At 40.4% G+C, this 144,179-nt stretch overlaps 16 non-coding genes across 16 annotated transcripts; 9 read left to right on the forward strand and 7 right to left on the reverse strand.

Moving 5' to 3' along the window:
- The first annotated feature begins 490 nt into the window (after positions 1–490).
- Positions 491–563, forward strand: trnav-cac (transfer RNA valine (anticodon CAC)). Its single transcript has one exon. It is a non-coding gene; the product is annotated as a tRNA-Val (tRNA).
- Positions 564–22,506: 21,943 nt separating this feature from the next.
- LOC148812822 (U4 spliceosomal RNA) lies at positions 22,507–22,648 on the reverse strand. Its single transcript, XR_016086298.1, has one exon. It is a non-coding gene; the product is annotated as a U4 spliceosomal RNA (small nuclear RNA).
- A 1,154-nt stretch (positions 22,649–23,802) lies between these two features.
- On the forward strand, positions 23,803–23,874 carry trnaw-cca (transfer RNA tryptophan (anticodon CCA)). The gene has a single exon. It is a non-coding gene; the product is annotated as a tRNA-Trp (tRNA).
- A 4,379-nt stretch (positions 23,875–28,253) lies between these two features.
- On the reverse strand, positions 28,254–28,335 carry trnas-gcu (transfer RNA serine (anticodon GCU)). Its single transcript has one exon. It is a non-coding gene; the product is annotated as a tRNA-Ser (tRNA).
- A 12,360-nt stretch (positions 28,336–40,695) lies between these two features.
- trnat-cgu (transfer RNA threonine (anticodon CGU)) lies at positions 40,696–40,767 on the reverse strand. The gene has a single exon. It is a non-coding gene; the product is annotated as a tRNA-Thr (tRNA).
- Positions 40,768–46,382: 5,615 nt separating this feature from the next.
- On the reverse strand, positions 46,383–46,464 carry trnas-gcu (transfer RNA serine (anticodon GCU)). The gene has a single exon. It is a non-coding gene; the product is annotated as a tRNA-Ser (tRNA).
- Positions 46,465–52,129: 5,665 nt separating this feature from the next.
- Positions 52,130–52,202, forward strand: trnar-ucg (transfer RNA arginine (anticodon UCG)). Its single transcript has one exon. It is a non-coding gene; the product is annotated as a tRNA-Arg (tRNA).
- An 18,752-nt stretch (positions 52,203–70,954) lies between these two features.
- trnai-uau (transfer RNA isoleucine (anticodon UAU)) lies at positions 70,955–71,048 on the reverse strand. Its single transcript has 2 exons — positions 71,011–71,048; positions 70,955–70,990 (listed from the first exon to the last, which is right to left on the reverse strand). It is a non-coding gene; the product is annotated as a tRNA-Ile (tRNA).
- A 5,842-nt stretch (positions 71,049–76,890) lies between these two features.
- Positions 76,891–76,962, forward strand: trnaa-cgc (transfer RNA alanine (anticodon CGC)). Its single transcript has one exon. It is a non-coding gene; the product is annotated as a tRNA-Ala (tRNA).
- A 1,318-nt stretch (positions 76,963–78,280) lies between these two features.
- On the forward strand, positions 78,281–78,353 carry trnak-uuu (transfer RNA lysine (anticodon UUU)). The gene has a single exon. It is a non-coding gene; the product is annotated as a tRNA-Lys (tRNA).
- A 2,672-nt stretch (positions 78,354–81,025) lies between these two features.
- trnat-cgu (transfer RNA threonine (anticodon CGU)) lies at positions 81,026–81,097 on the forward strand. The gene has a single exon. It is a non-coding gene; the product is annotated as a tRNA-Thr (tRNA).
- A 22,992-nt stretch (positions 81,098–104,089) lies between these two features.
- On the reverse strand, positions 104,090–104,162 carry trnar-ucg (transfer RNA arginine (anticodon UCG)). The gene has a single exon. It is a non-coding gene; the product is annotated as a tRNA-Arg (tRNA).
- Positions 104,163–109,836: 5,674 nt separating this feature from the next.
- trnas-gcu (transfer RNA serine (anticodon GCU)) lies at positions 109,837–109,918 on the forward strand. Its single transcript has one exon. It is a non-coding gene; the product is annotated as a tRNA-Ser (tRNA).
- Positions 109,919–115,536: 5,618 nt separating this feature from the next.
- On the forward strand, positions 115,537–115,608 carry trnat-cgu (transfer RNA threonine (anticodon CGU)). Its single transcript has one exon. It is a non-coding gene; the product is annotated as a tRNA-Thr (tRNA).
- Positions 115,609–127,888: 12,280 nt separating this feature from the next.
- On the forward strand, positions 127,889–127,970 carry trnas-gcu (transfer RNA serine (anticodon GCU)). Its single transcript has one exon. It is a non-coding gene; the product is annotated as a tRNA-Ser (tRNA).
- A 9,163-nt stretch (positions 127,971–137,133) lies between these two features.
- Positions 137,134–137,244, reverse strand: trnal-caa (transfer RNA leucine (anticodon CAA)). The gene is made up of 2 exons: positions 137,207–137,244; positions 137,134–137,179 (listed from the first exon to the last, which is right to left on the reverse strand). It is a non-coding gene; the product is annotated as a tRNA-Leu (tRNA).
- Between the last annotated feature and the right edge of the window lie 6,935 nt (positions 137,245–144,179).

The raw sequence follows: 144,179 nt of genomic DNA on the forward strand, positions 1-144,179 counted from the left end.
TGGTCTAGCGGTTAGGATTCCTGGTGTTCACCCCGGCGGCCCGGGTTCGACTCCCGGTATAGGAACCTGTCAGTTTTGCGTACGAAGGAGCCGCATTAAAACCACTCGAACGTACAAAACGCGCGAGAAGAGGGGGCGCTTGTTTCCAACCGAAGACTTCTCGCGTGTGAGACGAGCTGATCATCCCTGCATGAGGTGGGAGGGTTACTCTGGCAGACAGGGCTGACCTTCGGAAATAGGATTTATACTCTCCAAGATGATATTTGCACTTTCTGGAGAGGCGATTTTCTCCACTTCAGTAGCCCGATTTCGTCGATTGCGTGGAGAGGGCTGTAGAATGTGGCGCCGCCTTTCCTGCTCCGTCAATGACAGGCGTGCTGGTCTCTGGAGAGAGAGCACAGTCCATCAGCGCACTCCAATAAAGGCACTGGAAGCAGCTGAATCGCATTGGCGAAGCTCAGCGCTGGGCCGCTGGGCAGGGTTTGCCACCGTTTCCGTAGTGTAGTGGTTATCACGTTCGCCTCACACGCGAAAGGTCCCCGGTTCGAAACCGGGCGGAAACAGACTGGCTTCTTTTGTCGGCACGCACAAAAGGGGATTGGGGATTCGCCTAGCGCTGTGATCGAACAGACCCACTCACCTCTTAGTGTGGCGGGATCTGCACAGTGCATGTCGCAGCGCATCCTGCTTTCACTTCAATGCGCGTCCTGATGTACCCCAGTCGCCCGCGTGACAGGTGGGGATAATCACCACTATACTAACGAGGAAGACATCGCTCTCTCCGACCCCCGGCATCGTGTCCTGACCCACCGTGCTGGAAGCGGACGCGTGCTGTGATTCCTTTACGGAGCAGAAATGACAACCGAGGAGCCGAGAGATCATTTCAGCATTTCGCGTCTGAACAGAAAACACAAACGACCAACTCGGAATGATTTGCCTTTGATGCTTTCAAAGCGTTCTTTGTGCATCGAACAGACCCACTCACCTCTTAGTGTGGCGGGATCTGCACAGTGCATGTCGCAGCGCTTCCTGCTTTCACTTCAATGTGCTTCCTGATGTCGAGTCGTGTGCCGTGCGGAGGCTCTGAAAGCGAGAGCAATGAAAAGGTGCACTGCGCTGTGAAAGAAAACAGAGAAGTGAAAGGCAGTCCTTTCTCTAAGGAGGTAAAAGAAAAGCTTTCTACTCCCCGTCAGGGAATTGAACCCTGGACTCCCGCGTGACAGGCGGGGATACTTGCCACTATACTAACGAGGAAGACATCGCACTCTCCGATCCCCGGCATCGTGTCCCGACCCAGCGTGCTGGAAGGCGACGCGTGCTGTGATTCCTTTACGGAGCAGAAATGACAACCGAGGAGCCGTGAGATCATTTCAGCATTTCGCAGCAATTCAGCATTTCGAAAACACAAACGACCAACTCGGAATGACTTGCTTTTGACGCTTTTCAAAGCGTTCTTTGTGCACGACGACTGCGCCGCCTAGCAGATACAAATGGGTTGTACAACTTTGAACTTGCGAATGGAAGAGGGCTAAGCCCCCTCTCTTTTAGCCCAGGTTCGATCTGTCTCCCAGAATCACAAGGGCACACACACACTGTCTTGTTTCTCGTACACGTATAGTGTAAAAATTAAGAACCCAGGACGAAGATGTGACACTCGAAGAAACTCTTTATTATTTAACCTGTAACTCCGAACCAGTTAGCTCCTAAATTCACTATGACCTGTGACCCTGAGCAACCGTTATTCCCCACTCAGCCCTCCATCAATCAACATGCAGTTTCACTGCTGACGCACACAAATATTACACCTCCTCCAGCTGTTATGAATCGCCTCTCTTCAAAGCCCGGTGTGTTTTTTTTTTTGGAGATGTTATATATGTCAGAAAGAGCACTGTGACGTCAGAGACACCAGCCAGAGCGCCGGGATCAGAGAGCGAGACTGCGGTGGAGAGTTATTGATCACTTATCTATCGACAACCTATAAATTCAGCTGAAGAACCGTAGAATTAACGATTAACTTCACCGATTGGTGAGTACTGATTCTTTTCCCGTTCTTGACCCTGTTTTAAATATCTAGAAAACGGTCAATACCGCCTGTATCGATCAATTACAGTACCATAGTGCGTTTAGTGTTAATAATGTTCAATCCAAAATTAAAGAATGGTTATTCAAATTATTATTTAGGAATTTAATCCTAGAGCTAGATAGTTATATTCCAAGTTGATAAATTAGTAACAGTTTAAATGCATTTTCCATTTGTTTACAAATCATAAGTTTGGTAACCACGGCGACACGCACCAAGTCACTGTGCCCAGCTAGGTGTCTCGCCTTCATCACAAAGAGCGGTGTGACGTCACGGACAGCTACTAATACTAATACTAGTGTATTCATGTTAATATTAGTGAGAGTACAACTGGTAGTTTTAATATTAATGCTAGTATTCATGTTAATATTAGTGCTTATTATAGATTTACAGTTAGACTATTTACACTAGTAGTCATGTTAGTTTTAGTGATATTATTACTGTTATTATTAGTATTAGTAGTGTAGTAGTAACTTTGTGTTATTGTTAGTAATAATGATAGTGTTAGTCATAGTGATAGTGTTACTGTTGTAATATTAGTGGTATTTTTGTTAGTGTTTGTAATAGTGTAACTGTAGGTAAGAGTGTATGTGGTGTCCGTCAGTATGTGAGTTTGTGTCTGTGAGTATGTGTACTGTCTATGTGTGATTCTGTAAATGTGCGTATCAGTGTGTGCGTGTGTATCTCTTAGTGTAGTGTCTACAGTATGTGTGTGTCTGTCAATGTGTGCTAGTTTGTATTTGTGCATGTATGTGTCTGATTGTGTGTATAAATGTGTATGGTGTTAGTCAGTATGTGTAGTGTCTGTGTGTGTGAATGTGTGTGAGTGTGTAGGTGTATACTGTATCTCTCAGTGTGTGTGAATGTGTTTGTAGGTGGGCTTGGGCTCCAATGTTGTGTCTGATAGAAGTGACCCATCAACAGGTGTTGAGGTCCAGAGCTGCTTGCAAATCGAATCACTTTCTAGAGTCCAGACCAATGTCTACAGAGCTGTGAGTGCTCTGTTTTTATCACTATTAGTAGTAATGACAGCAGTAATAGTAGCAGGAGTATTAGTATCAGAATTAGTATTAGAATCTGAAGTCATGGTCGTAGTAGTAATGGTAGTAGTGGTAGTAGCAGTTGTGTCAGTGGCAGCAGTATTAGGAGCAGTAACTTTAGAAACATAAAGTAGCTTTAGAAACAGTAGCTTTAGAAACATTAGTAGTAGCAGTAGGAGTAGCTGTAAAATTTTATTAGTTGCAGTTGTATCAGTGGCAGCAGTAGTAGTAGCTGTAGTAGCAGTAGTAACACTATAACCATGTGTTACGATCCCTGCCTCCCAGCAACGAAAGAGGCAGAAGAAGGCGGAGTCTTAGTTCATTAGTCTACCTGTTAGTGTACGCTTTCACCACCACACCTCCGTCTCATTTTATATTTAAGCACTAGTCTTTCCCTACTTCCTCGGTCAGTATTGGTTTACCTTTCGAGTTACTTAGTTGCGCTACGCCTTCTACCTCTTCGTACTGTTCAGGTTCCGACTTTGGTTTCTCCCCTCTTTTGGAGTTTGGATCTCTGGCTTCCCCTGGACTATCGGCTCTCTCCTTCGTCTACGGTTTTGGATTACGGTCTGGCTTTGGCTACTCTCTCCCTGTTTGGATCACTGGCTTCCCCTGGACTCTCTGCTCTCTCCTTCGACTACAGTATTTGGATCACGACTTGTCTCTATCGGCTCCTGCAAGTGGGTTCATTACTTGGTTTCGGTTTCACTGGCCGAATCCTTAACAGTATACTGAGCCACTTAACATGGACCCAGCGGAGCAAGAGGAATTTCGCTCGGTTTTGGATCAGCACTGGCAAGCTTTACTCCAGTTACAGGCTTCCGTCCAACAGATTTCAGCGCACCTGTCGGCAATGCCGCCTACCAGTAATAGTGAAAGTAACGCTGGAGCTGCCGCTTCGGCTCCGCCCCCGCCAGCTTCTACACCCGCTCCTCGACCTCTTCCACTTACACCACCTGACAGGTTTGACGGCAACCCTACGAGATGTCGGGGCTTCTTAGCACAGTGTGCGCTGGTTTTCAGGCTCCATCCGGAAACTTTTTTTTCTCCTCAAGACAAGATTGCCTTCATAGTTTCTCTGTTAACTGGCCGTGCTCTGGATTGGGCAACTGCCCTACTAGATCGCAGGGCTCCTGAGGTACAGGACTATGATCTCTTTTTAGAGAAATTTAAGGGTTTTTTTGTCGTTCCTCAGCTGGACAAGACTCCGCCTACCGCCTCTCATCTATCCGCCAGGGCCGCAGGTCTGCCCAGGATTATGCCATAGACTTTCGAGTAGCAGCAGCAGAGACTCACTGGGAGGATGAGGTCCTAATTTTTCTTTTTCTGCAAGGGTTATGTGAAGAAATAATCACCTGGTAACACCTCTGTCTCATCTTGTATTTAAGCACTAGTCTTTCCGTACCTCCTCGCTCAGTATTGGTTTTCCTTTCGAGCTACTTAGTTGCGCTACGCCTTCTACCTCTTCGTACTGTTCAGGTTCCGACTTTGGTTTCTCCCCTTTTACTATGTTTTTTGAATTACGGCTCAGCTTTGGTTGCTCTCTCTCAGTTTGGATCTCTGGCTTCCCCTGGACTCTCGGCTCTCTCCTTCGTCTACGGTATTTGGATCACGACTTGTCTCTATCGGCTCCTGCAAGTGGGTTCATTACTTGGTTTCAGTTTCACTAGCCGAATCCTTAACAAGTAGCTAAATACACAGGCCACACTGCTCCAGTTGAGGCTCAAACTCACAACCTCAGCATGACTTTGCTGTGCATTGCTGTATAAGCACCGCGCGCTGTCCGACTGCGCCACTGGAGCTGTTTAACACCCTCTCCTCATACAGACTGACGCTGCAGAAACACAGGCTGCAAACAGGGTTTCGGTTGTGGATCCATCTCCACATGGGGGAAAGGGACAGTAAAATAGCAAGGAAAATACAAGAGAAGAAACGGAAAGAATTGTGCTCACTGCAAATTAAGAAGGAAATAGGTGGCCGAATACGTAAAACAACTCAGCAGATAATTTCTAATGACATTCTTTGGTGACAATCAGCAGCCAGATTTCTCTTTAGGTTCAGCTCTGCAGTATGAACGTACATTCTCCGAGATTGGTTAGTTATATGTGATCAGCTGATATTAAATAGGACTAATAAGAATCAATACAATCTGGCAAAATAACCTTTGTACATGATCTGGGATGTGACTGGTGAAATTTCAGCACAGTTGCTACCCCCTTTATAAAGGGTGTGCACACTTATACAACCAAGACATTGAAAGCTTTTTTTTATTATTGTTCCAAAAAATGTTCCATTTGTTTTCTTTCTTAAATGTTGTTGATTAAAAGATCTTATTAAATGTGAAAAAATCTGATTGTGAAAAGGTCAAAATGTTAGTGAAAAAATCAGTAATGTGAGGAAAGATGAATTGTGGGAGCCCCTTGACTCCTCGTGTCGTTCTGTATTTCTCTCTCATTCTACTGGGAGTGGTGCCGTCGCTTCTGGATAAAGTCTGTCAGTGGTCATTCCAGATGGGCCAGGTATGACTGCACTTCGGCACAAGAAGAGACATGTGATTTGCGAGGATCCCGGCTGTGTCTTCTTTTTTTTTTTAGAGCCCAGATAGCTCAGTTGGTAGCGCATCAGACATTTAATCTGAGGGTCCACACTCCACGTAGATAAATTAAAAGAAATCACAGTAGAGTAAAGGACACGCAGTGAGGAGCTCCCGCAGTGAGTACTCTTGAATACGAAAAGAGGAAAGGCGCACTGCACATCTGCGGAACATCGCAAAGTAATTTTTTTTATTAAAGGTTCAAGGAAACCTGAATATGTTTGCTAGAAGTATTTCAGAATCACAGTCAAATCGAGTACGATTGCTGCACTGATCTGCCGTGTGAAATTAGAATACTGCTTGTGCGTTGTATAAAATACGCTGTTCAAAGCTTTTCTAAAACTACAGAGATACGTTTCGGAATGCGTCTTCCTGTAAAAATAAAATCTCTACACGGGCGCTATACGCAGAGTCTGAAGCTTGCTTAACAGAAGAACTATATTCAGAGGGCCAAAGAAGTGAATATTTCACCAAGTGAGAGAAAGCATCTCGGAAAAAGGAGGTGCAGTCTCTTCCATGCAGCATAACACCACAAAGACAGACTACAAGTGCTGAAAAGCTGCTATCAAGCGTAACCCGGCCGAGCGCTCTAAGGAGCTGGATTAAAGCTCCGTCTCTTCGAGGGCGTGAGTTGGAATCCCACTGCTGCCCAGTATCTCCTTGTTAAGAATCATGGTTTTGTTGTTGTAGATTCTGCGCGATTAAATCAGTTTCAATAGAATTAATTTGAACAGTCATATTTGTTTTATTCCTCCTACCATGGCAATTTGTGCTCAAAGATTGAACTTTTTTGTATTTTAAAAAAACGTGCTAGCCTTGATGGGAAAGTAAGCGGAACCGCAGGCGTGGTGGCCAAGTGGTAAGACGTCGGTATCGATAAGGTCAATAATCTGTTAAACATTTTATGCCATTTTTTCCATAGATGATGTTCACCTTGGAACAGTGAGAAAGGCATACCTGGATGCAGTTGAACCATCACCTTACTATTATTTTAGTCCCAACGTGGCTGCACTAAGCAATTGTACCACAGAGACTCCAACGAGTTGGTTTTCTCCATTTGCAGTTTTGGGTAAAAAATAATCTGCACTTTTAAGCAAGTATTGTATTTCAAATTTTGCAAATTTCTTGAAAAACGTTGTTTCAGAGAGAAACTGAGTAGACAGGGATAGCCCAGTCAGTAGAATATCGAACTTTTTATCTCTAGGTCCCTAGTCAGGCGACTGATTTTCTTGCAACTACTGTGAACCTGCGAAATAGATGGTCTTTTGTCCCTCAGTTTTTCAAGTTGTTCTATGAATGTTTAAAATGTTCAATATTTTTCATGCTCTTAAGCACTTTCCGTCACAAAGTTTATGGTGTTCTTGGTGCTGTGCTGCACGTAGATAATGTAGACAAGAGCACAGGTAACAATACAGGACAAGCAGTGAGGAGCTCCCGTAGCTTTCAACTCAGTGCAGAGTCCAGAGGGAGGCCTAGGTCACTAAACGATGAACAGGTATCTAATAATGACGTTCACGAAGGTGACAATACGTTTTTTTCAACATATCCTTACATTTACCCGTACAGCACAACGTATTTTCTATACCCTCAAATCCCCAATGTAACTACTTTCTCCTGAAAAACACAAGTATAGAGTGAAATCACAATAACTTATACAACAAATCTATTCAAACACCCAGATATGACAGAACACACCCCTTTAAATATGTATTTCCTTTATTTCAGTTTTCTTCCCTCCTCAGGATACCTGAAAATTCACTATCGCATATTAAAGGCTGTACATGTAATACATCTACTAATAAAGATGGACATTAAAGTTAATTATTAAAAAAAATACATTTTTCATTAAGACATGTATTGATAAAATTATTGTGAATAGTTGTGGTGTCTGGAAAGCAATTTTTGTTAAATATAACAATTTTCAAGCGAGTGGTGCATAAGCTTGTTATTTAGTGACTAAATTATTTCCACTGCATTCACAACAGTTCTAATGTGTTCAATTGTTCCGCATAGCGGGCTACTGAGTTGTTTTCGGAACTGAAACCTATAAGAACAGTATTTAAGATGCACCATGGCCCAGAATCGTTCATTGGGACTAGGATTAATATCAATTGAAAGTACTCCAAAATAAAAGATTTAACCTGAATATTAAAAGAGCAGGAAAGTATTACAACAACACCATAACGTCTTGACTTCCAATCTTCTTCCTTGTTCAGGCCATGTACAGTAAAATGACATAATCAGTGGAGTCATGCCGAGGTTGAAAGTTTAAGCCTCACCTGGAGCAGCCTGGTTTTCTGTCTTGACAAAAAACGGCGTGAAATGATCATGTATTTCACTCTACTTCTCTCTTGTATTAAAGCAGATCTTGCTAGGTGAGCATTTGCTCCGGTTAATTAGGTCACTTTTCATGTTAACTCACTTCTTCTAAACACAACATTTCCTGGTGCATGTTTTCTCCATGAAAAAAGTCATTTTCCCTTCCATGATTTCTCGTTTTGTTTCATCAAAGAGTACAGAAAGAAGAAAGAAAGGAAAAGTGTCATAAATGAACTCTGCCGCCCTTGGGAGATGTCAAGCGCATTGGACATGAAAAGTGCCCAATAAAAGCCATTTCTCTTCGTTTCTCTTACAGTCGGGGCTCCTGTTGCGTGTAAAGGAGGCAGCTTGCTCAGCCAGCAGACTCAGTGCTTACTGAACACAGATGGTTCAGAGCGGTGTGTCCAAGCTGCTGTAAAAGAGGAGAATTCTGCCGGCACTGTAGCTTAGTTGCTTTAAGTATCTATCTCGTTAACTGGAGATCCTGGCTCCACATCCCAGCTGTGCCTTTCTTCCTGTCTTTTTGTGCAGAAAGTACCATTTTGGACAACCGCATAGGGCTTGATTTAGTTTAATGCATGAATGCATTTCCTTTCTGCAACAACTTGTTTTTCAAGAAATTCATACAGCTTGTGAAAAATGAAATTTAATTCTTGGCTATCAGAGCAGATGGAATATTGCCGACTGGCAAGAAAATGCAAGCAATGTTTATTTTTTGACCGGAAAGGTGCGAATGGAGAAGTGTTTCTCTCGTCAGTCTCTGTGGCGCAATCGGCGAGCGCATTCGGCTGTTAACTGAAAGGTTGGTGGTTCAAGCTCACCCAGGGATGATCTTCTTATTATTGTCAATGTAAACACTGCCTCCGCTAAAGCCGAAACCTTAAACCTCTTTATATTTGCCGAAAATGCGAGTCTTTTGCCCGTGTCCAACAACAACACTTGAGACCGGGGAAGTCCAATAGTGATCAACGCCGCAACTCCCCAGAGAACCATATTCACCCATGGAAAAGTATCTTTGAAGGGCTGGCGGGAGATATCATTTATACTCCTGTTGCGTCCTCTGCTAAAATAGTTCAGAAATACAACGCGGATTTGTTTGAGAATTTGACAAGCATTGTTACGTTAGCACTGTGAAGTTGGATGTTGATATTTTGATATATTTACCTTCATTTTAACATAAATATAAACATAAATGCTGTACAATCTATGCTGTACAATCAAACACAGGCATATTTTGAGTCTCGTGCTGATCGTCCTGTGGATCCAAAAGAAAATTTTAAAGCTGATACATTTTTGATTGTAATTTGCATCTAGCTACAACGTCCCTGGAAAAGAGATTTTATTAGTTGCGTGCAATCGGTATCTTTTACTTTACGTATGGTAGTGGAAATACTTTGAAAAATGTTTTCTAAAGAAGATTGTATTGCCAGGACCTGCCTTTAGCGCTCAGTAGCGATGACGCTGTTGATATAGATGGAGAAGAAATGTCAGATGAATTGATGATCTAAGCTAAAATAGCCCTAACACGCCTCCAGTAACAGTGTTTGTATTCATAGCAAGTAATCTCTTATCTATCTGTGTACAGGTCAGCTGGAGGTCCACAGGTGATGGTAATTTAAGTAAGTAGCTGTGTTAGCATGCATGGGCTGCAAAAGAACAAGTAAAGGTTTATTCAATGCTGAAACAAGAAGGAAGCAGTGGAGCCTTCTTTGGGTGTGATACCAAGACATCGAAAGTTTATTTTTAATTATTGTTCTAAAAAATGCGAAGGCAAATAACCTTTTTACATGATATGGAATGTGACTGGTTAAATTTCAGCACAGTTGCAACCCACTTTATAAAGGGTGTGCACACGTATACAACCAAGGCATTGAAAGTTTTTTGTTGTTTATTGTTCCAAAAAATGTTCCATTTCTTTTCTTTCTTAAATGTTGTTGATTAAAAGATCTTATTAAATGTGAAAAAATCTGATTGTGAAAAGGTCAAAATGTTAGTGAAAAAATATGTAATGTGAGGAAAGATGAATTGTGGGAGCCCCTTGACTCCTCATGTCGTACTGTATTTCTCTCTCATACTACTGGGTGAGGTGCCGTCACTTCTGGATAAAGTCCGTCAGTGGTCATTCCAGACGGGTCAGGTACGACTGCGCTTCGGCACAATAAGAGACATGTGACTTGCGAGGATCCTGACAGTGTCACCCTTCTTCCAAAGCTTGGATAGCTCAGTTGGTAGCGCATCAGACTTTTAATCTGAGGGTCCAGGGTTCAAGTCCCTGTTCAGGCAGTTGTCCTTTCTTTAAATCTATTGTGAATGTCATTATAAATCGGTAAGGTGTCGGTCTCGTAAACCGACGATCGCGGGGTCCAACCCCGTCCGTGCCTATATCGTTTGCCAAGACTTTACTTTATCTATATCGTCAATTGTCTTGCAATGCAGAAATCTCTGTAATAAGAAGAAAAGGACTATCAGTAGTAGTTAATAATCCTTCGACAAAGAAACGGGCGCATTCAAAACAGCAGCCTCCACTGCTGGTTAGGATGGCTGAGTGGTCTTAGGTGCCAGACTCAAGGACTCAATCATGTGTAGTGACAGTTTTATTTTATTCACAACACGGATTTCCATTCATGTTTATTAAGATGTGTAATTTGTATGTTTGTATGAGAACAGTTTCTTCAAAAGTCCTGTCAATTAACAGTGGAGGGCTAGCCAACGTATGTCTTCATGAAAACGCTCTTTAAGGTGATTACAAATGTCTTGAACAAATCTGCGTCATATTTTTAAAATAGTTTAGCTCAAGATACAACGGGAGCATAAATGAATTCTTGCGCCCGCCATTCCAAGATAAAACTCCATGTGTGAATCTTATTTTACTTGAAGTTGATGATGTTGGTCACTATTGGAAATTGCCCAGTGATATCGACTCAGGTACTCAGTTGTTACGTGCTGTAATTCGATACATGCAAAGCATTTGCATTCCCTCCAATTATCAATAAAGTCAATAATGTATTAAACATTACATGCCACTTCTTCCCTAGATGATGTTCATGTTGGATCAGTGAGAAAAGCATGCCAGGTTGTGCATGAACCAGCACCTTACTATCATTTTAGTCCCAACCTGACCGCACTAAGCAATTGTACCACAGAGACTCAAAAGGGTCGGTTTTCTCCATTTACAGTTTTTGGGAAAAAAATCATCTAATTTTTAAGCAAGATTGTATTACAAATTTCACAAATTGTAAGTATTTCTGGAAAAACACTGTTTCAGAAAGAAACTGAGTAGACGGGAATAGCCCAGTCAGTAGAATATCGAACTTTTCATCTCAGGGTCCCTATTCAGGCGGCTGATTTTCTTGCAACTACTTATTCCATGCTGAAACGAGCAGGAAACAACGTTTCAGCAGTGGAGCCTTCTTTGGGTGTGATATAGAATAAACCTTTACTTGTTTCTTTCAAATTAATTTAAACCTCATCTCCAGCACCTAAACTTGTCAGTTGCTTTCAGTAGCTAAAGACACAGGCCATTCTGCTCCAGGTGAGGTTCGAACTCACAACCTCGTCATAGCTCCGCTGTGTACTGCTGTATAAGCACCGCTTGCTGGCCAATTGCACCGCTGGAGCTGTGGAACACCCACCCCTCATACAGACTGACACTGCAGAAACACAGGGTGAAAACAGGGTTTTGGTTGTGAATCCATCTCCACATGGGGGAAAGGGACAGTACAATAGAAAAGAATATACAAGAGAAGAAACTGAAAGAATTGTGCTCACTGCAGAGTAGGAAGGAAAGAGGTGGCCAGATACATAAAACAGCTTGGCGGATAATTTGTAACGACATTCTTTGCTGACAATCAGCAGTTGGATTTCTTTTCATGTTCCGCTGTGTAGTTTGAACGTTTGTTCTCCCAGATCGGTTGGTTACTGTATATGAGATCAGCTGATATAAATTAGGACTAATCAGAATCAATACAACTGATGTCTGGTGAAGGCAAATAACCTTTGTACATGATCTGGGATGTGACTGGTTAAATTTCAGCACAGTTGCAACCCCCTTTATAAAGGGTGTGCACACGTATGCAACCAAGGCATTGAAAGTTTTTTATTTATTGTTCCAAAAAATGTTCCATTTGTTTTCTTTCTTAAATGTTGTTGATTAAAAGATCTTATTAAATGTGAAAAAATCTGATTGTGAAAGGTCAAAATGTTAGTGAAAAAATGTGTAATGTGAGGAAAGATGAATTGTGGGAGCCCCTTGACTCCTCGTGTCGTACTGTATTTCTCTCTCATTCTACTGGGAGTGGCGCCGTCACTTCTGGATAAAGTCCTTCAGTGGTCATTCCAGAGGGGTCAGGTACGACTGCGCTTCGGCACAAGAAGAGACATGTGACTTGCGAGGATCCCGACAGTATTAACTACCTTCTGGAGCCTGGATAGCTCAGACAATAGAGCATCAGACTTTTAATCTGAGGGTCCAGGGTTCAAGTCCCTGTTCAGGCAGTTGTGCTTTCCTTAAATCTTTCGTGAATGTCATTATAAATCGTTAAGGTGTCGGTCTTGTAAACCGAAGATCGCGGGGTCCAACCGCTTCCATGCCTGTTTAGTTTGCCAAGACTTTACTTTATCTATATCGTCAATTGTCTTGCACTGTAGAAATCTCTGTAATAAGAAGAAAAGAACTATCAGTAGTAGTTAATAATCCTTCGACAAAGAAACGGGCGCATTCAAAACAGCAGCCTCCACTGCTTGTCAGGATGGCTGAGTGGTCTTAGGTGCCAGACTCAAGGACTCAATCATGTGTAGTGACAGTTTTATGTTATTCACAACACGGATTTCCATTCATGTTTATTAAGATGTGTAATTTGTATGTTGGTTGTATGAGAACAGTTTCTTCAAAAGTCCTGTCAATTAACAGTGGAGAGCTAGCCGACGTATGTCTTCATGAAAACGCTCTTTAAGGCGATTACAAATGTCTTGAACAAATCTGCATCATATTTTTAAAATAGTTTAGCTCAAGATGCAACGGGAGTATAAATGAATTCTCCCGCCCTCCATTCCAAGATAAAACTCCATGTGTGAATCTTATTTTACTTGAAGTTGATGATGTTGGTCATTATTGGAAATTGCCCGGTGAGGGCTAACACAAGTTTTAATGTAGATGACACTGTAGTAGAAGAGGTATTATTAACTCTTGTAGAGTGATGCTGATTTTATTTTTTGCCTTTAATTTTAAAGTGAACTGCATTCTAAATTATAGCATGACATAGCATGACTCTGAGCTTTAGTTTTTCAGGTGCGTAGGCTGCAAAGGAACAAGTAATAGGTTTATTCCATGCTGAAAAAAAGAAGGTGCGCAGATAAAGCTGTCAGTTCATCTTAGTCCATGAATATCAGCAACGTTATCGCTACAGAGCGCTAAAGGCAGGTCCTGACAATACTTCATGAGATCTTTTTTAATATTTCTGGTACCATACAAAAAGCCAAAAATATACATTGCATGTAACTGATAAAATCTCTCTTCGAGGGACGTTATAACTACAAGCAAAATAAATGGAAACTTTATCAGCTTTAAATGTTTCTTTTGGATCCAGAATATATTGTATATTAATAAAGAGCCATTCTTATATTCTTTTGACCTGTTTATTAACTACACAAATCACAACCTTATGCCATATATTCATACTCCCTCGTTGTGTTGTCTCGCAATGTCTACTCACTATAATACATCTCCTCTTTTGTTATTTTAGTCCAGAACCTTACCATACGATTGTAAGAATTATATATCAACACACAAGAAAATTATCTATTACAACAAAATTTATGTAAAACCTTCCATTTCTATTCAACACATTCAACTCTCTTTTTTTAACAACAACTCAAATATGTAACAACTCAAATTTTAGTTAAATTTCTACTTAAGTCGCTTCTAAATATCACCTCATTGCTAGCAGACTAAGTAACTTCTACATAGAAAACACAAACAGAATAGGGCAATTTAACATTTGGAGAGCTATGTACTTTGCATTGCCTGTCCTTTCCTAGTTAGTTTTCTAAAGGGTTCTGATATATCTGTATAATTGGGAATGAATTTTATAAAAAATCTACAAGTGCCTAAGAACAAGCGCAAAAGTGCAACATTCTCAGGTCTCGGTGCACTGCAAACAGCTGTCACCTTTTTCGGTCTGATATTATTCCTTCTGCAGTGACCAAAGGTCCCAGTATCTCGATCTCTTTTAGGCCAAAGATACACTTATCTTTATTTAAAGTTAAGCCTCTGTCTTGGAATCTTTGGAATACTTGCCTGAGCCTCTGTTCTAGTTGTTCTTCATTTTCCGCATGTACTACAACAACATCCATATACTGTACCATACAACATCTGGCATTGCACACAACATTGAGTCCATAGCCTTCTGATAGGCGTCTGGTGCAATAGACAAGCCAAAAGGAACTTTTCTGAAACGGTAACAACCCCTGTGTGTGATGAAGGTAGTCAGGTGTCTTGATTCTGGGGCCAACTCAACTTGCCAGAACCCTTTTCAAGCTTTTTTGGTACTGGATGTCTCTCTCTGATAACTGCTTCATTCACTTCTCGCAGATCCACAAACAGTCTCACTTCCTTGATGTCTTTTTTAGGTATTATCAGAATATTTGAGATCCATTCTGCACCTTCATTCACGTCTTCAATAATTCCATCATCCAACATTTTATCTAACTCTTGATTAACAGCTTCTATCATCGGATATGTAGTGTGCTCTCACGAGGCACCAGTTCTGTAGGGGTTTGGGCATTTACGGGGACAATTATTAATTGTAGCCATAAATCACAAAATGCTTCTTTTAATGGCTTTAGAATCCAACCTTGCGATATAACTCAAACAACGCACACACACAGGTACTAATACACAAGGATACATTTATTAATACATAGAATCTGCATATAAACCTAACAGATCTTATCGAGAGGGTTATCAGAATACAAAAGATATATATTCAATCAGTCACGATGAGTTACATATATCAAGAGGACATACGTTCAGTATATCATTCATTTAGACCGTTTCGTAAATGAACTTCGTCATAACTTCTACATTAGATACTTGAAACAAGTACATAACTCTTAGGAATTAAATTGATATCAACTGGTTGGGATAACAGTTGAATTCTCGAGCAGTAATGCAGTGAAGTTGAATACTCATCCAATCTCTGGGGATTCAGATCTCCTGTGGGCACAAAGAAACAGTTGCAGGCTTGTTGCTGTCCAATAAGCACTCTCTGGCTAGGTGCTAAGCTGTGCTGTTGCGGCTTGCGACGGTGTGCTGCTGATGCTCTCTTTTGGCTGAAACTAGCAAGAGTTTGTGCACAGGAGAAAAGATGAATGTGGGTCCCAGCAAGTCAGGAAGAAGATCAGTTCGTTCCTGATGAAGCGCTAGTTCTGAATAGTGATTCAGCTGTCCACAGTTCTGACCTGTTCACGAGGCTTACTGCTGATGCTAACTTCGGGTGGATCCTCTGGTTACTCTCTGGCAACCTCCACTCAAGACTCTTAGAACAAAGGAAAGTTCTGGCACTCGGACACACTGGCCGTTCCGTGGTTGTCCGGGCTGAGTCTCAGGATGGTCAGGAGGCGCGCTGCGAGAATGTCCTTCCCTTGGGAGCCTTCTGCTCCTGGGCCGTCCTGCCCTGGAATTCTCCTTTGAATTGTCCGAAAAAGTTCACAGAATTCTCGCAGGCCCTCTGTGTTGCCTGTTGTTACCTGGAGGAACTTCAGCTCGTTCATTGGCTGAAAGTTCCATGGGCATCAGAGTCCTACGTGGGTTACTCGGCCCTACCAGTCCCTGATTGGTTGATCAAGGTGAGATGTGAGTCACTTACTCCTGACACTTAGGAATGCAGTCCAGATGTCCTTCTGGCACTCCCTAGACAGATGGGCGCCAATGGTTGACCATTGATCATGATAGCCAGGCTTAGCTAAGTGCATCCCCATTTGGGAGCTGTCCCTTATCAAAAGAAAACATCTTTAAATCAGCCTGCATGAATAGCTTCTCTGTGGCTGCACCACAGATTTGAAGAGAGAGATGGGGCCTCATTTGGGAAAGCACAGCAACACTTAATTCTGTCTTATTAACAAGCATTGCCGCTACACGGGTTTGCTTGAACCTTTGATAAAAAAAGTGATCTGATCTGAAACTACCCAGCTTACAATCTCTGAGGTAGTTGTTACTAAATACATGTGCTGTGTGCCTTTACTTTTGTAAAAAACTGGTATCGGGAAAAGTTTCTTAATATTTCTTTTGATTAGCATGCAAGAAAATGTGATCATTACCTATGGAATTTCCCGCCAGCGTGGAGCTTGAATTCACAACCTTGAGATTCAGTGTTCAAGAGTCACAGAAGAGGTCGGCCTGGTCTTCAGTTTGCCAACGATAAGCTCCGGCAGTGCTCCTCTGTAAAGCAGATTGTTCGGATCGGTTATGTGGGACGGCACTTCGATACTAAGATCGTTTGCAGCACACGCATGGTTTCCCCCCTTCACGCAAAAAACATAGACGAAGGAAGCTCTCTTGTCTTGGGCTGCTGAATTCCGGATTTAAAGCGCTCTGGGTGCCAGCTAAGTCTCTAACAAGCACACTATAAAGACAGGAATTACACTTTGCTCACGTCACGCATGGAATGGCGAGGCTACTTGTTCCAATATTATCTAGTCTCACCTCATATGGTGCCGATTCCTGGTTTTCATTTAAGAAAGAGCACTGCAAACACCGTAAACAGTGCAAAACGTGTGATGAAAGAAGTCTTTTCCCCCCTTTGTCTAACGCAGAACACAGCGGAGTCATGCCGAGGGTTGTGAGATCAAGATTTCAGCGGAGCACTGTCGTCTACGTCTTTAGCTACATGAGTTGGACATCCTCTTGTACACGGAAAGCAGATTGAGATCCTCTCACATGAAAAGTGCCAGATAAAAGCCATTTCTCATCCTTTCTCTTAGTGGTGGAGCTATCGCATGTAAATGAGGGAACTTGCAAGGCGAGCAGGCTCAGTGCACACCGAACGCAGATGTCTCAGAGCAGTTGAGACATCTCCAAGTGGCTGTCAAAGGACAGCACTTTGCCGGCGCCGTGGCTTAGTTGGCTAAAGCGCCTGTCTAGTAAACAGGAGATCCTGGGTCCGATTCCCAGCGGTGCCTTTCTTCCTGTCTTACTGTACAGAATTTATCCTTACGGGCAAATCCCATGCCTTTTAATTCAGGTGAATGCAAGTGTTCGTTTCCTTTCTGGAACAACTTGTTTTGAAAGAAATCTATACAGCTTGCGAAAGATGAAAAACAAATCTTGCTCATCAGTGAAGAAGAGGTACTCCCAGCAGGCCAGCTAATACCAGCAAAGTTTTTTTTTTCACCCTAACCCAGAGAATGGAGAAAAGCGAGGCGCCTGTGGCTCTGCAGTGTAATCAGTTCGCGAGTTCCGCGGTTAGCTGAAAGAGTGGTAAATGGAGCTCGCCCCAGCCCGTCCTTATTCTTTTAAAGAGGATAAAAAATTAACTTTGCCGCCATTACTACCAGCTTTAAAAGACTGCCATGGGCACGGAAAAAAACACACTACAGATGACTTTTCTGGAACCGAAGCAGAGATTCCTTTACGAACCAACTGATAAAGCTCAGCCAGTGAATACTGTTAACAGAATGTGAAAGCACGATCAACTTTGTAACTGCAACCACAGGAAAAACAGCAAGAAGCAGGCTCCATTCCCCATTTAAATCTGTCGTGCGAGGCATGCTTTTTGAACGCATGAAGTAAATCCCACGATCGCTTTTGAACTTGGACAAAGTACTTCCAAAGGAGCGCTATGCGCAAAGATTTAACAAGCTCAACCCCCGCCAACGATTCGGTGTGAAGAAGCAGAACATTCAAGTTTCACAGACAGAAGCAGCACGCCAGCATTAAAACGGAGGGCACACTACGATTTGCATTGACACAAAAGTGATCTGGGCAGATGTCGTTCCCTGCATAACGCAAAAAGTGGCAAAGCGCTTTTGGGTTGAGAGGACGCAAGAAGGTTTTTGTTTTGTGCCTTGATGTCAAGCTGAGAAAGTATCTTTAAACACTTTGCTTAGTTTCTCGAGAGACAACCAAAAAGCAGCTCCCTCCCTTTCGTCTGAAGTCAGCTGAAAGGGGGTCTCGACAGAAGCACCTAGCAGCGGTGGGATTCGAACCCACGCCCCCGAAAAGACTGGAGCCTTAATACAGCGCCTTAGACCGCTCGGCCACACTAACCACTGTGCACTGTCTCTTTGTCTCATTACTTGCCCGGAGGAATCCAGGTGGGTTTTGCTCTTGTCGCCCGACTTAGTGGCGTTATGACCGTGGAACCGACTGCACCTGCTTTTTCTGAGATGCTTCCCCTCTCATGGCGAGATCTCGACTTCTTTAACACCTCTGGATAAAGATCTTCTGTGGAGCAGGTTTCAGACCTCTGCGTACAGCACCCTTGATGTCATTTGATTTTTACAGCAGCCGCATCCGGAAAGTTGAGTCTTTTACGTTTTATTTGAACAACAAAACTACATACAATACAAACAAGAGCACATATAACGTATCAAGAAAATCGTCAGGGGCACATGCTATAATACAATTACACTTTATGAATAACGATTACACAAGGTAAATAAAGATAAGGTCCGCACAGCTTGTTCTTACATTTCGAAAGAGTCCGTAAATACCCCTTTACGTCTATTTTGAACTATTCAAACGTAGGACTCTTCCCAGACCATTTCACTTTATACCACATTCCTAAACAAGGATGCATCTCCTGTTTTAGAACTATTTTGGGCGGTATGGCTTATACAACACACCCACAGTATTCTAATGGTGGACGGCAGATCTGTGCTATAGTTCAGTCGAATACGAAGGATCCAGCAATCGTACTGGATTTGACTGGGATTCTGAAATGTCGCTTGCAAAAGTATTCGGGTTTGCTTGGACCTTTGATAAAAAAAAGTGATCTGATCTGAAACTTTGTTTTGTGCCAGCTTACAATCTCTGAGGTAGTTGTCACTAAACTCGGACGTGATGTGGCACACATGTGCCGTGTGCCTTTACTTTTGTAAAAAGCTGGTATCGGGAAAAGTTTTCTTAATATTTCTTTTGATTAGCATGCAAGAAAATGTGATCATTACCTATGGAATTTCCCGCCAGCGTGGAGCTTGAATTCACAACCTTGAGATTCAGTGTTCAAGAGTCACAGAAGAGGTCGGCCTGGTCTTCAGTTTGCCAACGATAAGCTCCGGCAGTGCTCCTCTGTAAAGCAGATTGTTCGGATCGGTTATGTGGGACGGCACTTCGATACTAAGATCGTTTGCAGCACACGCATGGTTTCCCCCCTTCACTCAAAAAACATAGACGAAGGAAGCTCTCTTGTCTTGGGCTGCTGAATTCCGGATTTAAAGCGCTCTGGGTGCCAGCTAAGTCTCTAACAAGCACACTATAAAGACAGGAATTACACTTTGCTCACGTCACGCATGGAATGGCGAGGCTACTTGTTCCAATATTATCTAGTCTCACCTCATATGGTGGCGATTCCTGGTTTTCATTTAAGAAAGAGCACTGCAAACACCGTAAACAGTGCAAAACGTGTGATGAAAGAAGTCTTTTCTCCCCTTTGTCTAAAGCAGAACACAGCGGAGTCATGCCGAGGGTTCTGAGATCAAGATTTCAGCGAAGCACTGTCGTCTACGTCTTTAGCTACATGAGTTGGACATCCTCTTGTACACGGAAAGCAGATTGAGATCCTCTCACATGAAAAGTGCCAGATAAAAGCCATTTCTCATCCTTTATCTTAGTGCTGGAGCTATCGCATGTAAATGAGGGAACTTGCAAGGCGAGCAGGCTCGGTGCACACCGAACGCAGATGTCTCAGAGCAGTTGAGATGTGTCCAAGTGGCTGTCAAAGGACAGCACTTTGCCGGCGCCGTGGCTTAGTTGGCTAAAGTGCCTGTCTAGTAAACAAGAGATCCTGGGTCCGATTCCCAGCGGTGCCTTTCTTCCTGTCTTACTGTACAGAATTTATCCTTATGGGCAAATCCCATGCCTTTTAATTCAGGTGAATGCAAGTGTTCGTTTCCTTTCTGGAACAACTTGTTTTGAAAGAAATCTATACAACTTGCGAAAGATGAAACACAAATCTTGCTGATCAGTGAAGAAGAGGTACTCCCAGCAGGCCAGCTAATACCAGCAAATTTTTTTTTTTCACCCTAACCCAGAGAATGGAGAAAAGCGAGGCGCCTGGGGCTCTGCAGTGTAATCAGTTCGCGAGTTCGGTGGTTAGCTGAAAGAGTGGTAGATGGAGCTCGCCCCAGCCCGTCCTTATTCTTTTAAAGAGGATAAAAAATTAACTTTGCCGCCATTACTACCAGCTTTAAAAGACTGCCATGGGCACGGAAAAAAACACACTACAGATGACTTTTCTGGAACCGAAGCAGAGATTCCTTTACGAACCAACTGATAAAGCTCAGCCAGTGAATACTGTTAACAGAATGTGAAAGCACGATCAACTTTGTAACTGCAACCACAGGAAAAACAGCAAGAAGCAGGCTCCATTCCCCATTTAAATCTGTCGTGCGAGGCATGCTTTTTGAACGCATGAAGTAAATCCCACGATCGCTTTTGAACTTGGACAAAGTACTTCCAAAGGAGCGCTATGCGCAAAGATTTAACAAGCTCAACCCCCGCCAACGATTCGGTGTGAAGAAGCAGAACATTCATATTTCACAGACAGAAGCAGCACGCCAGCACAGCCAACATTAAAACGGAGGGCACACTACGATTTGCATTGACACAAAAGTGATCTGGGCAGACGTCGTTCCCTGCATAACGCAAAAAGTGGCAAAGCGCTTTTGGGTTGAGAGGACGCAAGAAGGTTTTTGTTTTGTGCCTTGATGTCAAGCTGAGAAAGTATCTTTAAACACTTTGCTTAGTTTCTCGAGAGACTGCCAAAAAGCAGTTCCCTCCCTTTCGTCTGAAGTCAGCTGAAAGGGGGTCACAACAGAAGCACCTAGCAGCGGTGGGATTCGAACCCACGCCCCCGAAGAGACTGGAGTCTTAACCCAGTGCCTTAGACCGCTCGGCCACGCTACCCGCTGTGCGCTGTCTCTTTGTCTCATTACTTGCTCGGAGGAGGTCGGGTGGGTTTTGCTCTTGTCACCCGACTTAGTGGCGTTATGACCGTGGAACCGACTGCACCTGCTTTTTCTGAGATGCTTCCCCTCTCATGGTGAGATCTCGACTTCTTTAACACCTCTGGATAAAGATCTTCTGTGGAGCAGGTTTCAGACCTCTGCGTACAGCACCCTTGATGTCATTTTATTTTTACAGCAGCCGCATCCGGAAAGTTGTGTCTTTTACGTTTTATTTGAACAACAAAACTACATACAATACAAACAAGAGCACATATAACGTATGAAGAAAATCATCAGGGGCACATGCTATAATACAATTACACTTTATGAAAAACGATTACACAAGGTAAATAAAGATAAGGTCCGCACAGCTTGTTCTTACATTTCGAAAGAGTCCGTAAATACCCCTTTACGTCTATTTTGAACTGTTCAAACGTAGGACTCTTCCCAGACCATTTCACTTTATACCACATTCCTAAACGAGGATGCATCTCCTGTTTTAGAACTATTTTGGCCATGTGGCTTATACAACACACCCACAGTATTCTAATGGTGGACTGCAGATCTGTGCTATACTTCAGTCGAATTCGAAGGATCCAGCAATCATACTGGATTTGACTGGGATTCTGAAATGTCTCTTGCAAAAGTATTTGGGTTTGCTTGAACCTTTAATAAAATAGTGATCTGAAACTACCCAGCTTACAATCTCTGAGGTTCTTGTGGCAAAGCACAGTCATACCTGACCTGTCTGGAATGACTACTGAGAGTCTTTATCCAGAAGCGACGGCACCACTCCCAGTAGAATGAGAGAGAAATACAGCATGACATGGGGAGTCATGGGGCTCCCACAGTTTATTTTTCCTCATGTTACTGATTTTTTCACTAACATTTTGACCTTTTCACAATCAGACCTTTTTTCACATTTAATAAAATCTTTTAACCAGCAAACCGGTTTTATCGGTTTGTGAGGTTTGTGAATGCGTGCAGTAAGTCCTTATTGAACTAGGACAAAATATTCCTGATGGAGTGCTGTGCGCAAACATTGAATAAACTCGATCTTTGCAGATGATTCGGCATGAAGAAGCAGAAGATTAATTTTTCACAGACAAGCAGCACACCAGTACAACCAATATTAAAATTGAATTGACAGCTCACAAACATTTGCACTGACTCAAAGGTGATCTCAACGGACGTTGTTCCCTGCATAACGCTGAAAGAGCTAAAGAACATTTCTGTTGAGAAGACAAAAACACGCTTCTTTGTGCTATGATGATACAATGACAAAATTTGTCTTTAAACACCTTGCTCAGCCTCTCACGAGACTGTCAAAAATTGCTCCCACTGATTGTATTTCAAATCAGAGGAAGCGGGGTATTGGGAAATGTTTTCAACTAGCAATAACTGCGCCTCTGCTAAACCTCATAGGCGACGATACTGCCACTGCGCAAAGCTGACGGTTGCCAGGCAACCATGGGGCTCCTATGGAAATTGCGATTAATCATCTCATGATATGCCATTGCTGTAACGCTTCACATTTGTCTTCCCCTTATAGCTTTAGGTTTACATAGGTTTAACTATTTCATAGTTTACATCCTTTGGATACATAGGGCATTCTGAGAAAACCACTGCTCATTTTCAGCAGTAGATGACAGAGCCTTGATGATGATGACAGAGCAAAGATATAAGATAACAGAGCAATGTTCTCGGATTTTGCACAAACAAATCCTAACTTCCTGAAAGTATTACAGCACATTTGCGTCTGACTTTCCGTAGCTTCAGGATGACTGACACGACTGGACAAACACAATATGTGGCATTTAGCACGAATAGCATGAATAGTCTAGCAGGCATTGTGTTGTCTCACTGCAATACAATACCACTGCGGTTCATGACTCTCTAGGAAACAGTCCACCTGGCCCTGAAACCCATTCGAACGTCTAGCGACAGTATTGAACAATATCATGATTCCTTCGCGATATGTGGAATCAGCACAAATGCTGGAGAAAGCTTCCAATATCAGTGGCATTATCGTATGATGTTCTGAGGGGCTCTGTGGCATGTGTGTTGATGGTGTAGTGTCAGGCATAGCTGTCTTCCAAGACAGACCCCAAGACAGCTGGGGTCGGTTCAAGCCCAATGCATTGACAGCTGTTTTCAAATGCTGTTGAAAACTGTTAGGAAGCTAGTCACCTATACATTTTTGAAAGCACTAAAGCACAGCCAGTTTGAATTCTGGAGAATCATACAGGTGATTCTGAGTGATGTCTGCATCCACGCAATTTGATAAATGCTAAATGGAGAGAGGATTCTGTGTTAATTGTGCTTCTCCTGGGAGAGGTCAAGTTGAGAAGTTCACGATAAAAGGGTGGTAAATATCCTGTCCAGGAATATCGGGGCTGTAGGGGGTCAGATCTATAGATGTAGTAAACACATTAGTGGAGACGGTGTGTCTGGTCTCTGTGAGAGAGTCGGGCGGGAAGAATAATCTGTGGTCTGGGAAAAGAGACCCTCGGAGGCGCTCCACACAGGAGAGAATGAAAAAAATATATATTTTTCAGGGACGCTGATTTTTCTCTTTGAGGGAATTAAAAGCATGGATAGCGAGTGACTTCGTGGCGCAACGGTAGTGCGTCTGACTCCACATCAGAAGGTTGCGTGTTCAAATCACGTCGAGGTTAGCTGATGGGTTTGCAGGTGCTGCTGGTGCCAAACCCGGAAATTACACCACGCTGTTCAGTTTTATCTGTACACCACATAGGTAATCTGAACGAAATAACAGAACAGTACAGAACACGCAGTCAGGAGCTTATGCAGCGTTTCATCTTGAACACAAGAGAAAAGGCACACTGCACATCCGCGAAACATCACGTCTGACTTTAGAGAAAGTGACATCAGAGAATGGAAGTTTCAGACCGCTTTTTTGTTACAGGTTCAAGCAAACCTGAAAGTTAGGGAGTGTTTGGTCACTTTTGTATGAAAAAGTGTCTGAAGCCTGTAATTATAATTTGCCCTTTTTTAATTGTGGTTGAAATCCACTCCCATGTACCAAGACCTTACAGTATATTCATGTTTACTTAAATGACTAACTATTGGACTATTGGACATTAGTTGGTGTTTTTTTTTGTAACGATTTGCTATTTCATGCAGGAAAGAAAGGAACCCAGACCCAACGTTTGCTTTCAGGTGCGGTTCATTTACATTACGGACATCTATTTCTGAGGAGCCTGATTTAAATCACACAACCCCGGTAGAAGTCGAATCGACAATCTTATAAACCGAAATCAGACGCGTTATCCATTAAACCACTAGCCCGTCACGTAACTCAATTGCACCATGGTGAGTTCAGCGCCGCTACTAGTAATACCCCACCCCCATCTTAAATTTCTACGTGAGAAACGTGTTTTCTACATTTTTATCAGTTTTAAAAAATCATCACTTTTAAGCAGACAAAGCCTTTATGTGTCACTCTGAATTTCTAATTGATTTAGAATTCCAAGAAAAAAGAGTTTTGTTCCACAACGGCGTGAAATGATCACGTCTTTCACTCTACTTCTCTCTAGTAGTAAAGCAGATCTTGCTAGGTGAGCATTTGCTCCGGTAAATTAGGTCACTTTTCATGTTAACTCACTTCTTCTAAACACAACATTTCGTGGTGCATGTTTTCTCCATGAAAAAAGACATTTTCCCTTACATGATTTCTCGTTTTGTTTCATCAAAGAGTACAGAAAGAAGAAAGAAAGGAAAAGTGTCGTAAATGAACTCTGTCGCCCTTGGGAGATGTCAAGCGCATTGGACATGAAAAGTGCACAATAAAAGCCATTTCTCTTCGTGTCGGGGCTCCTATTGAATGTAAAGGAGGGAACGTGCTCAGCCAGCCGACTCAGCGCTTACTGAACGCAGGTGTCTCAGAGCGGTGTGTCCAAGTGGCAGTAAAAGAGGAGAATTCTGCTGGCGCCGTGGCTTAGTTGGTTAAAGTACCTGTCTAGTTAACGGGAAATCCTGGCTCCAAATCCTAGCAGTCCATCGCCTGTGTTGCACTGGACACCCTGTAGATCATCAAAAGCATATTGAGCTCCTTGGTAATGAAATTGCCGGATAAAAGCCATTGCACATCCTTTCTCAACATGCTCAGCGAGCAGGCTCACCGCACACCGAACGAAGATGTGACAGAGCGGTGTGTGCAATTGGCTGTAAAAGGATACTGCTTCGCCGTCGTTGTGGCTTAGTTGATTAAAGCTCCTGTCTAATAAAAAGGAAATCCTGGGTTCAAATCCCAGCGGTGCTTTTCTTCCTGTCTTCTCGCACCGTTTATTGGTATAGAAAACATGCTTCTGCATTATGTTTAAAAGAAGTGTTCATTTCATTTTTGGCACAGCTTATTTTTCAAGAAATCCACACATTGCGGAAGATAAAGTGCTCATCTTTCTTATCAATGCAAAAGAATTACTGCCAGCTGGCAAGAAAATGACAACGATTTGTTTTTACTTTAGCCAAAAATCTGTGAATGTAGAAAAAATACGACATGTGTTAGTTTCTATGCCACACTCAGGGTGTCCTTCAGTTAAACACAACGTTGGTAGATCAAACGCACGCAGAGACACACTTCGAATTAATCCGATCTAAACATTACCTTCTCTAAATGTGATTGAATTTCTTTCCACGTCCTTAGCCATCTTGATGTTTGCAGAGATTTTCAACTTTTGACACGAGTCAAACTACGAGTAAATAGTTGAGTACCTAAGTCAATATCACCGGGAATGTGAAAATAAATGTAAACATCAATATTTCTGCTGTCTCCTGAGAAACACAAGTATAGAGTCAAAACACAATAAATAATGCTAAAAAATTATTCAGTTAACACCCAGATGTGACAAAACACATTTAAGACTTACATCCCCTTTAAATATGTATTTCCTTAATATCAGTTCTCTTCCCTCCCCAGGACACTTGCAAATTCACTATAGCATATTAAAAGCTGTGTGTAAGTCTTACATGTGTTCTGTCACATCTGGGTGTTAAATTAATAGATGTGTTGTGTTATTTAATATGATTTGACTCCACGCTTGTGTTTCTCGGGAGACAGCAGAAATATTGGGGATTTGCGGCTACAGAAAATAATGTGAACTTTACAGGCAAAAGTAAGGTTACGTTAAAGAAACAAAAACTTATTGTCAGCCTTTTTAACGTGATTTTTTAAGACATTTGTTCGGAATAGTATATCTTCTCGTGTCTGTGGCTGTTATCCTACAATAACGGTGGTGAAATAGCAGGAATGTGCGGAAAGAATCGGAGATTGAACAGAAGACTCATCCAGTCGATAGTAAGGTTGTGTAGGACCGCACACACTACGATGTCAGTGTTGAGTAGCGTGGTTTAAAAGCTTCTTCACGAACCAGGAAGGAGTAGAAACCTAAAGTCTTCTGATTCGTAATCAGACACGTTATCCATTGTGCCATTGGCGTTTGCATCGCGTTCCCATACAGCACCACATTCAGTTCAGAGCCGCTACTATTCATGTGTTTTGTACGTGTGTCTAGTTACTACGTCTTTCATTATGTCTGGTTTAAAATAATATATCTTTAAAACAGACAAAGAGTTTATGAGTCTCCCTGAAATTCACACACGAAGAATAAAAGATATCGCGTTTAAAAAGAATACAGAGATGCCGGCGATAGAAAACGGAGCGTCTTAAGTGCGCGCTATCACTGAACTAAACTCCCGATCGGTAAGTTTGTCGGCGGCTTTTTAATTGTGTTAGGAAGAGCAAACAGTCCACAGTGTACATTTTAAAGGTCTAAGCAAAACAGTCAGACGTGAGGATTATTCAGAACAGGAGCCTCTACTTCTTTGTATACTGAGCTTTCGGGTGAACGTCAAAGTGAAAGACAAATTCGCAATTTTCCCTTTTTGATTAAGGAACAAGAAAACACCATCCTTCGAGCTGGATTCAAACTAGGGACATAAGAAATGCCCGCTGTTTTTGTTTACAGTCTTAAGATCTAGTAACTGAGCTATCGAGAGGTCGAAAAGTAAACGCTTTGTCACACGTGTAGCCCAATGTAGTTTAGTGTTCCTCTTTAAACCCAAGTTCGACATCAAAATACTCACTCCCATAGTCTCGTTCAGAAGAAGAAATGGACCAGGCTTCCACTGTATAAACGTCCAGAGTTCTTAACGTAAAACGTTTGAAGGGACATCAGTGCAGGCGGAAATTGACCCTTTTTCTAGTGGTATCAGGATCATATAAAACCTTTCTTTTGGATTGAGAAGAGGATCATGGAGACACTCAAAACATCCCTGTCTTTGCTTCTTTCAAGGACGAATGGAGTATTGAGCTGCAAGCATCGGTTCAAATCAAAACTCTCTGCTGCTGCAGTTGCTTGTTTGAGAGTTTCTTCAAATCTTTCAACTGAACGTTGATATCAAGGGATATTGACGGTAATATCATACGGATTTTGGTTTTCTTTTGATCGAAAATTGTATTAAAATACAAGCCTCTTTCACATTTGTATAATACTTTCCCTTGCATCCTCAGATAAAAATTCTAAATACCACAAAGTTACAATATATGGAATAGCATTTATTTTAAAATGTATTTTAAAATTTGCATTTAATTAGAGCTATATTTAGAGCTTAGTAAAGATAACATTGCTAATATTGATGGAGTAGAAATGTAAGATGAATTGATAGCTTTTTCTGAGCTAAAAAGTCCTACAACGCCTCCTGTAACAGGTAAGGACTCATAGCAAGACATTGCTATTGCATTGCGCATTTTGCAGATACGACCAGTTTCTGCTTCTGGTGAGTGCATTTTTTCCAAACTGAAATTAACAAGAACATTTTCAAGATGCGCCATGTCCCTAAATCGTTCATCAGGACTACTATTAATGTCAGGTGAAAGCAGTACAAAGCATAAATTTAACCTATTAAGAGACTATATCTGTCAGCTACTGCTGTAAGCCATATTCAGCCAACGCTAGAAATATTACTACTCTACTACAGTAGATAAAGATAGCAAGTCCGACTTAGAAACGGATCACAAGTCGAAGACATAAACCGACGAGGGTGGGATTCGAACCCACGCGTGCAAAGCACAATGGATTAGCAGTCCATCGCCTTAACCACTCGGCCACCTCGTCACGAAAGCCATCTACACTTGGGCATGATTTTGCTCGGCGACCAGGCTCAGCGCACATCGACCTCAGATGTCTCAGAGCGGTGTGTCCAAGCGGCTGTATAAGAATAGGTAATAGGTTTATTCCATGCTGAAAAAAAGAAGAAAGAGAACACAACGTTTCGGCCGTGGAGCCTTCTTCAGGTGTGAGAGAGACAGGACAGTAGGCAAAGGTAAAGTAGCGGGAGAACAAAGGTTTGAGGGTGGGTATCCACCTGTATAAGAATAGTGTTCTGCCGGCGCTGTGGTAAAGCTGGTTAAAACACCTGTTTCATAAAGAGGAGATCCTGGATCCGAATTGCAGCGGTAACTTTTTTTCCTGTCTTGTTTTACAGAACATGTAAAACAACATGTAGAACAACATTACCGGGAATTTCCAATAATTACGGACATTGGCAACTTCCAAGCAGTTAGTATTCACCCATGGAATTATAGGTTCCAGTGGGTGGCGGGAATGCTCCCGTTGCATCTTCAGCTAAAGTAATTTAAAATACATAGCAAAATTGTTTGAGAACTTGACAAGCAAAAACGACAGATCGCCGAAGTTGTATTTTAATATTTTCGTATATTTACTTTAATTTGAATATAAATGTTAACATAAACGCTGTTCAATATAATGTAATTTTGTTGTACTTTTAAAATATTTTAGCTGAGGATGCGAGGGGGGCTATTACACCTTGCCAAACATCTAAATAACTGTAAAAGAGGCTGGCATTTTAATAAAACGGGCGATCAAAAGAAAGCTACAAATAGTACGGTATTATGCTCAATATCCCTCGATACTGAAGGTCAGATGAAGAACTTGAAGAAACTCTCAAAGAATCAACGGCAATAGCAGAGGATGTTGATTTTGAACCAACGTTTGCACATCAATTATCCAGCAGTCTTTGCTTGACAGACTTCCTCAAGATATTTGGTGTTCTATGTAGAAAATCGAAAATTAAAAGTGCTAATGTGCCAAGAGGGGTGGTCCGAGGCAAAGACTGCGGTAGAGGAAGAATAATCTCTGCACGATAAGGCGTGTCTAATACTCGGCCCCTGAAAGGCATCATATTCGTTGAACTGCCTCCCAGCTGTGACTCTTGCACGAATTTCGCGGTACGTGTGTACGAGCTTATAATTCAGGAATATCAATGGTCAGACGTTTATGGTGGGTTTGTGTTTTGTATTATTTAGTGAATGGAAAAAAAAAACATTTTCAAAAGTACAGCTCGAATGAAATAATAAAAAAAGTTTATTTGCCTGTTTGTTGTAACAGCTGTGCCAAAAATATTCATCTACACCAGAATAGTACCTGAACGGGACTGGACCGTATTGGATTTTAGGAAATTTATTTTTGCACATCTTCGCCTACGATCAGGAATACCTTCCTGTTTTCAGCGTGTTTATTGTTTCTACCTGTGATCTCGGAAAGAAAGACCCACTACCTGTGAAATAGGTAAAACCGAAATATTCCGGGAATTTGCTATGGTTTGAGAGGAGTGTATGAAGGTATTAAAGGAGAGAAGAGACGCGCATTCCGCACGGGGAGCGCAGAACCCTGAACCACGCCTGTGTCTTTTCTTATATAACCGCTGAGCCCGGACACAGCGTCTCCAGCCAGTGAAATACAGGAGAAACCGCAAGGAAAACAATGTTTCTTTTAATAAGTCTTTCTCTGGTTTTCTATTTCGGTCTTTCACATTTGAATGCATACTTTGCAGTTAATCTTTCCTCGATTACAGGCAGCCCAAACAGTTCTTAAGGCAGACATCGAAGCCTATTTGACTTTCTGCTGATCACATAAGTGTTCAAGAAGTATTTCCCTGCCCATCATGTGCCCCCAAGCCGGTTTCTCCGTTTTCCTCTTCCTGTCGTTGTCAGCGAGCACAAGAAGACAGGAAAAACGCAAGGCAGGGAAAAGACAGTAGCTGTCAGAGTGGGATTTGAACCCACGCCTCTATTCAGAGACCAAAACACCCAAGCAATGGAAAAACACGAGCCCTTAAATCTGGCGCATTAGACCACTCGGCCATCCTGACAAGCTGCAGGTGTTAGTGTGCTGGAAGCACAAGTAATTCACAAAACTGAGAAATGGTTTGCTGGAGAAGCGCCAAGTTGCCTGTTGTAGCCTAAACGGATCGCGGAAATTAAATATTCGGATCAATTCAGAGCGTGCTTTACAGCCTTCGTGTAATATTTTGATCTGCTAGGGTGCAGTCGTCTTCACAATCTGGATTATCTCATAAAGAGCGACGTCAGTGTAAAACAGCTATCATTTTTAAGAACAGACGTTGTATTGGATATTAATAATTGATTTATTTTCCTGATTACAATACAGTATACTTTCCTGATTCCAATGTATTGTGAAGCATAAAAGCCAACTGCATCAATCTCTATTACGCGTCATTTATGAAGGCGTTTCAAATAGCAGCCAGTGCAGTATTAACGCTTTTGGAGCATGTATTACATTGTAAATAATCTTATTTAAATAGGTTTAAATTCGCACACTGTTATTTAGACAGCGCAAACCAGTCTGACCTCCTTCAACTTTCTGTGCCCGCTGAGTAGATCTTAAAGCAGCTGCAGCCAGAGTAGCCGTAATGGCAACAGTGTTTGGAGTTCGGCTTATTTCTTCTGCAGAACCACCGGTATCGGAATATACAGTACTGATCCGCAAAATAAGCACTTTCGGTTTCTGATCGTTTTTATTTTTTTATTTAAAGTTTCTCTAAACTTTACATTTGCTCGTACAAGTTTCCTCTATGAAATAAATAAAACATATAATTCAATACAATAACCACAGGCAGGAAGGCTCGTTGTCAAAGGCGTTGTGTTCAGTTAGCAGTTTCTCTTGGAGACGTTTGTTCAAATCCCACTTCTGATGAAAAGCTTTTCTCGTTCGAGTAGAAACGATAGAAGCCTTAAGTGGGAAAAAAATCAAAACATCTCGCATTTCACGTGTTTAATGTTAATTGTCTCAGTGATTGATGGCTCTTCTCCCTTGCAGGGTGACGGCAAACTTCTTCAGAGAGGGAGTCTCCCAGGTACGGCTTTTCTTCGTCAAGAGCCGAGACAACAGAAACAGACTTCAAACTGACATGAATTACTTCATGAGCGTTTATGACCGTCTTTAAAAAGCTGAGAGCAGGCGAAAACGTCATTGGAAATGAGGAAATGTCTGCTGACAGTAAACAGAGCTCACGCTCAGCTGTGAATAAGCGCTCCTCGTTAGTATAGTGCTGAGTACCTACGCTTGTTTCGCGGGAAACCGGGGTACTTTTCTGTGACAGGGCGCTGGTTTAATTTTTTAAAAACCTGACTCCACTTAAAAGTGTGTACTGTGGACTAACTTTCGAAGTACTTAGTGCGGTAGAATATGGAGATCAGCTCTAGCTCTGAGCTCAACTGCAACAAGAAGTCGTGCTGAACAAAGTCAGAGCCCAGCTGAACGTGTGCTCAGTGTGGTGCTCAGGACACGGGAGCATTGTTGTGGTTCTAATTAGCACGAAGTGCAGGGGCTCTGACTCAGAACGTTTCAATTTATATGTTCAGTAAATTAAAATGCACGACACGTTAAAATCGGATAATGACTATATAACCGAATGTCCCTCACAGTTTAAAAGATACCAGTAAGGACACACAATTACTGCGAATGCGATACTTATTGGAAATAGTCCCAAAACAAGCACGTATCGCAGCTGGTAGACCCCTGTAATAATTTTGCAGTGACAGAACACTTTGAAGATTTGCAATCTATTTAAATATGAATTTTCTAAATTTCTGTTCTCTTTACTCCCTGGCATAACTGAACTCTCACCTTCACATACTAAAGGCATTACATGCATTAGCTGTGATAATGCTTCTAAGAAACACAGAATGACATTTAGTTTTGTTCCTCATTTCCCCCAAGAAAAAAAAAGGAGTACATTTCCGCCTGGAATGATTGATGCCCCATCAAACATGTTTTAATATCCCCAGAAGTTTATACAGTAGAATCCTGGTTTGTGGCTTAAATTCAAGGTAAAAAATACTAAGGAAACGAGTTGGAAACAATGTCGATCTGGGATTTTACTCATCCGGAACATTTCACTACATTGGGCAGTATGTGCCAGAGAGCAACTCCTGATATCTTTTTGATAGCTCAGTTGGTAGAGTGGGGAACTCTAGTGGAAACACTTGGGAATCCTTAGGTTGTTGGTTTGACTCTGGCTTGAAGGAAAGTTCCTTTTGTGTATTTTAATCAAAGAGTTAAAATAGTGAATCTGTGTAATTCAGTCGTTGATCAAAAGCTCAATAAACGACGAAGCAGAGGCTCCTGTTCCGAATTCAGCTCCCGTCTGATTGTCTTGTTTTGGCCAAGATCTGATCTATGAATTAAGGGAGTACTCTGTCTGCTTTGTAATTCAAAAACACATTTTGTAATGCAAATGTCAAGTTTTTTGTAGATATAAAGGTGTCCTCTGTTTTCAAAGGATAGCTACTTAATTGGCTTTATGATTTGGTATTGATTTTGTATCGTTGTATTATTAACTTTGTGCTTTCTGTGTTTTTATCGTATTGTGAACTTATTTTTTAAACAAATGCTTACAAAGGCAGACACGGCACACATCTGTTTATACCAGCGGTGAATTGTACATTTTTATTAAGTACAATCTACTGTGCACTTTTGGGAGTATAACAGGTTCGATATAAAGTGGCAAAAATATAAAAGGGGAAAATACCCCAGACTGCGTGTAAAGCCCTTGTTGTGGCTGTTGTTTTATTTTTAGATAAAATGGCGTACTGTGCACAAAATGTTGCAGAAACACAATCTGATATTTTAATAACTATTATTTTAATAATTTGATAAGTATGAGGCCCCGGATCCAAGTCTTCGGTTCTGATTTTTTAAACATGATATCTTCCCTTCCTCTCGATGTGAGGAATTGTTTTTTTTCACATTGCGATCCAAAGAGCCTCAGACGCACAGTCTAACAGTAACCAAACCAGAATGGATTCTGCTTGGAGCCGGACTGAGCTCATTCTCACTCTCTGTGCTGAAAACAGAATTATCTCTTCCCCAAACATCGTCTACAGATCACTTGTGTGCTTTTAACCTTCTCGCAGCTAGAGGCGAGACTGAAGCTGGAGATGTGAAGGCACCCGCTGGTGCATCTTCTCCAAATTTCACAATCGCGACAGACTTCTCTTTTTTAAAAAAAGTAGATATAGCCCTGAAAAAAGCATTAGCTTTATCAGTTTTTACATTAATCGATTTTGAATCAAATATTCTATTTTTATTGCAATTTACATAATAATAATAATTATTATTATCACTTACACTTATATAGCGCTTTTCTGGACACTCCACTCAAAACGCTTTACAGGTAATGGGGAATCCCACTACCCCCACCAATGTGCAGCCCCACATGGATGATGCAACGGCAGCCATACTGTGCCAAAATGCTCACCACACATCAACAATCAGTGGGTAGGAGAGCAGAGTAATGAAGCCAGTTCATAGATGGGGATTATTAGGAGGCCATGACTGGTAAGGGCCAATGGAAAATTGGGCCAGGATGCCGGGGTTACACCCCTACTCTTTCAAGAGACGACCTGGGATTTTTAAAGGCCAGAGAGAGTCAGGACCTCAGTTTTACTTCTCAGCCGACGGACGGCACCTGTTTACAGTTTAGTGTCCCCGTCATTATACTGGGGCATGAGGACCCACATGGACCGCAGGGTGAGCGCCCAGCGACAGAAACCAGATGGTACCGTGTGTCGGGCTCGGCTGCGAGCAGGACAATGACGTCACGGGGACAAAGTAGAAAAAATCAAAACAGCTCTGTAAAAGACCTGTGTCAGCTGTCGGTTAGCAGTCTGGACTCTAAATCCATCGATCTGATTTCAAATCTCTCTAACACCTGAGCTGCGGCTTCTTTCGAGTAGTTATTCAGGAGAACACTATGTTGATTGTATAGATGAAACGTTTAATATATTCAGGTGGGTAGCTACTTCAGCATGCATATCTGCAAAGAAACAAGTAATGTTTGTATATAAATGAATGTCTCTGACAACTTAATGTTAGTTTTTAATTTAGTTTTAGTTTTACGATGTAGGTCAGGCGTTGACATATGCACAAACACACGAAATGTCTCACTCCTGATTCAGCTCATGCTTCATACGAGTGAAGCGATTCCTCCTGCTTCTCGTACAACCATATCAGAAAAGAAGCCCGTGTCACCCAGCTCTGATTCAAGAGCGACTCACATCTTGACAGGGTGCCCCTTTGGTCAGAAAAAATAGTTGTCAGAAAATGTGAGAAAAGGAAAGTTATGTACAGTAAGCTCTCACACACAGCTCTCACACACAGCATTAGAGATTGGAATCTGATTGTAAAAAAAAAAACTGCCCGTCTCCCCGGCATTTAACGGTGCTGTTGCTTTTATTTTACATATTGTTAGCATTTTAATGAATTTTTAAAAGATTTATACACAAATCGCTAAATACGAAACGTAAAAAAACCAACTGTAAGCAATTGACCATTCATATTCCTGAATTTTAAATCCCTGTGTTTATCTGTGTCCAAGTGCCTGGTGCAGCTATTTTGAAAGCATACCTCAAGGAGGGCTTTACACGCAGTCTGGGGTATTTTCTCCTTTTACATTTTTGTGATTTTATATCGAACCTGGTATACTCCCAAAAGTGCACAGTAGCTTGTACTGTGTGCCCTGTTTGCCTTTGTAAGCGTTTGTTTAAAAAATAACTTCACAATACGATAAAAACAGAGAAAGCACAAACTTAATAATATAACGATTCAAAATCAAAACCAAATCATAAAGTCAATTAAGTACCTAACTTTTGAAAACAGACAACACATTATCTATAAAAAACTTGACATTTGTATCTATTTTTGAATTACAAAGCAGACAGAGCAGTCCCTGAACTTAAAGACCAGATTTGTTAAAATCCCTTGTACCAATTTAGATTGATCTTGATCAGAACACGACCATCAGACGTGAGGGGAATTCGGAACAGGAGCCTCTGCTTCGTCATTTATTGAGCTTCTGATCAACGTCTGAGTGAAAGTTATTTATTGTCTTTGATTAAAGTACGCAAAAGGCACCTGCGTACACCTTTTAGCTCATAAATTCATCGTACATTTATATCCCATCAATATAAACAATGTTATCTTTACCTAGCACTAAATGTAGCTCTAAATAAATGCAAATTTTAAAAAACATTTAAAAATAATTGCTATTCCATATATTGTAACTTTGTGGTATTTAGAATTTTTATCTGAGGATGCAGGGGAAAGTATTATACAACTGTGAAAGAGGCTCGAATTTTAATACAATTTCGATCAAAAGAAAACCAAAATCCGTAAGATTTTACCGTCAATATCCCTCGATATTGACGTTCAGTTGAAAGATTTGAAGAAACTCTCAAAGAAGCAACTGCAGTTGGAGAGATTGGATTTGAACCGATGTTCGCAGCTCAATAATCCATTCGTCCTCGAAAGAAGCAAAGGTTAGTATGTTTTGAGTGTCACCATGATCCTTTTCTCAATCCAAACGAAAGGTTTTATGTGATCCTGATCCCACTAGAAAAAGAGTTAATTTCCTGCTGCACTGATATCCCTTCAAATGTTTTATAAGAACTCTGGAAGTTTATACAGTAGAAGCCTGGTCCATTTCTTCTACTAAACGAGACTATGGGAGTGAGTATTTTGATGTCGAACTGGGATTTAAATAAAGAGGAACACTACACTACACTACACTTGGGCTACGCGTGTGACAAAACGTTTATTTTCTGACCCCTCGATAGCTCAGTTGCTAGCTCTTAAGACTGTAGAAAAAGCAGCGAGTATTTCTTATGTCCCAGGTCTGAATCCAGTTTGAAGGATGGTGTTTTCTTGTTCCTTATTCAAAAAGTGAAAATTGCTTATTTGTCTTTCACTTTGACATTCACCCGAAAACTCAGTATACAAAGAAGTAGAGGCTCCTGTTCTGAATAATCCTCACGTCTGATTGTTTTGCTTAGACCTTTAAAATGTACACTGTGGACTGTTTGCTCTTCCTAACACAATTAAAAAGCCGCCGACAAACTTACCGATCGGGAGTTTAGTTCAGTGATAGCGCGCACTTAAGACGCTCCGTTTTCTATCGCCGGCATCTCTGTATTCTTTTTAAACGCGATATCTTTTATTCTTCGTGTGTGAATTTCAGGGAGACTCATAAACCCTTTGTCTGTTTTAAAGATACATTATTTTAAACCAGACGTAATGAAAGACGTAGTAATAAGATACACGTACAAAACACATGAATAGTAGCGGCTCTGAACTGAATGTGGTGCTGTATGGGAACGCGATGCAAACGCCAATGGCACAATGGATAACGTGTCTGATTACAGATCAGAAGACTTTAGGTTTCTACTCCTTTCTGGTTCGTGAAGAAGATTTAAACCACACTACTCAACACTGACATCGACGTGTGTGAGGTCCTACACAACCTTACTATCGACTAGATGAGTCTTCTGTTCTATCTCCGATTCTTTCTGCACATTCCTGCTATTTCACCACCGTTATTGTAGGACAACAGCCACAGACACGAGAAGATATACTATTCCGAACAAATGTCTTAAATAATCAAGTTGAAAAGGGTGACAATAAGTTTTTGTTTCTTTAACGTAACCTTACTTTTGCCTGTAAAGTTCACATTATTTTCTGTAGCCGCAAATCCTCAATATTTCTGCTGTCTCCCGAGAAACACAAGCGTGGAGTCAAATCATATTACAGTACACAGCTGATAGTAATTTAAGTAGGGAGCTGCGTCACATAAAATTGCAGTAAAGCGCTTTAAATATGACTCTGAAGTACTGGGAAAGATGATTATTTTGAGCGTGCCTCCCAGGGTCTGCTACGAGGCTGAAGTTGGCTTCTTATTCGCCAGCTTCTTCGCGTTTTTCGTTCCACCTTAAATGCTGCTGCTGTGATGTTATGTCGCCTTTCGCCTGTAGATGGCTCTCTTCGATCAGTACTAATACGGCTGGAATACTGCAGACATCCTCAGTGAAAGGAAATATCCAAATAAATAGCGACTGTTCAAATCATATTTTTGTATGCAATATATTTCAGAAAATCGCAAACCAATTTTGAAAACTCACCATAACACGGACTTACACTGGGAAAAGGTGATTGTACTTTCTGCTTATTGCTACGGCCTTCCCCCCCCCCAATTATGAAAATGTCTCACAGTTCTGACACCGACGTGTGAAAGACAATGTAACAGACTATCAAAATCCTGAAGTACAAAACATTTTAATGCACCAGTTTTTTTAAATATGACCCTCTGATCTTGGCATGTCAGAATACATTGGGAAAAAGTATGGCACGAATTGCACGAATTGCAATGGCACACATTGTTGAGAATATCACTGACCTTGCCGATATTTGCAGGGGATACGAATATTTTGTACATGTTGAACTACAACACGTAAAAATTGAGCTCCTTAGTCAATATCACCGGGAATGTCCAATAATGACGAACGTCAGTAGCTCCAAGGAAACTTAGAATCGCACATGGAGTTTTATCTTTGAATGGAGGGTGGGAGAATTCATTTATACTCTCGTTGCTCATTAGCTAAATTATTTTAAAAATATGACACAGATTTGTTCGAGAAACTTGTAATCGCCTTAAAGAGAGTCTTCTTGAAGATGTGCACCAGCTAGCTCTCCACTGTCAATTGACAGGACTTTAGAAGAAACTGTTCTCATACAACCAACATACAAATTACACATCTTAAGTCACATGAAGAGAAATCCTTGTACTAAATAACATAAAACTGTCGCTGTAAATTATCACCAAGCTGTTTTATGTGTCTGACCACCTCTTTCCTACTTTGCAGAGAGCACAATTCTTTCTGTTTCTTCATCGCTATTTTACTGTCTCTTTCCCCCACGTGGAGATGGATCCACAGCAGAAACTTTTGGTCCGTTCCTGTTACTCTGTCCGATTGAAAGAGCTGTATTAAAGGCACTCCCATCTCTGCAGGAAAGTTATTGCTGCTCTCAACACAATATACTGCAGCCAAATGTGATAGCGATACTGTCACTGCCTGTGGGCCACGTGTTCCTGTTGTCAGCCTATTATGTCATGTCCATCCACACCCAGAAACATTACTGCTGTAGCACAAGAGTTATACAGGCGCAGTCAATAGAGCATGAATCTCTTAATCTCAGAACTGTGGGTTCAGCCCCCACATTGGGTCCCTCTGTGTCAATTTGATCCCCCCAATCCTCCTAGCAGGACCTGATGGCGTAACAGTGATACCCAGTGCCTTATATGACCTTTACGTAATTCAGCTTTCTTTCCACTTGATTCAGATTTTGATCTGAAATCATCGGCCAAACAAGAGTTTGTCTAAATCGAGGGAGATCTGCTCACAAGCAAGTATTAAACACTTCAGCATTTACTGTTCGAATACCACATTTTGTCAAAACACTGCCGCTTCTTTAGCTAATAAGTAATGGTTTTTGAGCACGCATTGTATTGTTAATGCTTATATTAAAAAAGCATAAATTCACATAATGGAATTTGGACTGAACAAAGTAGTCCAGCCCCTTTACAACATTACATACCCACTGATTAAAGCTTAAAACTACAGCAGCAGGAGTAACAATAATGGCAACAACATGTTTGGAGTTCGGCATTTCATTTATTCTGCGGAAACATCGTATCGGAATGAACTGCCCGAGATAAAAGAGTAATTGCGGCTTCAGATCGTTTTTACAGAGCATTGCGTTGTTCTGTTCATGCTGACTACACGCTTTAAATTTGTCGTTTACTGCAAGCGTTGTTTTTTCTGAAATTCCTCGCATTTGAGCCAGCACTAAAATATTTCATTCCCGTCGCTGAATACATCGTGGAAACGGTATTTGCAACAGAATGCTGTCACACATGAAACCTTTTTGTTATTCGGTTCTGAAGTTTGAAAATGAAAATAAAACGGGGATCACTTCATAGACTTGAAAGAAGTCCAAGCAGCATAAAAACCCGCGAATTCTCACAAAGGCTGCACCTTTCTTCTGCTGCTTTTATAAATCAGCCTTAAACATTTGAATGCATACCTTACTGCTGCTAATCACATTCACGTGTTTACGAAGCTTTTTTCTGTCCGTTATGTTTTTTCTAAGTAGTTTCTCCGTTTTCCTCGTACTGTGATTGTCAGCGAGCACAACAAGACTGAAACAGTGTAAAGGCAGGTAAAAAAGACAGGGTAAAACGCCTGACTGTCGGGAGTGGGATTTGAACCCGTGCCTCTATTTGGAGAGCGAAACACAAAGCTTAAAAGACACGAATCTGTGAATTTGCTGTTTTAAAACGCTCGACTATTCTGAAGAAATGGGTGCTGATTGCACCAGTTGCATCCGATTTTCCGTAACTTTAGGACGATTGATACGACTGGACGAACAAAATTTGTGGCGTTTAGCATGACATGGAAAACGGTACCGTAGCATTCGGGTCCGGACTACCAGACTCAGAAACAGTTTTTACCCCCGCACTATCAAACTATTAAACTCCTAGCCTCTCTCACTCTCACCTATGATCTGAACCTCACAGTGCCTTCTTTCTTACCAAAAACCCAAACACACATTGAAAATCTACCTCTACCATACATGTCAAAAGCTCACTCCCCATAATTTCTATCCCTTTATTTCATTCTTTTGATGCATGTTTTTGCACATAACCTGTTACCTTTTTGTTGTTTTGCACACTGCCTGTTGTTGTTTTTTGCACATCGGCTGTTGTCTCTGTCTTTCTTTTGTAATACAATTGTATTGTTGTTGTGTTGTTGTGTTTTTTTCTTTGTACTACTTATGTCCGAGAGCTAGCTAAATAGCATTTCGTTATACCATATACCTGTGTATAAGTATAATGACAATAAACTTGAACTTGAACTTGACATAGTCTTGCAGGCAGTATATACGCATGCTGACGCAGCTACCCACCTGAACTATTATTTTATCGTTTACTCGTTTAAAAAAACACGGTCTTCTCGTTCCTAAGTCAGATTTTTAGTGCTTTCGAACGTTACTTCCAACCTGGACTGACAGCTCACCCGATCTGTTTGTGATCAGACCATGGAGTGGGGGGCTGTACCAAGCGCACGTTCCTTCCCAATGCTGAGGTGATCATTCGGAAGATGGGTGTGAAGAGAAACAAGCTTTGTCGACTAAAAAACAAGGCAGGATATGCAAGAATACTAATCACTGGCGACAGTTACGCTCTCTTACTATTCAGACTCCTACATTGCGAGTTTTTTGAAGACTTTGAAACTAAAGGAAAGCAGTGACAAATGAAACAGGCACAGGTGGGGTTTGAACCCACGATTTTCGGTTTACGAGACCGACGCCTTACCACTTGGCCACCGCGCCTTCAAACAACATAGGAATAATGTTGTTCAAATTATTTTTTTTCTGAATCTGGTTTACATCGCCTGGAGGCAGCAACAACAATAAAAGGGATACTTAACAAGGAGATACGCTGTAGCAGTGCGACTCCAACAGATGCTCCTGAAGAGACTGGAGGTTTAAGCCAGCTCCTTAGAGCGCTTGGCCGCGTTACTCTCAACAGCGGCTCTTCAGCTCTTGTTGTTTGACCTAGTGGTTTTATAACGCGTGGAAACGACCGCAACTTCTTTTTCTGAGATGCTTTCTCTCACGTGGTGAAATCTCGATCTCTTTGGCATCTCTGGCTATAGTTCTTCAGTAGAGCAGGCTTTCACACCTCTGCTTATAGTACCCTTGAAGTCATTTTATTTTTACAGGAAGACGCATTCCCTAACGATCTCTCCTGTTTTAGAAATGCTTCATAAGGCGTGTTTGATTCAACGGACAAACAGTATACTAATTGTACAATGCAGATCTATGGGGCATTCGTACTGGATTTGACTGGGATTCTGAAATACTTCTTGCAAAGGTATTCAGACTTTCTTGAACCTAGAATAAAAACACAGACCTGAAACTCCTTAGCTTCCAATCTCTGATGTTGCTCTCCTTAAACTCGGACGTGATGTTCTGCAGACGTGTGCATAATGTCCTGTTTTCTTACAGTGTAGACATTTTGCTGTTCACGCTCCGCATTCATCTGCTTTGTGCGTTGTCAACATGTAATGTCAGCCGTCCCCTGTTCTTCTATATCTCTAGCATGACTGCGTCCTGCTGCTCGGCTTTTGTTTGTAAAGTTTGAGCGAGCACCCCGTTCAGTGTCACTTTGTCACTGTGGTCAGAAAGCATTCTTGATTCTGCTTGAGCTGCTTCATGAATTCTAGCGACTTTAAGAGCTCTTTCTAAAGTCAGCCCTTCCTCCTGCAGCTCCGAGGTTCAGTAGAAGCGGTGGAAAAAGATGGGCATAAGCAAAGCTTCTCGGCGCGGCTGCCATACCCAGTGGGCATTGATTCGTCGAATATACGTATATTTACGGCGAAAATACGGCTATACGTATATATACGTCGCCTCGACGTATAATCAACGTCGAATTGCAACCGTAAAATCGACGACATGAATAAACGCATATATAACGTCGAAAACACATCTAACACAGTGCCTGAGGCTTTTTACTGTATGTATCGTGTGTGCCGCAACTAAGAGTATACGGCACTCTGCACAGTGTACGAAGTAAATTATTTTCGCAGTAATTAATTTATTATATTTACTATATTTATTATACACGTGTAAATTAATTACTGCGACACGATACATACAGTAAAAAGCCTCAGGCACTTTGTTAGATGTGTTTTCGACGTTATATATGCGTTTATTCATGTCGTCGATTTTACGGTTGCAATTCGACGTTGATTATACGTCGAGGCGACGTATATATACGTATAGCCGTATTTTCGCCGTAAATATACGTATATTCGACGAATCAATGCCCACAGCTTGGCATACAAGGGTTTTGCTGAGGGGGTCTTGCCACCTGCCCGAAAAAAAACAGTAAAATGTTTGAGTGCCTATAGAGTTTCTATTTTTATTTTCTTGAGAAAAGTTGATACCATTTCCTGGACACCCCGCCCCCCATCAGTGCGCGGTGCCCGGGGAAAAATCTGTAGGGGGGCGTCTGAAATTCTGAGGGGGGGTGATATTTCGGTTGAAACGGAGCTGTACGGTGCAGCTTCCCAAATGAAATCTCGTAGCTATGCCATTGATTAGTGCTTCATGATAGAAGATAACGACTAGCAATCTGGTATTTGCGATGAAGTTCAGTTTCACATTTTTCGTCACTCTCACGGTTTGTATTGCCTGGAGCGAAAAGTACCATAAGCGTTCATTTTTGCAGCTACATGGACGTTCTGAATCGTTAAGAAAAAAATGTTGTAAAACCAACAGAAAGCACAGACTGCTATAACTAGTCCTAGTTATATAACGATTTTAAGTATAATGATAAACTACTGCAAGGAATCGGTCCACATGAGCAAACAGGATCGTAATGTTGACACTCAACGACACTGATATGTGCAGTTCCTGGACGGATAGCCCTCCTGCCCATCAAACAGACTGAGTGACTGTTCGTGTCATTTAGTGTTGTCTGACCATTGACAAAGTACAACTATTTTTTTAGGACGCAAATTAAGTTAGGTAAATCTTTTTGCCCAAAACTGAAGGGGCGACATTCCTCCCTCCCCCCGTGATGCCAGGCCTGTACCCATCCTATTCCATAATGTCATTATATATAATACCATACAACAGTGACCGATCCTTACTAACTGCATGCGTTAAAATTGCACATCAGCTCATAGCAGGGGGCACATAGCCGCGATGTATTATCAATGTTAAATTTCAACCATAATATCGACAACATTAATAAACGCATACGTTGAGAAAATATCGAACCCAGCATATTTTCCGGTTATATACCACAATGCATTGCTAATATTCGTTGGTCACCATTTTGGACACGTTTTTCAAACGTAGAAGTATATCCGCAAATATCTCAGCAATCCTCTTTTGACGAGTAAGTATGAACAATAATAATAGTATCTGAATACATACAGATCTTTCTTAATATTATTTTGATTAAAATAGTACGTGAATAAGCAAAAAATGGCACATAAAAATAGTGTGAATGGGGAAGATGACACAAAATCGTTTTGCCGTTTCTCTATTCTTATTCTATGTTGTACTTTCAAACTTTGGGTACTCTTTAATTAGGACAGACTTTATTGCTCAACTGCTATGATGCAAGCCAAATTTTATACATTTATTTCAGCTTTGAGCTTAGTAAACCGTTCATTTTTTAGATTATACTAAAGAAGATATTAATCATCATTTATTTGGGAAGTAATATTATATAATTTTCTCCTAGCTGCGGTGCTGAAGTCCCACCCTACATCGACAGAAAAAGAAATAAAGGAGCACGCAATGTGTTACTTGAAAAATGCATATGCAAGGCAGGGGGCCAGGAGATCTGGACACTGAAAATAATAGGTTTTTGGTTCTAACTGTTAGGACAATTAGACAGGGTTTGCAAATACATTGCAAATATTTGTAATATTTGCATTGCATTGTAATATTTTTTTTCTTGGAAATATAGAAGTTGTACATTTTAAAATGTATATTTGAATCAAAATGTGGTTTTGAGTTAGTGTGTTAATGTAATTAGTTTGTGTTTGTCATTACTATACTGTATATTGCCATGTTACCAGAATTTGTAGCTGAAGTTTAAGACTAGTTGTGTTTTTTATGATTATTGCCCATATGTTGATTGTTGATTGATTGTATACAATGTATAATTTGAAATACATATGTTTCAGGTGTGAATGTGTATTTTCAGAATACATTTCTAAACCTAATCATTGGCTTGGTTTACTAGTTTCTACACCTATAAAACCTATCTTTGATGTATAATAGACCTCTACCTATATACGTATAATAGACCTCTAATGTTATCCGTATAATAGACCTCTTACCATATACGTATAATAGACGTCTAAAGTTATCCGTATAATAGACCTCTAACCATATACGTATAATAGACGTCTAAAGTTATCCGTATAATAGACCTCTAACCATATACGTATAATAGTCCTCTAAAGTTATCCGGAACTCCAACCATATATGTATAATAGTCCTCTAAATTTATCCGTATAATAGAACTCCAACCATTTATGTATAATGAACGTCTAAACATAGACGTATAATTGACGTATAACTTTAGACGTATATTAGAATTTCATTCTAGACGAATTGCAGACCACATTTAGACGTCTAAGGTATGCGTTTAATAGACGTATATTATACGTCTTTTGCCCACTGGGAAGGTTGTGTAGGACCGCACACACTACGATGTCAGTGTTGAATAGCGTGGTTTAAAAGCTTTTTCACTAACCAGTAAGGAGTAGAAACCTAAAGTCTTCTGATCCGTAATCAGACACGTTATCCATTGTGCCATTGGCGTTTGTATTGCATTCCCATCCAGCACCACATTGAGTTCAGAGCCGCTACTATTCATGTGTTTTGTACATGTGTCTAGTTACTACGTCTTTCATTATGTCTGGTTTAAAATAATGTATCTTTAAAACAGACAAAGGGTTTATGAGTCTCCCTGAAATTCACACACGAAGAATAAAAGATATCGCGATGAAAGAGAATACAAAAATGCCGGCGATAGAAAACGGAGCGTCTTAAGTGCGCGCTATCACTGAACTAAGCTCCCGATCGGTAAGTTTGTCGGCGGGTTTTTAATTGTGTTAGGAAGCGCAAACAGTCAACAGTGTACATTTTAAAGGTCTAAGCAAAACAATCAGACTTGAGGATTATTCAGAACAGGAGCCTCTACTTCTTTGTATACTGAGCTTTCGGGTGAACATCAAAGTGAAAGAGAAATTCGCAATTTTCCCTTTTTGATTAAGGAACAAGAAAACACCATCCTTTGAATTGGATTCAAACCAGGGACATAAGAAATACTCGCTGCTTTTTCAACAATCTTAAGAGCTAGCAACTGAGCTATCGAGAGGTCAGAAAATAAACGTTTTGTCACACGCGTTGCCCAATGTAGTGTAGTGTTCCTCTTTATTTAAATCCCAGTTCGACATCAAAATACCCACTCCCATAGTCTCGTTTAGTAGAAGAAATGGACCAGGCTTCTACTCTATAAACGTCCAGAGTTCTTATAAAACATTTAAAGGGATATCAGTGCTGGCGGAAATTGACTCTTTTTCTAGTGGGATCAGGATCACATAAAACCTTTCGTTTGGATTGAGAAGAGGATCATGTTGACACTCAAAACATACTAACCTTTGCTTCTTTCGAGGACGAATGGATTATTGAGCTGCGAACATCAGTTCAAATCAAATCTCTCCAACTGCAGTTGCTTCTTTGAGAGCTTCTTCAAATCTTTCAACTGAACGTCAATATCGAGGGATATTGATGGTAATATCATACGGATTTTGGTTTTCTTTTGATCGAAAATTGTATTAAAATACAAGCCTCTTTCACATTTGTATAATACTTTCCGTTGCATCCTCAGATAAAAATTCTAAATACCACAAAGTTACAATATATGGAATAGCATTTATTTTAAAATGTATTTTAAAATTTGCATTTATTTAGAGCTATATTTAGAGCTTAGTAAAGATAACATTGCTAATATTGATGGAGTAGAAATGTAAGATGAATTGATAGCTTTTTCTGAGCTAAAAAAGTCCTACAACGCCTCCTGTAACAGGTAAGGACTCATAGCAAGACAGTGCTATTGCATTGCGCATTTTGCAGATACGACCAGTTTCTGCTTCTGGTGAGTGCATTTTTTCCAAACTGAAATTAACAAGAACATTTTCAAGATGCGCCATGTCCCTAAATCGTTCATCAGGACTACTATTAATGTCAGGTGAAAGCAGTACAAAGCATAAATTTAACCTATTAAGAGACTATATCTGTCAGCTACTGCTGTAAGCCATATTCAGCCAACGCTAGAAATATTACTACTCTACTACAGTAGATAAAGATAGCAAGTCCAACTTAGAAACGGATCACAAGTCGAAGACATAAACCGACAAGGGTGGGATTTGAACCCACGCGTGCAAAGCACAATGGATTAGCAGTCCATCGCCTTAACCACTCGGCCACCTCGTCTCGCGTACCACTTCCCCTTGGGCATGATTTTGCTCGGCGACCAGGCTCAGCGCACATCGACCTCAGATGTCTCAGAGCGGTGTGTCCAAGCGGCTGTATAAGAATAGGTAATAGGTTTATTCCATGCTGAAAAAAAGAAGAAAGAGAACACAATGTTTCGGCCGTGGAGTCTTCTTCATGTGTGAGAGAGACAGGACAGTAGGCAAAGGTAAAGTAGCGGGAGAACAAAGGTTTGAGGGTGGGTACCCACCTGTATAAGAATAGTGTTCTGCCGGTGCTGTGGTAAAGCTGGTTAAAACACCTGTTTCATAAAGAGGAGATCCTGGATCCGAATGCCAGCGGTACCTTTTTTCCTGTCTTGTTTTACAGAACATGTAATTTGGGACACTCAAAGAGGTCTTGATTTGGTTTTATGCGTTTATTAATTTCCTTTGCAGAACAACTTGTTTTTTTTAAATCATATAGCTTGCGAAAGATGAAATGCAAGCAAATTTTTTTGTTCACCAAAAGTATGTACAAGTATGTTGATTGTTGATTGATTGTATACAATGTATAATTTGAAATACATATTTTTCAGGTGTGAATGTGTATTTTCAGAATAAATTTCTAAACCAAATCATTGGGTTGATTTACTAGTTTCTACACCTGTAAAACCTATCTTTGATGTATAATAGACCTCTAAAGTTATCCGTATAATAGACCTCTAAAGTTATCCGGAACTCCTACCATATATGTATAATTGTCTTCTAAATTTATCCGTATAATAGAACTCTAACCATTTACGTATAATGAACATCTAATCATAGACGTATAATTGACGTATAACAATAGACGTATATTAGAATTTCATTCTAGACGAATTGCGGACCACATTTAGACGTTTAAGGTATGCGTTTAATAGACGTATATTATACGTCTTTTGCCCACTGGGTACAACGAAAAAAACACAACAACAATACAATTGTATAACAAAAGAAAGACAGAGACAACAGCCGATGTGCAAAAAACAACAATAGGCAGTGTGCAAAATAACAAAAAGGTAACAGGTTATGTGCAAAAACATGCATCAAAAGAATGAAATAAAGGGATAGAAATGATGGGGAGTGAGCTTTTGACATGTATGGTAGAGGCAGATTTTCAATGTGTGTTTGGGTTTTTGGTAAGAAAGAAGGCACTGTGAGGTTCAGATCATAGGTGAGAGGTGAGGAGAGAGTGAGAGAGGCTGGGAGTTTAATAGTTTGATAGTGCGGGGGTAAAAACTGTTTCTGAGTCTGGTAGTCCGGACCCGAATGCTCCGGTACCGTTTTCCATGTCATGCTAAACGCCACAAATTGTGTTAGTCCAGTAGTATCAATCGTCCTAAAGTTACGGAAAATCGAATGCGACTGGTGTAATCAGCACACATTTTTTCAGAATAGTCGAGCTGTTTAAAACAGCAAATTCACAGCTTCGTGTCTTTTAAGCTTTGTGTTTCACTCTCCAAATAGAGGCACGGGTTCAAATCCCACTCCCGACAATCAGGCGTTTTACCCTCTTTGTGAGTTCGAGCCTCACCTGGAGCAGTATAGCCTGTCTTTAGCTACTGAAAGCAACTGTCGAGTTTAGATACTCTTAGGTATTTGACGGAGATAAATTAACATCAAACGAACAAGGAAAGGTAAAGGTTTACTTCGAGTCACAATCAAAGAAGGCTCCACAGCTGAAACATTGTGTTTCCTTCTCTTTTCAGCATGGAATAAACCTACAGTACCTTATCAGGATGGCCGAGTGGTCTAAGGCGCCAGACTCAAGGACTCCTGTCTTTTCATCGCTTGGGTGTTCTGGGGTGAGTTTCCCGAAAACGATGAATCTTAGAGACGAACGAGCAACTTTACGATGTACGTAGGTAACATACAAGCTACTTTTTCGTGGGTTTCCCAAAACCCCTCTTAATCGATCATTTAACGAGCGAGTATAAAGTACTTCTTTGTTAACCCCGCCCCTGAAGTCGCTTAGCAAAAAGCATCACAAGTCGATTGACAAACAATTGATTGACAATACTTTCATTATATGGTGTAATAAAATAAATGACTGACATGCTGTAAAAGAAAACCAAGTTTAACTGTGTGAACAGTGTATGCGTCCTGCACGACGTCTTTGATTTAAAGCAATATTTTTTGTCACGCTGCCATCGTTAGGAATCACAGTGTTTCAAGAGAAAATACTGTTGTTATTTAAAGTTGTTGGGTGTGTTGGAACTCCTTTTTAATTGGTCTTATTAACATGACATCTGGAAAAATTAACTACTAAGCTTGGCACGTGTCACTCAACAAATACAGGACCTATAATCAAATTTAAAAACAAGTAGGTCTAAGCTTTACCGTCAACAATCAAGACAGAACATAAAACGGCATTCGAACTTAAAATATTGTATGGACCGCGGGTTTCGGTACGGAATGGAACAGGCGTAGGACTCAGGGAATGGGGTTGAACAACACATTTAATAACTCGAATCGGGAAAGGTACACACACAGGGACAGGGGTTACAGCGCTGCACCTACACTAACATACACACACACGAAGGGAAGAGACTGTATCTCAGCCTCCGTCCCACTATATACAGTCCGGTAGTCCCCAGGTGCTGTTCTCAGCCCGCCCTGCGTGGCGCTACATTGTAATACATGTTACATGTTTCACGTTCTTTATGGAATTTAAATACAATTTAAACCCCACCCCAAAAGTACTAAAAGAGGGAGTATTATTAAAACATTTGATTTATGAATATGAAATTTACCCAAGATGACTAATAAATTCATAACTGTATAAATAAATGTTCTTTTTTCGAATTTCCTCTTACATAGTACAACAAAATATCAAAATCCTTAATATAAAATCTTAGTATTCTATATTTCCAGAGAATTCCCATGATGTGAATTGAATGTGCTCTGTCTGGCGATCTCTGTCGCTAAGGTTGGCGCAAGAGGTAGCCAGTTTAAGAAGCACTTAGTGATTAACGAGTGGGTCGGGGAGCACGTAGATTACGAAGGATTATAACGTTCTACTTTAGTTACGATAGGTTTTAGGAAACACTCGTAAATCAACGATCGATCTTAAGAGCGAGTTTACGATGTTCTTAGCGCTACGATGCTTTCGGGAAACTCACCCCCTGGTCTCTGAATAGAAGCGTGGGTTCAAATCTCACTCTTGACAGCCGCTCCCTTTTCCCTCTCTTGCATTTGTCCCGTCTTCTTGTGCTCGCTAACAACGACAGGAAGAGGAAAACGGAGAAACCGATTTGTGGGCACCCGATGTGCAGGGAAATGCTTCGTGAACACTTACACGTTATTAGCAGAAAATCAAATGGGGTTCGATTTCTGCCTTAAAAACTGTTTGGGGTGCCTGTAATCGAGTAAAGATTTACGGCAAGGTATGCATTTAAAGGAGAAAGACCGAAATATAAATCCAGAAGAAGATTTCTTAAAACATATTGCTGTCCGTGCGGTTTCTCCTGTATTTAATTAATTGTGGCATTGTGAAATCAACCTGTAGCCCTACGGAATGCAGAGTGACAACGACAGGAGCAGAGAGGATTATATCAGAGCTCGAACAGAGAGTTCGAAAATATAGGCAGATCGAGTTATAGAACATTTGATTTAAACTTTCCTATCTGCTCGGCCTTACTGAAGTATTTGTAGCTGTATTTCATCTTCTGTCTATTTCTATACTTTACAGTAGATAGTGTTTAGCCAGAGAAGAGAGATACAAGCGCTATACCCCCACAGCAGCCGCCGATTCCGATAACCTTAACTAAAGCAGGAAGATCAGTTTCTGCTCGAGACAGTCGTTTTCTGAACTGTAAATCTCCAACACGGGCTGGAAACGCTGTGTGTCCGGACTCAGTGGTTATATAAGAAAAGACTCAGCGAGCTGCAGGCGCGGCTCATTGCTCTGCGCTCCCCGTGCTGAATGCGCGTGTCCTCCCTCATTCATTACCTTCATACACTCCTCTCAAACCACAGCAAACTCCCGGAATATTTCGGTGAACACATACTTTATTTCCGAGATCACAGGCAGAAACAATAAACACGATGAAAACAGGAAGGTATTATGATCGTAGGGGGAAATGCACACAAATAAATTTCCTAATATCCAATAAAATCTAGTCACGTTCTGATGCTATTCTGATTTATCTGAATAGTTTTGGCAGAGTTGTTACAGCAAAGAGACACATAAACTTTTTTTTATTTCATTCGAGCTGTAGTTTTGATTCAATTTGGAAAAACTGCACTCACCAGAAGCTGAAATGGGTCGTGTTTACATAATGCATAATGTAATAGCAACGTTTGGAGTTTAATCTTGCTACGAGTCCTTTCCTGTTATAGGAGGCGTTTTAGGACTTTTTTAGCTCAGATAAAGCTATCAATTCATCTTACATTTCTACTACATCAGTATTAGCAACGTTATCTTTACCTAGCACTAAATGTAGCTTTAAATAAGAGTACATTTTAAAACATATGTAAAAATAAATGCTATTCCATATATTGTAACTTTGTGGTATTTAGAATGTTTATCTGAGGATGCAAGGGAAAGTATTATACCTTGCGAAACATCCAAGACAAAGGTAAAAGAGGCTCATATTTTAATAAAATTTTCGATCAAAAGAAAACCACAATCTGTATTATATCATCGTCAATATCCCAAGACGTTCAGTTGAAAGATTTGAAGAAACTCTCCAAGAAGCAACTGCAGTAGCAGAGTTTTGTTTTGAACCGATGTTTGCAGCTCAAAAGTCCTCGTAAGAAGGGATGTTTTGAGTGTCACCATGATCCTCTTCTCAATCCAAAAGAAAGGTTTTATATGGTACTGATCCCACTAGAAAAAGAGTCAATTTCCACCTGCACTGATGTCCCTCCAAACGTTTTGTAAGACCTCTGGAAGATTATACAGTAGAATCCTGGTCCATTTCTTCTACTAAACGAGACTGTTAGTGAGTATTTTGATGTCGAACTGCGATTTATATAAACAGGAACTCTACACTACATTGGGCTACGCGTATGACAAAACGTGTGCGGTTGGAGTCGACCTTTCGATAGCTCAGTTGCTAGAGCGTAAAACTGTTTAAAAAAGCAGCGGACGATTGTTATGTAGCTGTTTTGAATCCGGCTCGAAGGATGGTGTTTTCTTGTTCCTTAATTAAAAAGTGAAAATAGCGAATTTGTCTTTCACTTTGACGTTCACCGAAAGCTCAGTAAACAGAGAAGCAGAATTCTCTTCACATCTAATTGTCTTGCTTTGGCCTTTAAAATGCGCTCTGTTGACTGTTCACATTTCCTAACACAATTAACCTGCGGAAAAAGTTCACTATCAGGAGTTTAGTTCAGTGGTAGTGCGCTCGTACTATATGAAGCTTCGTTTTCATTCGCCGGCGTCTCCACTCTGGATTCTCTTTAAACGCGATATCTTTCCTTCCTCGTGTGACTTCCTTCGTGTGTGAATTTCAGGGAGACACATAAACCCTTTGTCTGTTTTCAAGAGACATTTTTATAAAACCAGACAAAATGAAAGACGTAGTAATTAGACACACGTAAAAAACACGTGAATCTAATTGAGAAAATGCGGATCTGGACAATGTATTACTAGTAGCGGCTCTGAGCTCACTGTAGTGCAGTTGAGTAAGATGATAGTGGGGCCAGTGGCGCAATGGATAACGCGTCTGACTTCGGATCAGAAGATTGCAGGTTCGATTCCTGTCTGGCTCGTGAAGGTTTTACACCCGCTACTCAACACTCTTCCTAGTGTGTGCGGTCCTACACAACCTTACTATAGACTGGGTGAGTCTCCTGTTCCATCTCCAGTTCTTTCCGCACATAACGTCTGTTTCATCACCGTTATTGTAGGACCACAGCCACAGATATGAGAAGACATACTGTTCCGAACAACTGTCTTAAATAATCACGTTGAAAAAGTTGAAAATAAGTTTTTTTTTTCTTAAACATAACCTTACATTTGCCTGTAAAGTTCAAACTATTTTCTGTAGCCACAAATCCCCAATATTTCTGCCGTCTCCTGAGAAACACAAGTATAGAGTTAAAACACAATAAATAATGCCACAAATCTATTCAGTTAACACCCAGATGTGACAGAGGTGACTTGCACCCCCTTTAAATATGTATTTCCTAAATTTCAGTTCTCTTCCCTCCCCAAGATACCTGCAAATTCACTATCGCATATTAAAGGCTGTACATGCATTACCTGTAATACAGCTACTAATAAAGATATACATTAAAGTTAATTATTAATAAATAATACTATTATTCATAAAGACGTATTCATAAGATTCATCGTGAATAGTTGCGGTGTCTGGAAAGCAACTGTAGTTAAATATAGAAAAAAGAGTTGTAGTTATTGAGGCAATTTCAGGTAGAATGTAAGAACTAAAGTTAACTAGTCCCACAGTAATGCGGGGGGTCCTATCAATAGAAAAAAAAAATTGTAACACGAAAACACAACAACCACAAAACGAGAAGTCTTCAGGGAACCTAGGTAAATCCCTGTAGAGGACTAACAACTATAAAAACAAACAAACAAATGAAACAACTTCAAAAAATAAAGAAAAAGAACATTAAAAACATATCTGGGAAACAACAAAAACACAGAATCTAACTGCGAGAGCTTTTTCAAGTTTTCGGTACTCCATCGTGCTCCTCTCATCTAAGTAGATATCACTCAGGTCAGTTGGAGGTCCACAGCTGATGGTAACTTAAGTAAGTAGCTGTGTCAGCATGCATGGGCTGCAAAGGAATGAGGAAAGGTTTATTCCATGCTGAAATGAGAAGAAAACATAATGTTTTGGCTGTGGAGCCTTCTTTGGAATAAACCTTTACTTGTTTATTTAGACCAAATCTCCAGCAAATACCTAAAAGCACCTAAGCTCGTCAGTTGCTTTCGGTAGCTTAAGACACAGGCTACACTGCTTCAGGTGAGGTTCGAACTCAAACCCTCGGCATGACTCTGCTGTAGAAGTACCGCACGCTGACCGATTGCACAACTGGAGCTGTGTAACTCCTTCTCCTCATACAGACTTGAGCTGCAGAAACACAGGGCGAAAACTGGGTTTCGGTTGCAGATCCATCTCCACTTGGGGGAAAGGGACAGTAAAATAGCAAGGAAAATACAAGAGAAGAAACTGAAAGAATTGTGCTCACTGCAAACTAGGAAGGAAAGAGGTGGCCGGATACATAAAACAGCTCGGCGGATAATTTGTAACAACATTCTTTGGTGAATGGATTTCTCTTCAAGTTCCGCCGTGCAGTTTGAACGTTTGTTCTCCCAGATCAGTTGGTTATATGAGATCAGCTGATATAAATTAGGACTAATCAGAATCAATACAATTGATGTCTGGCAAAGGCAAATAACCTTTGTACATGATCTGGAATGTGACTGGTTAAATTTCAGCATAGTTACAACTTCCTTTATAAAGGGTGTGCACACTTATACAACCAAGGCATGGAAAGATTTTTTTTTAATTATTGTTCAAAAAAATGTTCCATTTTTTTTTCTTAAATGTTGTTGTTTAAAAGATCTTATTAAATGTGAAAAAATCGGACTGTGAAAAGGTCAAAATGTTAGTGAAAAAATCAGTCATGTGAGGAAAGATGGATTGTGGGAGACCCTTGACTCTCCATGTCATGCTGTATTTCTCTCTCATTCTACTGGGAATGATGGTGCTGTCGCTTCTGGATAAAGTCTGTCAGTGGTCATTCCAGATGGGTCAGGTATGACTGCGCTTTGGCACAAGAAGAGACATGTGACTTGTGAGGACCCTGAGAGTGTCTTTTCTTCTAGAGCTCGGATAGCTCAGTCGGTAGAGCATCAGACTTTTAATCTGAGGGTCCAGGATTCAAGTCATGCTTTTCTTAAATCTATTGTGAATGTCATTATAAATCGTCTTTTATCTTTCACTTTTCTAGCTGTACTGTGGTTATTTTAAATGTTCATCACTTGTATTTTCTCTAGTGTTTCCTTTCACAAACCGAAATTGTTCAAGGTAATCTTTCACTCTAATCCAAGTAGATAATCTAAATCAGTGGTTCTCAAACTGTCCTACGCGTACCGGCAGTGGTACGTGGCGTGCCGCCTGGTGGTACGCCAAATGACCCTGGAACTGTGTTGTGTGCGCTGAAAAATCGGGACGGGTTTTCATATTTTGTATTTTAATACGTGTCGAATACGCAGCCTATGTACTACGATACATTGCGTGCTAATACTTCAGTGGACACAAGAGATACTCTGTAATTCTATACCACTCTATAGGAATGCGTGCTACGGATGCAAGTGACCAATTGTATTTAAAAAAAGCTACTGTATCTCCAGCAAATAGGGAGAAAGGAGAATGTGTGTGATTTTGGAACAATGCCAACGTTGTAAACACAGGAATGCATAGAAATACGTGCTACGAACGCAGGTAATCTTGTGAGCACACGAAAGCGTGATACCAGAAAAATATTTAATAACTGTTCTAATTTGAGAAAAATACACCGAGCGTCTCTGTGTTTTGCTCCCATGCGCATGAAATAAAAACTTTAAATAAATACGGAAATAAAAACGGAAACGCGGAAAAATGCAAGCTTGCAGATTGCTAAAGCAGGTAAGCTACACTATTTTGAAGAACCTTATTTACCGTTGGCAAAAGAGCTGACACGTATTAAGTGTGGAGAAAAAGCTGCTAAACAGCTCGACCTGCTGCCCCCCTCCCCCTGAAAGACACAGTCATTCATAGAATTATTGAAATGAAGGATTATATCAAACGTACACTGATAGAGCGCGTTAAGATGAGCAGATTTTTTTCACTGCAATTAGATGAGTCTGTAGTCGATTTGGTCAATTTGCTCGTTTACGTTAGATACGAGTTTGAGGGTACGTCCCATGAAGACTTTCTGTTCTGTAAACCGCTACCAACAGGAACTACAGGAGAGCACATATTTCAGCTTCTGAATAAATTTATCGAACAGAATGGCCTCGACTGGATAAAATGCGTCTGAGTTTGTACAGACGGTGCTAGAGCAATGACAAGCCGACATAACGGTGTAGTTGCACGAATTAGAGAGGTTGCTCCAGAAAATAATGTACGCATTACAACATCCACCGCGAGACCTTTGCCGTCAAGAAAATGCCTGACGATTTAATATCTGTTAGACTCGAAAAATTGTATCAAGGCTCGAAAAATTAATTCACCTCTGCTTTGCTCAACTAAACAGGCTCACCCCTCTCACTGAAATGGTGCTTTTTTATTAGTTGTTGTTAATGTTTTTTTTTCCTGTAAAACACTTTGAGAAGCCACCTTTAAAGGCGCTATATCAAATAAAGTTTATTATTATAATATTTATTATATGTGTGTGTGTGTGATTGTGTGCGCACACACACGCTCATGTTGGTCATTGAGAATTTCTGGGGTTCCTATGAGATGATGACTTGTAGGTGGTACTTGGATGCTTTGGTTGGATTAGGGGTGGTATTTGGTCCAAAAAGTTTGAGAACCACTGATCTAAATGAAATCACTGTAGAGTACAGGGCACGCAGTGAGGAGGTCATGCAGTGAGTACTCTTGAATGCAACAAGAGGAAAGGCACACTGCACATCTGCGGAGTATCACGTCCGAGTTTACAGTGACATCAGAGATTGGAAACGATGTAGCTTTTTTATTAAAGGTTCAAGGAAACCTGAATATGTTTGCTAAGGTATTTCAGAATTACAGTCAAATCGAGTAAGATTGCTGCACAGATCTGCAGTCTGCAATTAGAATACTATTTGTGCGTTGTATAAAATACGCCGTTGTAGAATACTATTCGTGCGTTGTATAAAAAACTTTTTTAAAACAGGAGAGATACATTTAGGAATGCGTCTTCCTGTAAAAATAAAATCACTTCAAGGGCACTATAAGCACCGTCTGAAGCCTGCTTCACAAAGGAACTATTTTCAAAGGACCAAAGAAGAAAATATTTCACCAAGTAAGAGGAAGCATCTCAGAAAAAGGAGGTGGGGTTGCTTCTACATACTGTAACACCATAAGGTCAGACTACAAATGCCACTGTACAGAGTAATTTGCCAAGTGGTCTAAGGAGCTGGATGAAAGCTCCAGCCCCTTTGAGGGCATGAGTTGGAATCCCACTGCTGCCAAATATCTCCTTGTTAAGAATCACAGTTTTGTTGTTGTTGCCCCCATGTAATTGAATCAGTTTCAATAGAATTAATTTGAAAAGTAATAATCATATTTGTTCTGTTCCTCTTCTCATTGCAATTTGTACCGAAATATTTATTTCATTTTATTTTAAAAACGTGTTAGCCTTGATTGGAAGGAGGTGGCATTGCAGGCAAGGTAGCCAAATGTTAAGGCTTTTGTCTCGTAAACAGAAAGTCGGAGTTTCAAACCCTGTCCGTGCTTGTTTCACTTATCATGACGTTCCTTTATCTAAGTCTTTAAATGTCTTGCACTGTACGAATCTCTATAATAAGAAGAAAATAACTTCATAATCCTTCTGTTGTCCTACCATAATCTGCACTGCTTTTGAATTGACAATGTTTGTCTCTCTTCACACCCAATTTATAAATGATCGTCTCAGTGTAAAAAGGAACGTGTGTTTGGTACAGCCCCCACTCCATGGTGTGATCACAAACAGATCAGGTGAGCTGTTAGTATAGGTTAGAAGTATCATTCGATGCCCTGAAAAACTGACTTAGGGACGCACAGACTGTGTTTTTTGAACAAGTACACAATAAAATATTTATTGGAACAAATCATTGCCTGCCTTCAAGACTGTCATGCTAAACGCCACGTGTTCATCCGGGTGTCAGTTGTCCTAAAGCTTCAGAAAATTGGACACAATGGGTGCATTCAGCACAGTGCTTTCTAGTACTCGTCAGGATGGCTGAGTCTTGTCTTTCCATGTTGCTTATGTGCCCTGGTCTCTAAGTGGAGGTGGGGGTTCAAATATCACTCCCAATAGCTAGGGTTTTTTTCCCTGTCTTGCACTGTTCCAGTCTACTTGTACTCACTGACAATCACAATAGGAGGAAAATGTAGAAACTGCTTAGCAAGAACATAAAGGACAGGAAAATGCTTCCCAAACACATAAATGTCTTTAGCAGAAAGGAAAATTAGATAGGCTTCGATTTCTGCATTTATATAATCCAATATATAAGCAAACAGCACAAGGGGACTCTTCAGTCTACTCCTGTCCTACAGTAACACTGATTCAAACCAAGGTTGTTGCAGCTTCAAAGCAAAGCTCTTACCATTCTTACCAGCAAGATTTGTTTTTTCAAGGAAGGAAACACTAATGTAAAATATACTGTAAATAGACAGGAAGTATTCTTAAGTTAAAATTATAATAATAATTGTTAAAATAATCATTTTGTTCTCTCTTGCAGTAACTGATTATAATATTTGTTTGTGGTTTGGTGATTATTGAAAGCAGAACAATTGTCAGTAACGTTTGAAACATACAGGCACGTGTCTCCTGCAGTTACTGAAGAATTTTCAATGTATTTCTCTGTGTCCGCGTGCCTGGTGCATCTTTATTGGACAAAGTCTTTTTCCACTAAAAGAAGGAAAGAAAAATTTGATTATTATTAGTTCATCAGTTGTTTTGATCAAATTATTATAATGCAGTGCCAGGTACAATTAAGGTATATTATGTACATGAACGTCATGTCTGAGACAGTGATGCCAGCTGACTATCGCTGGAGGACAGTTCATCATGAGTGTGTAAGTAAGCATAATGAAGGAGAAGAGATCGGCCTCTGTGATGGAGTGTCCAGTGACACTAACTATCTGTCCTACTGTTCTCTCCTAATGTAGTGGGTGAATGTAAGGTTTCTTTCTTGTAAAATATAATCGAGTGCATTTTTGCTGCTGAAAATGAATCTTGTGCATTTCAATTTTGTGTTCATCTTCCGATATTGTCACCTAATTCTGTATGTCATTTCATCAGACTGCTACATTTGTAGGAGCTCAATTGCATTAGATTGCATAGTGATAGTATTTCTTGCTTTTTAAATACTTCAGTCAAAAATGTTGAGAAAGTGCTCCTGTTTTCACCATTCTAAGAACTGTGATGCAACAGAAATATTTACTCTCATAAAAGAAGTTGAGTTCTGTTACAGTCTTGAGTGACACAAACCTTCTCTTTTACTGCACTACACTTCTCCAGAGGCCAGTTCAGCACACAAGGATCCTCAGGCAAACAAATGCTATGATCGCTTGATAAAAGCCATTTCTCATCCTTTCTTTTAGTGTCAGTGCTACTATTGTATGCAAAGGAGGCGACTTCAAACTGAAAGATGTAATCGTCTTACAGAGAGTCTTCATGAAGTCGTGCGTCGGGTAGCGTTCCACTGTCAATTGACTGGGCTTGTGAATAAACCAATCTCATTCAACGACCATACAAATTGCACACCTTAAGACACATGAAGATAAATGTGTGTGCTGATTGACACAAAAAATGTCACTTCACATTATCCGCAAAGCTGTTTTACTTGTCCAACCTCCTCTTCCTACTTTGCAGTAAGCACAATTCTTTCAGTTTCTTCTCTTGTATTTTCCTTGCTATTTTACTGTCCCTTTCCCCCATGTGGAGATGGATTCACATCCGAAACCTAGTTTCACTCTGCATTTGTGCCACTTTTACAATCTGTGTAGGAGCTTGTTCAGGGAGGTCCAGTGGTGCAATCAGTCAGTGTGTGGTACTTGCACAGCTGTGCACAGTGGAGTCATGCTGAGGTGGTGAGTTCAAGCCTTCTCTGGAGCCATTAAACCTTTTGAATGTTTTCCATCCATAAAAAGTTCATTTGCCCTAGCAGTTTCACTGTGACTTTGCAGGTAAAATATTAATAAGGAGAATAATGTTTCGTATGCAATAAAAATAACCACACCAGAAAATATTGAAGAGAAATGGCTTGTCGCACTATTCGCAGCAGGCACTCAGACACAAAAACTTTCCTGTCACTAAAGTAAATTCATGAAGAAGAGGAGTGACATCATTGCAAAGGCGATATTTTCTGATGGCTGTTTCGGTTAACAATTATTCGCGTTAGAATTACTACTGTCATTACTACTAATAGTGATAAAAACAGAGGACTCACAGCTCTCTGGGTGTTGGTCTGGACTCTAGAAAGTGTTTCTATTTGCAAGCGGCTCTGGACCTCAACACCTGTTGATGGGCCACTTCTGTCAGACACACCAGTGGAGCCCAAGCCCACCTACACACACATTCACACACACTGACAGATATACACCTACACACTCACACACATTTATACTCACAGACACTACACACACTCACAGACACAACACAAATTTATACACACAATCAGACACTCATACACTCACACACATTCACAGACACACACATAGACACCGTATACATACATAGACACGGCATACACTCTTAGGTACAGATACACTATAACTAACACTAGTGCAGATACTGCTAATATTGCAACAGTAACACTATCACCAAAATATACACTATTCTATCATTGTTACTAACACTGACACAAACTACTTATAATAACACTAATGCTATCATTAAAACTAACACTACTACTACTATAACACTATAATTATAATTAATATTAACATGAATATGAACACTAAAACTAAAACTATCAGTAGCTCTATCATCATGATTACTCACATGAACACTAGCATGAAAACTATCAGTCGTACTGTCTAATATTAACACGAGTACACTAGTATTAGTATTAGTTGCTACCCATGACGTCACATCGCTCTTTGTGACGAAGGCGAGACACCTAGACGCGCACAGTGACGTGACGCCTGTCGCCGTGTTTACCATACTTATGATTTATAAACACTGGAAAAAAAGCATTTAAACTGTTACTTACATACATGTGTCAGCTTGGAATATAATTTTCTAGCTCTAGGATAGAGTTACCTAAATAATAATATGAATAATCATTGTTTAATTTCGGATTGAACATTATTAACACTAAACACAGTATGGTAATTGATCGATACAGTCTTTATTGACTGTTTACTAGATATTTAAAACAGGGTCAAGAATGGGAAATGAATCAGTACTCACCAATCGGTGAAGTTAATCGGTTATTCTACGGTTCTTCAGAGATCAATAACTCTCCTCCGTGCACTCAGCGCGCCTCCCGCGGTCTCCCTCTCTGATCCCGGCGCTTTTGCTGGTGTCTGTGACGTCACAGCGCTGTTTCTAACAGAGCAGAGCGCGTCTCCGCAGGAGGAGACTCCTGTCTGGAGCCTGGGGGGCTTTTCTTACAGATATAACATCTCCCAAAAAAAAAAATTCATACCGGGCTGTGAAGAGAAGCGAATCATAACAGTTGGAGAAGGAGAGCGGCAAACCAAGAAATGCAATTAATTAAACAGGGAAAAAAAATGTGTTTACTTCGCAGATTAAAGTGTTACAAAGCGTACCTGTGTGGAGGAGTAGAGAACGAGCACGAGTCCCTGAAATAAGCGCTTTTAACGGTTTTACACGAATCTTCAGAGTATTGAAGCCAGGAGGATCAGATTCCTGATCCAAGAGGTTAAAATGTGTATCCTGGTTTTATTTCCACCCAGTTCTCAGTTCCATAGGTAGTCTGATTATTTAAATTAACTGTATAACTGTTACAAGACTTCATCTAATTGTAAATTCATAAGACTGTCTGTGAGACACTTGTGAGAGCAGCTGAATCCCAGGGCTGGTGTGGATCACACACAGACAGGTCTTCTGTGTGATCTGAGTCCCACTGCTCAGAGCTACAGACTGGTCAACTGGTCACTATAGTAGTCACAACCATTGGACCATCAGCTACTAATAATCAATATGATGATCAGAGTGTCAATACTGGTGTTTATAAAATAAATACTAAGATCATTCCACACTCACTTGCATTATAAAACACTTAGAAACATGTTTGGAGGCTGACATACAGTAAAGAAAGTAATACAGAAGGGCTGGAGGTCCTGGAAAGGGTTAATAGAAGCTTCTTGCTTCTGACCTGGAACAGAGCCAACAGCTGCCAGATCAGTGACCCCTGAGCCCAGTTCACAGAATGGAGAATTGGGAGCTCTACTGTGTTTCTAAGAGGCTGGGAGGAAGGAGAAAAGGGGGAGATGTGACCTGAGTTCAGGCTGTTCTGTCTGATATTATTCATGTAGCAGCACTGATTGTCTGAATGTCCTCTGGATCTGGACTGTCAGGACAAAGAACAGTATGGAGTTGAGCTTAGATAGATAGACAATACTTTATTAAACCCCGTAGGGAAATTGATGTGTTACAGCAGTCCAGCCCAAGACAAGCAAAACAGACATCAGAATAGTTATAAAACAAAAGACAACAAAATAAATAAAAATAAATAAATAAGTACATACAGTAGGTGTGTGCAAAATGTGCTGATCATAGTCACTGTAAAAACAATAAAATATGTGCAAAATGTGCATAGGTTTATACAGACTGATTGTCCAAAAAGTACAATGGAGTAAACATGCTGTCCATAGAGGAGCAAATGAAGGGCTAACAGTCCTAGCCTAGGGCAGCGTTATACACCCTGACCGCCGCCGGGAGGAAAGACCTGCGGAAACGTTCCCTTGAACACCGTAGCTGGAGCAGCCTGTTGCTAAAAGTGCTCCACTGCCCAGTAACAGTCCCATGAAGCGGATGAGAGGTGTTGTTCATGATGGCTGTGAGCTTGGTCAGCATTCTCCTCTCAGCCACCACCTCCAGGGGGTCAAGGCTCATTCCCAACACAGTGCCAGCCTTCTTTATGAGTTTATTGAGCCTATTTGCATCTTTTGTCATGATGCTGCTGCCCCAGCACACAACAGCGTAGAAGATGGCCGCCGCCACCACTGATTCATAAAAAATGTGTAGCAGTGTTCCACACACACCAAAGGACCTGAGTCTCCTAAGAAAATAGAGTCGGCTCTGACCTTTCTTGTACAGGGCGTCAGTGTTACCAGACCACTCCAGCTTATCATCCAGGTGTACCCCTAAGTACTTGTAGGAATGTACGCCCTCTATGTCCTCACCTTGGATGGAAACAGGGTTCAGCGGAGACTTATTCCTTTGAAAGTTGAAGATCATTTCTTTGGTCTTGCTGGTGTTAAGCTGGAGATGGTTAAGATGACACCACTCCAGAAAATTGGTAATCAAATTTTGCTTCTGTCTGAGTGTGAGTCTGAGCTGTGAATCTGACTGAGAAGAGAATAATGATTTGTTATTCTGCCTCTGAGGATTTTTCTTCTTTGCCAACTGGTGTTACATCCCCTTCAGATACTCTGCACAGACTGCCAGAGAGAGATGGACAGATACGAGCACACGCAGCGAGAGAGATATACTTCTTCATTAACTTTGAAGCAAGTGTTCATTTCTTTTCTGGAACAAGTTGTTTCTGAATTTCAAGAAAGTCATACAACTTCTGAAAGATAAAATACAAATCTTGCTTATCCGGACAGAAGAAATATTGCAAAAAAAAAACAACAAATGCCAGTGATTTTTTCTCCTTTTAAAGAAAAGTGGAGAAAAACAACAGCAGTTCATCTCCGTCGGCTTGATTTAGCTTAATACAAGTATTCACTTCTTTTTTTCTGAAAATTACAGCCTGCGAAAGATTAAATACAGTTCTTGGTTATTCTTCGTCAGTGCAGAAGAAATACTGCGGGCTGGCAGGAAAATGCCAGTATTTTATTTCCTTTAACTACAAACGTGAATGGTGAAAAGCAACGGGGGTGTCTCTCTGTGCAGCTGTTAAACAAAGAGCTGGCGATTCAAGCCCACTCAGGGATGCGCTTCAGATTGTTCTGATGTAAACATAATCTCCGTTAACAATTAATGGGATTTCTTCGCAACACGTTAACCCTCTTGAACTTTGCAGGAAATGTGTGTGTTTTACTCGTGTGGAACTACAAGTAAAAAATTAAGTACCTAAGTCAATGTCCAAGAAAACCATTTTCACGTGAGGAATTGTAGCTTTAACTGGCTGTCGGGAGAATTCATTTATACTACGCAAAAATATTTTAAAACTAGATCACAGATTTGTTGGAGAATTTGACAATCCTTGACAATCTGGGTTATGTACCCAGTATGCTTCCGCTGCGCCACTCTGCTGATTCAACACGACTGCTCTTTCTTTGCTTTCTAAAAGTGCGCCCGAGATGAAATGTCTCAACGGTAAACGCGGACGTCACTTTGAGCACTTGGTCTTTTGTAGTACAAATCATCACACGCTGCTCTACATGGGCGTGTCTTCAGGATCGTTGAGAACCAAAGCTTCCGCTTTCCGAGGCTACTGATTCTTTCGTCGTTAATTCCCAAATCTTCAATGAGAATCAGTGAAATGAAAACCAAACACATGCACACACTCGCGTCCTAGCGTGAAAGAAAAATGATGGAAGCATTTGAGAAATAGCAAGTGATTGCTACCCCCACACAGTTTATAAGACTGAAAATGATGCAGGAAGGACAGCAAAGTTCTAAAAGCATCGGTTGAAAAGCATCTACATAAGATGACAATTTCTCATAAGTAAAATCTTCAGCTTTAAAAGATTGTCATCCATATTTTTTTGTTTTACTCTTTTTCACATAACACGTTTTCGATAAATAAACTGTCTTGTAATGAAGGCTGCATTAGAAAATGCGTATCTAGCTTTGTTCAATTAAATCGGGACATTTGCCAGTCTCAAATTGATCACTCTTTGCAGGAACACTACGGAAACCTGCAGATGTTCGTTGGGAGAAGTGACTCCTGCAAAAAGTGTAAATCGTTGAGAAAAGGACTCCTCTCGCGAATATATTTCCAATTTCTAAAGAGCCGATTTTCTCGATTTTCGCCATTTTTTATTATTTTTTTCCGGTTCAGATATTGATCACGTTCGAAAGATGATTTTCAAAATGGACGTGTTACCTGCAAAGTCACCGTGAAACTGTTAATGGCAAAAAGATTCATAATATTTATTTTCTTAGAATACCAATGTAATTTTTTAGCATTCTTTCAAACAATTTCTTTATAGCTAAAATAACAAATTCATTCCATTCCATCTTATATGTGTTTAATATAGTCTAAAATATTTTCATTTGTATGAAATCAAACTGAAACGTTGCCACTCTGTGGTCAACATAAGATACATATTTCCCCAGATCCTCCTCATTTGTATCTTCCTAGACACAATTCCACAGACACACACAATTATACAGCCACACATACAATTGATGACGACTTGCCTTCATATGTGTCAAGACTGTAGTAAATGTGTTACACTTTTTTGCATATAAGTAATGATATTAAAATATTTTTAGTCTGAATAATGGACAGTTTATTTACAAACCTTTTTTTCTTGGTTTCCTACAACCTATTGAGATATAGTGTGAGACAGATAGCTGTATCTACGGAAGAGTAAACTTTTCATTTTAGAGGATGAAATAGTTTGACGTAGTTAGGAGTAATTAAAGGAATTAAAATATAGAATCTAACCACATTCACAAGAAGTAAGAAGTAGAAGAAGAAAATGGCAGTTTATTGAAATTAATTTACTAGGTGAAACACATACTGTAAGTAATTACTAAAATACTGTTTTCTTGTTCCCAGGAAAACTCCTCTGTGATGAGCTGCAGTCTGAATATGATGATGTGGAGAACAATGAGAATGATCCCATCTCAGGTGAGGGCTGTGGAAGCCATGGGGAGCTCACAGTGGGCGTGGGAGGTTCAGCAGGTCTTCAGATAGTTCACAGGGAACCATTCCAAAGTCAACTAGACCCAGGACCAGACCTTAACTGTGGTTCAGCTGCCAGGGGGTCTTCAGGGTTTAATCCCAGCACATTGAGAAAGAGGGTTTCTTACAGTGGGTCTGACTCAGTCTCTGGAGTCCCATCTGGAATCCCTGCTAAGAAACAATACATTTCTGAATAAACATCTATTATTCTATTAGTGTTTCCTATTCATATATTCTGTTTTCTATAGAGTTTATAACAGAAGTTTGGAAGAAAGATTTTATCCTAATCTCACTTGCTGTTCTTCTAAATTTAAATGTACCTATTGGGATGTTTTCACAATTAAACAATTACACAAATACAGCAGGGAATACCTGAGCATTTGAAAACCCTGGTAGGCATGTGTAACAATACTTATACTCATCCGAAATAGGGGATTAAACACAACAAATGTGTCATCATGGATAAAGTCAGAGAGCTCTCTGAAGAGTGCATATGAGGTTATTCACCAATCTCCCCTCAGAAGTGCCAGATGCTAACAGTCTATTATAGGAGGTGTTCCGTAAGTGTAATCCCTGACAAGGGAGGATTTACAAAATATTACATGGATGTAAATAAATATGATTTCTACTGGACTTTATGTACAGTACTATAGAAATTACATTATAACATTTTTAGATGTTTTTAAGCGAGACACATGATCTAAGACATACATCTGTTTTTGATGATTCTGTTTCTGTTTCATGGGGGATATGAAAAAATCTGGAGGGCACATATTCTGTATTTTTTAATTTTCTATTCTTGCCATGACATACTTCTGGGACTTTTTACATTAAGGGCTACTAGGTCTGAAGCAATGTACCCAGATATCAGAAGCTAGTTACTAGTGATTTTTTGGAATAAACTTTTGTATTCCAAAATGTGTACACTCTAAACAAAAGGCGAACATAGCTATAATTTCCTATATATCCTTTCAGTAAATAATTAATAATTATTAAATTCTAGTATTGACTTCTTTCACTAACATTTTCACATAATGGCAAGAATGCCCATTGCAAGTTTCTCAGTGTTGATTGTGCCACATGTATTTTGTCTCTTGACAGATGCTTCACACAATTTATATCTTTTCCACAACCTTGTTTCTTTGAGGGAGATCTTGAGGGTCTGTTTCTGTATGAAATACTCTGTTTTCTGTACCCTGTTCACCTCTTCTGCTGACTGTGTGTCTCTGGCAGGTGTCTCTGCCATTTCTCTGCATATTTGTTGTAGCCGAAGGAACTGTGAAACTGTGAATCGTCGTCGTCGATTATGCAGCGACGACATCGACTTCGAGAACCAAGCCCTCAAAATGTACTCATTTTTCATCAACAGAGGATACCCCAGCAGTGTGATTGACAGGGCCCTTGCCCGAGCCAAAAACACCCCCCGGACCATCAACCCGATCAGGAGCTCCCGCCGTAACAATCGCATTCCTTTGGTGCTTCCTTACCACCCTAACACACTTCCTATCCCCAGGACCATTAACCACAACTTTTCCATCCTACAGGATGATCCCTCCATTGGGGCCCTCTTTTCTGATCGCCCTATCATCTCATATCGCCGACCACCTAATCTGCGTAACCTCCTTGTTCACAGCTCCCTTGACCGCCCTCAACAACCATCCACACCAGGCACTTTCCCTTGCAACAGAGCTCGCTGTATCACCTGCAAATACACAGCCACCACCACACTCATTCAAGGCCCCTCAGGACAATTCCGGATCACCCAGACAGCATCTTGTACCTCCAACAACCTTATTTACTGTATCTCTTGCAGTGAATGCCCAGCCATCTACATTGGAGAAACAGGAAGGAGACTCGGAGACCGTTTCAGAGAACACGTCAGGGCTGTAAAGATTAAAGATCTCTCCAAGCCCATTGTTTCTCATTTCACCTCTGACGGCCACGACCACTCTAATCTCTCCGTCTGTGTTCTCAAAGACGGTTTTCCGAACTCATACATCAGAAAGACCACCGAAACTAAAATTATTCTGCAGCTAGGATCACACCTTCTCCCTTCCCTTAACGACAGACTACTGTTCTTTTAAATTTTCTCCATTCATTGGAAGTTTCATTTCACACCTCTCTGCACCCATTCTGACTTCACACCTCTTGATTGGCCTCTCTTTCTGTCCCCTGCTCCCGCCTCTCACTCCTCCTCCCTCCCAACCTTTGTTCTCCCGCTACTTTACCTTTGCCTACTGCCCTGTCTCTCTCACACCTGAAGAAGGCTCCACGGCCGAAACGTTGTGTTCTCTTTCTTCTTTTTTTCAGCATGGAATAAACCTATTACTTGTTCCTTTGCAGCCTACGCATGCTGACGCAGCTACCCACCTGAACTACTACTGTATATGTTGTTGTTTTTTGTGCTGAATGATTTTTTTTTAAAATCTTAATTACTCGGATAAGACAATAAGACTAGTGTTGATAAGATGATTGTTGAGCAGGCATCTGAATACACAGAATGAAAGTTTCATTCCTCCTCAGTGGCTTTTCTGGTTCTCCTTTTAGTTTAATTTAGCTTTTTATATTTGCAGAGGAAATGTTTAATATGTTGTTAATCTGATTTATTTACTACCCATTGAATGTACTGTATCACTTTGAATTAACCTTTTAAATAAAGCTTTACTTTTCATTGATCTGGTAAAAGTCATTTTCCTGTTCAGTAATAAAATAGTGAAAATGACAGTAGAATCTTGCACAACAATGTATCAATCTAAGATTGTTATCCTCTCTAGCAATTTAGAATGATGTTTTAGAGTAGTACAGCTGTGAGCTTTTGAAAGGACGTACATTGTGTTTCCACATCATACTTCCTGATACAAATAATGTTTCCATGATGATAGAACTTCACAGATCCAGCAGCTTGGTAAAGAAGTATATTAATACTGTAGCCAGATGATGAATATCAAGGTATTGAGTGCTCAGTGCTTTGGGTTTAACTTCCCTGGCTGAAGAAAGCATAGTGCTGGTAAGAGATCAGTGTCTTCACATCCCCTCTCCAGGGAGAAAATCCTGCAGCAGTGGTGTTGCGGTGGAGGGAGGGGATAGAAAAGAGGTGCGCAGCACCCTCTGTAGCCAGAGAGCTGTTATTAGCAGGGAAGCAGAAGTATGAGGTTAGAATTTGACCTCCACCTAAACTTATCTGAATAACATTATATACAGATGCAGCCACTCAGAACACACAGTTTTTCTTCCAGTAAAAGTTGTGTGGTGCCTTATGCAATTCACTGGCCAAAGGCGATCAATAGGTTGCACTTAAATGTTAGTGAAACATTTAATTAATTAATTCTGTTTCTCTACTGTGCATGTTTGAATCTACTTAATATTGAATATTAATATGGAATTTTACAACTAAGGCTAAATTTTGGTAGCTGAAAATAAAAACAGAAGTACTATATAGCACAATTTTGTTTTGATTTGAACCAATGTTTGCATCTCAATAATCCATTCATCCTTGAAAGAAGCAAAGGCAGATGTGTTTTGAATCTCACAATGATCCTGTTCTCAATCCAAAAGAAAGGTTTAATGTGATCCCACTAGAAAAAAAGTCAATTTCCATCTGAAATGATGTCCCTTCAAACAATTTGTAATATCTCTAGAAGTTTATACAGTAGAAGCCTGGTTAATTGCTTAAATTTAAACTAATCAGGACTATGGGAATGAGATTTGATTTTGAACTGGGATTTAAATAAATAGGAACACTGCACTCCATTGTGCTTTTTGTATGACAAAAGGTGGGATTCCTGTGTTTTTGATAACTCAGTTGTTAGAGCGGAGGAATATAGTGGGAACAGTGAGGAATCCTTCGGTCTCTGGTTTGAATCTGGCTGGAAGAAAGGTGTTTTTTATTTTCTTTAATCAAAAAGTGAAAATTTGTCATTCACTTAGACGTCCAACGAAAGCTGAGTGAAAGGTGAAGAGCCTCCTGTTCTGAATTCTCCTCACGTTTTCTGGGCTTGTAGACTCCTCACTCTTCCTAAAAGTGCTGCAGATAAAGGTAGTTGTCGGGAGTTCAGTTCAGTGGTAGAGCACATGCCACTCATGTATGAGGCTGTTTCCATTCAGCGGGGTCATCACCCTGGATTTCTTCCTAAACGCGATATCTTTCCTTACTCGTGTGTGAATTTCAGCGCGACACATACACATTTATCTGTTTTATAGAGATTCTATTTTAAATCAGTTAAAACGAAAGAAGCACTAATTAAATACATGTAGAAAACACATCTATCTAATTGACAAAAAGGGGCGATGTATTAGTAGTAGTGGAGCTGAGCTCTCAGTAGTGCAGTTGATGTTGTTAAATCACTTATTATGTTTTTAAACCACTATACTAAGCACTGGCATGGTGGTGTGTGCAATCCTACCCAACCTTTCTATCGACTGTATGAGTCTCCTGTTCCATCTCCAAATCTTTCCACACATTTTGCCTGTTTCACCACCGTTATCATTAGACTATAGCCACTAATACGAGAATACTGTTCTGAAAGACTGTCTTAAATAATAATGTTGAAAAGGGTAATGATAACAGTTTCTTCATTAAGGTAACCATACATTTGCCTGTATAGTACAACTTATTATCTGTATCTCCAAATCCCCAATATTTTCTCATGAGAAACAGAAGTGTAGAGTCAAATCAAATTAAATAATACAACAAATCTATTCAATTAACACCCAGATGTAACAGAACTCATTTAAGACTTACACCCCTTTAAATATGTATTTCCTTAATTTCAGTTCTCTCCACCGGGATACCTGGAAATTCACAAAAGCATAATACAGCTACTAAAGTACTAATGTTAAAGATAACATTAAACTTTATTATTTAGATATCACGCTTTTATTAATAAAATATGTATTGATAAAATTCCTTGTGAATAATTGTAGTGTCTGGAAAGCAATTTTAGTTAAATATAAAAATAATTTTCAAACAAGTGGTGCATCAGTTCATTACTTAAGGACGATATTATTTCCACTACATTCAGGACAGTTCCAATGTAATCTATTGTTCCGCTTAGTCTGCTACTTCAGTAACATCTAATGGGCAGCAGCTGTTATTTTAGGTTTGTTGCAATTGAGAACAGGTTCAGTACAGAGCTGCTGACAAATTTCAGAGGCCAAGTTTGTTGCAACTGACCCGTTGTAGCTACCAATCAGCAACAAGGAGAAACAAACATCAGTTTTGCCTTTTTTTAAAAAAAAAGAGAAACAGACTAGTAGTTATTGAGGTCATTTCAGGTACAATGTAAGAACTAAAGTTAACTAGTCCCACAGTAATGCGTGGGGTCCTATTAACAGAAAAAAAATAGTTGTAACCCAAAAACACAACAAACACAAAATGAGAAGTCTTCCGGGAACCTAGGTAAATCCCTGTAGTTGTCTAACAACTATAAAAAAACAACCAAACGCAACAACTTCAAAAGAAAAAGAACATTTAAAAACAAATCTGGGGAACAACAAAAACAGAATCTAATGCAAGAGCTTTATTAAGTCTTCAGTGCTCCACTCACCTCAGTAGACCTCTCTCATATATTTGTGTGCAGGTCAACTGGAGGTACACATTCCATGCTGAAAAGAGAAGGAAACACAATGTTTCAGCTGTGGAGCCTTCTTTGATTGTGACTCGAAATAAACCTTTACCTTTACTTGTTCGTTTGATGTTAATTTATCTCCATCAAATACCTAAGAGTATCTAAACTCGACAGTTGCTTTGAGTAGCTAAAGACACTGCGCCAGGTGAGGCTTGAACTCACAACCTCGACATGACTCCGCTGTGCACTGCTGTATAAGTACCGCGCGCTGACCGATTGCGCCACTGGAGCTGTGCGAGTTGTGCTCCTCATACAGACTGACGGTGCAGAAACAAAGGGTGAAAACGGTTTCGGTTGTGGATCCATCTCCTCATGGGGAAAAGCAACAGTAAAATAGCAAGGAAAATACAAGAAAAGAAACTGAAAGAATTGTGCTAACAGCAAAGAGGGACGGAGGGAGGTGGTCGGACAAGTAAATCAACCCGGCGGATTATTTGTAGGGACATTTTTGAGTCAATCAGCACACGGATCTCTTCATGTGCCTTAAGCTGTGCAGTTTGTATTTTCGATGTCGATAGGTTTCTTCAGAAGTCCAGTAAATTGACAATAATGGAGAACTAGCTGACGCACCCCGTCGTGAAGACCCTCTGTAAGGTGATTGCACGTTTCATTTTCAAGTCGCCTCCTTTACACGCAATTGCAGCCCCGACAATGAGAGAAAGCATGAGAAATGGCTTCAATTTCAATGTGAATCGCAGTACAGGCTCGATGGCTTCACATCTTCCATCGATCACATAAAATTGCAGTAAAGCGCTCTAAATATGACTCTGAAGTACTAAGAAAGATGATTATTTTGAGCGTGCCTCCCAGGGTCTGCTACGAGGCTGAAGTTGGCTTCTTATTCGCCAGCTTCTTCTTCGCGTTTTTCGTTCCACCTTAAATGCTGCTGCTGTGATGTTATGTCGCCTTTCGCCTGTAGATGGATCTCTTCGATCAGTACTAATCCGGCTGGAATACTGTAGACATCCTCAGTGAAAGGGAATATCCAAATAAATAGCGACTGTCCAAATTATATTTTTGTATGGAATATATTTCAGAAAATCGCAAACCAATTTTGAAAACTCACCATAACACGGACTTACACTGGGAAAAGGTGATTGCACTTTCTGCTTATTGCTACGGCCTTCCCCCCCAATTATGAAAATGTATCACGTTTCTGACACCGACGTGTGAAAGACAATGTAACAGACTATCAAAATCCTGAAGTACAAAAAATTTTAATGCACCAGTTTTTTAAATATGACCCTCTGATCTTGGCATGTCAGAATACATTGGGAAAAAGTATGGCGCGAATTGCATGAATTGCAATGGCACACATTGTTGAGAATATCACTGACCTTGCCGATATTTGCAGGGGATACGAATATTTTGTACATGTTGAACTACAACACGTAAAATTTGAGCTCCTTAGTCAATATCACCGGGAATGTCCAATAATGACGAACATCAGTAGCTCCAAGGAAACTTAGACTCGCACATGGAGTTTTATCTTTGAATGGAGGGTGGGAGAATTCATTTATACTCTCGTTGCTCATTAGCTAAATTATTTTAAAAATATGACACAGATTTGTTCAAGAAACTTGTAATCGCCTTAAAGAGAGTCTTCTTGAAGATGTGCACCAGCTAGCTCTCCACTGTCAATTGACAGGACTTTAGAAGAAACTGTTCTCATACAACCAACATACAAATTACACATCTTAAGTCACATGACGAGAAATCCTTGTACTAAATAACATAAAACTGTCGCTGCAAATTATCACCAAGCTGTTTTATGTGTCTGACCACCTCTCTCCTACTTTGCAGAGAGCACAATTCTTTCTGTTTCTTCATCGCTATTTTACTGTCTCTTTCCCCCACGTGGAGATGGATCCACAGCAGAAACTTTTGGTCCGTTCCTGTTACTCTGTCCGATTGAAAGAGCTGTATTAAAGGCACTCCCATCTCTGCAGGAAAGTTATTGCTGCTCTCAACACAATATACTGCAGCCAAATGTGATAGCGATACTGTCACTGCCTGTGGGCCACGTGTTCCTGCTGTCAGCCTATTATGTCATGTCCATCCACACCCAGAAACATTACTGCTGTAGCACAAGAGTTATACAGGCGCAGTCAATAGAGCATGAATCTCTTAATCTCAGAACTGTGGGTTCAGCCCCCACATTGGGTCCCTCTGTGTCAATTTGATCCCCCCAATCCTCCTAGCAGGACCTGATGGCGTAACAGTGATACCCAGTGCCTTATATGACCTTTGCGTAATTCAGCTTTCTTTCCACTTGATTCAGATTTTGATCTGAAATCATCGGCCAAACAAGAGTTTGTCTAAACAGAGGGAGATCTGCTCACAAGCAAGTATTAAACACTTCAGCATTTACTGTTCGAATACCACACTTTGTCAAAACACTGCCGCTTCTTAAGCTAATAAGTAATGGTTTTTGAGCACGCATTGTATTGTTAATGCTTATATTAAAAAAGCATAAATTCACATAATGGAATTTGGACTGAACAAAGTAGTCCAGCCCCTTTACAACATTACATACCCACTGATTAAAGCTTAAAACTACAGCAGCAGGAGTAACAATAATGGCAACAACATGTTTGGAGTTCGGCATTTCATTTATTCTGCGGAAACATCGTATCGGAATGAACTGCCCGAGATAAAAGAGCAATTGCGGCTTCAGATCGTTTTTACAGAGCATTACGTTGTTCTGTTCATACTGACTATACGCTTTAAATTTGTCATTTACTGCAAGCGTTGCTTTTCCAGGCTTTTCGGAAATTCCTCGCATTTGAGCCAGCACTAAAATATTTCATTCCCGTCGCTGAATACATCGTGGAAACGGTATTTGCAACGGAATGCTGTCACACATGAAACCTTTTTGTTATTCGGTTCTGAAGTTTGAAAATGAAAATAAAACGGGGGTCACTTCATAGGCTTGAAAGAAGTCCAAGCAGCATAAAAACCCGCGAATTCTCACAAAGGCTGCACCTTTCTTCTGCTGCTTTTATAAATCAGCCTTAAACATTTGAATGCATACCTTACTGCTGCTAATCACATTCACGTGTTTACGAAGCTTTTTTCTGTCAGTTATGTTTTTGCTAAGTAGTTTCTCCGTTTTCCTCGTACTGTGATTGTCAGCGAGCACAACAAGACTGAAACAGTGTAAAGGCAGGTAAAAAAGACAGGGTAAAACGCCTGACTGTCGGGAGTGGGATTTGAACCCGTGCCTCTATTTGGAGAGCGAAACACAAAGCTTAAAAGACACGAATCTGTGAATTTGCTGTTTTAAAACGCTCGATTATCCTGAAGAAATGTGTGCTGATTGCAGTAGTTGCATCCGATTTTCCGTAACTTTAGGACGATTGATACGACTGGTTGAACACAATTTGTGGCGTTTAGCATGACATGGAAAACGGTACCGTAGCATTCGGGTCCGGACTACCAGACTCAGAAACAGTTTTTACCCCCGCACTATCAAACTATTAAACTCCCAGCCTCTCTCACTGTGACCTCACCTCTCACCTATGATCTGAATCTCACAGTGCCTTTTTTCTTACCAAAAACCCAAACACACATTGAAAATCTACCTCTACCATACATGTCAAAAGTTCACTCCCCATAATTTCTATCCCTTTATTTCATTCTTTTGATGCATGTTTTTGCACATAACCTGTTACCTTTTTGTTGTTTTGCACACTGCCTGTTGTTGTTTTTTGCACATCGGCTGTTGTCTCTGTCTTTCTTTTGTTATACAATTGTATTGTTGTTGTGTTTTTTTCTTTGTACTACTTATGTCCGAGAGCTAGCTAAATAGCATTTCGTTATACCATATACCTGCGTATGAGTATAATGACAATAAACTTGAACTTGAACTTGACATAGTCTTGCAGGCAGTATATTATTTTATCGTTTACTCGTTTAAAAAAACACGGTCTTCTCGTTCCTAACTCAGATTTTTAGTGCTTTCGAACGTTATTTCCAACCTGGACTGACAGCTCACCCGATTTGTTTGTGATCAGACCATGGAGTGGGGGGCTGTACCAAGCGCACGTTCCTTCCCAATGCTGAGGCGATCATTCGGAAGATGGGTGTGAAGAGAGACAAGCTTTGTCGACTAAAAAACAAGGCAGGATATGCAAGAATACTAATCACTGGCGACAGTTATGCTCTCTTACTATTGAGACTCCTACATTGCGATTTTTTTGAAGACTTTGAAACTAAAGGAAAGCAGTGACAAAAGAAACAGGCACAGGTTTGAACCCACGATCTTCGGTTTACGAGACAGACGCGTTACCACTTGGCCACCGTCCCTTTGAGTAAACGGGGGAATAATGTTGTTCAAATTATTTTTTTCTGAATGTGGTTTACATCGCCTGGAGGCATCAACAACAATAAAAGGGATACTTAACAAGGAGATACGCAGTAGCAGTGCGACTCCAACAGATGCTCCTGAAGAGACTGGAGGTTTAAGTCAGCTCCTTAGAACGCTCGGCCGCGTTACTCTCAACAGCGGCTCTTTAGCTCTTGTTGTTTGACCTAGTGGTTTTATAACGCGTGGAAACGACCGCAACTTCGTTTTCTGAGATGCTTTCTCTCACGTGGTGAAATCTCGACCTCTTTGGCATCTCTGGCTTTAGTTCTTCTGTAGAGCAGGCTTTCACACCTCTGCTTATAGTGCCCTTGAAGTCATTTTATTTTTACAGGAAGACGCATTCCCTAACGACCTCTCCTGTTTTAGAAATGCTTTATAAGGCGTGTTTGATTCAACGGACAAACAGTATACTAATTGTACAATGCAGATCTACGCGGCATTCGTACTGGATTTGACTGGGATTCTGAAATACTTCTTGCAAAGGTATTCAGACTTTCTAGAACCTATAATACAACCACAGACCTGAAACTCCCTAGCTTCCAATCTCTGATGTTGCTGTCCTTAAACTCGGACGTGATGTTCTGCAGACGTGCAGTGTCTCTTTACTCTCGTTGTTTTCAAAACGACCTCCATTGTCGGGCGCAGTTGAAGTGGAACTGACCTGACTGCACAGGAAAGTACGGAATGATAAAATGTTTCTACGGCACAAAATGTCCCTTCAGACCCTCGTCATGTCTCTTTGAGGAACGGGCAGGTAGAGAGGTTTAACAGATGCTCATGATGTTTCACACGGGGTGTTACCTGTTGTAGTGTTTCAAAAGATGTGTTAACGGACCACAGATTATCTTGAAAAGATTTGGGTTTGTACTGGCTGGGATTCAAACCCGACTTAATTATTTGGAAGGCACCTGTATCACCAACACACTTCCGAGAAGCACCTGCAAATAATCACAATCCTCTCTCTCACCTACAAAGTTAAGGAGACACAGACGTCCAATGAAAACTAATTTTAATTCACTCAAGGCTCCACTCTTTTGTTGTGATGTCATTTTAATTAATATTAGCTTTGATAAGGTGTCGTTTTTGCCTCTTAAAGTAAAAGTCTGCTCCTTTCTTCCTGGTATAGAAATAACATGTTCCATCTTTGTTTAAAAACACCACTAAAAGTAAATTATTCAGCTCTAACGCCTGTGTGCATTGACAAGACATCTCAAAAGGACTTATCAAATAAGAACACGATCCTTCCTGTTACCATTCCTGTGGTTGGGGCGTTACAACATTTGCAGACAGGGCTTTATCACTCGAGTTGTACAGAACAAGTGTGCATCGGTCCATGAAAATCATCAGTAGTGCTGTTTTTCTATGCATAGTTTAATCAAGAGCACATAAAAGATGTAAAAAGCTTTCAAATAAAACAGAATTGAAAGACAGTCGAGTAAGGAGGTAGAAAAAAAGCACTCCCCCGTCTGGGAATTAACCACCGTCGCACGTGTGACTGGATACAAAAATAATATATTAATTTTTGCCCAGTCTCTTGAAGCTTCAATGCGATTATTTTTCCTTCCTTATTTCTTCATTCCCATTAATTTACTCTGTAGTAGAGGAAACGCGAAAGTAGGAAACTGCAGGCATTCTTCATGAATGGTGGATTGTGATCAGTGAGCATCTGCACATCTCTAAGTCTGTTCCACTACCTTTTCCATCGGGGATGTAGCTCAGTGGTAGAGCGCATGCTTCGCATGTATGAGGTCCCGGGTTCAATCCCTGGCATCTCCAGGTGCTTTATATTACAGTACTCACATTGCAATCTTCTGTTGAGTGAGAACTCTTTGCTCGTGTTCAGAGAGAGCCAGGTTTACACAATTAAACTCGACGTGCCGCAGAGTTGCGCTGCTGTTTTAAATGTACCTCATTTAGTTCTGTTAAATCCTAAATTATTTGAACTAGTAATTTAGTTCAAATTCAGGAAATCCAGAGATTGCTTCACACTTGTCGTGACTGTTGCAGAAAACACCTGTTGAATCTCACCCGGGATTTCTTGAGAGATCATTCAGCGAGCGAATCCTCCTTCTGAACTCTGCACTAAACTGAAAGCTTCACGAACTCCTCACTGCGTGTCCTGTACTGTTACAAATGCTCTCGTCTAGATGTGAAGCACAGCCATAAACACACTTTGAACTTTTTCCGTTTGTTTAGGTAAATGCAAAAGAGCATGACAAGTATTGATCGAATAAAATATCCATGGCACAACTCGAGAAAGTACTGAAGGACTACACATCGACTTTTGATGATTACAAGAGATTCAAGAAACACAACCGTCCGCACCTGGGTTTGGATCCTGAACGCTAGAGTTAAAAGAACATAAGCGACGGATATGACCTATAAACTCTCTTAATTGTCTTATAGTTTATGAAATAAAACAATTTCTTAATAATTTCTTACTGTTGATAGACGATTTATTGAATTTTAACAAAATCACAATTACAAACTTTTTCGGTTAAACTGTTATTCACATACTCTAACGTAAATAAACGTTAGTGTCTTCCGGTGTGTGAGCCAATTTCTCCAAAAAATATTTGTTAGTCTGTCAGGAGGCTGTGCAAGGTGTTAAGAAATAGAATTTCTAAAAGACAGGCTCCCTAAGCTTAACATCAAGGCAGAAAAAATGCTGTTTTCTCTACAGAAATGCTCTTTAAATTTCAGCACTGTTGCAACTCCCTTTATAAAGGGTGTGCACACATATACAACCAAGGCATTGAAAGTTTTTTTTTAATTATTGTTCCAAAAAATGTTCCATTTGTTTTCTTTTTAATGTTGTTGATTAAAAGATTGTATTAAATGTGAAAAAAAATCTGAATGTGAAAAAAGGTCAAAATGCTATTGAAAAAATCAGTAATGTGAGGAAAGATTAATTGCGGGAGCCCCTTACCTCCCCATGTCATGCTGTATTTCTCACTCATTCTACTGGGTGAGGTGCCGTCGCTTCTGGATAAAGTCTGTCAGTGGTCATCCCAGACGGGTCAGGTATGACTGCTCTTCGGCACAAGAGACACGTAACTTGCGAGGATCCCGACAGTGTCGACTTTCTTTCAGAGCCCGTATAGCTCAGTCGGTAGAGCATCAGACTTTTAATCTGAGGGCCCAGGGTTCAACTCCCTGTTCGGGCGGTTGTACTGTTCTTAAGTCTATTGTGAATGTCATTCTAAATAGTCTTTTATCTTTCACTCTTCTAGCTTTACTGTGGTTATTTTAAATGTCCATTGCTTGTATTTTCTTTAGTGTTTCATTTCACAAACCGAAAATGTTCAAGTAGATCATGTTACTACACTCCACATAGATAATCTAATTGAAATCACAGTAGAGTACAGGACACGCAGTGAGGAGCTCACACAGTGAGTACTCTTGAATACGACAAGAGGAAAGGCACACTGCACATCTGCAGAACATCACGTCCGAGTTCACAGCGACAGCAGAGGTTGGAAGCGAAGTAGTTTTTTATTACTCGCTCGCTGAACGATCTCTCAAGAAACCTCGGTTGAGATTTAACGGGTGTCTAATAATCACGTTCAAAAAGGTGACGATAAGTTTTGTTTTTAACTAGGTAGCCTTAATGGCAACACGGTGTGAGTAGATATTAAAGCAGCTGCAGACAGAGTACCCGTAATGGCAACACATTTCTGCTTTGAGTTCGGCTTTTCTTATTTCTTCTGCAGAACCAGTGGTATCGGAATATACTGATCCGCATAAGAAGGCTTTCGGGTTCTGATCATTTTTATTGAGCGCTGCTCTAAACTTTACATTTGCTCGGGCTAGTTTTCCCCATGAAAAAAGGACATATCCCTAATTACATGATTTCACTTTTCTTATCAACGAGTAGAAATAAAATATATACTTCATTATAAGTACCACAGGCAAGATGGCTGGTGGTCTAAGGCATTGCGTTCAGATCGCAGTTACCCCTGGAGACGTTTGTTAAAATCTCACTTCTAATAAAGAGGTCTTTCTCGTTAGAGTAGAAACGATAGAAGCCTTAAGCGGGAAAAAAATCACAACATCTCGCATTTCACGTGTTCAATGTTAACTGTCTCAGTGGTTGCCTCGGTGATTGATGGCTCTTCTCCCTCGCAGGGTGACGGCAAACTTCTTCAGAGAGGGAGTCTCCCACGCACGGCTTTTCTTTATCAAGAGCTGAGACAACAGAAACAGACTTCAAACTGACATGAATTACTTCTTGAGCGTTTATGATCGTCTTTAAAAGCTGAGAGCAGGTGAAAAAGTCTTTGGAAATGAGGAAATGACTGCTGACAGTAAACAGTGCTGACGCTCAGCTGCAGACAAGCGCTCCTCGTTAGTATAGTGCTGAGTACCCCCGCTTGTTGTGCGGGAGACTGGGGTACGTTTCTGTGACAGGGCGCTGGTTTATTTTTTTAACAACCTGACTTTACTTAAAAAGTGTGTACTGTATACTACGTTTCGGACTAGTTACTGCGGTAGAATATGGAGATCATCTCCAGCTTTGAGCTCAACTGCAACAAGAAGTCATGCTAAATGTAGTATTGTGAGTAGACATCGTGAGACAACAGAACGAGAGAGTAGAAGGCGGGAATATAAGGTGTAAGGGCGTGATCTGTGTAGTTAATAAAATAGTTAAAATAATATAAAAACGTCTCTTTATTAAGATACACAACATTTATGGCGACGAGAGATGAGTGCTTGACGGACTCAAAGCGAGCAGAACACTGCAGATTTTAGTTCTCTTGCTGGTAGAAACGAGCTTCTGAATTTTCGGACTTTTCGTTTAGCTTGCGCCATGGAAGATATGGCAACCGCGCCGAGAAGCTTTGCTTATGCCCATCTTTTTCCACCGCTTCTACTGAACCTCGGAGCTGCAGGAGGAAGGGCTGACTTTAGAAAGAGCTCTTAAAGTCGCTAGAATTCATGAAGCAGCTCAAGCAGAATCAAGAATGCTTTCTGACCACAGTGACAAAGTGACACTGAACGGGGCGCTCGCTCAAACTTTACAAACAAAAGCCGAGCAGCAGGACGCAGTCATGCTAGAGATATAGAAGAACAGGGGACGGCTGACATTACATGTTACAGGTGCGGACTAACAACGCACAAAGCAGATGAATGCGGAGCTTGAACAGCAAAATGTCTACACTGTAAGAAAACAGGACATTATGCACACGTCTGCAGAACATCACGTCCGAGTTTAAGGACAGCAACATCAGAGATTGGAAGCTAGGGAGTTTCAGGTCTGTGGTTGTAATATAGGTTCTAGAAAGTCTGAATACCTTTGCAAGAAGTATTTCAGAATCCCAGTCAAATCCAGTACGAATGCCGCATAGATCTGCATTGTACAATTAGTATACTGTTTGTCCGTTGAATCAAACACGACTTATGAAGCATTTCTAAAACAGGAGAGATCGTTAGGGAATGCGTCTTCCTGTAAAAATAAAATGACTTCAAGGGCACTATAAGCAGAGGTGTGAAAGCCTGCTCTACTGAAGAACTATAGCCAGAGATGCCAAAGAGGTCGAGATTTCACCACGTGAGAGAAAGCATCTCAGAAAACGAAGTTGCGGTCGTTTCCACGCGTTATAAAACCACTAGGTCAAACAACAAGAGCTGAAGAGCCGCTGTTGAGAGTAACGCGGCCGAGCGCTCTAAGGAGCTGGCTTAAACCTCCAGTCTCTTCAGGAGCATCTGTTGGAGTCGCACTGCTACTGCGTATCTCCTTGTTAAGTATCCCTTTTATTGTTGTTGCTGCCTCCAGGCGATGTAAACCAGATTCAGAAAAAAAATAATTTGAACAACATTATTCCCCTGTTTGTTCGAAGGCGCGGTGGCCAAGTGGTAAGGCGTCGGTCTCGTAAACCGAAGATCGTGGGCTCAAACCCCACCTGTGCCTGTTTCACTTGTCACTGCTTTCCTTTAGTTTCAAAGTCTTCAAAAACTCGCAATGTAGGAGTCTCAATAGTAAGAGAGCATAACTGTCGCCAGTGATTAGTATTCTTGCATATCCTGCCTTGTTTTTTAGTCGACAAAGCTTGTTTCTCTTCACACCCATCTTCCGAATGATCACCTCAGCATTGGGAAGGAACGTGCGCTTGGTACAGCCCCCCACTCCATGGTCTGATCACAAACAGATCGGGTGAGCTGTCAGTCCAGGTTGGAAGTAACGTTCGAAAGCACTAAAAATCTGACTTAGGAACGAGAAGACCGTGTTTTTTTAAACGAGTAAACGATAAAATAATATACTGCCTGCAAGACTATGTCAAGTTCAAGTTCAAGTTTATTGTCATTATACTTATACACAGGTATATGGTATAACGAAATGCTATTTAGCTAGCTCTCGGACATAAGTAGTACAAAGAAAAAAACACAACAACACAACAACAATACAATTGTATTACAAAAGAAAGACAGAGACAACAGCCGATGTGCAAAAAACAACAACAGGCAGTGTGCAAAACAACAAAAAGGTAACAGGTTATGTGCAAAAACATGTATCAAAAGAATGAAATAAAGGGATAGAAATTATGGGGAGTGAGCTTTTGAGATGTATGGTAGAGGTAGATTTTCAATGTGTGTTTGGGTTTTTGGTAAGAAAGAAGGCACTGTGAGGTTCAGATCATAGGTGAGAGTGAGAGAGGCTGGGAGTTTAATAGTTTGATAGTGCGGGGGTAAAAACTGTTTCTGAGTCTGGTAGTCCGGACCCGAATGCTCCGGTACCGTTTTCCATGTCATGCTAAACGCCACAAATTTTGTTCGTCCAGTCGTATCAATCGTCCTAAAGTTACGGAAAATCGGATGCAACTGGTGCAATCAGCACCCATTTCTTCAGGATAGTCGAGCGTTTTAAAACAGCAAATTCACAGATTCGTGTCTTTTAAGCTTTGTGTTTCGCTCTCCAAATAGAGGCACGGGTTCAAATCCCACTCCCGACAGTCAGGCGTTTTACCCTGTCTTTTTTACCTGCCTTTACACTGTTTCAGTCTTGTTGTGCTCGCTGACAATCACAGTACGAGGAAAACGGAGAAACTACTTAGCAAAAACATAACTGACAGAAAAAAGCTTCGTAAACACGTGAATGTGATTAGCAGCAGTAAGGTATGCATTCAAATGTTTAAGGCTGATTTATAAAAGCAGCAGAAGAAAGGTGCAGCCTTTGTGAGAATTCGCGGGTTTTTATGCTGCTTGGACTTCTTTCAAGCCTATGAAGTGACCCCCGTTTTATTTTCATTTTCAAACTTCAGAACCGAATAACAAAAAGGTTTCATGTGTGACAGCATTCCGTTGCAAATACCGTTTCCACGATGTATTCAGCGACGGGAATGAAATATTTTAGTGCTGGCTCAAATGCGAGGAATTTCCGAAAAGCCTGGAAAAGCAACGCTTGCAGTAAATGACAAATTTAAAGCGTATAGTCAGTATGAACAGAACAACGTAATGCTCTGTAAAAACGATCTGAAGCCGCAATTGCTCTTTTATCTCGGGCAGTTCATTCCGATACGATATATCCGAAGAATAAATGAAATGCCGAACTCCAAACATGTTGTTGCCATTATTGTTACTCCTGCTGCTGTAGTTTTAAGCTTTAATCAGTGGGTATGTAATGTTGTAAAGGGGCTGGACTACTTTGTTCAGTCCAAATTCCATTATGTGAATGTATGCTTTTTTAATATAAGCATTAACAATACAATGCGTGCTCAAAAACCATTACTTATTAGCTTAAGAAGCGGCAGTGTTTTGACAAAGTGTGGTATTCGAACAGTAAATGCTGAAGTGTTTAATACTTGCTTGTGAGCAGATCTCCCTCTGTTTAGACAAACTCTTGTTTGGCCGATGATTTCAGATCAAAATCTGAATCAAGTGGAAAGAAAGCTGAATTACGCAAAGGTCATATAAGGTACTGGGTATCACTGTTACGCCATCAGGTCCTGCTAGGAGGATTGGGGGGATCAAATTGACACAGAGGGACCCAATGTGGGGGCTGAACCCACAGTTCTGAGATTAAGAGATTCATGCTCTATTGACTGCGCCTGTATAACTCTTGTGCTACAGCAGTAATGTTTCTGGGTGTGGATGGACATGACATAATAGGCTGACAGCAGGAATACGTGGCCCACAGGCAGTGACAGTATCGCTATCACATTTGGCTGCAGTATATTGTGTTGAGAGCAGCAATAACTTTCCTGCAGAGATGGGAGTGCCTTTAATACAGCTCTTTCAATCGGACAGAGTAACAGGAACGGACCAAAAGTTTCTGCTGTGGATCCATCTCCACGTGGGGGAAAGAGACAGTAAAATAGCGATGAAGAAACAGAAAGAATTGTGCTCTCTGCAAAGTAGGAGAGAGGTGGTCAGACACATAAAACAGCTTGGTGATAATTTGCAGCAACAGTTTTATGTTATTTAGTACAAGGATTTCTCTTCATGTGACTTAAGATGTGTAATTTGTATGTTGGTTGTATGAGAACAGTTTCTTCTAAAGTCCTGTCAATTGACAGTGGAGAGCTAGCTGGTGCACATCTTCAAGAAGACTCTCTTTAAGGCGATTACAAGTTTCTTGAACAAATCTGTGTCATATTTTTAAAATAATTTAGCTAATGAGCAACGAGAGTATAAATGAATTCTCCCACCCTCCATTCAAAGATAAAACTCCATGTGCGAGTCTAAGTTTCCTTGGAGCTACTGATGTTCGTCATTATTGGACATTCCCGGTGATATTGACTAAGGAGCTCAAATTTTACGTGTTGTAGTTCAACATGTACAAAATATTCGTAACCCCTGCAAATATCGGCAAGGTCAGTGATATTCTCAACAATGTGTGCTATTGCAATTCGTGCAATTCGTGCCATACTTTTTCCCAATGTATTCTGACATGCCAAGATCAGAGGGTCATATTTAAAAAAACTGGTGCATTAAAATGTTTTGTACTTCAGGATTTTGATAGTCTGTTACATTGTCTTTCACACGTCGGTGTCAGAACTGTGAGACATTTTCATAATTGGGGGGGAAGGCCGTAGCAATAAGCAGAAAGTACAATCACCTTTTCCCAGTGTAAGTCCGTGTTATGGTGAGTTTTCAAAATTGGTTTGCGATTTTCTGAAATATATTCCATACAAAAATATAATTTGGACAGTCGCTATTTATTTGGATATTCCCTTTCACTGAGGATGTCTACAGTATTCCAGCCGGATTAGTACTGATCGAAGAGATCCATCTACAGGCGAAAGGCGACATAACATCACAGCAGCAGCATTTAAGGTTGAACGAAAAACGCGAAGAAGAAGCTGGCGAATAAGAAGCCAACTTCAGCCTCGTAGCAGACCCTGGGAGGCACGCTCAAAATAATCATCTTTCCCAGTACTTTAGAGTCGTATTTAGAGCGCTTTACTGCAATTTTATGTGATCGATGGAAGATGTGAAGCCATCGAGCCTGTACTGCGATTCACATTGAAATTGAAGCCATTTCTCATGCTTTCTCTCAGTTTCGGGGCTGCAATTGCGTGTAAAGGAGGCGACTTGAAAATGAAACATGCAATCACCTTATAGAGGGTCTTCACGACGGGGTGCATCAGCTAGTTCTCCATTATTGTCAATTTACTGGACTTCTGAAGAAACCTATCGACATCGAAAATACAAACTGCACAGCTTAAGGCACATGAAGAGATCCGTGTGCTGATTGACTCAAAAATGTCCCTACAAATAATCCGCCGGGTTGATTTACTTGTCCGACCACCTCCCTCCGTCCCTCTTTGCTGTTAGCACAATTCTTTCAGTTTCTTTTCTTGTATTTTCCTTGCTATTTTACTGTTGCTTTTCCCCATGAGGAGATGGATCCACAACCGAAACCGTTTTCACCCTTTGTTTCTGCAGCGTCAGTCTGTATGAGGAGCACAACTCACACAGCTCCAGTGGCGCAATCGGTCAGCGTGTGGTACTTATACAGCAGTGCACAGCGGAGTCATGTTGAGGTTGTGAGTTCAAGCCTCACCTGGCGCAGTATCTTCAGCTACTGAAAGCAACTGTCGAGTTTAGATACTCTTAGGTATTTGATGGAGATAAATTAACATCAAACGAACAAGTAAAGGTTTATTTCGAGTCACAATCAAAGAAGGCTCCACAGCTGAAACATTGTGTTTCCTTCTCTTTTCAGCATGGAATGTGTACCTCCAGTTGACCTGCACACAAATATATGAGAGAGGTCTACTGAGGTGAGTGGAGCACTGAAGACTTAATAAAGCTCTTGCATTAGATTCTGTTTTTGTTGTTCCCCAGATTTGTTTTTAAATGTTCTTTTTCTTTTGAAGTTGTTGCGTTTGGTTGTTTTTTTATAGTTGTTAGACAACTACAGGGATTTACCTAGGTTCCCGGAAGACTTCTCATTTTGTGTTTGTTGTGTTTTTGGGTTACAACTATTTTTTTTCTGTTAATAGGACCCCACGCATTACTCTGGGACTAGTTAACTTTAGTTCTTACATTGTACCTGAAATGACCTCAATAACTACTACTCTGTTTCCCTTTTTTTTTAAAAAAAGGCAAAACTGATGTTTGTTTCTCCTTGTTGCTGATTGGTAGCTACAACGGGTCAGTTGCAACAAACTTGGCCTCTGAAATTTGTCAGCAGCTCTGTACTGAACCTGTTCTCAATTGCAACAAACCTAAAATAACAGCAGCTGCCCATTAGATGTTACTGAAGTAGCAGACTAAGCGGAACAATAGATTACATTAGAACTGTCCTGAATGTAGTGGAAATAATATCGTCATTAAGTAATGAACTGATGCACCACTTGTTTGAAAATTATTTTTAAATTTAACTAAAATTGCTTTCCAGACACTACAATTATTCACAAGGAATTTTATCAATACATATTTTATTAATAAAAGTGTGATATCTAAATAATAAAGTTTAATGTTATCTTTAACATTAGTACTTTAGTAGCTGTATTATGCTTTTGTGAATTTCCAGGTATCCCGGTGGAGAGAACTGAAATTAAGGAAATACATATTTAAAGGGGTGTAAGTCTTAAATGAGTTCTGTTACATCTGGGTGTTAATTGAATAGATTTGTTGTATTATTTAATTTGATTTGACTCTACACTTCTGTTTCTCATGAGAAAATATTGGGGATTTGGAGATACAGATAATAAGTTGTACTATACAGGCAAATGTATGGTTACCTTAATGAAGAAACTGTTATCATTACCCTTTTCAACATTATTATTTAAGACAGTCTTTCAGAACAGTATTCTCGTATTAGTGGCTATAGTCTAATGATAACGGTGGTGAAACAGGCAAAATGTGTGGAAAGATTTGGAGATGGAACAGGAGACTCATACAGTCGATAGAAAGGTTGGGTAGGATTGCACACACCACCATGCCAGTGCTTAGTATAGTGGTTTAAAAACATAATAAGTGATTTAACAACATCAACTGCACTACTGAGAGCTCAGCTCCACTACTACTAATACATCGCCCCTTTTTGTCAATTAGATAGATGTGTTTTCTACATGTATTTAATTAGTGCTTCTTTCGTTTTAACTGATTTAAAATAGAATCTCTATAAAACAGATAAATGTGTATGTGTCGCGCTGAAATTCACACACGAGGGAAGCCACACGAGTAAGGAAAGATATCGCGTTTAGGAAGAAATCTAGGATGATGACCCCGCTGAATGGAAACAGCCTCATACATGAGTGGCATGTGCTCTACCACTGAACTGAACTCCCGACAACTACCTTTATCTGCAGCACTTTTAGGAAGAGTGAGGAGTCTACAAGCCCAGAAAACGTGAGGAGAATTCAGAACAGGAGGCTCTTCACCTTTCACTCAGCTTTCGTTGGACGTCTAAGTGAATGACAAATTTTCACTTTTTGATTAAAGAAAATAAAAAACACCTTTCTTCCAGCCAGATTCAAACCAGAGACCGAAGGATTCCTCACTGTTCCCACTATATTCCTCCGCTCTAACAACTGAGTTATCAAAAACACAGGAATCCCACCTTTTGTCATACAAAAAGCACAATGGAGTGCAGTGTTCCTATTTATTTAAATCCCAGTTCAAAATCAAATCTCATTCCCATAGTCCTGATTAGTTTAAATTTAAGCAATTAACCAGGCTTCTACTGTATAAACTTCTAGAGATATTACAAATTGTTTGAAGGGACATCATTTCAGATGGAAATTGACTTTTTTTCTAGTGGGATCACATTAAACCTTTCTTTTGGATGGAGAACAGGATCATTGTGAGATTCAAAACACATCTGTCTTTGCTTCTTTCAAGGATGAATGGATTATTGAGATGCAAACATTGGTTCAAATCAAAACAAAATTGTGCTAAATAGTACTTCTGTTTTTATTTTCAGCTACCAAAATTTAGCCTTAGTTGTAAAATTCCATATTAATATTCAATATTAAGTAGATTCAAACATGCACAGTAGAGAAACAGAATAAATGAAGTAAATGTTTCACTAACATTTAAGTGCAACCTATTGATCGTCTTTGGCCAGTGAATTGCATAAGGCACCGCACAACTTTTACTGGAAGAAATACTGTGTGTTCTGAGTGGCTGCATCTGTATATAATGTTATTCAGATAAGTTTAGGTGGAGGTCAAATTCTAACCTCGTACTTCTGCTTCCCTGCTAATAACAGCTCTCTGGCTACAGAGGGTGCTGGGCACCTCTTTTCTATCCCCTCCCTCCACTGCAACACCACTGCTGCAGGATTTTCTCCCTGGGGAGGGGATGTGAAGACACTGATCTCTTACCAGCACTATGCTTTCCTCAGCCAGGGAAGTTAAACCCGAAGCACTGTGTCACGATTATAGTCCCCCCTCCTTAAGGGTGCTCCAGCCCTTTCACTCAAGACTTTATTCTCTGCACCTGTTTCCCATTCCCAGCCCACCTTAAAAGCCAGGCGCTGACGCTCATCCGGGCTCTGCATCTGATTTCCATATCGTGCGAGTCCGGGACCTGGAAGCGCCTGGTCCCATTAAGGTTTTAACCTCTGTTCCCGTTCCTGTTCCCCGTCCGCCAGTTCCGACCCGGCCTTCGTGGTTTTTAATTCTTTGTTCTGATGGATCTCCTGGTTTTGGACTTACCCTTGTGTTTTGGATATTCCCTAAGGACTACTCTTTTGGATTGTTCGCCTCGGCCACACCTCCCCCGTGCACCAGCGCACCTTGGACACGCCTCCCTGTCTTCAGCCCCGTATTCCTGCATGACGTTTCCCTAGTGTTCCCCCACTTCTTCAGATTGTGTCGTCCGCATAGGGTCCGGAAAGAACTGTTCGTTACACACTGAGCACTCAATACCTTGATATTCATCATCTGGCTACAGTATTATTATACTTATTTACCAAGCTGCTGGATCTGTGAAGTTCTATCATCATGGAAACATTATTTGTATCAGGAAGTATGATGTGGAAACACAATGTACGTCCTTTCAAAAGCTCACAGCTGTACTACTCTAAAACATAATTCTAAATTGCTAGAGAGGAAAACAATCTTAGCTTGATACATTGTTGTGCAAGATTCTACTGTCATTTTCACTATTTTATTACTGACCAGGAAAATGACTTTTACCAGATCAATGAAAAGTAAAGCTTTATTTAAAAGGTTAATTCAAAGTGATACAGTACATTCAATGTGTAGTAAATAAATCAGATTAACAACATATTAAACATTTCCTCTGCAAATATAAAAAGTTAAATTAAACTAAAAGGAGAACCAGAAAAGCCACTGAGCAGGAATGAGACTTTCATTCTGTGTGTTCAGATGCCTGCTCAACAATCATCTTATCAACACTAGTCTTATTGTCTTATCCGAGTAATTAAGATTTAAAAAAAAAATCATTCAGCACAAAAAACAACAACATATACAGTAGGTTACATTCAGTCTTTGAAAAGCTCATTAGAATGGAAGGGTCATCAGTTCAGATTGAAAAGTCTAAAATTTGAGCCTCGCTGCTGTGTCCTGGGTTGAATGGTGGTAAGAGTTATTTTCTTCATTTTTCTGTGTGTGAGATGCTTTTATGCATCTAAATATACAGATGCAATTATAATGTATGCAGATTATTTTCCATATGTAGCACTCTGTAAGTGGCAGTGACATGAAATCAGGCCAGATTAACTGATCATTAATTAATGTTGTATCTACTTGTTCTGATAATGACACACATCTGTAATCAGTAGACAAAGGGAAACAACAATCACAATTCAGTTCTTATCTCAGAATTGCAGGACATATAGACCTTCTGTTGTAGTGCAGTGTCTCTCAATGTAAAGGTATAAAAGTGCAGGTCAGTCTTACAGCCTGAGAGACACAGCAGGAGACACAGTAACAAGGTCTCACTAGGACAGTGACTGTGTGGGTACTGTACAGGTTTTCAGCTGTACAGTTACTGGATAATCTGAAATCAAACACCTCATAACCTACAGAACTACATACATTAAGGGAAATATAACAGTATTTTAACAGGGATGACTCAGAAACACAAGGCATATCATAATGGTATTGCTCAGTTAAAAACTCTAATCTGACTTCAGGACGAATCCTCTACAAAGCTGCACAGTGCTCTGACATAATCATACTAAGATCCTTTTTCAGAGGGTAGTGTGGTCAGGAGACTCCGACATCATCATAGTCACATCCATCTTCAATGGACTGTGTGGCCAGGAGACTCTGCACTTCAGGAGAAATGGCAGAGACACCTGCCAGAGACACACAGTCAGCAGAAGAGGTGAACAGGGTACAGAAAACAGAGTATTTCATACAGAAACAGACCCTCAAGATCTCATTACTCAAAGAAACAAGGTTGTGGAAAAGATATAAATTGTGTGAAGCATCTGTCAAGAGACAAAATACATGTGGCACAATCAACACTGAGAAACTTGCAATGGGCATTCTTGCCATTATGTGAAAATGTTAGTGAAAGAAGTCAATACTAGAATTTAATAATTATTAATTATTTACTGAAAGGATATATAGGAAATTATAGCTATGTTCGCCTTTTGTTTAGAGTGTACACATTTTGGAATACAAAAGTTTATTCCAAAAAATCACTAGTAACTAGCTTCTGATATCTGGGTACATTGCTTCAGACCTAGTAGCCCTTAATGTAAAAAGTCCCAGAAGTATGTCATGGCAAGAATAGAAAATTAAAAAATACAGAATATGTGCCCTCCAGATTTTTTCATATCCCCCATGAAACAGAAACAGAATCATCAAAAACAGATGTATGTCTTAGATCATGTGTCTCGCTTAAAAACATCTAAAAATGTTATATTGTAATTTCTATAGTACTGTACATAAAGTCCAGTAGAAATCATATTTATTTACATCCATGTAATATTTTGTAAATCCTCCCTTGTCAGGGATTACACTTACGGAACACCTCCTATAATAGACTGTTAGCATCTGGCACTTCTGAGGGGAGATTGGTGAATAACCTCATATGCACTCTTCAGAGAGCTCTCTGACTTTATCCATGATGACACATTTGTTGTGTTTAATCCCCTATTTCGGATGAGTATAAGTACTGTTACACATGCCTACCAGGGTTTTCAAATGCTCAGGTATTCCCTGCTGTATTTGTGTAATTGTTTAATTGTGAAAACATCCCAGTAGGTACATTTAAATTTAGAAGAACAGCAAGTGAGATTAGGATAAAATCTTTCTTCCAAACTTCTGTTATAAACTCTATAGAAAACAGAATATATGAATAGGAAACACTAATAGAATAATAGATGTTTATTCAGAAATGTATTGTTTCTCAGCAGGGATTCCAGATGGGACTCCAGAGACTGAGTCAGACCCACTGTAAGAAACCCTCTTTCTCAATGTGCTGGGATTAAACCCTGAAGACCCCCTGCAGCTGAACCACAGTTAAGGTCTGGTCCTGGGTCTAGTTGACTTTGGAATGGTTCCCTGTGAACTATCTGAAGACCTGCTGAACCTCCCACGCCCACTGTGAGCTCCCCTGGCTTCCACAGCCCTCACCTGAGATGGGATCATTCTCATTGTTCTCCACATCATCATATTCAGACTGCAGCTCATCACAGAGGAGTTTTCCTGGGAACAAGAAAACAGTATTTTAGTAATTACTTACAGTATGTGTTTCACCTAGTAAATTAATTTCAACAAACTGCCATTTTCTTCTTCTACTTCTTACTTCTTGTGAATGTGGTTAGATTCTATATTTTAATTCCTTTAATTACTCCTAACTACGTCAAACTATTTCATCCTCTAAAATGAAAAGCTTACTCTTCCGTAGATACAGCTATCTGTCTCACACTATATCTCAATAGGTTGTAGGAAACCAAGAAAAAAAGGTTTGTAAATAAACTGTCCATTATTCAGACTAAAAATATTTTAATATCATTACTTATATGCAAAAAAGTGTAACACATTTAGTACAGTCTTGACACATATGAAGGCAAGTCGTCATCAATTGTATGTGTGGCTGTATAATTGTGTGTGTCTGGGGAATTGTGTCTAGGAAGATACAAATGAGGAGAATCTGGGGAAATATGTATCTTATGTTGACCACAGAGTGGCAACGTTTCAGTTTGATTTCATACAAATGAAAATATTTTAGACTATATTAAACACATATAAGATGGAATGGAATGAATTTGTTATTTTAGCTATAAAGAAATTGTTTGAAAGAATGCTAAAAAATTACATTGGTATTCTAAGAAAATAAATACTATGAATCTTTTCGCCATTAACAGTTTCACGGTGACTTTGCAGGTAACACGTCCATTTTGAAAATCATCTTTCGAACGTGATCAATATCTGAACCGGAAAAAAATAAAAAATGGCGAAAATCGAGAAAATCGGCTCTTTAGAAATTGGAAATATATTCGCGAGAGGAGTCCTTTTCTCAACGATTTACACTTTTTGCAGGAGTCACTTCTCCCAACGAACATCTGCAGGTTTCCGTAGTGTTCCTGCAAAGAGTGATCAATTTGAGACTGGCACATGTCCCGATTTAATTGAACAAAGCCAGATACGCATATTCTAATGCAGCCTTCATTACAAAACAGTTTATTTATCGAAAGCGTTTTATGTGAAAAAGAGTAAAACAAAAAAATATGGATGACAATCTTTTAAAGCTGAAGATTTTACTTATGAGAAATTGTCATCTTATGTAGATGCTTTTCAACCGATGCTTTTAGAACTTTGCTGTCCTTCCTGCATCATTTTCAGCCTTATAAACTGTGTAGAGGTAGCAATCACTTGCTATTTCTCAAATGCTTCCATCATTTTTCTTTCACGCTAGGACGCGAGTGTGTGCATGTGTTTGGTTTTCGTTTCACTGATTCTCATTGAAGATTTGGGAATTAACGACGAAAGAATCAGTAGCCTCGGAAAGCGGAAGCTTTGGTTCACAACGATCTTGAAGACACGCCCATGTAGAGCAGCGTGTGATGATTTGTACTACAAAAGACCAAGTGCTCAAAGTGACGTCCGCGTTTACCGTTGAGACATTTCATCTCGGGCGCACTTTTAGAAAGCAAAGAAAGAGCAGTCGTGTTGAATCAGCAGAGTGGCGCAGCGGAAGCATACTGAGTACATAACCCAGATTGTCAAGGATTGTCAAATTCTCCAACAAATCTGTGATCTAGTTTTAAAATATTTTTGCGTAGTATAAATGAATTCTCCCGACAGCCAGTTAAAGCTACAATTCCTCACGTGAAAATGGTTTTCTTGGACATTGACTTAGGTACTTAATTTTTTACTTGTAGTTCCACACGAGTAAAACACACACATTTCCTGCAAAGTTCAAGAGGGTTAACGTGTTGCGAAGAAATCCCATTAATTGTTAACGGAGATTATGTTTACATCAGAACAATCTGAAGCGCATCCCTGAGTGGGCTTGAATCGCCAGCTCTTTGTTTAACAGCTGCACAGAGAGACACCCCCGTTGCTTTTCACCATTCACGTTTGTAGTTAAAGGAAATAAAATACTGGCATTTTCCTGCCAGCCCGCAGTATTTCTTCTGCACTGACGAAGAATAACCAAGAACTGTATTTAATCTTTCGCAGGCTGTAATTTTCAGAAAAAAAGAAGTGAATACTTGTATTAAGCTAAATCAAGCCGACGGAGATGAACTGCTGTTGTTTTTCTCCACTTTTCTTTAAAAGGAGAAAAAATCACTGGCATTTGTTGGTTTTTTTTGCAATATTTCTTCTGTCCGGATAAGCAAGATTTGTATTTTATCTTTCAGAAGTTGTATGACTTTCTTGAAATTCAGAAACAACTTGTTCCAGAAAAGAAATGAACACTTGCTTCAAAGTTAATGAAGAAGTATATCTCTCTCGCTGCGTGTGCTCGTATCTGTCCATCTCTCTCTGGCAGTCTGTGCAGAGTATCTGAAGGGGATGTAACACCACTTGGCAAAGAAGAAAAATCCTCAGAGGCAGAATAACAAATCATTATTCTCTTCTCAGTCAGATTCACAGCTCAGACTCACACTCAGACAGAAGCAAAATTTGATTACCAATTTTCTGGAGTGGTGTCATCTTAACCATCTCCAGCTTAACACCAGCAAGACCAAAGAAATGATCTTCAACTTTCAAAGGAATAAGTCTCCGCTGAACCCTGTTTCCATCCAAGGTGAGGACATAGAGGGCGTACATTCCTACAAGTACTTAGGGGTACACCTGGATGATAAGCTGGAGTGGTCTGGTAACACTGACGCCCTGTACAAGAAAGGTCAGAGCCAACTCTATTTTCTTAGGAGACTCAGGTCCTTTGGTGTGTGTGGAACACTGCTACACATTTTTTATGAATCAGTGGTGGCGGCGGCCATCTTCTACGCTGTTGTGTGCTGGGGCAGCAGCATCATGACAAAAGATGCAAATAGGCTCAATAAACTTATAAAGAAGGCTGGCACTGTGTTGGGAATGAGCCTTGACCCCCTGGAGGTGGTGGCTGAGAGGAGAATGCTGACCAAGCTCACAGCCATCATGAACAACACCTCTCATCCGCTTCATGGGACTGTTACTGGGCAGTGGAGCACTTTTAGCAACAGGCTGCTCCAGCTACGGTGTTCAAGGGAACGTTTCCGCAGGTCTTTCCTCCCGGCGGCGGTCAGGGTGTATAACGCTGCCCTAGGCTAGGACTGTTAGCCCTTCATTTGCTCCTCTATGGACAGCATGTTTACTCCATTGTACTTTTTGGACAATCAGTCTGTATAAACCTATGCACATTTTGCACATATTTTATTGTTTTTACAGTGACTATGATCAGCACATTTTGCACACACCTACTGTATGTACTTATTTATTTATTTTTATTTATTTTGTTGTCTTTTGTTTTATAACTATTCTGATGTCTGTTTTGCTTGTCTTGGGCTGGACTGCTGTAACACATCAATTTCCCTACGGGGTTTAATAAAGTATTATCTATCTATCTAAGCTCAACTCCATACTGTTCTTTGTCCTGACAGTCCAGATCCAGAAGACATTCAGACAATCAGTGCTGCTACATGAATAATATCAGACAGAACAGCCTGAACTCAGGTCACATCTCCCCCTTTTCTCCTTCCTCCCAGCCTCTCAGAAACACAGAAGAGCTCCCAATTCTCCACTCTGTGAACTGGGCTCAGGGGTCACTGATCTGGCAGCTGTTGGCTCTGTTCCAGGTCAGAAGCAAGAAGCTTCTATTAACCCTTTCCAGGACCTCCAGCCCTTCTGTATTACTTTCTTTACTGTATGTCAGCCCCCAAACATGTTTCTAAGTGTTTTATAATGCAAGTGAGTGTGGAATGATTTTAGTATTTATTTTATAAACACCAGTATTGACACTCTGATCATCATATTGATTATTAGTAGCTGATGGTCCGATGGTTGTGACTACTATAGTGACCAGTTGACCAGTCTGTAGCTCTGAGCAGTGGGACTCAGATCACACAGAAGACCTGTCTGTGTGTGATCCACACCAGCCCTGGGATTCAGCTGCTCTCACAAGTGTCTCACAGACAGTCTTATGAATTTACAATTAGATGAAGTCTTGTAACAGTTATACAGTTCATTTAAATCATCAGACTACCTATGGAACTGAGAACTGGGTGGAAATAAAACCAGGATACACATTTTATCCTCTAGGATCAGGAGTCTGATCCTCCTGGCTTCTATACTCTGAAGATTCGTGTAAAACTGTTAAAAGCTCTTATTTCAGGGACTCGTGCTCGTTCTCTACTGCTCCACACGGGTACGCTTTGTAACACATTAATCTGCGAAGTAAACAAATTTTTTTTCCCTGTTTAATTAATTGCATTTCTTGGTTTGCCGCTCTCCTTCTCCAACTGTTATGATTCGCTTCTCTTCACAGCCCAGTATGTATTTTTTTTTGGGAGATGTTTTATCTGTAAGAAAAGCCCCCCGGGCTCCGGACAGGAGTCTCCTCCCGCGGAGACGCGCTCTGCTCTGTTAGAAAGAGCGCTGTGATGTCACAGACACGCGCGCTGAGTGCACGGAGGAGAGTTATTGATCTCTGAAGAACCGTAGGATAAACGATTAACTTCACCGATTGGTGAGTACTGATTCATTTCCCATTCTTGACCCTGTTTTAAATATCTAGTAAACAGTCAATAAAGACTGTATCGATCAATTACCATACTGCGTTTAGTGTTAATAATGTTCAATCCAAAATTAAACAATGATTATTCATATTATTATTTAGGTAACTCTATCCTAGAGCTAGAAAATTATATTCCAAGTTGACACATGTATGTAAGTAACAGTTTAAATGCATTTTTTCCAGTGTTTATAAATCATAAGTATGGTAAACACGGCGACAGGCGTCACGTCACTGTGCGCGTCTAGGTGTCTCGCCTTCGTCACAAAGAGCGATGTGACGTCATGGGTAGCAACTAATACTAATACTAGTGTATTCATGTTAATATTAATGAGAGTACAACTGTTAGTTTTAATGCTAGTGTTCATGTGAGTATTAATGATGATAGCGCTACCGATAGTTTTAGTTTTAGTGTTCATATTCATGTTAATATTAATTATAATTATAGTGTTATAGTAGTAGTAGTGTTAGTTTTAATGATAGCATTAGTGTTATTATAAGTAGTTTGTGTCAGTGTTAGTAACAATGATAGAATAGTGTATGTTTTGGTGATAGTGTTACTGTTGCAATATTAGCAGTATCTGCACTAGTGTTAGTTATAGTGTATCTGTACCTAAGAGTGTATGCCGTGTCTATGTATGTATACGGTGTCTATGTGTGTGTCTGTGAATGTGTGTGAGTGTATATCTGTGAGTGCGTGAGTGTCTGATTGAATGTATAAATTTGTGTTGTGTCTGTGAGTGTGTGTAGTGTCTGTGAGAATACATGTGTGTGAGTGTGTGGGTGTATATCTGTCAGTGTGTGTGAATGTGTGTGTAGGTGGGCTTGGGCTCCACTGGTGTGTCTGACAAAAGTGGCCCATCAACAGGTGTTGAGGTCCAGAGCCACTTACAAATAGAAACACTTTCTAGAGTCCAGACCAACACCCAGAGAGCTGTGAGTCCTCTGTTTTTATCACTATTAGTAGTAATGACAGTAGTAATTCTAACACGAATAATTGTTAACCGAAACAGCCATCAGAAAATATCGCCTTTGCAATGATGTCACTCCTCTTCTTCATGAATTTACTTTAGTGACAGGAAAGTTTTTGTGTCTGAGTGCCTGCTGCGAATAGTGCAACAAGCCATTTCTCTTCAATATTTTCTGGTGTGGTTATTTTTATCACATACGAAACATTATTCTCCTTATTAATATTTTACCTGCAAAGTCACAGTGAAACTGCTAGGGCAAATGAACTTTTTATGGATGGAAAACATTCAAAAGGTTTAATGGCTCCAGAGAAGGCTTGAACTCACCACCTCACCATGACTCCACTGTGCACAGCTGTGCAAGTACCACACACTGACTGATTGCACCACTGGACTTCCCTAGAAAAGCTCCTACACAGATTGTAAAAGTGGCACAAACGCAGAGTGAAACTAGGTTTCGGATGTGAATCCATCTCCACATGGGGGAAAGGGACAGTAAAATAGCAAGGAAAATACAAGAGAAGAAACTGAAAGAATTGTGCTTACTGCAAAGTAGGAAGAGGAGGTTGGACAAGTAAAACAGCTTTGCGGATAATGTGAAGTGACATTTTTTGTGTCAATCAGCACACACATTTATCTTCATGTGTCTTAAGGTGTGCAATTTGTATGGTCGTTGAATGAGATTGGTTTCTTCACAAGCCCAGTCAATTGACAGTGGAACGCTACCCGACGCACGACTTCATGAAGACTCTCTGTAAGGCGATTACATCTTTCAGTTTCAAGTTGCCTCCTTTGCATACAATAGTAGCACTGACACTAAAAGAAAGGATGAGAAATGGCTTTTATCAAGCGATCATAGCATTTGTTTGCCTGAGGATCCTTGTGTGCTGAACTGGCCTCTGGAGAAGTGTAGTGCAGTAAAAGAGAAGGTTTGTGTCACTCAAGACTGTAACAGAACTCAACTTCTTTTATGAGAGTAAATATTTCTGTTGCATCACAGTTCTTAGAATGGTGAAAACAGGAGCACTTTCTCAACATTTTTGACTGAAGTATTTAAAAAGCAAGAAATACTATCACTATGCAATCTAATGCAATTGAGCTCCTACAAATGTAGCAGTCTGATGAAATGACATACAGAATTAGGTGACAATATCGGAAGATGAACACAGAATTGAAATGCACAAGATTCATTTTCAGCAGCAAAAATGCACTCGATTATATTTTACAAGAAAGAAACCTTACATTCACCCACTACATTAGGAGAGAACAGTAGGACAGATAGTTAGTGTCACTGGACACTCCATCACAGAGGCCGATCTCTTCTCCTTCATTATGCTTACTTACACACTCATGATGAACTGTCCTCCAGCGATAGTCAGCTGGCATCACTGTCTCAGACATGACGTTCATGTACATAATATACCTTAATTGTACCTGGCACTGCATTATAATAATTTGATCAAAACAACTGATGAACTAATAATAATCAAATTTTTCTTTCCTTCTTTTAGTGGAAAAAGACTTTGTCCAATAAAGATGCACCAGGCACGCGGACACAGAGAAATACATTGAAAATTCTTCAGTAACTGCAGGAGACACGTGCCTGTATGTTTCAAACGTTACTGACAATTGTTCTGCTTTCAATAATCACCAAACCACAAACAAATATTATAATCAGTTACTGCAAGAGAGAACAAAATGATTATTTTAACAATTATTATTATAATTTTAACTTAAGAATACTTCCTGTCTATTTACAGTATATTTTACATTAGTGTTTCCTTCCTTGAAAAAACAAATCTTGCTGGTAAGAATGGTAAGAGCTTTGCTTTGAAGCTGCAACAACCTTGGTTTGAATCAGTGTTACTGTAGGACAGGAGTAGACTGAAGAGTCCCCTTGTGCTGTTTGCTTATATATTGGATTATATAAATGCAGAAATCGAAGCCTATCTAATTTTCCTTTCTGCTAAAGACATTTATGTGTTTGGGAAGCATTTTCCTGTCCTTTATGTTCTTGCTAAGCAGTTTCTACATTTTCCTCCTATTGTGATTGTCAGTGAGTACAAGTAGACTGGAACAGTGCAAGACAGGGAAAAAAACCCTAGCTATTGGGAGTGATATTTGAACCCCCACCTCCACTTAGAGACCAGGGCACATAAGCAACATGGAAAGACAAGACTCAGCCATCCTGACGAGTACTAGAAAGCACTGTGCTGAATGCACCCATTGTGTCCAATTTTCTGAAGCTTTAGGACAACTGACACCCGGATGAACACGTGGCGTTTAGCATGACAGTCTTGAAGGCAGGCAATGATTTGTTCCAATAAATATTTTATTGTGTACTTGTTCAAAAAACACAGTCTGTGCGTCCCTAAGTCAGTTTTTCAGGGCATCGAATGATACTTCTAACCTATACTAACAGCTCACCTGATCTGTTTGTGATCACACCATGGAGTGGGGGCTGTACCAAACACACGTTCCTTTTTACACTGAGACGATCATTTATAAATTGGGTGTGAAGAGAGACAAACATTGTCAATTCAAAAGCAGTGCAGATTATGGTAGGACAACAGAAGGATTATGAAGTTATTTTCTTCTTATTATAGAGATTCGTACAGTGCAAGACATTTAAAGACTTAGATAAAGGAACGTCATGATAAGTGAAACAAGCACGGACAGGGTTTGAAACTCCGACTTTCTGTTTACGAGACAAAAGCCTTAACATTTGGCTACCTTGCCTGCAATGCCACCTCCTTCCAATCAAGGCTAACACGTTTTTAAAATAAAATGAAATAAATATTTCGGTACAAATTGCAATGAGAAGAGGAACAGAACAAATATGATTATTACTTTTCAAATTAATTCTATTGAAACTGATTCAATTACATGGGGGCAACAACAACAAAACTGTGATTCTTAACAAGGAGATATTTGGCAGCAGTGGGATTCCAACTCATGCCCTCAAAGGGGCTGGAGCTTTCATCCAGCTCCTTAGACCACTTGGCAAATTACTCTGTACAGTGGCATTTGTAGTCTGACCTTATGGTGTTACAGTATGTAGAAGCAACCCCACCTCCTTTTTCTGAGATGCTTCCTCTTACTTGGTGAAATATTTTCTTCTTTGGTCCTTTGAAAATAGTTCCTTTGTGAAGCAGGCTTCAGACGGTGCTTATAGTGCCCTTGAAGTGATTTTATTTTTACAGGAAGACGCATTCCTAAATGTATCTCTCCTGTTTTAAAAAAGTTTTTTATACAACGCACGAATAGTATTCTACAACGGCATATTTTATACAACGCACAAATAGTATTCTAATTGCAGACTGCAGATCTGTGCAGCAATCTTACTCGATTTGACTGTAATTCTGAAATACCTTAGCAAACATATTCAGGTTTCCTTGAACCTTTAATAAAAAAGCTACATCGTTTCCAATCTCTGATGTCACTGTAAACTCGGACGTGATACTCCGCAGATGTGCAGTGTGCCTTTCCTCTTGTTGCATTCAAGAGTACTCACTGCATGACCTCCTCACTGCGTGCCCTGTACTCTACAGTGATTTCATTTAGATCAGTGGTTCTCAAACTTTTTGGACCAAATACCACCCCTAATCCAACCAAAGCATCCAAGTACCACCTACAAGTCATCATCTCATAGGAACCCCAGAAATTCTCAATGACCAACATGAGCGTGTGTGTGCGCACACAATCACACACACACACATATAATAAATATTATAATAATAAACTTTATTTGATATAGCGCCTTTAAAGGTGGCTTCTCAAAGTGTTTTACAGGAAAAAAAAACATTAACAACAACTAATAAAAAAGCACCATTTCAGTGAGAGGGGTGAGCCTGTTTAGTTGAGCAAAGCAGAGGTGAATTAATTTTTCGAGCCTTGATACAATTTTTCGAGTCTAACAGATATTAAATCGTCAGGCATTTTCTTGACGGCAAAGGTCTCGCGGTGGATGTTGTAATGCGTACATTATTTTCTGGAGCAACCTCTCTAATTCGTGCAACTACACCGTTATGTCGGCTTGTCATTGCTCTAGCACCGTCTGTACAAACTCAGACGCATTTTATCCAGTCGAGGCCATTCTGTTCGATAAATTTATTCAGAAGCTGAAATATGTGCTCTCCTGTAGTTCCTGTTGGTAGCGGTTTACAGAACAGAAAGTCTTCATGGGACGTACCCTCAAACTCGTATCTAACGTAAACGAGCAAATTGACCAAATCGACTACAGACTCATCTAATTGCAGTGAAAAACATCTGCTCATCTTAACGCGCTCTATCAGTGTACGTTTGATATAATCCTTCATTTCAATAATTCTATGAATGACTGTGTCTTTCACGGGGAGGGGGGCAGCAGGTCGAGCTGTTTAGCAGCTTTTTCTCCACACTTAATACGTGTCAGCTCTTTTGCCAACGGTAAATAAGGTTCTTCAAAATAGTGTAGCTTACCTGCTTTAGCAATCTGCAAGCTTGCATTTTTCCGCGTTTCCGTTTTTATTTCCGTATTTATTTAAAGTTTTTATTTCATGCGCATGGGAGCAAAACACAGAGACGCTCGGTGTATTTTTCTCAAATTAGAACAGTTATTAAATATTTTTCTGGTATCACGCTTTCGTGTGCTCACAAGATTACCTGCGTTCGTAGCACGTATTTCTATGCATTCCTGTGTTTACAACGTTGGCATTGTTCCAAAATCACACACATTCTCCTTTCTCCCTATTTGCTGGAGATACAGTAGCTTTTTTTAAATACAATTGGTCACTTGCATCCGTAGCACGCATTCCTATAGAGTGGTATAGAATTACAGAGTATCTCTTGTGTCCACTGAAGTATTAGCACGCAATGTATCGTAGTACATAGGCTGCGTATTCGACACGTATTAAAATACAAAATATGAAAACCCGTCCCGATTTTTCAGCGCACACAACACAGTTCCAGGGTCATTTGGCGTACCACCAGGCGGCACGCCACGTACCACTGCCGGTACGTGTACCACAGTTTGAGAACCACTGATTTAGATTATCTACTTGGAGTAGAGTGACAAGATCACCTTGAACAATTTCGGTTTGTGAAAGGAAACACTAGAGAAAATACAAGTGATGAACATTTAAAATAACCACAGTACAGCTAGAAAAGTGAAAGATAAAAGACGATTTATAATGACATTCACAATAGATTTAAGAAAAGCACGACTTGAATCCTGGACCCTCAGATTAAAAGTCTGATGCTCTACCGACTGAGCTATCCGAGCTCTAGAAGAAAAGACACTCTCAGGGTCCTCACAAGTCACATGTCTCTTCTTGTGCCAAAGCGCAGTCATACCTGACCCATCTGGAATGACCACTGACAGACTTTATCCAGAAGCGACAGCACCATCATTCCCAGTAGAATGAGAGAGAAATACAGCATGACATGGAGAGTCAAGGGTCTCCCACAATCCATCTTTCCTCACATGACTGATTTTTTCACTAACATTTTGACCTTTTCACAGTCCGATTTTTTCACATTTAATAAGATCTTTTAAACAACAACATTTAAGAAAAAAAAATGGAACATTTTTTTGAACAATAATTAAAAAAAAATCTTTCCATGCCTTGGTTGTATAAGTGTGCACACCCTTTATAAAGGAAGTTGTAACTATGCTGAAATTTAACCAGTCACATTCCAGATCATGTACAAAGGTTATTTGCCTTTGCCAGACATCAATTGTATTGATTCTGATTAGTCCTAATTTATATCAGCTGATCTCATATAACCAACTGATCTGGGAGAACAAACGTTCAAACTGCACGGCGGAACTTGAAGAGAAATCCATTCACCAAAGAATGTTGTTACAAATTATCCGCCGAGCTGTTTTATGTATCCAGCCACCTCTTTCCTTCCTAGTTTGCAGTGAGCACAATTCTTTCAGTTTCTTCTCTTGTATTTTCCTTGCTATTTTACTGTCCCTTTCCCCCAAGTGGAGATGGATCTGCAACCGAAACCCAGTTTTCGCCCTGTGTTTCTGCAGCTCAAGTCTGTATGAGGAGAAGGAGTTACACAGCTCCAGTTGTGCAATCGGTCAGCGTGCGGTACTTCTACAGCAGAGTCATGCCGAGGGTTTGAGTTCGAACCTCACCTGAAGCAGTGTAGCCTGTGTCTTAAGCTACTGAAAGCAACTGACGAGCTTAGGTGCTTTTAGGTATTTGCTGGAGATTTGGTCTAAATAAACAAGTAAAGGTTTATTCCAAAGAAGGCTCCACAGCCAAAACATTATGTTTTCTTCTCATTTCAGCATGGAATAAACCTTTCCTCATTCCTTTGCAGCCCATGCATGCTGACACAGCTACTTACTTAAGTTACCATCAGCTGTGGACCTCCAACTGACCTGAGTGATATCTACTTAGATGAGAGGAGCACGATGGAGTACCGAAAACTTGAAAAAGCTCTCGCAGTTAGATTCTGTGTTTTTGTTGTTTCCCAGATATGTTTTTAATGTTCTTTTTCTTTATTTTTTGAAGTTGTTTCATTTGTTTGTTTGTTTTTATAGTTGTTAGTCCTCTACAGGGATTTACCTAGGTTCCCTGAAGACTTCTCGTTTTGTGGTTGTTGTGTTTTCGTGTTACAATTTTTTTTTCTATTGATAGGACCCCCCGCATTACTGTGGGACTAGTTAACTTTAGTTCTTACATTCTACCTGAAATTGCCTCAATAACTACAACTCTTTTTTCTATATTTAACTACAGTTGCTTTCCAGACACCGCAACTATTCACGATGAATCTTATGAATACGTCTTTATGAATAATAGTATTATTTATTAATAATTAACTTTAATGTATATTTTTATTAGTAGCTGTATTACAGGTAATGCATGTACAGCCTTTAATATGCGATAGTGAATTTGCAGGTATCTTGGGGAGGGAAGAGAACTGAAATTTAGGAAATACATATTTAAAGGGGGTGCAAGTCACCTCTGTCACATCTGGGTGTTAACTGAATAGATTTGTGGCATTATTTATTGTGTTTTAACTCTATACTTGTGTTTCTCAGGAGACGGCAGAAATATTGGGGATTTGTGGCTACAGAAAATAGTTTGAACTTTACAGGCAAATGTAAGGTTATGTTTAAGAAAAAAAAAACTTATTTTCAACGTGATTATTTAAGACAGTTGTTCGGAACAGTATGTCTTCTCATATCTGTGGCTGTGGTCCTACAATAACGGTGATGAAACAGACGTTATGTGCGGAAAGAACTGGAGATGGAACAGGAGACTCACCCAGTCTATAGTAAGGTTGTGTAGGACCGCACACACTAGGAAGAGTGTTGAGTAGCGGGTGTAAAACCTTCACGAGCCAGACAGGAATCGAACCTGCAATCTTTTGATCCGAAGTCAGACGCGTTATCCATTGCGCCACTGGCCCCACTATCATCTTACTCAACTGCACTACAGTGAGCTCAGAGCCGCTACTAGTAATACATTGTCCAGATCCGCATTTTCTCAATTAGATTCACGTGTTTTTTACGTGTGTCTAATTACTACGTCTTTCATTTTGTCTGGTTTTATAAAAATGTCTCTTGAAAACAGACAAAGGGTTTATGTGTCTCCCTGAAATTCACACACGAAGGAAGTCACACGAGGAAGGAAAGATATCGCGTTTAAAGAGAATCCAGAGTGGAGACGCCGGCGAATGAAAACGAAGCTTCATATAGTACGAGCGCACTACCACTGAACTAAACTCCTGATAGTGAACTTTTTCCGCAGGTTAATTGTGTTAGGAAATGTGAACAGTCAACAGAGCGCATTTTAAAGGCCAAAGCAAGACAATTAGATGTGAAGAGAATTCTGCTTCTCTGTTTACTGAGCTTTCGGTGAACGTCAAAGTGAAAGACAAATTCGCTATTTTCACTTTTTAATTAAGGAACAAGAAAACACCATCCTTCGAGCCGGATTCAAAACAGCTACATAACAATCGTCCGCTGCTTTTTTAAACAGTTTTACGCTCTAGCAACTGAGCTATCGAAAGGTCGACTCCAACCGCACACGTTTTGTCATACGCGTAGCCCAATGTAGTGTAGAGTTCCTGTTTATATAAATCGCAGTTCGACATCAAAATACTCACTAACAGTCTCGTTTAGTAGAAGAAATGGACCAGGATTCTACTGTATAATCTTCCAGAGGTCTTACAAAACGTTTGGAGGGACATCAGTGCAGGTGGAAATTGACTCTTTTTCTAGTGGGATCAGTACCATATAAAACCTTTCTTTTGGATTGAGAAGAGGATCATGGTGACACTCAAAACATCCCTGTCTTTGCTTCTTACGAGGACTTTTGAGCTGCAAACATCGGTTCAAAACAAAACTCTGCTACTGCAGTTGCTTCTTGGAGAGTTTCTTCAAATCTTTCAACTGAACGTCTTGGGATATTGACGATGATATAATACAGATTGTGGTTTTCTTTTGATCGAAAATTTTATTAAAATATGAGCCTCTTTTACCTTTGTCTTGGATGTTTCGCAAGGTATAATACTTTCCCTTGCATCCTCAGATAAACATTCTAAATACCACAAAGTTACAATATATGGAATAGCATTTATTTTTACATATGTTTTAAAATGTACTCTTATTTAAAGCTACATTTAGTGCTAGGTAAAGATAACGTTGCTAATACTGATGTAGTAGAAATGTAAGATGAATTGATAGCTTTATCTGAGCTAAAAAAGTCCTAAAACGCCTCCTATAACAGGAAAGGACTCGTAGCAAGATTAAACTCCAAACGTTGCTATTACATTATGCATTATGTAAACACGACCCATTTCAGCTTCTGGTGAGTGCAGTTTTTCCAAATTGAATCAAAACTACAGCTCGAATGAAATAAAAAAAAGTTTATGTGTCTCTTTGCTGTAACAACTCTGCCAAAACTATTCAGATAAATCAGAATAGCATCAGAACGTGACTAGATTTTATTGGATATTAGGAAATTTATTTGTGTGCATTTCCCCCTACGATCATAATACCTTCCTGTTTTCATCGTGTTTATTGTTTCTGCCTGTGATCTCGGAAATAAAGTATGTGTTCACCGAAATATTCCGGGAGTTTGCTGTGGTTTGAGAGGAGTGTATGAAGGTAATGAATGAGGGAGGACACGCGCATTCAGCACGGGGAGCGCAGAGCAATGAGCCGCGCCTGCAGCTCGCTGAGTCTTTTCTTATATAACCACTGAGTCCGGACACACAGCGTTTCCAGCCCGTGTTGGAGATTTACAGTTCAGAAAACGACTGTCTCGAGCAGAAACTGATCTTCCTGCTTTAGTTAAGGTTATCGGAATCGGCGGCTGCTGTGGGGGTATAGCGCTTGTATCTCTCTTCTCTGGCTAAACACTATCTACTGTAAAGTATAGAAATAGACAGAAGATGAAATACAGCTACAAATACTTCAGTAAGGCCGAGCAGATAGGAAAGTTTAAATCAAATGTTCTATAACTCGATCTGCCTATATTTTCGAACTCTCTGTTCGAGCTCTGATATAATCCTCTCTGCTCCTGTCGTTGTCACTCTGCATTCCGTAGGGCTACAGGTTGATTTCACAATGCCACAATTAATTAAATACAGGAGAAACCGCACGGACAGCAATATGTTTTAAGAAATCTTCTTCTGGATTTATATTTCGGTCTTTCTCCTTTAAATGCATACCTTGCCGTAAATCTTTACTCGATTACAGGCACCCCAAACAGTTTTTAAGGCAGAAATCGAACCCCATTTGATTTTCTGCTAATAACGTGTAAGTGTTCACGAAGCATTTCCCTGCACATCGGGTGCCCACAAATCGGTTTCTCCGTTTTCCTCTTCCTGTCGTTGTTAGCGAGCACAAGAAGACGGGACAAATGCAAGAGAGGGAAAAGGGAGCGGCTGTCAAGAGTGAGATTTGAACCCACGCTTCTATTCAGAGACCAGGGGGTGAGTTTCCCGAAAGCATCGTAGCGCTAAGAACATCGTAAACTCGCTCTTAAGATCGATCGTTGATTTACGAGTGTTTCCTAAAACCTATCGTAACTAAAGTAGAACGTTATAATCCTTCGTAATCTACGTGCTCCCCGACCCACTCGTTAATCACTAAGTGCTTCTTAAACTGGCTACCTCTTGCGCCAACCTTAGCGACAGAGATCGCCAGACAGAGCACATTCAATTCACATCATGGGAATTCTCTGGAAATATAGAATACTAAGATTTTATATTAAGGATTTTGATATTTTGTTGTACTATGTAAGAGGAAATTCGAAAAAAGAACATTTATTTATACAGTTATGAATTTATTAGTCATCTTGGGTAAATTTCATATTCATAAATCAAATGTTTTAATAATACTCCCTCTTTTAGTACTTTTGGGGTGGGGTTTAAATTGTATTTAAATTCCATAAAGAACGTGAAACATGTAACATGTATTACAATGTAGCGCCACGCAGGGCGGGCTGAGAACAGCACCTGGGGACTACCGGACTGTATATAGTGGGACGGAGGCTGAGATACAGTCTCTTCCCTTCGTGTGTGTGTATGTTAGTGTAGGTGCAGCGCTGTAACCCCTGTCCCTGTGTGTGTACCTTTCCCGATTCGAGTTATTAAATGTGTTGTTCAACCCCATTCCCTGAGTCCTACGCCTGTTCCATTCCGTACCGAAACCCGCGGTCCATACAATATTTTAAGTTCGAATGCCGTTTTATGTTCTGTCTTGATTGTTGACGGTAAAGCTTAGACCTACTTGTTTTTAAATTTGATTATAGGTCCTGTATTTGTTGAGTGACACGTGCCAAGCTTAGTAGTTAATTTTTCCAGATGTCATGTTAATAAGACCAATTAAAAAGGAGTTCCAACACACCCAACAACTTTAAATAACAACAGTATTTTCTCTTGAAACACTGTGATTCCTAACGATGGCAGCGTGACAAAAAATATTGCTTTAAATCAAAGACGTCGTGCAGGACGCATACACTGTTCACACAGTTAAACTTGGTTTTCTTTTACAGCATGTCAGTCATTTATTTTATTACACCATATAATGAAAGTATTGTCAATCAATTGTTTGTCAATCGACTTGTGATGCTTTTTGCTAAGCGACTTCAGGGGCGGGGTTAACAAAGAAGTACTTTATACTCGCTCGTTAAATGATCGATTAAGAGGGGTTTTGGGAAACCCACGAAAAAGTAGCTTGTATGTTACCTACGTACATCGTAAAGTTGCTCGTTCGTCTCTAAGATTCATCGTTTTCGGGAAACTCACCCCAGAACACCCAAGCGATGAAAAGACAGGAGTCCTTGAGTCTGGCGCCTTAGACCACTCGGCCATCCTGATAAGGTACTGTAGGTTTATTCCATGCTGAAAAGAGAAGGAAACACAATGTTTCAGCTGTGGAGCCTTCTTTGATTGTGACTCGAAGTAAACCTTTACCTTTCCTTGTTCGTTTGATGTTAATTTATCTCCGTCAAATACCTAAGAGTATCTAAACTCGACAGTTGCTTTCAGTAGCTAAAGACAGGCTATACTGCTCCAGGTGAGGCTCGAACTCACAAAGAGGGTAAAACGCCTGATTGGCGGGAGTGGGATTTGAACCCGTGCCTCTATTTGGAGAGTGAAACACAAAGCTTAAAAGACACGAAGCTGTGAATTTGCTGTTTTAAACAGCTCGACTATTCTGAAAAAATGTGTGCTGAATACACCAGTCGCATTCGATTTTCCGTAACTTTAGGACGATTGATACTACTGGACTAACACAATTTGTGGCGTTTAGCATGACATGGAAAACGGTACCGGAGCATTCGGGTCCGGACTACCAGACTCAGAAACAGTTTTTACCCCCGCACTATCAAACTATTAAACTCCCAGCCTCTCTCACTCTCTCCTCACCTCTCACCTATGATCTGAACCTCACAGTGCCTTCTTTCTTACCAAAAACCCAAACACACATTGAAAATCTGCCTCTACCATACATGTCAAAAGCTCACTCCCCATCATTTCTATCCCTTTATTTCATTCTTTTGATGCATGTTTTTGCACATAACCTGTTACCTTTTTGTTATTTTGCACACTGCCTATTGTTGTTTTTTGCACATCGGCTGTTGTCTCTGTCTTTCTTTTGTTATACAATTGTATTGTTGTTGTGTTTTTTTCGTTGTACCCAGTGGGCAAAAGACGTATAATATACGTCTATTAAACGCATACCTTAAACGTCTAAATGTGGTCCGCAATTCGTCTAGAATGAAATTCTAATATACGTCTATTGTTATACGTCAATTATACGTCTATGATTAGATGTTCATTATACGTAAATGGTTAGAGTTCTATTATACGGATAAATTTAGAAGACAATTATACATATATGGTAGGAGTTCCGGATAACTTTAGAGGTCTATTATACGGATAACTTTAGAGGTCTATTATACATCAAAGATAGGTTTTACAGGTGTAGAAACTAGTAAATCAACCCAATGATTTGGTTTAGAAATTTATTCTGAAAATACACATTCACACCTGAAAAATATGTATTTCAAATTATACAATGTATACAATCAATCAACAATCAACATACTTGTACATACTTTTGGTGAACAAAAAAATTTGCTTGCATTTCATCTTTCGCAAGCTATATGATTTAAAAAAAACAAGTTGTTCTGCAAAGGAAATTAATAAACGCATAAAACCAAATCAAGACCTCTTTGAGTGTCCCAAATTACATGTTCTGTAAAACAAGACAGGAAAAAAGGTACCGCTGGCATTCGGATCCAGGATCTCCTCTTTATGAAACAGGTGTTTTAACCAGCTTTACCACAGCACCGGCAGAACACTATTCTTATACAGGTGGGTACCCACCCTCAAACCTTTGTTCTCCCGCTACTTTACCTTTGCCTACTGTCCTGTCTCTCTCACACATGAAGAAGACTCCACGGCCGAAACATTGTGTTCTCTTTCTTCTTTTTTTCAGCATGGAATAAACCTATTACCTATTCTTATACAGCCGCTTGGACACACCGCTCTGAGACATCTGAGGTCGATGTGCGCTGAGCCTGGTCGCCGAGCAAAATCATGCCCAAGGGGAAGTGGTATGCGAGACGAGGTGGCCGAGTGGTTAAGGCGATGGACTGCTAATCCATTGTGCTTTGCACGCGTGGGTTCAAATCCCACCCTCGTCGGTTTATGTCTTCGACTTGTGATCCGTTTCTAAGTTGGACTTGCTATCTTTATCTACTGTAGTAGAGTAGTAATATTTCTAGCGTTGGCTGAATATGGCTTACAGCAGTAGCTGACAGATATAGTCTCTTAATAGGTTAAATTTATGCTTTGTACTGCTTTCACCTGACATTAATAGTAGTCCTGATGAACGATTTAGGGACATGGCGCATCTTGAAAATGTTCTTGTTAATTTCAGTTTGGAAAAAATGCACTCACCAGAAGCAGAAACTGGTCGTATCTGCAAAATGCGCAATGCAATAGCACTGTCTTGCTATGAGTCCTTACCTGTTACAGGAGGCGTTGTAGGACTTTTTTAGCTCAGAAAAAGCTATCAATTCATCTTACATTTCTACTCCATCAATATTAGCAATGTTATCTTTACTAAGCTCTAAATATAGCTCTAAATAAATGCAAATTTTAAAATACATTTTAAAATAAATGCTATTCCATATATTGTAACTTTGTGGTATTTAGAATTTTTATCTGAGGATGCAACGGAAAGTATTATACAAATGTGAAAGAGGCTTGTATTTTAATACAATTTTCGATCAAAAGAAAACCAAAATCCGTATGATATTACCATCAATATCCCTCGATATTGACGTTCAGTTGAAAGATTTGAAGAAACTCTCAAAGAAGCAACTGCAGTTGGAGAGATTTGATTTGAACTGATGTTCGCAGCTCAATAATCCATTCGTCCTCGAAAGAAGCAAAGGTTAGTATGTTTTGAGTGTCAACATGATCCTCTTCTCAATCCAAACGAAAGGTTTTATGTGATCCTGATCCCACTAGAAAAAGAGTCAATTTCCGCCAGCACTGATATCCCTTTAAATGTTTTATAAGAACTCTGGACGTTTATAGAGTAGAAGCCTGGTCCATTTCTTCTACTAAACGAGACTATGGGAGTGGGTATTTTGATGTCGAACTGGGATTTAAATAAAGAGGAACACTACACTACATTGGGCAACGCGTGTGACAAAACGTTTATTTTCTGACCTCTCGATAGCTCAGTTGCTAGCTCTTAAGATTGTTGAAAAAGCAGCGAGTATTTCTTATGTCCCTGGTTTGAATCCAATTCAAAGGATGGTGTTTTCTTGTTCCTTAATCAAAAAGGGAAAATTGCGAATTTCTCTTTCACTTTGATGTTCACCCGAAAGCTCAGTATACAAAGAAGTAGAGGCTCCTGTTCTGAATAATCCTCAAGTCTGATTGTTTTGCTTAGACCTTTAAAATGTACACTGTTGACTGTTTGCGCTTCCTAACACAATTAAAAACCCGCCGACAAACTTACCGATCGGGAGCTTAGTTCAGTGATAGCGCGCACTTAAGACGCTCCGTTTTCTATCGCCGGCATTTTTGTATTCTCTTTCATCGCGATATCTTTTATTCTTCGTGTGTGAATTTCAGGGAGACTCATAAACCCTTTGTCTGTTTTAAAGATACATTATTTTAAACCAGACATAATGAAAGACGTAGTAACTAGACACATGTACAAAACACATGAATAGTAGCGGCTCTGAACTCAATGTGGTGCTGGATGGGAATGCAATACAAACGCCAATGGCACAATGGATAACGTGTCTGATTACGGATCAGAAGACTTTAGGTTTCTACTCCTTACTGGTTAGTGAAAAAGCTTTTAAACCACGCTATTCAACACTGACATCGTAGTGTGTGCGGTCCTACACAACCTTCCCAGTGGGCAAAAGACGTATAATATACGTCTATTAAACGCATACCTTAGACGTCTAAATGTGGTCTGCAATTCGTCTAGAATGAAATTCTAATATACGTCTAAAGTTATACGTCAATTATACGTCTATGTTTAGACGTTCATTATACATAAATGGTTGGAGTTCTATTATACGGATAAATTTAGAGGACTATTATACATATATGGTTGGAGTTCCGGATAACTTTAGAGGACTATTATACGTATATGGTTAGAGGTCTATTATACGGATAACTTTAGACGTCTATTATACGTATATGGTTAGAGGTCTATTATACGGATAACTTTAGACGTCTATTATACGTATATGGTAAGAGGTCTATTATACGGATAACATTAGAGGTCTATTATACGTATATAGGTAGAGGTCTATTATACATCAAAGATAGGTTTTATAGGTGTAGAAACTAGTAAACCAAGCCAATGATTAGGTTTAGAAATGTATTCTGAAAATACACATTCACACCTGAAACATATGTATTTCAAATTATACATTGTATACAATCAATCAACAATCAACATATGGGCAATAATCATAAAAAACACAACTAGTCTTAAACTTCAGCTACAAATTCTGGTAACATGGCAATATACAGTATAGTAATGACAAACACAAACTAATTACATTAACACACTAACTCAAAACCACATTTTGATTCAAATATACATTTTAAAATGTACAACTTCTATATTTCCAAGAAAAAAAATATTACAATGCAATGCAAATATTACAAATATTTGCAATGTATTTGCAAACCCTGTCTAATTGTCCTAACAGTTAGAACCAAAAACCTATTATTTTCAGTGTCCAGATCTCCTGGCCCCCTGCCTTGCATATGCATTTTTCAAGTAACACATTGCGTGCTCCTTTATTTCTTTTTCTGTCGATGTAGGGTGGGACTTCAGCACCGCAGCTAGGAGAAAATTATATAATATTACTTCCCAAATAAATGATGATTAATATCTTCTTTAGTATAATCTAAAAAATGAACGGTTTACTAAGCTCAAAGCTGAAATAAATGTATAAAATTTGGCTTGCATCATAGCAGTTGAGCAATAAAGTCTGTCCTAATTAAAGAGTACCCAAAGTTTGAAAGTACAACATAGAATAAGAATAGAGAAACGGCAAAACGATTTTGTGTCATCTTCCCCATTCACACTATTTTTATGTGCCATTTTTTGCTTATTCACGTACTATTTTAATCAAAATAATATTAAGAAAGATCTGTATGTATTCAGATACTATTATTATTGTTCATACTTACTCGTCAAAAGAGGATTGCTGAGATATTTGCGGATATACTTCTACGTTTGAAAAACGTGTCCAAAATGGTGACCAACGAATATTAGCAAAGCATTGTGGTATATAACCGGAAAATATGCTGGGTTCGATATTTTCTCAACGTATGCGTTTATTAATGTTGTCGATATTATGGTTGAAATTTAACATTGATAATACATCGCGGCTATGTGCCCCCTGCTATGAGCTGATGTGCAATTTTAACGCATGCAGTTAGTAAGGATCGGTCACTGTTGTATGGTATTATATATAATGACATTATGGAATAGGATTGGGACAGGCCTGGCGTCACGGGGGGAGGGAGGAATGTCGCCCCTTCAGTTTTGGGCAAAAAGATTTACCTAACTTAATTTGCGTCCTAAAAAAATAGTTGTACTTTGTCAATGGTCAGACGACACTAAATGACACGAACAGTCACTCAGTCTGTTTGATGGGCAGGAGGGCTATCCGTCCAGGAACTGCACATATCAGTGTTGTTATTGAGTGTCAACATTACGATCCTGTTTGCTCATGTGGACCGATTCCTTGCAGTAGTTTATCATTATACTTAAAATCGTTATATAACTAGGACTAGTTATAGCAGTCTGTGCTTTCTGTTGGTTTTACAACATTTTTTTCTTAACGATTCAGAACGTCCATGTAGCTGCAAAAATGAACGCTTATGGTACTTTTCGCTCCAGGCAATACAAACCGTGAGAGTGACGAAAAATGTGAAACTGAACTTCATCGCAAATACCAGATTGCTAGTCGTTATCTTCTATCATGAAGCACTAACCAATGGCATAGCTACGAGATTTCATTTGGGTAGCTGCACCGTACAGCTCCGTTTCAACCGAAATATCACCCCCCCTCAGAATTTCAGACGCCCCCCTACAGATTTTTCCCCGGGCACCGCGCACTGATGGGGGACGGGGTGTCCAGGAAATGGTATCAACTTTTCTCAAGAAAATAAAAATAGAAACTCTATAGGCACTCAAACATTTTACTGTTTTTTTTCGGGCAGGTGGCAAGACCCCCTCAGCAAAACCCTTGTATGCCAAGCTGTGGGCATTGATTCGTCGAATATACGTATATTTACGGCGAAAATACGGCTATACGTATATATACGTCGCCTCGACGTATAATCAACGTCGAATTGCAACTGTAAAATCGACGACATGAATAAACGCATATATAACGTCGAAAACACATCTAACACAGTGCCTGAGGCTTTTTACTGTATGTATCGTGTCGCAGTAATTAATTTACACGTGTATAATAAATATAGTAAATATAATAAATTAATTACTGCGAAAATAATTTACTTCGTACACTGTGCAGAGTGCCGTATACTCTTAGTTGCGGCACACACGATACATACAGTAAAAAGCCTCAGGCACTGTGTTAGATGTGTTTTCGACGTTATATATGCGTTTATTCATGTCGTCGATTTTACGGTTGCAATTCGACGTTGATTATACGTCGAGGCGACGTATATATACGTATAGCCGTATTTTCGCCGTAAATATACGTATATTCGACGAATCAATGCCCACTGGGTATGGCAGCCGCGCCGAGAAGCTTTGCTTATGCCCATCTTTTTCCACCGCTTCTACTGAACCTCGGAGCTGCAGGAGGAAGGGCTGACTTTAGAAAGAGCTCTTAAAGTCGCTAGAATTCATGAAGCAGCTCAAGCAGAATCAAGAATGCTTTCTGACCACAGTGACAAAGTGACACTGAACGGGGTGCTCGCTCAAACTTTACAAACAAAAGCCGAGCAGCAGGACGCAGTCATGCTAGAGATATAGAAGAACAGGGGACGGCTGACATTACATGTTGACAACGCACAAAGCAGATGAATGCGGAGCGTGAACAGCAAAATGTCTACACTGTAAGAAAACAGGACATTATGCACACGTCTGCAGAACATCACGTCCGAGTTTAAGGAGAGCAACATCAGAGATTGGAAGCTAAGGAGTTTCAGGTCTGTGTTTTTATTCTAGGTTCAAGAAAGTATGAATACCTTTGCAAGAAGTATTTCAGAATCCCAGTCAAATCCAGTACGAATGCCCCATAGATCTGCATTGTACAATTAGTATACTGTTTGTCCGTTGAATCAAACACGCCTTATGAAGCATTTCTAAAACAGGAGAGATCGTTAGGGAATGCGTCTTCCTGTAAAAATAAAATGACTTCAAGGGTACTATAAGCAGAGGTGTGAAAGCCTGCTCTACTGAAGAACTATAGCCAGAGATGCCAAAGAGGTCGAGATTTCACCACGTGAGAGAAAGCATCTCAGAAAAAGAAGTTGCGGTCGTTTCCACGCGTTATAAAACCACTAGGTCAAACAACAAGAGCTGAAGAGCCGCTGTTGAGAGTAACGCGGCCAAGCGCTCTAAGGAGCTGGCTTAAACCTCCAGTCTCTTCAGGAGCATCTGTTGGAGTCGCACTGCTACAGCGTATCTCCTTGTTAAGTATCCCTTTTATTGTTGTTGCTGCCTCCAGGCGATGTAAACCAGATTCAGAAAAAAAATAATTTGAACAACATTATTCCTATGTTGTTTGAAGGCGCGGTGGCCAAGTGGTAAGGCGTCGGTCTCGTAAACCGAAAATCGTGGGTTCAAACCCCACCTGTGCCTGTTTCATTTGTCACTGCTTTCCTTTAGTTTCAAAGTCTTCAAAAAACTCGCAATGTAGGAGTCTGAATAGTAAGAGAGCGTAACTGTCGCCAGTGATTAGTATTCTTGCATATCCTGCCTTGTTTTTTAGTCGACAAAGCTTGTTTCTCTTCACACCCATCTTCCGAATGATCACCTCAGCATTGGGAAGGAACGTGCGCTTGGTACAGCCCCCCACTCCATGGTCTGATCACAAACAGATCGGGTGAGCTGTCAGTCCAGGTTGGAAGTAACGTTCGAAAGCACTAAAAATCTGACTTAGGAACGAGAAGACCGTGTTTTTTTAAACGAGTAAACGATAAAATAATAGTTCAGGTGGGTAGCTGCGTCAGCATGCGTATATACTGCCTGCAAGACTATGTCAAGTTCAAGTTCAAGTTTATTGTCATTATACTTATACACAGGTATATGGTATAACGAAATGCTATTTAGCTAGCTCTCGGACATAAGTAGTACAAAGAAAAAAACACAACAACACAACAACAATACAATTGTATTACAAAAGAAAGACAGAGACAACAGCCGATGTGCAAAAAACAACAACAGGCAGTGTGCAAAACAACAAAAAGGTAACAGGTTATGTGCAAAAACATGCATCAAAAGAATGAAATAAAGGGATAGAAATTATGGGGAGTGAGCTTTTGACATGTATGGTAGAGGTAGATTTTCAATGTGTGTTTGGGTTTTTGGTAAGAAAGAAGGCACTGTGAGGTTCAGATCATAGGTGAGAGTGAGAGAGGCTAGGAGTTTAATAGTTTGATAGTGCGGGGGTAAAAACTGTTTCTGAGTCTGGTAGTCCGGACCCGAATGCTCCGGTACCGTTTTCCATGTCATGCTAAACGCCACAAATTTTGTTCGTCCAGTCGTATCAATCGTCCTAAAGTTACGGAAAATCGGATGCAACTGGTGCAATCAGCACCCATTTCTTCAGGATAGTCGAGCGTTTTAAAACAGCAAATTCACAGATTCGTGTCTTTTAAGCTTTGTGTTTCGCTCTCCAAATAGAGGCACGGGTTCAAATCCCACTCCCGACAGTCAGGCGTTTTACCCTGTCTTTTTTACCTGCCTTTACACTGTTTCAGTCTTGTTGTGCTCGCTGACAATCACAGTACGAGGAAAACGGAGAAACTACTTAGAAAAAACATAACGGACAGAAAAAAGCTTCGTAAACACGTGAATGTGATTAGCAGCAGTAAGGTATGCATTCAAATGTTTAAGGCTGATTTATAAAAGCAGCAGAAGAAAGGTGCAGCCTTTGTGAGAATTCGCGGGTTTTTATGCTGCTTGGACTTCTTTCAAGTCTATGAAGTGATCCCCGTTTTATTTTCATTTTCAAACTTCAGAACCGAATAACAAAAAGGTTTCATGTGTGACAGCATTCTGTTGCAAATACCGTTTCCACGATGTATTCAGCGACGGGAATGAAATATTTTAGTGCTGGCTCAAATGCGAGGAATTTCAGAAAAAACAACTCTTGCAGTAAACGACAAATTTAAAGCGTGTAGTCAGCATGAACAGAACAACGCAATGCTCTGTAAAAACGATCTGAAGCCGCAATTACTCTTTTATCTCGGGCAGTTCATTCCGATACGATGTTTCCGCAGAATAAATGAAATGCCGAACTCCAAACATGTTGTTGCCATTATTGTTACTCCTGCTGCTGTAGTTTTAAGCTTTAATCAGTGGGTATGTAATGTTGTAAAGGGGCTGGACTACTTTGTTCAGTCCAAATTCCATTATGTGAATTTATGCTTTTTTAATATAAGCATTAACAATACAATGCGTGCTCAAAAACCATTACTTATTAGCTAAAGAAGCGGCAGTGTTTTGACAAAATGTGGTATTCGAACAGTAAATGCTGAAGTGTTTAATACTTGCTTGTGAGCAGATCTCCCTCGATTTAGACAAACTCTTGTTTGGCCGATGATTTCAGATCAAAATCTGAATCAAGTGGAAAGAAAGCTGAATTACGTAAAGGTCATATAAGGCACTGGGTATCACTGTTACGCCATCAGGTCCTGCTAGGAGGATTGGGGGGATCAAATTGACACAGAGGGACCCAATGTGGGGGCTGAACCCACAGTTCTGAGATTAAGAGATTCATGCTCTATTGACTGCGCCTGTATAACTCTTGTGCTACAGCAGTAATGTTTCTGGGTGTGGATGGACATGACATAATAGGCTGACAACAGGAACACGTGGCCCACAGGCAGTGACAGTATCGCTATCACATTTGGCTGCAGTATATTGTGTTGAGAGCAGCAATAACTTTCCTGCAGAGATGGGAGTGCCTTTAATACAGCTCTTTCAATCGGACAGAGTAACAGGAACGGACCAAAAGTTTCTGCTGTGGATCCATCTCCACGTGGGGGAAAGAGACAGTAAAATAGCGATGAAGAAACAGAAAGAATTGTGCTCTCTGCAAAGTAGGAAAGAGGTGGTCAGACACATAAAACAGCTTGGTGATAATTTACAGCGACAGTTTTATGTTATTTAGTACAAGGATTTCTCTTCATGTGACTTAAGATGTGTAATTTGTATGTTGGTTGTATGAGAACAGTTTCTTCTAAAGTCCTGTCAATTGACAGTGGAGAGCTAGCTGGTGCACATCTTCAAGAAGATTCTCTTTAAGGCGATTACAAGTTTCTCGAACAAATCTGTTTCATATTTTTAAAATAATTTAGCTAATGAGCAACGAGAGTATAAATGAATTCTCCCACCCTCCATTCAAAGATAAAACTCCATGTGCGATTCTAAGTTTCCTTGGAGCTACTGACGTTCGTCATTATTGGACATTCCCGGTGATATTGACTAAGGAGCTCAATTTTTACGTGTTGTAGTTCAACATGTACAAAATATTCGTATCCCCTGCAAATATCGGCAAGGTCAGTGATATTCTCAACAATGTGTGCCATTGCAATTCGTGCAATTCGTGCCATACTTTTTCCCAATGTATTCTGACATGCCAAGATCAGAGGGTCATATTTAAAAAAACTGGTGCATTAAAATGTTTTGTACTTCAGGATTTTGATAGTCTGTTACATTGTCTTTCACACGTCGGTGTCAGAACTGTGAGACATTTTCATAATTGGGGGGGAAGGCCGTAGCAATAAGCAGAAAGTACAATCACCTTTTCCCAGTGTAAGTCCGTGTTATGGTGAGTTTTCAAAATTGGTTTGCGATTTTCTGAAATATATTGCATACAAAAATATGATTTGAACAGTCGCTATTTATTTGGATATTTCCTTTCACTGAGGATGTCTGCAGTATTCCAGCCGTATTAGTACTGATCGAAGAGAGCCATCTACAGGCGAAAGGCGACATAACATCACAGCAGCAGCATTTAAGGTGGAACGAAAAACGCGAAGAAGCTGGCGAATAAGAAGCCAACTTCAGCCTCGTAGCAGACCCTGGGAGGCACGCTCAAAATAATCATCTTTCCCAGTACTTCAGAGTCATATTTAAAGCGCTTTACTGCAATTTTATGTGACGCAGCTCCCTACTTAAATTACTATCAGCTGTGTACTGTAATATGATCTGACTCCACGCTTGTGTTTCTCGGGAGACAGCAGAAATATTGAGGATTTGCGGCTACAGAAAATAATGTGAACTTTACAGGCAAAAGTAAGGTTACGTTAAAGAAACAAAAACTTATTGTCACCCTTTTCAACTTGATTATTTAAGACATTTGTTCGGAATAGTATATCTTCTCGTGTCTGTGGCTGTTGTCCTACAATAACGGTGGTGAAATAGCAGGAATGTGCAGAAAGAATCGGAGATAGAACAGAAGACTCATCTAGTCGATAGTAAGGTTGTGTAGGACCTCACACACGTCGATGTCAGTGTTGAGTAGTGTGGTTTAAATCTTCTTCACGAACCAGAAAGGAGTAGAAACCTAAAGTCTTCTGATCTGTAATCAGACACGTTATCCATTGTGCCATTGGCGTTTGCATCGCGTTCCCATACAGCACCACATTCAGTTCAGAGCCGCTACTATTCATGTGTTTTGTACGTGTATCTTATTACTACGTCTTTCATTACGTCTGGTTTAAAATAATGTATCTTTAAAACAGACAAAGGGTTTATGAGTCTCCCTGAAATTCACACACGAAGAATAAAAGATATCGCGTTTAAAAAGAATACAGAGATGCCGGCGATAGAAAACGGAGCGTCTTAAGTGCGCGCTATCACTGAACTAAACTCCCGATCGGTAAGTTTGTCGGCGGCTTTTTAATTGTGTTAGGAAGAGCAAACAGTCCACAGTGTACATTTTAAAGGTCTAAGCAAAACAATCAGACGTGAGGATTATTCAGAACAGGAGCCTCTACTTCTTTGTATACTGAGTTTTCGGGTGAATGTCAAAGTGAAAGACAAATTCGCAATTTTCCCTTTTTGAATAAGGAACAAGAAAACACCATCCTTCAAACTGGATTCAGACCTGGGACATAAGAAATACTCGCTGCTTTTTCTACAGTCTTAAGAGCTAGCAACTGAGCTATCGAGGGGTCAGAAAATAAACGTTTTGTCACACGCGTAGCCCAAGTGTAGTGTAGTGTAGTGTTCCTCTTTATTTAAATCCCAGTTCGACATCAAAATACTCACTCCCATAGTCTCGTTTAGTAGAAGAAATGGACCAGGCTTCTACTGTATAAACTTCCAGAGTTCTTATAAAACATTTGAAGGGATATCAGTGCAGCAGGAAATTAACTCTTTTTCTAGTGGGATCAGGATCACATAAAACCTTTCGTTTGGATTGAGAAGAGGATCATGGTGACACTCAAAACATACTAACCTTTGCTTCTTTCGAGGACGAATGGATTATTGAGCTGCGAACATCGGTTCAAATCCAATCTCTCCAACTGCAGTTGCTTCTTTGAGAGTTTCTTCAAATCTTTCAACTGAACGTCAATATCGAGGGATATTGACGGTAAAATCTTACGGATTTTGGTTTTCTTTTGATCGAAATTGTATTAAAATTCGAGCCTCTTTCACAGTTGTATAATACTTTCCCCTGCATCCTCAGATAAAAATTCTAAATACCACAAAGTTACAATATATGGAATAGCAATTATTTTTAAATGTTTTTTAAAATTTGCATTTATTTAGAGCTACATTTAGTGCTAGGTAAAGATAACATTGTTTATATTGATGGGATATAAATGTACGATGAATTTATGAGCTAAAAGGTGTACGCAGGTGCCTTTTGCGTACTTTAATCAAAGACAATAAATAACTTTCACTCAGACGTTGATCAGAAGCTCAATAAATGACGAAGCAGAGGCTCCTGTTCCGAATTCCCCTCACGTCTGATGGTCGTGTTCTGATCAAGATCAATCTAAATTGGTACAAGGGATTTTAACAAATCTGGTCTTTAAGTTCAGGGACTGCTCTGTCTGCTTTGTAATTCAAAAATAGATACAAATGTCAAGTTTTTTATAGATAATGTGTTGTCTGTTTTCAAAAGTTAGGTACTTAATTGACTTTATGATTTGGTTTTGATTTTGAATCGTTATATTATTAAGTTTGTGCTTTCTCTGTTTTTATCGTATTGTGAAGTTATTTTTTAAACAAACGCTTACAAAGGCAAACAGGGCACACAGTACAAGCTACTGTGCACTTTTGGGAGTATACCAGGTTCGATATAAAATCACAAAAATGTAAAAGGAGAAAATACCCCAGACTGCGTGTAAAGCCCTCCTTGAGGTATGCTTTCAAAATAGCTGCACCAGGCACTTGGACACAGATAAACACAGGGATTTAAAATTCAGGAATATGAATGGTCAATTGCTTACAGTTGGTTTTTTTACGTTTCGTATTTAGCGATTTGTGTATAAATCTTTTAAAAATTCATTAAAATGCTAACAATATGTAAAATAAAAGCAACAGCACCGTTAAATGCCGGGGAGACGGGCAGTTTTTTTTTTTACAATCAGATTCCAATCTCTAATGCTGTGTGTGAGAGCTGTGTGTGAAAGCTTACTGTACATAACTTTCCTTTTCTCACATTTTCTGACAACTATTTTTTCTGACCAAAGGGGCACCCTGTCAAGATGTGAGTCGCTCTTGAATCAGAGCTGGGTGACACGGGCTTCTGTTCTGATATGGTTGTACGAGAAGCAGGAGGAATCACTTCACTCGTATGAAGCATGAGCTGAATCAGGAGTGAGACATTTCGTGTGTTTGTGCATATGTCAACGCCTGACCTACATCGTAAAACTAAAACTAAATTAAAAACTAACATTAAGTTGTCAGAGACATTCATTTATATACAAACATTACTTGTTTCTTTGCAGATATGCATGCTGAAGTAGCTACCCACCTGAATATATTAAACGTTTCATCTATACAATCAACATAGTGTTCTCCTGAATAACTACTCAAAAGAAGCCGCAGCTCAGGTGTTAGAGAGATTTGAAATCAGATCGATGGATTTAGAGTCCAGACTGCTAACCGACAGCTGACACAGGTCTTTTACAGAACTGTTTTGATTTTTTCTACTTTGTCCCCGTGACGTCATTGTCCTGCTCGCAGCCGAGCCCGACACACGGTACCATCTGGTTTCTGTCGCTGGGCGCTCACCCTGCGGTCCATGTGGGTCCTCATGCCCCAGTATAATGACGGGGACACTAAACTGTAAACAGGTGCCGTCCATTGGCTGAGAAGTAAAACTGAGGTCCTGACTCTCTCTGGCCTTTAAAAATCCCAGGTCGTCTCTTGAAAGAGTAGGGGTGTAACCCCGGCATCCTGGCCCAATTTTCCATTGGCCCTTACCAGTCATGACCTCCTAATAATCCCCATCTATGAACTGGCTTCATTACTCTGCTCTCCTCCCCACTGATTGTTGATGTGTGGTGAGCATTTTGGCACAGTATGGCTGCTGTTGCATCATCCAGGTGGGGCTGCACATTGGTGGGGGTAGTGGGATTCCCCATTACCTGTAAAGCGCTTTGAGTGGAGTGTCCAGAAAAGCGCTATATAAGTTTAAGCGATAATAATAATAATAATTATTATTATGTAAATTGCAATAAAAATAGAATATTTGTTTCAAAATCGATTAATGTAAAAACTGATAAAGCTAATGCTTTTTTCAGGGCTATATCTACTTTTAAAAAAAAAAGAGAAGTCTGTTGCAATTGTGAAATTTGGAGAAGATGCACCAGCGGGTGCCTTCACATCTCCAGCTTCAGTCTCGCCTGTAGCTGGGAGAAGGTTAAAAGCACACAAGTGATCTGTAGACGATGTTCGGGGAAGAGATAATTCTGTTTTCAGCACAGGGAGTGAGAATGATAAAAACACAGAAAGCACAAAGTTAATAATACAACGATACAAAATCAATACCAAATCATAAAGCCAATTAAGTAGCTATCCTTTGAAAACAGAGAACACCTTTATATCTACAAAAAACTTGACATTTGCATTACAAAATGTATTTTTGAATTACAAAGCAGACAGAGAAGTCCCTTAATTCATAGATCAGATCTTGGCCAAAACAAGACAATCAGATGGGAGCTGAATTTGGAACAGGAGCCTCTGCTTCGTCGTTTATTGAGCTTTTGATCAACGACTGAATTAAACAGATTCACTATTTTAACTCTTTGATTAAAATACACAAAAGGCACCTTCCTTCAAGCTGGAGTCAAACCAACGACCTAAGGATTCCCAAGTGTTTCCATTACAGTTCCCTACTCTACCAACTGAGCTATCGAAGGGATACCAGGAGCTGCACTCTGACACATACTGCCCAATGTAGTGAAATGTTCCAGATGAGTAAAATCCCAGATCGACATTGTTTCCAACTCGTTTCCTTAGTCTTTTTTACCTTGAATTTAAGCCACAAACCAGGATTCTACCGTATAAACTTCCGGGGATATTAAAACATGTTTGATGGGGCATCAATCATTCCAGGCGGAAATTGACTCCTTTTTTTTTCTTGGGGGAAATGAGGAACAAAACTAAATGTCATTCTGTGCTTCTTAGAAGCATTATCACAGCTAATGCATGTAATGCCTTTAGTATGTGAAGGTGAGAGTTCAGTTATGCCAGGGAGTGAAGAGAACTGAAATTTAGAAAATTCATATTTAAATAGATTGCAAATCTTCAAAGTGTTCTGTCACTGCAAAATTATTACAGGGGTCTACCAGCTGCGATACGTGCTTGTTTTGGGACTATTTCCAATAAGTATCGCATTAGTAATTGTGTGTCCTTACTGGTATCTTTTAAACTGTGAGGGACATTCGGTTATATAGTCATAATCCGATTTTAACGTGTCCTGCATTTTAATTTACTGAACAGATAAATTGAAACGTTCTGATTCAGAGCCCCTGCAGTTCGTGCTAATTAGAACCACAACAATGCTCCCGTGTCCTGAGCACCACACTGAGCACACGTTCAGCTGGACTCTGACTTTGTTCAGCACGACTTCTTGTTGCAGTTGAGCTCAGAGCTAGAGATGATCTCCATATTCTACCGCACTAAGTAGTTCGAAAGTTAGTACACAGTACACACTTTTAAGTGGAGTCAGGTTGTTAAAAAATTAAACCAGCGCCCTGTCACAGAAAAGTACCCCGGTCTCCCCCGCAGCAAACGTAGGCACTCAGCACTGTACTAAAGAGGAGCGCTTATTCGCAGCTGAGCGTGAGCTCTGTTTACAGTCAGCAGACATTTCCTCATTTCCAATGACGTTTTCGCCTGCTCTCAGCTTTTTAAAGACGGTCATAAACGCTCATGAAGTAATTCATGTCAGTTTGAAGTCTGTTTCTGTTGTTACTCTAACGAGAAAAGCTTTTCATCAGAAGTGTGATTTGAACATACGTCTCCAGGAGAAACTGCACTGGCTGTAAACTCCAGAGACTCCCTCTCTGAAGAAGTTTCCGTCACCCTGCAAGAGAGAAGGTCCATCATTCACTGAGGCAACCACTGAGACAATTAACATTGAACACGTGAAATGCGAGATGCTTTCTACCTAGGGATTTTATCGTTTCTACGTTGTCAGAAGTGGGGTTTAAACAAAAGTCTCCAGGAAAAGCTGCAACCTAAACGCAACGCCTTAGACCACCAACCATCCAACCTGTGTCTCTTATACGGAATTATATTTTATTTCTTTCTACTTGTTGAAAAGAAAAAAAGTGAAATCATGTAATGAGAAAAATGTCTTTTTTCATGGGAAAAACAAGTACGAGCAAGTTTAGAGCAGCGCTCAATAAAAACGATCAGAAACCGAAAGCGCTTCTTATGCGGATCAGTATATTCCGATGCCGGTGGTTCTGCAGAAGAAATAAGAGTAGCCGAACTCCAAGCACTGTGTTGCCATTACGGCTACTCTGGCTGCAGCTGCTTTAAGATCTACTCAGCGAGCACAGAAAGTTGAAGGAGGTCAGACTGGTTTGCGCTGTCTAAATAACAGTGTGTGAATTTAAATAAGACTATTTACAATGTAATACATGCTCCAAAAGTACTGCACTGGCTGCTATTTGAAACGCCTTCATAAATGACGCGTAATAGAGATTGATGCAGCTGGCTTTTATGCTTCACAATACATTGCAATCAGGAAAGTATACTGTATTGTAATCAGGAAAATAAATCAATTATTAATATGCAATACAACGTCTGTTCTTAAAAATGATAGCTGTTTTACACTGACGTCGCTCTTTATGAGATAATCCAGATTGTGAAGACGACTGCACCCTAGCAGATCAAAATATAACACAATGGCTGTAAAGCACACTCTGAATCGATCCGAAAATTTGATTTCCTCGATCCGTTTAGGCTACAACAGGCAACTTGGCGCTTCTCCAGCAAACCATTTCTCAGTTTTGTGAATGACTTGTGCTTCCAGCACACCAACTTCTGTAGCTTGTCTGGATGGCCGAGTGGTCTGATGCGCCAGTTTTAAGGGCTCATGTTTTTCCATTGCTTGGGTGTTTTGGTCTCTGAATAGAGGCGTGGGTTCAAATCCCACTTCTGACAGCTACCGTCTTTTCCCTGCCTTGCGTTTTTCCTGTCTTCTTGTGCTTGCTGACAACGACAGGAAGAGGAAAACGGAGAAACCGGCTTGGGGGCACATGATGGTCAGGGAAGTACTTCTTGAACACTTATGTGATTAGCAGAAAGTCAAATAGGCTTCGATGTCTGCCTTAAGAACTGTTTGGGCTGCCTGTAATCGAGGAAAGATTAACTGCAAAGTATGCATTCAAATGTGAAAGACCGAAATAGAAAACCAGAAGAAGACTTATTAAAAGAAACATTGTTTTCCTTGCGGTTTATCCTGTATTTCACTGGCTGGAGACGCTGTGTCCGGGCTCAGCGGTTATATAAGAAAAGACACAGGCGGGGTTCATGGTTTTGTGCTCCCCCTGCGGAATGCGCGTCTCTTCTCTCCTTTAATACCTTCATACACTCCTCTCAAACCACAGCAAATTCCCAGAATATTTCGGTTTTACCTATTTCACAGGTAGTGGGTCTTCCTTTCCGAGATCACAGGTAGAAACAATAAATACGCTGAAAACAGGAAGGTATTCCTGATCGTAGGCGAAGATGTGCAAAAATAAATTTCCTAAAATCCAACAAGGTCCAGTCACGTTCAGGTACTATTCTGATGTAGATGAATATTTTTGGCACAGCTGTTACAACAAACAGGCAAATAAACTTTTTTTATTATTTCATTCGAGCTTTTTTTGAAAATGTTTTTTTCCATTCACTAAATAATACAAAACACAAACCCACCATAAACGTCTGACCATTGATATTCCTGAATTATAAGCTCGTACACACGTACCGCGAAATTCGTGTAAGAGTCACAGCTGGGAGGCAGTTCAACGAATATGATGCCTTTCAGAGGCCGAGTATTAGACACGCGTTATCGTGCGGAGCTTATTCTTCCTCTACTGCAGTCTTTGCCTCGGGCCACCCCTCTTGGCACATTAGCACTTTTAATTTTCGATTTTCTGTATAGAACACCGAATATCTTGAGGAAGTCTGTCAAGCAAAGACTGCTGGATAATTGAGGTGCAAACGTTGGTTCAAAATCAACATCCTCTGCTATTGCCGTTGATTCTTTGAGAGTTTCTTCAAGTTCTTCATCTGACCTTCAATATCGAGGGATATTGAGCATAATACCGTACTATTTGTAGCTTTCTTTTGATCGCCTGTTTTATTAAAATGCCAGCCTATTTTACAGTTATTTAGATATTTGGCAAGGTGTAATAGCCCCCCTCGCATCCTCAGCTAAAATATTTTAAAAGTACAACAAAATTACATTATATTGAACAGCGTTTATGTTAACATTTATATTCAAATTAAAGTAAATATACGAAAATATTAAAATACAACTTCGGCGATCTGTCGTTTTTGCTTGTCAAGTTCTCAAACAATTTTGCTATGTATTTTAAATTACTTTAGCTGAAGATGCAACGGGAGCATAAGTGAATTCTCCCGCCACCCACTGGAACCTATAATTCCATGGGTGAATACTAACTGCTTGGAAATTGCCAATGTCCGTAATTATTGGAAATTGCCGGTAATGTTGACTCTGGTACTCAATTGTTTACTACTGCAAATATCAAAATAGTTCAGGTTTTGCGGAACAATTAAATTTTTGCGGCGATGATGTTTACTATAGGAAGAAGTGCGTCCCTGGGTGGGATCAAAAAACCCACCTTGGAGTTAATAGCCAAACACGCTAACAGGTTGCACCACAGAAATGCTTACACCTTGCTTTTTTTCATTTACATACTTTTGGTGAACAAAAAAATTCGCTCGCATTTCATCTTTCGCAAGCTATATGATTTTAAAAAAAGCAAGTTGTTCTGCAAAGGAAATGAATAAACGCATTAAACCAAATCAAGACCTCTTTGAGTGTCCCAAATTACATGTTCTGTAAAACAAGACAGGAAAAAAGGTACCGCTGGAATTCGGATCCAGGATCTCCTCTTTATGAAATAAGTGCTTTCACCAGCTTTACCACAGCGCCGGCAGAACACTATTCTTATACAGGTGGGTACCCACCCTCAAACCTTTGTTCTCCCGCTACTTTACCTTTGCCTACTGCCCTGTCTCTCTCACACCTGAAGAAGGCTCCACGGCCGAAACGTTGTTGTCTCTTTCTTCTTTTTTCCAGCATGGAATAAACCTATTACCTATTCTTATACAGCCGCTTGGACACACCGCTCTGAGACATCTGAGGTCGATGTGCGCTGAGCCTGGTCGCCGACCAAAATCATGCCCAAGGGTAGATAGCTTTCGTGACGAGGTGGCCGAGTGGTTAAGGCGATGGACTGCTAATCCATTGTGCTCTGCACGCGTGGGTTCGAATCCCATTCTCGTCGGTTAAGGTCTTCGACTTGTGATCCGTTTCTAAGTCTGACTTGCTTTCTTTAGCTACTGTAGTAGAGCAGTAATATTTCTAGCGTTGGCTGAACATGGCTTACAGCAGTAGCTGACAGATATAGTCTCTTAATAGGTTAAATTTATGCTTTGTACTGCTTTCACCTGATATTAATAGTAGTCCTGATGAACGATTTAGGGACATGGCGCATCTTGAACATGTTCTTGTTAATTTCAGTTTGGAAAAAATGCACTCACCAGAAGCAGAAACTGGTCGTATCTGCAAAATGCGCAATGCAATAGCAATGTCTTGCTATGAGTCCTTACCTGTTACAGGAGGCGTTGTAGGACTTTTTAGCTCAGAAAAAGCTATCAATTCATCTTACATTTCTACTCCATCAATATTAGCAATGTTATCTTTACTAAGCTCTAAATATAGCTCTAATTAAATGCAAATTTTAAAATACATTTTAAAATAAATGCTATTCCATATATTGTAACTTTGTGGTATTTAGAATTTTTATCTGAGGATGCAAGGGAAAGTATTATACAAATGTGAAAGAGGCTTGTATTTTAATACAATTTTCGATCAAAAGAAAACCAAAATCCGTATGATATTACCGTCAATATCCCTTGATATCAACGTTCAGTTGAAAGATTTGAAGAAACTCTCAGACAAGCAACTGCAGTAGCAGAGAGTTTTGATTTGAACCGATGCTTGCAGCTCAATACTCCATTCGTCCTTGAAAGAAGCAAAGACAGGGATGTTTTGAGTGTCTCCATGATCCTCTTCTCAAGCCAAAAGAATGGTTTTATATGATCCTGATCCCACTAGAAAAAGGGTCAATTTCCGCCAGCACTGATGTCCCTTCAAACGTTTTACGTTAAGAACTCTGGACGTTTATACAGTGGAAGCCTGGTCCATTTCTTCTTCTGAACGAGACTATGGGAGTGAGTATTTTGATGTCGAACTGGGATTTAAATAAAGAGGAACACTAAACTACATTGGGCTACACGTGTGACAAAGCATTTGCTGTTCGACCTCTCGATAGCTCAGTTACTAGATCTTAAGACTGTAAACAAAAACAGTGGGCATTTCTTATGTCCCTGGTTTGAATCCAGCTCGAAGGATGGTGTTTTCTTGTTCCTTAATCAAAAAGTGAAAATTGCGAATTTGTCTTTCACTTTGATGTTCACCCGAAAGCTCAGTATACAAAGAAGTAGAGGCTCCTGTTCTGAATAATCCTCACGTCTGACTGTTTTGCTTAGACCTTTAAAATGTACACTGTGGACTGTTTGCTCTTCCTAACACAATTAAAAAGCCGCCGACAAACTTACCGATCGGGAGTTTAGTTCAGTGATAGCGCGCACTTAAGACGCTCCGTTTTCTATCGCCGGCATCTCTGTATTCTTTTTAAACGCGATATCTTTTATTCTTCGTGTGTGAATTTCAGGGAGACTCATAAACTCTTTGTCTGTTTTAAAGATACATTATTTTAAACCAGACATAATGAAAGACGTAGTAACTAGACACACGTACAAAACACATGAATAGTAGCGGCTCTGAACTGAATGTGGTGCTGTATGGGAACGCGATGCAAACGCCAATGGCACACTGGATAACGTGTCTGATTACGGATCAGAAGACTTTAGGTTTCTACTCCTTCCTGGTTCGTGAAGAAGCTTTTAAACCACGCTACTCAACACTGACATCGTAGTGTGTGCGGTCCTACACAACCTTACTATCGACTGGATGAGTCTTCTGTTCAATCTCCGATTCTTTCCGCACATTCCTGCTATTTCACCACCGTTATTGTAGGATAACAGCCAAAGACACGAGAAGATATACTATTCCGAACAAATGTCTTAAAAAATCACGTTAAAAAGGGTGACAATAAGTTTTTGTTTCTTTAACGTAACCTTACTTTAGCCTGTAAAGTTCACATTATTTTCTGTAGCCGCAAATCCCCAATATTTCTGCTGTCTCCCGAGAAACACAAGCGTGGAGTCAAATCATATTAAATAACACAACACATCTATTAATTTAACACCCAGATGTGACAGAACACATGTAAGACTTACACACAGCTTTTAATATGCTATAGTGAATTTGCAAGTGTCCTGGGGAGGGAAGAGAACTGATATTAAGGAAATACATATTTAAAGGGGATGTAACTGAATAATTTTTTAGCATTATTTATTGTGTTTTGACTCTATACTTGTGTTTCTCAGGAGACAGCAGAAATATTGATGTTTACATTTATTTTCACATTCCCGGTGATATTGACTTAGGTACTCAACTATTTACTCGTAGTTTGACTCGTGTCAAAAGTTGAAAATCTCTGCAAACATCAAGATGGCTAAGGACGTGGAAAGAAACTCAATCACATTTAGAGAAGGTAATGTTTAGATCGGATTAATTCGAAGTGTGTCTCTGCGTGCCTTTGATCTACCAACGTTGTGTTTAACTGAAGGACACCCTGAGTGTGGCATAGAAACTAACACATGTCGTATTTTTTCTACATTCACAGATTTTTGGCTAAAGTAAAAACAAATCGTTGTCATTTTCTTGCCAGCTGGCAGTAATTCTTTTGCATTGATAAGAAAGATGAGCACTTTATCTTTCGCAATGTGTGGATTTCTTGAAAAATAAGCTGTGCCAAAAAGGAAATGAACACTTCTTTTAAACATAATGCAGAAGCATGTTGTCTATATCAATAAACGGTGCGAGAAGACAGGAAGAAAGGCACCGCTGGGATTTGAACCCAGGATTTCCTGTTTATTAGACAGGAGCTTTAACCAACTAAGCCACAACGAGGGCGAAGCAGTACCCTTTTACAGCCAATTGCACACACTGCTCTGTCACATCTTCGTTCGGTGTGCGGTGAGCCTTCTCGCTGAGCATGTTGAGAAAGGATGTGAAATGGCTTTTATCCGGCAATTTCATTACCAAGGAGCTCAATATGCTTTTGATGATCTACAGGGTGTCCAGTGCAACACAGGCGATGGACTGCTAGGATTTGGAGCCAGGATTTCCCGTTAGCTAGACAGGTACTTTAACCAACTAAGCCACGGCGCCGTCAGAATTCTCCTCTTTTACTGCCACTTGGACACACCGCTCTGAGACACCTGCGTTCAGTAAGCGCTGAGTCGGCTGGCTGAGCACGTTCCCTCCTTTACATTCAATAGGAGTCCCGACACGAAGAGAAATGGCTTTTATTGTGCACTTTTCATGTCCAATGCGCTTGACATCTCCCAAGGGCGACAGAGTTCATTTACGACACTTTTCCTTTCTTTCTTTCTTCTTTCTGTACTCTTTGATGAAACAAAACGAGAAATCATGTAAGGGAAAATGTCTTTTTTCATGGAGAAAACATGCACCAGGAAATGTTGTGTTTAGAAGAAGTGAGTTAACATGAAAAGTGACCTAATTTACCGGAGCAAATGCTCACCTAGCAAGATCTGCTTTACTACTAGAGAGAAATAGAGTGAAAGACGTGATCATTTCACGCCGTTGTGGAACAAAACTCTTTTTTCTTGGAATTCTAAATCAATTAGAAATTCAGAGCGACACATAAAGGCTTTGTCTGCTTAAAAGTGATGATTTTTTAAAACTGATAAAAATGTAGAAAACACGTTTCTCACGTAGAAATTTAAGATGGGGGTGGGGTATTACTAGTAGCGGCGCTGAACTCACCATGGTGCAATTGAGTTACGTGACGGGCTAGTGGTTTAATGGATAACGCGTCTGATTTCGGTTTATAAGATTGTCGATTCGACTTCTACCGGGGTTGTGTGATTTAAATCAGGCTCCTCAGAAATATATGTCCGTTATGTAAATGAACCGCACCTGAAAGCAAACGTTGGGTCTGGGTTCCTTTCTTTCCTGCATGAAATAGCAAATCGTTACAAAAAAAACACCAACTAATGTCCAATAGTTAGTCATTTAAGTAAACATGAATATACTGTAAGGTCTTGGTACATGGGAGTGGATTTCAACCACAATTAAAAAAGGGCAAATTATAATTACAGGCTTCAGACACTTTTTCATACAAAAGTGACCAAACACTCCCTAACTTTCAGGTTTGCTTGAACCTGTAACAAAAAAGCGGTCTGAAACTTCCATTCTCTGATGTCACTTTCTCTAAAGTCAGACGTGATGTTTCGCAGACGTGCAGTGTGCCTTTTCTCTTGTCGTGTTCAAGATGAAACGCTGCATAAGCTCCTGACTGCGTGTTCTGTACTGTTCTGTTATTTCGTTCAGATTACCTATGTGGTGTACAGATAAAACTGAACAGCGTGGTGTAATTTCCGGGTTGGGCACCAGCAGCACCTGCAAACCCATCAGCTGACCTTGACGTGATTTGAACACGCAATCTTCTGAGCTGGCGTCAGACGCACTATCGTTGCGCCACGAAGTCACTCGCTATACATGCTTTTAATTCCCTCAAAGAGAAAAATCAGCGTCCCTGAAAAATATATATTTTTTTCATTCTCTCCTGTGTGGAGCGCCTCCGAGGGTCTCTTCTTCCCAGACCACAGATTATTCTTCCCGCCCGGCTCTCTCACAGAGACCAGACACACCGTCTCCACTAATGTGTTTACTACATCTATAGATCTGACCCCCTACAGCCCCGATATTCCTGGACAGGATATTTACCACCCTTTTATCATGAACTTCTCAACTTGACCTCTCCCAGGAGAAGCACAATTAACACAGAATCCTCTCTCCATTTAGTTGAGATCACCTTTGTGTCAGTGCAAATGTTTGTGAGCTGTCAATTAAATTTTAATATTGGTTGTACTGGTGTGCTGCTTGTCTGTGAAAAATTAATCTTCTGCTTCTTCATGCCGAATCATCTGCAAAGGTCGAGTTTATTCAATGTTTGCGCACAGCACTCCATCAGGAATATTTTGTCCTAGTTCAATAAGGACTTACTGCACGCATTCACAAACCTCACAAACCGATAAAACCGGTTTGCTGGTTAAAAGATTTTATTAAATGTGAAAAAAGGTCTGATTGTGAAAAGATCAAAATGTTAGTGAAAAAATCAGTAACATGAGGAAAAACAAACTGTGGGAGCCCCATGACTCCCCATGTCATGCTGTATTTCTCTCTCATTCTACTGGGAGTGGTGCCGTCGCTTCTGGATAAAGACTCTCAGTAGTCATTCCAGACAGGTCAGGTATGACTGTGCTTTGCCACAAGAACCTCAGAGATTGTAAGCTGGGTAGTTTCAGATCACTATTTTATTAAAGGTTCAAGCAAACCCGAATACCTTTGCAAGAGACATTTCAGAATCCCAGTTAAATCCAGTACGATTGCTGGATCCTTCGAATTCGACTGAACTATAGCACAGATCTGCAGTCCACCATTAGAATACTGTGGGTGTGTTGTATAAGCCATATCGCCCAAAATAGTTCTAAAACAGGAGATGTATCCTCGTTTAGGAATGTGGTATAAAGTGAAATGGTCTGGGAAGAGTCCTACGTTTGAACAGTTCAAAATAGACGTAAAGGAGTATTTACGGACTCTTTTGAAATGTAAGAACAAGCTGTGCGTACCTTATCTTTATTTACCTTGTGTAATCGTTTTTCATAAAGTGTAATTGTATTATAGCATGTGCCCCTGACGATTTTCTTAATATGTTATATGTGTTCTTGTTTGTATTGAATTTAATTTTGTTGTTCAAATAAAAATTAAAAAACATAACTTTTCAGATGTGGCTGCTGTAAAAATAAAATGGCATCAAAGGTGCTGTACGCAGAGGTCTGAAGCCTGCTCCACAGAAGAACTTTATCCAGAAGTGTTAAAGAAGTCAAGATCTCCCCATGAGAGGGGAAGCATCTCAGAAAAAAGCAGGTGCAGTCGTTTCCACGGTCATAATGCCACTAAGTCGGGTGACAAGAGCAAAAGCCACCCGGCTTTCTCCGAGCAAGTAATGAGACAAAGAGGCCTACTATGACAGGTAGCATGGCTGAGTGGTCTAAGACACTGGGTCGAGGCATAAGTCTGTTTTGGGGTGTGAGTTCAAATCCCACTGCTGCTAGCTGCTTTTGTTGGGACTCCTCTTCATCTGACTTCAAATGAAAGAGAAGGAATTGCTTTTTGACAATCTTAGGGCAATGGATGTTAAGTTTCTGCAGCTGAAAACACAGGCAAAACTGCTCCATGTGAGTCTTGAACTCACAAGCTCGGCATTACTCCGCCGTGTACTGCTGTATAAGTACCGCGCTTACTGGAAGGTTGCAGAACCTTGGAGAGAACTGTGCTGGAAATCGAAATTACAGATTTCATTATCTGCACATTTAATAACTAGGAGAGATAACTCCTTCGGGTTCTAAAGCTCAGAAGTGCACTTTAAGAAGTCTTTGCTTTTGTGAGATGGATCTCCGAGGTGCACCTTTTTTCTTATTACTAAAGATACCTCTACATTGTGAATTATTTGAAGACCTAGAAAAAGGAACGTGGCATTAGTTGAAATAAGCACCGAATGGTTAGAATTCAACCTACATACTTGCACAGGTCACTCGGCCACGGACAAGAATGATCAGCTACCACCACTATTATTATTGTTATTATTATTCAACCAGTTGGGGAACAACACAGTCGAACAATCCCACTGTTCTTATTGCAAGAAAAATAACATGAGACCACTGTAAGAGGAAGAGTGTTGTAATTCTTTGAACAATGGATGTCTATTTTTCACTCTTATGGGCAACCCTGTGGTATTTCTTTTTCTCTTCGGTGTTGTGCACAGGCAAGTTCTGCAGCGATATTTGCCGCAGACATTTCTCCGCAGCTCCGTATTAAATCCGTTCTCAACTGCAATGGACAGAAGATTGTCACTTCTCTACTACAGCAGCATCAGTAAAAGACCCTCTGAAAACAGTAAAGCACTAAAGCACTGCAAAACTGAATTCGGAAGAAACATATTAGGGATTTTGAGTGATGTCCGCATACAAGCAGTCCAGTACAGACACTGAAGTCTTTGAATATCGACTCTCTATTTTGCGCTGCCTTTTCCTTGGAGTAAAACTATTCAACTGGAAGAATGTTTATCACAGGTTTAAAACTTGCCGTTGCTATTTGGAGAAATCCACAACCTCGTGTTTTCACATGCTTTAAAAGTACACCCATACACACAGAAAAAAATAACGACACTGCTAATGATTTTTACAGAGCCAAATCACAGTTGACCTTTCTGAGCCAATTGATAAAGCCGACCCAGTGAGTAGTATAGCAGAACATCAAAGAGCGTTCAACTTTCTAACTACCGCAACCACAGGAACAACAGCAAGAAGCGAATCAATTTCCCATTAAATGGTGTTGTTGTTTGAGGTATGCGTTGTAAACACATGCACTAAATCCCAATCTCTTCTAAATTTGGACAAAGTATTTCTGATGGAGCACTGTGCGCAAAGATTAAATAAACTGTACTCCTACCGACAATTGAGCGTGAAAAAGCAGAGCGTTCAAGTTTCACTGACAAAAACGCTGCCACACAAAAGCCACACAAAAGCACTATTAAATGGAATTGACGGCACACTACGATTCGCACGGACTCAAAAGTTGTTCCCTGCATAATGAGCAATCCAATGAGCATTTCTGTTGAGAAGAAAACTAAAGCTTTTTTCTGCCTTGATATTAAGCTTACAAAGACAATCGTGAAAAACCTAGCTCAGTGAGCAAGGCTTTAACACAGAAAGACCTGGTAGTGGTAGGATTCAAACCCACACCTCTGAAGAGACTGGAGCCTAAAACGCACCACTCAGCCACACTACCATTGATGAGACCCTCCATCCTCACATTACTTGGTCGGAGAACGCCGGGTGGCTTCAGCTCTTCTTGTCCGACGTGTGGAAACGACTGTACCATCGTTTTCTGAGATGCTTCCTGTCACTTGGTGAAATCTCGACTTCTTTGGCAGCTCTGAATATAGTTCTTCTTTGGAGCAGGCTTCAGACCTTTTATTTAATGTATAAAGGAGGGCACATTCCGAAATGTGTAATTCCTGTTTTAGAAATGCTCTGCTCTGACACATGTCAGTGTGGGGAGTGGGCAGGTAGAGAGCTTTTACAAATGCTCATGATGTTTCTCACTTGGTGTTACCTGCGGTATTATCTCTCTCTGAGCCTTTGGAAAGAGTGGCTCCAGTGTGAGGTAACTTTTTGAACAGCCGGTCTCCTTGTCTTACAAAACAAGAAAAAAAAATCAACTGGGAAACTGCCTAGTGGACATTTTGTCGTCTTCTTCTGACCTGTATTTGATGCGATTCTCTGAAAACGTGGCACATTATATCTGTGCTACCTGAATGGAGGGTGACTGTACTCATAAGGATCATAGATTCGATGACAAGCATCTAAAAATGAGCATGAGAAAATGACATCATGCTATACGGTTGAATGGCACAAGTTCTCCTGTTCCCTCCACAGAAAATGTGTGTTTTAAAGGAAGTGTCATGTTATTTTTTTGCCAGACAATGCCATGCCATAAGAACAGCGTGGTTGTTTAAATTAATTGGTCTGAAATTGGTTTAAACTGAAGGGAAATAACAACAAAAAAAGAAGTGCTTCTTAACACAGAGATAGTTGGAGATATTTGGCAGCAGTGGGATTCCAACTCACACCCCCAAAGAGACTGGAGCTTTAATCCACCTCTTTAGAGCGCTCGGCTGCATTAGCCTCGACTGCCTCATACCTCACACTGGCTCAGAGAAAACTGGGTGGCTTGTAAAGGCTGGTAGGAGAGGAAACGAATAAATGCTATAAAGGAAAGAGCACTATCAGTAGGGTGCATCACAAGGTATGCAGGGTATGCAGGGCTACAGGTTGATTTCACAATGCCACATTTAATTAAATAAAGGAGAAACCGCAAGGAAAACAATATGTTTTAATAAATCTTCTTCTGGATTTATATTTCGGTCTTTCACCTTTGAATGCATAGCTTGGCCTTAAATCTTTACTCGATTACAGGCAGCCCAAACAGTTCTTAAGGCAGAAATCGAAGCCTATTAGCCTTTCTGCTAATAATGTGTAAGTGTTCACGAAGGATTTCCCTGCAGATCATGTGCCCCCAAACCGGTTTCTCCATTTTCCTCTTCCTGTCATTGTCAGCGAGCACAACAAGACGGGAAAAATGCAAGTCAGGGAAAAGGTACCAGCTGTCAAGAGTGGGATTTGAACCCACACCTCTATTCAGAAACCAGAACACCCAAGCAATGGAAAAACAGGAGTCCTTGAGTCTGGCGCTTTAGACCACTCGGCCATCCTGACGAGCTGCATAGGTTGGTCTGTTAATAGCACCAGTAGTTCACAAAAGTGAGAAATGCTTTGCTGGAGAAGCACCACGTTGCCTGTTGTTGCCTAAACGGATCGCGGAAATCAAATATTCGGATCGATTCAGAGTGTGCTTTACAACCTTTGTGTAATATTTTGAATTGTTTTTAAAAAAGTGTGTACCGTGTACTATGTTTAGGACTAGTTAGTGTGGTAGAATATGGAGATCATCTCCAGCTCTGAGCTCAACCGCAACAAGACATCTTGTTGAACAAAGTCAGAGCCCAGCTGAACGTGTGCTCAGTGTGGTGTTCAGGACTCAGGAGTATTGTTGTGGTTCTAATTTGGACGAACTGCAGGGGCTCTGAATCAGAACATTTCAATTTATCTGTTCAGTAAGTTAAAATGCAGGACACGTTAAAATAGGATTATTACTTTGTCTCTGTCCCGTTTGTATATAACTGAATGTACCTTACATTTTTAAGGACACATATCTACTAATGCGATACTCATTGCAAATAGTCCCAAAACAAGCACGTCCGGCAGCTGCGGGGTTGAAGGTGAACATGTATCGTATTCTAATGGCTTCTATTTCCATTGATGAATGAGACAGATTCACAAGGAGATCCTTCACACGATTAAGCGAACACATTGCCTTTTCTGTCTGATGTAGAGGCTACATTTGTGTCAGCAGTGCTATACAGGTAAGTCGAATACACTTTCAGGGGCTGCATCTGTAACGCTAAGAGGATTGTTAGAGCACAGTTACATTCATCCACCCAATTTATTCTTTGATCATCTAAGTGGATTTTTTTTACTTTCGCACACGATTACATTCACCCACACAACATATAATCTCTGAATGTCAAATGGCTCAATAACCCCGTTTTCCCCTGGTAACCACCAGTGTACAGTCCCGTACCATTCAAAAATAAAACAGATATACTCAATTGATATATTCAATAAACAAATATAAAAAGATATTGTGAAGAAGAGAACTCTTATTCTTCATATAGATCCAGGTTTACACAATTAACTTAATGCATACTCGAAGTGCCTGAAGTCTTGCTCTGCTGTTTTAAATATACATCCAAAGCATTTAGTTGTGTTAACTACCAAATTATTTGAACTAATTTAACGTCATATTCAGGAAATTCAGAGAAAGTCTTCAGACTTGTCGTGGCTGTTGAAGAAGCCATCTGTTGAATCTCACCCGGGATTTCTTGAGAGGTCGTTCAGCGAGTGAGTCCTCCTTCTGCACTCCGCACTGAGCTGAAAGCTGCACGAACTCCTCACTGCATGTCATGTACTGTTGCAAGTGCGCGCGTCTAGATGTGGAGCACAGCGACAAGAACACCTTGAACTTTTTCCATAAGTGAAGGAAAATTCAAAAGAGCATGAAAAGTATGGATCGTATGAAATATCCATGGTACAATTCGAGAAAAAACTGAAGGACTAAACAATGACTTTTGATGATTACAAGAGATTCAAGAAACACAACCATCCACACACGGGCTTGGATCCTGAACGCTTAAGTTAAGAGACAAAGTGAAGGATATGAACTGTAAATTCTCTTCACGTCTTACAGTTTGTGAAATAAAACAATTTCTTACTTTCTTAATAATTTCTTACTGCTGATAGACGATTTATTGCATTTTAACAAAATCACAATTACAAACATTTTGGGTTAAACTGTTATTCACATACTTAACAGAGAGAAATGTTAGTGTTTTCAGGTGTGTGACCCCATTTCTCAAAAAATAAAAAACAAAAGTTATATGAATTGAATTTTCATTTTTAGGCTTGTATAGTCTTCTTAATATTTCGGTTAAATCTTTTCTTCTGTAGTTATTTCAGTTGATATTAATATTAGTCCTGATTTACAATTTTTGTACATGGTTCATCTTAAATAATTTTGTAATTAGTTTCAGTTTTGGAAAATCACACCCAGGAGCTACCAAAACTGGTAATGTTCACATAATGTGTAATACAATAGCAGCATTTTGGGTGGAAAACAAAGAGTATTTCCTGGGATGAATCCTAACACTTCATAGGCGGCGTTCGAGGACTTCTCGCTTCAGATTAAGCTGTCAATACATCATAGATTTCTACTCAATCAGTATCAGCAGTGTTATCGCTACCAAACGCTAAATATAGACCCTAACAATACTTCGTAGAATTTTCGTAAGAAAACCCAGAATTCTACTGAAGCAATCAAATTTATGCTTTTCTTTTCGATCGAGAAGAGAATCATTATGAAACTCAAAACATGCCTGTCTTTTCCTTTTTTCGATGAAAAATGGATTATTGAGGTGTAAAGATGGGTTCAAAACCAAAATCATCTGCTATTGCTGCTGTTTCTTTGATAGTTTCTTCAAATCCTTCAACTGATCATCGATATCGAGGAATAATATTATACAAATTGTGGTTTTCTGTTAATTGCTAATTTTATTGTAATTACATCTTCGTTTACAGATGTCTTGCATGTATCACTAGGTGCGGAGTGGAGTCCTGCCTGAAGCCATGTCGCAGGCGGTGGCTCCCCGTGCTCTGTGTGTGCATCGTGTCCACTCGGGGGCTTTTCCACGATCTGTGTGAGGAGGGACAGGTGTGTCCAGTAGCTTGTCGAGCGGAAGCCTGGGGCGGCGGAGAGCTGTGATCGTGCAGACCTTGAGGAGTCACCTCTTTGTCTGCTTTTCCGCCCCCCCTCCGCCCAGGCTCTGGTCCAAAGTGGCCCGGCAACCCCTCACACCTGCACGTGTCACAACCTAAGGTGTGGTCATGAGACACCCGTGGGGTGTTGTTCTGTTCTTGCTAATTGTTTCCTGCCCGTCGCAGGCAGGAGTCCATGCGAGGAAGTTGCGCTGGACAGAGCTCAGAGGGCGCAGCTGGGTGGCTTTCCTTCTGAGTGACGTTCCCGCAACACTCTCCCGCTCCTCCTGTTGTGCTCATGCCGCAACACAGGAAGGCTGGAGCAGGTGGCTGTGGGCTGCGCGCGCAGCCGAAAAAAGGTCAGTTGGGACAGCGTTAGACTGAAGATTATGAGGTCCCTGGTTCGATCCCAATGTATTTCCGGTGCCTTCATGCACTCTTGCGCCAAACGCACGTTCCTTCTGTACGCGGAGCCGATCATTTGCAATTGGGCTGTGCCGACAGAGCAAGACGAGCTTTGTCGGCTCAAAAGCAGCGCAGGACCTGCAAGAACAACAGAAAGATTAGCATCCAGCGGGGGCCTCTTTGTGAGCCCAAGATCTCATCAAGAATCGGCTCCAGCAACAGGGCTGGGCGCATTGTTCCATACTCCGACCACTCTCGGTGTAAACAGGTCCTTCCTGGTCTCTGCTTGAAATGCACTTTCCTGCGTTTGCTTTGGTGTAACTGGCTTCCCCTGCATGGGCGAATGTGAAGAAGATCCTTAGTAAGTCATTGAAGAAAACCGAGAAGAGGTCGGAGTGGCCTCTGTCGTTCATCAACGATCCAGTCAGGCAGTACTCCTCTGTAAAGCGCCGTTCGTTCACATCGATTGCCTTTTTTTTGCCTTCATTCGTGCAAGTAGTAAAAGCAGACGCCCCTATTCTGCCGTGACCCGGATTCAAACCGGGGTTGTTGCGGCCACAACACAAAGTACTGACCACTGTACGATCACAGCGAGTTACCAATACACACGTGGCAGGGCGGAAAAGGCTGTGCTCTCTTCGTGTGACATAATTCTAGCGGTTAGGATTCCTGGTTTTCGCCCGGGTTCGACTCCCGGTAGGGGAACGTGTCAGTTTTGCCTCCTGCTTTCCAAAAGATCAGCACCGTGTACGAAGGAGCCGCATTAAAACTACTCGAACGTGCAAAACGTGCGAGAAGAGGGGGCGCTTGTTTCCAACCGAAGACTTCTCGCGTGTGAGACGAGCTGATCATCGCTGCAGGAGGTGGTAGGGTTACTCTGGTAGACAGGGCTGACCTCCGGCAATAGGATTTATACTCTCCAAGATGATATTTGCACTTTCTGGAGAGGCGATTTTCTCCACTTCAGTAGCCCGATTTGGTCGATTGCGTGGAGAGGGCTGTAGAATGTGGCGCCGCCTTTCCTGCTCCGTCCATGACAGGCGTGCTGGTCTCTGGAGAGAGATCACGGTCCATCAGCGCACTCCAATAAAGGCACTGGAAGCAGCTGAATCGCATTGGCGAAGCTCAGCACTGGGCCGCTGGGCATGATTTCCCACCGTTCCCGTAGTGTAGTGGTTATCACGTTCGCCTCACACACGAAAGGTCCCCGGTTTGAAACCGGGTGGAAACAGACCGGTGCCTTTTGTCGCCACGCACACTGTTTGGGGATTCGCCTAGCGCTGTGATCGAACAGACCCACTCACCTCTTAGTGTGGCGGGATCTGCACAGTGCATGTCGCAGCGCTTCCTCCTTTCACCTCAATGCGCGTCCTGATGTACCCCGGTCTCCCGCGTGACAGGTGGGGATACTCACCACTATACTAACGAGGAAGACATCGCTCTCTCCGACCCCCGGCATCGTGTCCCGACCCACTGTGCTGGAAGCCGACGCGTTCTGTGATTCCTTTACGGAGCAGAAATGACAACCGAGGAGCCGAGAGATCATTTCAGCATTTCGCGTCTGAACGGAAAACACAAACGACCAACTCGGAATGACTTGCCTTTGACGCTTATCAAAGCGTTCTTTGTGCATCGAACAGACCCACTCACCATGTCGCAGGGCTTCCTGCTTTCACTTCAATGTGCTTCCTGATGTCGAGTCATGTGCCGTGCGGAGGCTCTGAAAGCGAGAGCAATGAAAAGGTGCACGACGCTGTGAAAGAAAACAGAGAAGTGAAAGGCAGTCCTTTCTCTAAGGAGGTAAAAGAAAAGCTACTCCCCGGTGGGGAATCAAACCCCAGTCTCCCGCGTGACAGGCGGGGATACTTGCCACTATACTAATGTAGAATTTGGGCATTTAAGGGGACAATTATTAATTGTAGCCGTAAATCACGAAATTGATTCTTTTAATGGCCTTAGAATCCAACCATGCGATATAACTCAAACAACGCACACACACGGGTACTAATACACGAGGATACATTTATTAATACATAAAATATGCATATAAACCTAACAGATCTTATCGAGAGGGTTATCAGAATACAAAAGGTATATATTCATTCAGTTACAAAGAGTTACATATATCAAGAGGACATAAGTTCAGTATATCATTCATTTAGACTGTTTCGTAATTGAACTTGGTTACAACTTCTACATTAGATACTCAAAACAAGTACATAACTCTTAGGAATTAAATTGATATCAACTGGTTGGGATAACAATTGAATTCTTGAGCTGTAATGCTTTGAAGTTGAATACTCATCCAATCTCTGGGGATTCAGATCTCCTGCGGGCTCTCTGGCTCCGTGCCAGGCTGTGCTGTGCTGCTTGCGACGGTGCGCTGCTGATGCTCACTGACCGGCTAGTTAGTGTTGGCTTTAACTAGCAAAGTTTGTGCACTGGAGAAGAGATGAATGTGGGTCCCAGCAAGTCATGAAGCGCTAGTCCTGAATAGTGATTCAGCTGTCCACAGTTCCGACCTGTTAACAAGGCTTGCTGCTGATGCTAACCTCGGGTGGATCCTTTGGTTACTCTCTGTCAACCTCCGCTCTCGACTCTTAGAACAGAGGAAAGTTCTGGCACTTGGACACACTGGCCGTTCCGTGGTTGTCCAGGCTCAGGATGGTCAGGAGGCGCGCTGCGAGAATGTCCTGCCCTTGGGAGCCTTCTGCTCCTGGGCGTCCTGCCCTGGAATTCTCCTTTAGAATTCTCCTTAGAAAAGTCTTTAGAATAGTCTTGGAGCTCTGTGTTGCCTGTTTTTACCTGGAGGAACTTCATTGGCTGAAAGTTCCATGGGCATCAGAATCCCACGTGGGTTACTCGGCCCTACCAGTCCCTGATTGGTTGATCAAGGTGAGATGTGAGTCACTTACTCCTGACACTTAGGAATGTAGTCCAGATGTCCATCTGGCACTCCCTAGACAGATAGGCACCAATGGATGACCATTGATCATGATAGCCAGGCTTAGCTAAGTGCATCCCCATTTGGGAGCTGTCCCTTATCAAAAGAAAACATCTTTAAATCAGCCTGCATGAATAGCTTCTCTGTGGCTGCACCACAGAGATTAAGAGAGAGATGGGGCCTCATTTAAGAAAGCACAGCAACACTTAATTCTGTCTTATTAATAAGCATTGCCGCTACATATCCCCCCTTTTTGAAGGTCACGAGGTCCTGAGGCTTTGTTGCCTTCAAAACGAAACAGAGTTAAGTGATGTCCCTTGTCATTAGAACATTAACCTTAAATGTCCACATTACTCCTCGATAATTCATACCGGAACCAGCATTGGGAACAAACAGGATGAATAAAATCTGGAGTATGTATAAACACGGTAGGAGACATCATCTCAGTCTAGGCATTACACATCAGGAAGTTCACTGTCAATATCTGATACCTCTGTAGGCAGATATTTGGAAAGAAGTAACTTCCTTTCTTTTGACATGCTACCTTTGACTCATTCATGCTACCCGGAGTACATCTTGATGTAAGAGTACAGCATTCAGAGTACACTGTCAGTCATGACCCAGCTACCCGGCAGTAGTGTTACAATAACAACAGTTCCTGTTCCCAGCCCCCCTGATAAACCACGACACCTGTGTTGGGCACCTGCCAGGGTGGGTTGGAGGTTTGTTCCATTAAAGCAAACTAACTACCTGTACCTCTTCAGGGCGTAGTGTTTCTTGGATTTCTATCCAATTCAATAGTGTGGCACCTGAAGGCATCCACGACCTCCAGTTTGGTCTTATGTTGTCTGGTTCCAGACCCTACAGTGTTAAGTTACCATGCTGTACTATGGCCTCCTCGGGAACTTGCAGGAAACTGTTGGTTAGGTAG

This window comes from Atractosteus spatula (genome assembly GCF_055471065.1).
Source record: "Atractosteus spatula isolate fAtrSpa1 chromosome 10 unlocalized genomic scaffold, fAtrSpa1.hap1 SUPER_10_unloc_15, whole genome shotgun sequence".
NCBI classification, from domain to species: Eukaryota; Metazoa; Chordata; class Actinopteri; order Semionotiformes; family Lepisosteidae; genus Atractosteus; species Atractosteus spatula.